Below are 144,179 nucleotides of genomic sequence, written 5' to 3' on the forward strand. Positions count from 1 at the left end.
CTCAGTCTCAAGTCTAAACCACTGAAGCTGAGCGAGAGGTCCGTAGTCCCATGTAGGTATCGAAGGATTCTCTTTACTATCTGTCAATGAACTGATCCAGGGTTACTTTGGTAATGACTAACCATGCCAATAACAAAGCATATATCTGGATGCGTGCATATCATCACATACATCAGACTACCTACTGCAATCGCATAGGGTATTTTGGACATTTGGTTTCTCTCTTCATCAGTCTTAGGGCACTGGTGTAGGCTCAAAGTGCATGCCTTGTCCATTGGAGTGTCTATGGGTTTCGAGTTGTTTATGTGGAATCGCTCTAGGACTTTCTTTAGGTAAGTCTCTTGATACAAACTACGAAGTCTCCTAGTGCGGTCCCTCATAATCTTCATGCCCAATACAAAGTTGGCCTCACCCATGTCCTTCATCTCAAAAGTAGAGGACAATCACTCTTTAGTGGTGACAATTGATTCAATGTCATTCCCAGCCAACAAGATGTCATCAACATATAAGGATAGGATAAGGAATCCTACCTTGGACCATTTAATATACACGTAGTGGTCCTCTTTAATCATATCAAAACCTATAGAGGTAATGGCATGATGAAATCTAATGTACTACTGCTTAGACGATTGCTTAAGGCCATAGATGGAACGTTTGAGATGGCATACTTTGCGAGCTTGTCCCTCCTCAAAACCCATGAGTTAAGCCATAAAAATCTCCTCGTCCAATTTTCCATTGAGAAAAGTCGTTTTAACGTCCATTTGGTAGAGTTCCATACCCAACTTTGCGACAATGGCTAGAGGCGTATAGAGGCCATTCTCATCACAGGGAAGAATGTCTCATCATAGTCTACACCCTCTCTTTGAGTATATCACTCCACCACAAGGTGTGCTTTATACTTGCCAATTGAACCATCTACCTTGCACTTGACCTTTAGCATCCATTTGTTCACGATGGCTTTGCGTCTAGGCAGAAGGTCAACTAACTCCCGAACTTGGTTCTTACTCAAAGAACTCAACTAATCTTCCATAGCAGCTTGCCACATTTTCTTAGCTGGAGAGGAGAGTACCTCGCTTATTGAGGCCGGCTCATCCTCATCCCTTGGAATGCAAACGAGGGCATCCCCTTCAATCTCAAAACGAAGACTAGGAATATGTCCACGTGCACTCCTACACGCAAAGGGGTCTTGACTTTTGAGTTGTGCGCTTTCACTAAGTAGTGTACTTCCACTGGGCTGATGATCACTCTCATCCTCTCTGGCGATCTCATGATGAGTTATTAATTCCTCACCCTCGCCAGGAGTAAGTGAAACATTTTCATCAGTCTCTATCTCAAGGAGATCAAGATCACTGCTAGCGTCACTAATACTAAGAAAATCGGCCTCAAGAAAATCAACATCATGGGATTCAGTCTCCTTCATTCCTCCATCTTGATGTCCATCGTACATTACATAGCCTTTTGAGCTATCGGAATATCTTATAAAGATACTCTTTTTAGCTCTAGGGCCAAGTTTATCAAACTTATGGGAGGTGCTATAAACATATCCCGCGCATCCCCATTGTCGCATCTGCCCCAAAGTTGGTTTTGCTCCTTTCCACAATTCATAAGGAGTGGAAGCAACTGACTGTGAGGGCACACGGTTAAGGATGTAGGCAGCGGTCAATATAGCATCCCCCTAGAAAGATATTGGAAGGTTGGCCTGCGCCATCATCGATCTAACCATATCTAGAAGTGTCATATTCCTTCACTCTGCTACACTATTTTGCTGTGGAGTGTAAGGAATAGTTAATTGTCTGGTGATTCCTTTTTCCTCACATAGTGCTTGAACTGATCTAACAGATATTCATGTCCTCGGTCAGTGCGTAGAGTTATAAAGCTCTTGCCTTGTTGATTCTCAACCTTTGTTATAAAGCGTTTGAAGCAATCTAATGCTTCATAGCGGTGAATGATCAAAAAGACATAACCATATCGTGAATATTCATCTATGAAGGTAAGGAAATAAGAAGCACCATGACATGCCTTCACATTCATTGGTCCAAAGATGTCTACATAGACAAGCTCTAGGGTCTGGGTTGCCTGGATTGTCTTTCCAAAAGGCTTTCGGTGGGCCTTACCAACTAAACAAGGCTCACATGTTAGTAGGTTGATTTTAACGAGTGGGCCAAGAATGTCTTCTCTAGCTAGCCGTCCCATCCTATCTAGACCTATGTGTCTCAGTCTAGCATGCCATGCAATTAATTCTGAATAAAAATCAGTATTAATTACAAAAGATGAAGAATCAACCACAGGAGTTATTATGTCTAATTTAATAAAACCATTCTCAAATTTGCATTCTCCAAAAGAACTGCCATCCAAAAGTATCTCAAAAGTATCACCATAAAAAATAAATGAATAACCTAAAGTCAAAAGTATAGCAATAGAAAGTAGATTATGTTGGATTTCTGGTGCATATAGCACATCATGAAGAAGTAAGATGCGCCCAGTGCGTAAGGTGAGCTGATAGGTACCAACTTCTCGAACTGCCATTTCCCATGTAGATGTTCTGGGTGCCATCCGAATCTTTCTATAATCTACGAACCCCCTTGATCACATGCTATGTGTCTTGTTGCTCCTATATCTACAATCCAATCAGATTGGATTTGGGAAACCAAAACATGTGTACAGACAAAAGTACAGGGAGAAAGGGATAGAAATGGTACGTTCTTCACTTCAATGCAATCACGATCGAAGTGCCCAATCTTCTGGCAGTTATAGCACTTGACCTTGGTAATATCTCTTTTTCCACCTCGCTTGCCACATTTGTGCTTGGCGGATTTGCCTCCACTTGGTGCAGTGTTCTGAGCCTGTCTCTGATTCCCTGTGTTCCTTTGTCTCTTACGCTTAGACCTAGAACTCCTGCGCTGCCCCGCTTGGGCGACAAGGGCATGTGATTGGGTCACCTTTAGGCGCTCCGCCTCTTGCTCCACATGAGCGACAATGTCATTGAAAGTTTTGACACTATCGTTATGTGTGGGAACCACTTTCATTTGGGCCCAGGAATCAGGTAACATCCTAATGATGGCTTGAACTTGTTGCTCATCGATAAGGTGTACCCCAGCATCATCTAACTTTCATATCATGTCTTTCACATCCCTAAGGTATTCAACCATATTGTGCTTAGGGTCCTTACGGTACATCTCAAACTTTAAGGTCATGGCCCACAGCCTTGTAGTTGATGTACCGCCACATTCTAACTTTACCAGATCCCACATAGACTTGGCAGTTTCGTACTTTTCATACTAGCCGATGAGATCATCACATATCGAGCTTAACATGATAAAACGAGCACTACGGTATCTCTTAAACCAAGCCTCATAGGCTTCCTTTTCTTGAAGGTGACGGGCAGTAGTACCCTCATCAAGTTTAGCCATTTCAGAGGTCTGGTGTTCAAGGTAATCTTGTTCATTAAGTAAGAACTTCATCTTAACCACATGTCATAGTTGGTTCCATACAACTTGTTGCCTTGGTTAAGGTCAGCAACAATATTCTCGGTAGCCATCACTACAATGTGCAAGGAAGGACATTTAGTATACATTCACAAAAATATTTCTGTTCAAGAAACCCTAATTAAAATTAATGGTTCCCTCTTCCACACGGTGAGACCAAAAATTCACTAGGCTCATAATCAAATCTCACAATGTGTGAGTTTGGGAACATATAATTTTAAATGATTTCAAACAAAATAGGAGGAAAGGGCATCTCCAAACCATAATTTAATGTGCCATACATCGGGTGCACAAGGGCACACACAAGAGATCCAGAGTGGTACTTAGAGTGATATGCCGAGTCGATACGGGGTTATGATACGTAGTGCAGTAGACTCTCATTACATGGTTTCTCAAAAATAAAATATTAAAAATTACAACTAGCTCTTTACATTCAAGAATCCTACTACATCACTACTGGGGAGCACCGCACTTTGTATCATGTCCAGGTACTAACTCTATCACAAACACATAAAAAATATATCCCTTACACAAGCACCAATATTCTGTAAATACTATTTTTGTGACAAAAAAAACCTTTCACCACGGAGAATTTCCATCGCAAAAACATTGATTTGTTGTAGTGTCCATCCCATGAATACAAAAAAAAAAAAAACAAAAAAAAAAATTAAACTCATATGGATTGCATGGGATGGGGGTTTGACAACATTACCCAAATGGTAGAGTCAAACAAAATCAATACCACCACGAGAGGGTGAAATTGGCAATTTAAATTTGCAAACATATAAAAGCAAAAATAAAAAATTAAGGGCAATTAAAACCAAATAAAATCGGGTCCAAAAACATATAATAATCTCCAATTTAGGGAAAATAAAGAATGTGGGTGGAGAGATTCTCTCTTCACCCATCTTCATCCAAAAATCCTTAAAAAAAATAGCTGCTGGCTGAGCATAGCGGCAGCAGCCGCGGACCAAGGCCTGCTACTGCTGTAACCATGTATGCAGCCTTACCACACATAACCACGACAGCTGCAGGTCGCAACCTGTTGTTTTGCCGCTGCTATGCCCAAGGCCAACATGTGGGGCAGACACAGAGAATGGAGAGAGAAAATCCTCGCAACCCTATGAGGGGAAACAAAAAACACAATGTGCTTTTAACTTTTCAAAAGTACTTTTCTTTCATTGAAAATGTTATACCCGTACCTGAGGCCCTAATATTTTTATTGTTATCCTTGTGACGTGTAGATGGTGCTGCCACGTATGCCGGTGAACTGTTTGCTATGGTGGTCAAGCCTAGCCATAAGGTTATAGACTTCGACACGAGTCTATAACCTTGTGGGGGAGATTCATAGATGATGACTTCGCCGACTTCCCTCATAGTACAAGTCTTGAGAGGGAGGCGTACCGGAAGGCCTACCCCATGCCACCCGACTTAGACACTTCGTTCTGTAATGAGACTGACATTACAGTTGGGAAACTCTTCGGAATCTTGGGAGACATGCCGTGACGAACTAGGGTAAGGTACTAACCTCAAGTTTACATGTCGTTCCTCCCCTCTATGGCCTTGAAGTGTGGACCAAAGCCAAATAATTTTATTTGTGTTTTCAGCCCTTACAGCAGGGACGAAACCACGAACAGACTCGGAAGGCTGAATCCGTCTATGAATCTGTCTGTGTTGTTTCTTGCTATTTGGATGTTTTCTTATGTGGGGCCCACATCCCGTTGTCTTGGCCCTTGGGACCATGCCCTTGGACATGGTGGACCCCACCCTTGACCTCTATGTTTTGGGGCCCACAAGCCTAATGAGAGGCTTTAATTGTGCTTTAATCTAAAAGATTCAAACCAAACAGGCCCTAAGTGGGCCACTTACTATAAAACCAATACTCAGCCATTCATTGGCCATTTACTACTCATAACCACCAACCGTTGGGCATTGAAGGAGAGAAGAAGAGAAAGAAGAGGAAGAGGAAGGTAACTGGGTGGAGGAATCAAGGTGGAGCTCATTCATTGGGGGGCCATCTTACAAGTAAGTGCACCCTATCTCCTCTGTTCTCAAGCCATTCTTGGACCTCCCTTCTTGGATTGATCTTAACCTAGGGTTCCATTTGGAACCCAAGTGTGAGCTTGGTTTCACTATGAGCCTCCTAAATGGAGTGCTACCCCTCCCTTAATGCCATTAGATGTTCTTATAACAACCCAAGTGCTATCTATTGGCACCAAGACCTTGACCTAGAAAATGGGGAAACCCTAAAAATGGTTCCAAATCCTTGGATCCTCTAAGGCTCATGGATGGACATGTACTAATGACCCTAGGAAGGATTAGGACTCCCCTCTCTAACCCTAGGAGCCATGTGACCTCAAGGTTCCTAGATGGGAGAGAAAGACCTTGAAATCTCGAACAGGAGCTTGGACGGATCCACGAACCGATCTACTCTCTGGACTCTGTCCGTAGTTCCGTTTAGTATAATCTGGTACCTAGCTCGAATGGAACCAGGAACTGACTCACCTAGTGGTTCCATCCCCGATTTAGTTCCTCTCGGGAATGTCTCAGGGTATCGGACGGATGCATGAATAGATCCACAGAGAGGTTCTGCCCGTGGATCTGTCCCTCTTATTTTGGCTACTTAGCCTAGACGAAACCAGGATCGGACTCACCTTGCTGCTTTCGTCCCTGAGTTTGTCCGTGCTGTCTCTTGTTAAACTTAACTTTGACTTATAGAACTCATCAAGGGGCCCACCTGCACTCTTCTAACATTCATTTCACACATCCCTAGGCTACTTAACTAGTACAGGGGAGCGTGTACCGAGGAAAACCTCATCAAACACCTCAAATAGCATTCAGACAATTGGTGAGTGGGTTTTGGGTCTTGTTTGGGATTGTTTACTGTCCAGCTTATATATACATGTATCATGCTTTACATCATCAATTACATGTTGCATAATTGCATACTTTTATATTGATGTGAATTATGATTGATGTGTTGAGTAACTTGCTTATATCGTATTGGGTTACGGTGCCGTCATACCGGTGTCGGAATCCCAGGAATGTGTACACTCTTTAATTGCTTGGCATATTGGTCTGTATGCGCTGTGTTGTGTAGCTACCCGAGTGCTAGATGCTATGGGACGTTGATGCACCCGGATTACCTCTTGGGACAATCGGATTTTGCATATAGTTTAACTGTGGTTAGGACCTTCGCACCCTTATGCTACGACCCTTACCAACAAGGGTTTAGGTGTTGGGTAGCCAGAGCACCTGCCTCTTGTGGAGTGTGAGAGAGGCCAGGCCAGGGTTAGTAATGGTTATCGGGGTCTGCCATTGGGTGGTATTGAGGCTTCGACCGACGTAGGCTCCCTTGTGATAATGGAGGTTCATCATGGTGATAAGTTAAGTGACCCACGGTGTTACCCGAGTTATCACAGTAGCATATACTATTGATTTAGTTTGATTGATAAGTGGAAAATCTATTAACATTGCATATATTTCAAGAAAAAAAAACAAACCATTGTGAAAGAATTTTTTTTTGCTGAATAGCTGTCTTTCTTTTAGAGTTGCTTATGGAGTGCAGTGACTGCCTCTCACCCGAAAGGCAGGAACGTAACGTCCTTTAAAGCGCATATGAGTAGTCATTCCTGTTATGAAGAAGCATTCCCCTTTAGTTTGCAATGCATTTCTAAGCTGCTTTCTTGCGATGTATTAGCTCCCTTTCATAAATAGCAGGTTGGCTGGAAAGAAGATCCCGGAATGCGGCCGGCCTCTAACCCCAAAGCTTTAGTACCGTCCACCCAGGGGAACCCTAGGAAGGGGGGACGACCCGCCGACTTCACATCAGAAATCGCTAACATGAACACAAACGAAATCTTGAATTGCGTATAGAAACAAAACGAACCACTTCTATTCTCAAAGCTGAGGTATATTAAGAATGGCTTTTTGGTCCCTTTCGTCCAGTGGTTAGGACATCGTCTTTTTATGTCGAAGACACGGGTTCAATTCCCATAAGGGACAAGTACTCATTCCCGGCCAGCGATCTCATTGCTGAGTGATCGCTCAGTGAATGATCGATTCACCATAGAGGGCATTAACCCCAAAAGGACGAATATTGTGGTGTTCTAACAGCGGCAGATCAAACAAGAACTTGATGAGCGTTACGAAAAAAAAAAAAATACAATTGAGAAATTTCGAAGCCTAGCGTCTCTTGAGAAGAATACTCTTTCACCTTAATCCATTCTTTTGTTAAGGGTCTAGCACTTATTCCGGCCCTCTATTTACATAGTGAAGAAAGGCAAAGGCTCTTGCTCGAATGTGTGACTGCGACGCGCCTATCGCCCCATGGACTATTTGTGACTGTGTCTGTATGTGCATCCCCCATCCCCTCACTGGCTCAGTGGAGCTAACCCCCTTGTGGTGGATACCTTGCTGGCCTTGATGCCCAGCCTTCTGAGTACGATGATATCGGTGCTGAGGAGCCTGAGGCTGTGTTTGAGGAACACGGCGAGGGTTGTCCTTGTGACGACTGTTCTTATTGATCGTACTAATACTTGGGATTGATCCCTCCTTTTGTTTATTTTTGGGCCTTGGGCCATGTATAAACATTCACTATTATACGTATATTTTGAGTAGTTACATCATGGTCAGTCGGTAACTAATATTAAACATTATCTGTATCACTTAGCCAGTTGAACATATTGTAACTACTATTGAAACGCTTTTGTTTTGTAAATCTACTTTGAAATGATATTCCTTTGTCTTCGTACACTTTATTACTGTGTTTAATATTGTTGACTATGGCTTGGGACATTGTGTCTGTGATCCTAGTAGTGTAAGGGGCTAACATGTGTCACCCCAGTCACCCTTTTTTTAGTACTTTATTCCTACTTGGAATAGGGGCGTAACAGAAAAACTTTTGATAAACACAATGATTGCTTTATCTTATGAAAAGAAATCATTGTATTATAATTTTTTTTTAAATCTTGCAGATGCAATGTAAACAGGACACAGACACAGAGGGGCAGCAAGCTAAAAGTCGTGCATGAAGGGCACAACTTTGGCACGGGCTAGGCATAGGGCGCGCAGCGACTGGAAAGTGCGTGTGCGGTAGGCAAGCGGCTATGTGCCACGATAGCATGCACCGCCGCTGATTGCAAATCTCAAATAGAAACAATAATTATGCAACCTTTCGTCACAAACTCTCTCTCTTCTTAACCAAAAATAGAGGGAACCAAAACCCTAATGGCTCTGATACCAATGTAAATAAATCATCACCCATTAGGGTGTTACTTGAACGGAGATGGGAACACAGCGGAAGAAGATCTCGTACAGGTTTGGTTACAAGCTTCACAAATTTGAACGATCTCCTTCACGATCTTTGAATATCTCGAATGGTTTCTCTACAGAGAACTCCACACCATAAATCCCTGGGAAGAGATGGAATTTCAAAGAGAACACAAAACACTAGAGAGAGGGAGAATTTAGTTTCTCAGATGATGTGGTCTTAGGGTTACAAGCTTTCTATTTAAAGCCAAAACCTAAGACCCCTGCCCCTATTTAGACTCTTACTGGGAATCGACCTATGAGGGGAAAGAGACCCAGCCACTTAAGTGGCTGGTTCTCTCCACGCGAAGCGGGTTAGGTTGGGTCCGGCTTGCCCCTTATGGGCAGCTTGGACCAGGTCTGGCCCATGTTCTATTTATAGATGTAATAGTTTTATGTTTATGAACAATATGGCTAAGGATAGTTTAAGTTTTGTATAGTTGCCATTAGTCCACCAACTTGAAGTTTATGTTTATGCATGTTTATGGAACTCCGATGTTATGAATGTTTAATGGATGAAATTTCTAGGTAGTTTAAATCCATTTTGAAATGTTTTGTATGCTAAGATATGTTATGTTATGATATCCCTTGCATGGTCCCACCTCATCTGGTGTCATGGGCCCCACTGGGTCTTTGTGTTTGGGGTTGGGACACTAATCTTATTTCATGGTCATCATGCAAGCAAAAATCTGTTCATACTCTTCTACTGAACTTGGATATAAGGCTTTGGCCGTTGCTTTTGCAGAACTTACCTAACTTCAATCATTATTTAGTAAACTTGGTGTTCGCTTGCATCATCCACCTACTCCTTGGTGTGATAACTTAGGTGCTACATATCTTTTAGCCAATCCTGTTTTCCATGTGCGCATCAAGTATGTCGAAATCAATTTCCACTTTGTTCGTGACAAGGTTGCCAACCGTGAGTTGGTTGTTCAGTTTATCTCTACCAAAGATCAGAATGTGGATATCATGACTAAGGGTCTTTCCTCCATATGTTTTAAGTGTTCATGGGACAAGCCGAAGATTCGATCGTTCTCACCTTCACCTTGAGGGGGTGTATTGACGGTTATCTTATCATATCTTTGAGTTGCAATATGAATAGGATTAGTCTTTGATTTGTTTTCCTAGTTAACTTATGTTATCCTAAGATAGAACTTTCAATTTCCTAGTACATCTATATTTCATGTTACTAAGATTCCCATAGTTTGATATTTGTAAGGTCTCTTGACCATGTATATATTCATGGTTCTTAACCATACACAATCAATGAAAAGTATTCTAGTTTGGAATATTCAAATAAAATGAGAACCCGTGGTGGGGTGAAAATTCTAATACAGAGTGGGACTAGTTGACACTATAAGTTAATGGTAATTTTTTTTTCAAACTTGTATTGCATTTTACCGTCAAACCAGCAAGTAGTTAAATTTATTGTCCTACGTTGATATTTTTTCAAACCTCACAAGGCATCTATTCTGCCACGTTGATAGATGATGTTTCCATTCCAACCGTTGGATAAAGTGGTAATGGTCTAGCTTAGACATGTGTCCAATTTCAGAGTCTATAAGCAGAAACATAAAGTTTAGATAGGAAAAATAATGAAAACGGACAGGTCAAATCTATCTTATACCTTCTTAAAATGTCACCAACAGTTATTACACAAATAACAATATTCTCTCCTTTGATGCTAATAGTAGATTTTCAAACACATGTAAAGATGGTACATTTGGTACAAAACACATTAAACTATCAAAATAACTCACAATAAATGTTTCTAATATCAGATCAGCAACAAATGATGATTATGAAGATGATTCTACAGTTTATGTAATATAATTTGAGCACCATACTGTGGATGTAAAGTTACTACAGTAGTAGGAGCATGAGCATAGGATGGAGAAAGTTCAAAAGAAAATCGTTGTAGAATCATTGCTAAAGCCATCTTTGCTTCTATTATCGCGAAGTTCTGCCCAATGCATATTCGAGGACCCCAACCAAATGGGAAAAATGAGACTTTATTCTTTGTGGCCTTTGAAATTCCTTCTGCAAATCTCTCTGGTTTGAATTCTTCTGCATCTTCACCCCATACTTCATGATCATGGTGAATAAGGACTATAGGTAACATTAGCTGTATTCCAGGTGGCAAAGATATTTCTCCTAGTTTTATGTTCTTGTATGTACACCGACTAAGCTGCAGCACTGGTGGATACAATCTGAGAACCTCATACAGAATCATGTTAACCTGCAGTGGAGGATTAAGAAAAGGCAGAAAGTTTAGAAATAACAATGTTCTAAATGTTCATGGTATATTATCTAAGATTGATGGGAAAGTGAGTCCTCACAATTTTGAGGTGATTTAGTCCATCAAAATTCGGTTTGCTCTTTCCAAAGACTTGAAAGACTTCTTCCCTCGCATGCACTTGCCATTCCGGATGCATACTTAATACAATCATTGTCCAAACAAGGAGAACAGATGTGGTTTCCTGCCCTGCAAAGTAGAAGAGCTTACACTCTTTGATGACCTCGTCGATAGTCATCCCAACATTCTTCTTGTTTTTATTTTCTTGAATTTCATTATAGTTAGATTCAAGTAACAAGCCTAACAAGTCATCGTTGTTAGCTTCTCCAGCCTTCATGGCCTCTTGTCTTTTGCTAATGATGCCCATTAGAAGGGCCCGCACTTCGCTGTAAATCTCTTTAATTCTTTTGTTCCTTTTCGTTGGTAGCAAACTGGGCGTACATAATATTGGGGAGGGTAAAGGATCAAAATTTTTTAATCATGACACTTTTCACATTAGAAAACGAAACCTATAACCATGCAGAAAAAGAATGGAAATCACAAACAACAATTGAACATAGCGAAACCCTATACAGGAATTTTACATAAATACCCATATAATCCTTAAGAAAAACCTCAGGGCCTAGGGCCGGTCCTTTGGAATCAACCCACAAATCCAAGCGTTGGAATACAAGACCTCGTACCCCAAACATTCACCTTTTGTTTTGGTGCAGAGATGAATAAATTCAAACACAAGTGAGCTTCAAACTGTGGGTCAAGTCACTAGCATTTAAAAATTTTTTTAACAAGAAGCTAGGGTATCTAAGAAAAAACTTTTGCTACAAATAAGAAGCTATCGAAAATTGAAACTGGTTTGTTGCTTGTAATTCTCAATAGGACAAGGGCAAATTATTCGAATTGATTCTATAAAATATTGAAATTAATCGTTGTAGATCGATAAGAAAGATGAATTGTACCTAAAACCAGGTAAGAATGCAGTCTGCAAAGACTGCATGAGGAGCTGGCCTTGCTCATCTTGCAATTTGAATATCTGTCTACCTTCTTCGTAGGAGCTACCAAATGCTGCCCTAGAGATGACATCCCCTGTTAAATTTTGGAGTTCTGGCCACACATCCAATTCACAACGCCCTTCTGGTGTAACCAATTTCTCCCATTTGCTAACCATCTCATTACTGCTTGTATAAAATGCTGACAACATTTTCTTTAACAGTCAACAAAGAAGAAGAAGAGAAAATTTATCAGCATCAAAATAGAAGAAATAAGATTAGAAAGGAAATGTCAAAGACAAAGAAGCAACCTTTAGTTTTTCCATATGAAAGGCAGGATTTATAATCCTTCTGTGTTTGGCCCATTTCTCACCCTCATAGGTTACTAATCCGCTCACAAAAAACTTTAAGAGTGGACTTCCTTTGATCTTTGCAAAGTGACCAAACTTGTTGCTCATAATGTCCCTTATGAGGTCAGGATCCATAATACACAATCTGGGATTTGTTCCAAACCAAAAGGCAAAGTTTTTACCTGTATTTTCAAATTTACATTAATCAACAATTGATTCTCGTTTATACATAAAAAATATATTCTTTTTTTCTGAGCTTAAAAGAAAATAAAGCAAACGAAAACGTAAAAGCAACCTTACCTTCCCGCAACGAAATTAAAAAAAAAAACACAGAAACTCGAAATAAACTTGCAGAGAACATCAGAGCCAAGACATACCGTACTTCTGTATGGTTTGAAGATGAAAGGGCAGCACACGGGGAACAATATCATGGGATAGGCTCATGGGCTTAGACCGAGCTTCCATGAGCTGCCTTTGGCTCTCTTTCAGGTCGCCCAACAGTAAATTGTATGGAGTGACTTTGATGCCTTGTTCCTCGAGAAGCCTCTCAAGTTTCTTAGGTCTCCACCATATCCAATCCAAAGCCTTCCATCCCAGGAATACAACCAAAATACACAATATCACCATTGAAATGAACCCAATTTCTACCATCACCATTGAAATGAACCGCAAAACGAGAGAGAGAGAGAGAGAACTTGGAACAGCACTACTAACGAGCTCCTTGAGAGAGGAAAGGAAGTGAGGGCATTTATAATTGACGAGGAGCGGAATGGCTTTGTATTCATTTAATTATTTTTTGTGGGGTAGGGCGGAATGCGTTTCTCGATTATGTTTATGACGTATATGCGTGCGTCAAACGCTATCAAACATGAGACCTCCAGATGTTTGCCGTTTTATCAAAAGCCAACTCAGGCCTGCAACACTCAATTGTGGCAACAGAGGCGTTATTTTTAACCAAAAAACAACAGTGGCCTTATTTTTTCTTTAAAAAACCAAAAGAAGAGTTATTTTCAGGTGCAGTGTCCTTGTTAGTGCAATCTGTTTTCCATTAATTGAATGATTCTCCAATTTGGAGTTATAAATGATTACATAGAAGATCCCTAGTCGGTTGTCAGAGAATTACAAAAGATTGGATTCCATATCTATTCTGTATCACTTGTGTGATTTCATGGGATTGTAATCTGATGAATAAGGAATGGTTATCACATGTGGATCTTGGGAGATTGAGAGTGATGTGTCTTCCAAAAATAGGAAAATCCGATCATGAGTGTCCATAAGGAGAAGGATACTCAAGATCGGTTGATACACCCCCTCAAGTGGAAGGTCGATGATAGCGGATCTTCAACTTGTCCCATAAAAACTGGTAGCGTGTACCAGATAATGCCTTAGTCATGACATCAGCAATCTGATCACTGATATAAATAAATTGAACTGTCAACTGCTTCTTGGCCACACGATCTTGCACAAAATGAAGTCGATCTCGACATGTTTCGTGCGGATGTGAAAAACCGGGTTGGCCGAAAGATAAGTAGCTCCAATATTGTCACACCATAATATCGGTGGGGCCTTTACTGGAAAGCCAATTTCATTGAAGAGAGATTCTAACCAAATCAATTTAGCTGCAGCATCAGTTAAAGCCTTATACTCCGATTCAGTGGAAGAACAGACAACTGTTTTTTGTTTCTTGGAGCCCCAAGAGACCAGATTTGGGCTCAAAAATATTGCAAAACCACCAGTAGACTTATGATCAGCCTCATCACTGACCCAATCAGCATCAGAAAAGGCTTGAAGACGAAAGTCTAGTGTTCTTTACAGAAGAAGACCATAATCCCGAGTGTGCTTAAAATACGTAATATACGCTTTACCATGCCCCAATGGTCTTCGGTAGGGGCATGCATGAATTGGCAGACCCGATTTATAGCAAAAGACACATCTGGTCTGGTAAGTGTCACATATTGCAATGCCCCAACAATAGATCGGTATATAGTGACATAAAAAAATGGAGCACCCCCTGCAGCGGATGGTTTGGATACAGTAGCCATAAGAGTGAGGATGCCTTTGCAATTAGCCATCCCAGATCGAGTGAGAAGATCTCCAATGTAACGAGACTGGTTGAGGAGTAACCCTTGGGGATGAGAAAGAGCCTCAATCCCCAAAAAGAAATGAAGAGGGCCCAAATCTTTTATCGAAAATTCCGTAGCAAGGGATGAAAGAAGATGGGTTATTTGGGTTATTGTATTGCCGGTGATGAGGATATCATCCACATAGATGAGAACATAGGTCAAGACACCAGCATGATTGTAAATGAAGAGTGACGGGTCGGTTTTGGAAGCATTGAACCCATAAGAAACAAGAAATTGCGTAAGACGATGAAACAAAGCCTGGGGTGCTTGTTTAAGGCCATATAACGACTGATGGAAGTGACAAACATGGTCAGGACGGCTAGGATTAGTGAAGCCAGGAGGCTGAATCATGTATACTTCTTCAGTGAGGTGGACATGAAGGAAAGCATTGTGGGTGTCTAGCTGGCGAACAGACCATTGATGAGCAACAACCAGCGATAAAATAGTTCGAATGGTGGTAGGCTTCACCACAAGGCTAAACGTATCGGTATAGTCAATTCCATGCTGTTGGTGGTACCCCTTGGCCACCAAGCGGGCTTTATAACGTTCTTAGGTACCATCAGCCTTGCGCTTGATGCGATACACCCACTTACAGCCCACAAGATTCATTGAGGGATGACGGGGAACCAGGGTCCATGTGCCATTGCGCACCAAGGCGTTAAATTCATCAGTCATGGCCGTTCTCCATTCAGGAATTTTGTTTGCTTGGGTAAAGCATGTTGGTTCGGGGTTGAAGGTGGTGGGTGAAGAAGAAGAGGTAAGGGTTTGTGGGGGTTGTAGCCTAGATCGAAGCTGTATGGGGTGAAGCCAAGAAGGTAGAGGAGGTGGTGCTGGTGGGGGGCATATAATTCAGAAATCGATCTGGTCCATGGAGGGGGGATGATGGGGGAGAAGGTATAAGTTGAGCCATTGAAACTGGAGAGGGTGGTACAGCCACCGGTGGTGAATCCAAGGACAATGGTAATGGAGAGGGACTCGGTGTCACATGTGGTGGTGATGCAATTGGTATAGTGTGGGTAGGAGACGAACCTATAGGAGCTACAACCCAAGGAGAGTCATTAGATGGGAGACAGGACAGTGGACCAAGAATTGAAGGAGAGGCAAAGGGATAATTCGATTCATCAAATCGAACGTGATGGGCTATGTAAAAACGATTATGAAGTCGATCAAGACATTGATAACCATGATGGGTAGAGCTGTAACCAAGAAAAACACAAGGTATAGACCTATAGTCCATCTTATGACAGTTGTATGGGCGAAGGAGGGGGTAACACAAGCACCCAAAAATACGTAGAAAATTGTAGTTAGGAATCTTGTTGTGGATCAATTGAAAGGGAGAAAAATTATGTGACCTTGGAGGGCATGCGGTTAATGAGATAAACCGTTTATTCAAATGCAAAGTGGCAGTACTACCTAGGGATTGAAGCATGGGCAAGGAGGGACAAACCCATTTCAACAGTATGACAATGGCGACGCTCCACCGAGCCTTGTTGCTCATGGGTGTGAGAGCAAGAGACACGGTGGGAGATGCCAAGATTTGCAAACAAGGTTGGTAGAGAGCGGTACTCGCCCCCCCTGCAATCAGTTTGGATTGCTTTTAAGGGATAAAACCAAATAAATTTTGAAAAGTCATCAACAAAAATGATAAAATAACGATGTCCATCACAGGAAAGTTCAAGGGAAGGACCCCATACATCACTAAAAATTAATTCAAGAGGAAATTGACTACGAGAACTAGTTTCATGCAACGTAAGACGGCTAGCCTTGCCCAATTGACATGCAGGGCACACAGAATGAAGACGGGAAGAAGGCAGGGTAGATTATTTTGGCGAACCATGGTATGAAGGATGCGCTCATGAGGGTGATCAAGACGAGAGTGCCATCCATCCAAGCTAGTCCTTTCAGCAATACTAACAATTGGGGGAGATGAGGAGGAAGAGGGAAGGGTGTACAAACCACCCTTACTCGGACCGGAAAGAAGCGTCGCCTTGGTGACTTGATCCTTGATACAAAAATAGGAAGAGTGAAATTTAAAAAAGACTCCATTATCTTTTGCAAAGCATTGAACAGAAAGAAGAGGTTTAGTAATGGAGGGGACATGAAGAATATCAAATAATTGAAAAGAGAGAGTGGGAGAAGTGATTTTACCACTACCACCATGAGATATTGAAAGACCCTTACCATTACCTACATGCAAATTGTTCAGACCATTGTAGCTGTCAAAGGATGTCATGGAGTAAAGGTCAAAGGTGACATGGTGGGTAGCACCAGTGTCTGGGTGCCAAGTGCGGGCTAAGGATGGTGGATGAGAGTGATAAGGGAAAGGTGGCGGTTGGGCATAGTGGGCTTGAGGAACCTAAGGGGATGGAGCATGTGCGTGTTGATTGGGTGGGTAATAGGAATAAGAGGCTGGAGATCGGTAAAAGTAGTTCCGGGCTTGGTGATTGGTATAATGGCAAATAGTGCAAAAGAAACGGCCAAACTGAGGAGGACCACGACCACCGTGACCCCTACCAGACCTACCACACCCCCCACGACCTCTATAAGAACCACGACTCAAAGAGGGAGAGCCAGATTTAGTGGAGGAGGGAGGGGACCGGTGAGTGGTATTGGCAGCTGGAGGGGTATATGTTGGTGCAACATCAGTGAGAGATAGCTTCCGAATCTCCCGCATGCTCTCATGGCTTAAAAGAAGACCATGGAGTTCTGGATATGATGGAGGTTCTAGTCGATTCAGAATGCCCAAGACTACATCTTGTAATTCATTATTTAGGGCACGAAGGACGTGCATATTAAATTCAGTGGTGTTCACGGGATTGCCTGACGTAGCAAGCTCATCCGAGATAGACTTGGCACGTTGGAGGAGGAGGGTAACACTCTCATCCAGTTTTAATTTAAGGCTTTGCAACTCAAGATGCAAGGACATCAATCAAGTGGTGGAGGCAGAGCCATAGGCCTCATGGAGAAGGGGAACAAGAGATTCAGAGAGAGAAGCTACAAGGAGACTGACCAATTGTGAGTCCTGTTTAATCCATGCGGCAGGCTCAGCAGGATCCGTGGGACATGGGTGGGATCCATCAAGATACCTAAAGAGTCCTTGACCTTTTAAGAAAGGCACAATTTTCCTCCATATAAGAAAATTTGTTGGTGTAAGTTTGATTGAGAGGAGATGGTGTGCTGAGGGGAAAGAAATAGAGGAGGATAAAGGCAGCGAAGAGGTCGGAAGAGATTCTGTAGTGGAGGATGAAACGGATGAACCAGTGGCCATAGTGGAAGGCACCGACTAGGGTTGTTGAAGAAAGAGGATCAGCAAGCTCGTTGGAGCAAGGAGAGAAAAAAAAAAAGAAATGCTGGCTCTATGATACCATGTTAGTGCAGTATGTTTTCCATTAATTGAATGATTCTCCAATATGGAGTTATTTATGATTACATAGAAGATCCCTAGTCAGTTGTTAGAGAATTACAAAAGATTGGATTCCATATCTATTCTATATCACATGTGTGATTTTATGGGATTGTAGTCTGATGAATAAGGAATGGTTATCACATGTGGATCTCGAGAGATTGAGACTGATGTGTCTTCCAAAAATAGGAGAATCTGATCTTCAGTATCCATAAGGAGAAGGATACTCAAGATCAGTTGATAGCCCCGACATCAATACATGTTTCATGTTTGTATGTTTTTCATTCTTGTTAAACATCATGGGTAGGCCCCATGGGCACCGACTTGGGGAATTTAGCTCATCTCCAGGGAGGTGTGCGCCCAGGGTGCTGTCAGGGGGCATCCAGCAGTTGAGCTGTGCCGCACACATCTCAACACATGCCTAGGGATTTGTGAGGCACAACCCAACGGTTGGCAGTGCCCTAGCAGTTCCTTGCTCCCTGGAGAATATCTTGATCCCCACTTGGGGCAGTCATGGGACCCACAAATCCATTAAGGTTAGAGGAGGACCTCACATAAATATAATGAGTAAGAGGGAGGCTGGGCATATGAGATTGCCGCAGCCCCTCTCTTTCCCTTGTCTCACGTTCTCTCTCCCTGTTGTGTCAAGAAATCACTTGATGGTCCCTTCAGGTGCCACAACCTACAAAAGGACATCAGGGGGGGCAAAGGAGAACCGGTGTGATTTTGGCCTAGGACTCTCCGATGCCTAAGTCAGATCTCTCTGAGTAACTGATGAATTAATGGAATTCAAGATGGATTAATGGGGTAGAATACCTGGGTATTTATAGCTGGGTATGGAGGTGGAGAGTCTACGTAGTTGGTGATGGTTTCCTTGGTGGTAGAGTTCATCACGTAGTAGATCACCTCCTCCTGAGAGGTAGAGTTCGGATAGGGAAGGTGTTCCCTCGCAGATGGACATGTGCTTCCCTCGCATATTGGATAAGATCCTTGAGGGTCGTGCATAGATAAGGTTCATCTCCCTTGAGATAAGATCCCTTTAACGCTAGGATGATGTAAATCCGGGTGGTGATGCCGTTGCCAACTTGGGTGGTGACCTTAGTCCTTGAGTGACCTACTGGGTCTCTTCCTCTTGAGTCTGGCGGATGAGTCTTGAGGTAGTTGGATCTGAGTCGTCCTCTCTTCATGCCATGCCACGTGGTAGATCGGGGTTGGCCCTGAGTATTTATAGTTTATCACGTGCTCCCCACTCTCTTGGAATGAGATGCTCAAGAGAGTAGCTTCTTAGTATGGTGAGGGGCTTATTACGAATAAGTCTTCTTTGGGGGAGTTTCATGACTAGTCTTTCTGGACCGTTCGATTAGTCTTGATCTTCGTGGTAGGTCCCATGTAGTTCTTCTAGTGAGTGGGGGAGGTGAAGGGTTCAATCTTCCCCACTATAAGTTTTCCCTTTTTTATTTCTTTTTGGCTTTCTCTATTTCTTCACTTTTTCCCTCATTCTTCCCTCATTTTCACTTTTCACTTTTCTCCTCTTGCTTTTTCATCTTCTCTCTCTTGCTTTACTCTCTCTTTTCTTTGAAGCTAACTCCATTTCGTTGCCCCCCAAGTGTTTGCTTTTGGGTCTTAGTAGGTAAAGTGGTCTTTCCATCTTCACTCTCTTTCTTTACCTTAGTCTTCTCCTTTCTTGGTCACATCTAGTCTCTTGGTCACATTGGTGCCTGCGGTTTTGGTCTTATCCACCTCTGATCTTGGGCATGCTTATGTCTACGTGGCCTGCCTCAATCACTCAGCCTCGGCCACTCGCCCTCGCTCGCTCGTAGTCACTCGCCCGTTGCTGCTTGGCCTTGGTCACTCGCTCGTCATTCGCTCGTGATCACTCACCCATGCCTGCTCGCGATCACTTGCCCGCGTCCGCCCATGGTCAGTCACCCGCTCTCGATCACTCACCTGGGTCTGTACCTCAGTCGATCGCTCGCCCGTCGGCCACTCACCCATGGTCGCTCACCCGTCGTCCGCTCACCCGCGCCACTCGGCCTCTAGGTACGACCGTGGCCAAAAGAAATTTTTTTTTGGGTACTGACTCAAATTGGTCTTTTGCCACAAACACATCTTTACGCAAACCTTGACCTTGACCCATCACGAACTTCGACCTCAGACCTTGACTTCGGACCTCGACCTTCTTAGTATGTTTCCTTTGTTTTACCGCTATCATTCATTGTGAGTACCTTTGCCATTTGGTCTCTAAGATACTTCCTTGGTTGTGTGTTTGTGCATGTTGCAGTACACTGCTAAAGTGCTTAGCCTGGGAACCAAGGAGTGTCACCCAAGTAAGTCCCCCTTTCACCATGGCCATATCGAGTGGTTCAGATCCTGGTACTGTACATAAGGGGTGCTCCATTGATGGGCCAACCTCAAGCTCGTCCACATCCTCATCTACATCGGGTGTGGACACTCTCCCTCCCTTACCTTCTCCTAGGCCTATTGCTAGTGATGGGGAGGAGGCCGTTGATAGCCCTAGCCCGGACGAGAGTCCTTCTAAAGATGGTTTTGGGGTGGCACCCCCGATCATAGATCCTGATAGTAGGATGGGACGGTTCTCAAGCATCTTGACCGCATTGGACTTGGCGTCCTTTCGCCGGTTGTACCACATACCTTCTGAGATTGTTCTCCGCACCCCTGGGGGAGACTATCGCGCCTTCTCCCACCGGGCGGATGAGGTCTACCTTTATGATATTTTCTTCTCCTATGGCCTCTACTTCCCTATCCTCTGATTCGTCGAGTTGGTCTTGGATCATTGGCACCTTACCCCCGGGCAGATGTTGCCCAACTCTTAGAGGGTTATCCTGGGCTTTTATGTATTTTTCGTCTGGATGGGGTGTGCCGCTACTGTTCCTCTGCTCTCACATTTTTATACGTTGAGGAAAGGGGATGATGAGTGGTACCACTTCTACCATCGTGCTCTCAAAAGGTCCTTTGCCAACTTCAACTTCTTTGAGGGGCTCACCGATTTGGTGAAACGTTGGAGGGATTGATTCTTCTTTGCCACAATCCCCCAATGTTTGTTACAGACCACTCGGGAGGCCATTGACCTAAACAGTGTGAACCGTTCTCTTGAGTTGAATGACTTTGAGAATGAGTCCCTCACTCGGTGCCTAGGAGGCAGCAAGTTCGATGTTCGCCAGTTGGACTCGGAGGCCTTCTTATTCTTTTGGAAGTTGAGTCTGGGTAAGCTCTTCAGTTTCGTTCCAGTGCCCATACTTGTACTTATATTTTTCTTTTGTTTATCTGATGCTGACTTGGTTTCTTTCTCTGTCTGTTGTTGTTGTCAGTGGACCTACGACTTGACCTTGAGCATTTTTACACCAACGCCCGAAAGAGGGCGGCTCAGCAGACGGCTACCCAAGCCACGCTTTCTTGTCTAGATGCCTCTTCTATTAGGGTAGGAGTTGCCCACACTCCGTCAGTCCCCACTCCTCCTCCCACCATTGTTCTGGCCATGGATGCCAACAGGAAGGCGGGTCCCAGTCCCCCTAGCACCGGGAGGGGCTCTTTGGTGTTTAAGCTTCCTTAGCCTACTCATGCTACTTCTCCTGTACTTGGTGATTCTGTTCCACCCTCCTCCAAGGGTAAGGGGGTGGTCTCCTCTTTGGGTGCTGTCGCAGATCCACCGGCCCATCTCCTTTGGTCCTTCCCTGGGACTCCTTTAGTCCTTCCCTGGGACATCCAGGATGGTGCATCTATCACTGTTGGTCGAGACGTCGTACGAGAGTGGTTGGATAGGGGCCAGCTTTCTTCAGACCATGAGGCCTTGCATGAGATGAGTGACTCGGAGCTGCTAAAGTCTCTTTATGGAGATGTTACTTCTGTAAGTTTTGTACTTTTTGATTTCTCTTTCTTCGTTCTAATATGTTGGAGGCTTGCTGACAGTGATTTGGTTGCAGGTCCAGTACCATACTACTGAGGCGGTACTTCGCTTCGAGAAGTATGTCTTCCAAAGGGTCCAGCATACCTGGTCCCTGCGGAGTTTGGAGAGGGACCTTTTGGAGCAGAAGGGCGCCCGCGAGGAGGGTGCTATCCGGGAGAGGAGGATGTCAGAGGACCTGGAGCATGGTACTGGAGGCCCAGAGCTCAGACTTGGAAGCCAGGGTTCGGGTACTTGTGGAGGAGCTCTAGACCTTGAGGCGGGACCATGATGCTAACCAGGTCCGAGCCCGCGAGCAGGCCGTGGCAAAGTTTCGAAGATCCCAAGCCTTGGAGGACATGTTTTATGAGTACAATGATGAGGTTTACTCCATGGGCATAAATGACGCGGTGGCGTACGTCCTTTGGGAGACTCCTGGCTACGGCTTCTCTAGGTTTTTGAGCTATGTGCCATTGGTCGCTGCAGTCGCAGACGAGGTTACAGTTGCTCAACCAGAGGAGGGTGTGGCTCCCCCTGTAGAGGGTGTGGTTCTCCCTAAGGAGGGCGTGGCTCCTCCCCCTAAGGAGGGTATGGCTCCCCTTGAGGAGGGTGTGGCTCTCCCTTGACTTCTTTTGCTGCATTGTACTTCTTTCCCTTTTTGGATGCTGGATGTTGAACTTGGGACATATTCTTATAATTATCTTTACCTCTTTTACGTTATCTTCTTCTTTTTATCCTCGCCCCTTTGTATATTGCTTTTCGTTGTTTCACGTTCGTAGCCAACAGGCCTCGGTGGCATATCGCCTCGTGGCCAACAGGCCTTAGTGGCCGCCTTGTGGCCAATAGGCCTTGGTGGCATTCTACCTCGTGGCCAACAAGCCTTGGTGGCATTACCCCTCGTGGCCAACAAGCCTTGGTAGCATTACCCCTCGTGGCCAACAGGCCTTAGTGGCATTCCGCCTCGTGGCCAACAGGCCTTGGTGGCATTACGCCTCGTGACCGATAGGCCTTGGTGGCATTCCACCTCGTGGTCAACAAGCCTTGGTGGCATTATGCCTTGTGGCCAACAGGCCTTGGTGGCATTACCCCTAGTGGCCGATAGGCCTTGGTGGCATTCGCCTCATGGCTAACAGGCCTTGGTGGCATTACGCCTCGTGGCCGACAGGCCTTGGTTGCATTCGCCTCGTGGCCAATAGGCCTTGGTGGCATTACACCTCATGGCCAACAGGCCTTGGTGGCATTCACCTCGCGGCCAACAGGCCTTGGTGGCATTACGCCTCATGGCCGACAGGCCTTGGTGCTTGAAAGTGCTTGACCAATGATGGAGAGATACACAGATGTAGCCAAGAACGAACGTTTATTACTTCAAAACTTCAAAATTTTAAAAAGGTCCTTCAAATCCAAAAAGAAACTTTAAACAACTACTGTATCTGCGGCTAACAACCATAACTACTATGTCCTACTGGTAGTACTTCTTCAGGTGCTCTGAGTTCTAGGCTCGATCTGTCTTCTTGCCCCTCGGAGTTTTCAAGTGGTATGTCTCTGGCCGTATAAGCTTGAAAACTATGTAGGGTCCTTCCCAGTTTGCGGACAACTTTCCTTCCTTCCTAGGTTGTGATGCTCGAGCCCTCTTTAGAACTAGGTCCCCCTGGTGGAATAGGCTCCTTGACCCTTGCGTTGTAGTACTTGGACGTTTGTTGCTGGTATGCTACGTTCCTAAGTAGTGCCTTCTCACGAACCTCGTCCAAGAAATCCAAGTTTACCCTGAGTCCATCATCATATGTGTGTTCATTGAAGTGCAAGACTCTATGGGACATGGCTAAGATTTCAACTGGTGCCAAGGCCTCAGTACCGTATGCCAGTCGGAATGGGCTTTCTCCTATGGGGATCCTTACTGTTGTTCAGTATGCCCACAGGACACTAGGAAGTTCCTCGACCCACTTCTCTTTTGCTTCCTCTAATCTCTTCTTGATTCCCTTGAGCAGTGTTCTGTTTATCATCTGCACCTGACCATTGGCCTATGGGTAAGCCACGGAGATAGGCCGTTAGTCAATGTGATATATCTGGTAAAAAGCCTTAAATATAGGATTGTTGAACTGTTTCCCATTGTCCATGATGATGATCTTTGGCACCCCGAACCTATAGATTACCTCATCGCAAACGAACTTTTCCATCTCTTTCTTTATTATTCTTGCCAACGGTTTAGCTTCAACCCACTTGGTGAAGTAGTCGATGGCGACCACCAAGTACTTTCTATTCCAGGATGCTGGGGTGAAGTCGCCAAGGATGTCCATCCCCCACATGGTGAATGGTATGGGGTTAAGGATGGAGGTCAACTTTGTGGCCGGCTGGTGTGGCACTAGGGCGAACAACTAACATTGCTCACAAACTTTAAAATATTTTATGGCCTCCTCATGCATCCGCGGCCAATAGAACCCCTGGCGGAGGACTTTATAGGCTAGCGCTTGCCCTCCCATTTGGCTTCTGCATATTCCATGATGAACCTCCGCCAAGGCGTACATAGCTCCCTTGGGTCCTCGGCACCTGAACAATGGTGTAGTGACCGCTCTTTTATATAGTACCCCGTCAATGACAGTGTACTTTGCTGCCCGCATCCTTAGTTTTCTGGCCTCGACCTTGTCTTCTGGTAGTATGTAATTCTATAAATAACTGACGATGGGGTCCATCCAGCTTGGCCCCTCCTCGATCTCGTTGACTTGTTTCTTTTGGTACGTTGGCTCATGAAGTATCTCAACGTACACGGCACTAGTCAAATTCCGAAGCTCATCATTTGCTAGCCTAGACAAGGCGTCTACTGTGGCGTTCTCGATCCTTAGGACTCAAACCATCTCAAACTTCACGAACTCTGCAATCAATTCATGAGCACGCGTCAAGTATGCTGCCATGCGTTCATCTTTCTCTTCGTACTCCCCATTCACCTGATTCACTATGAGTTGGGAATCACTTCGGATGGCTAGGTGAGTGACCTGAATGTCTTTGGCTACTCGCAGTCCGAAAAGCAGTGCCTCGTACTCCACCTCATTGTTGGAGGCCTGGAATGTGAATTAGAGTCCGTACTGGATCCAAAAACCTTCAACTCTGGTGAGTATGAACCCAGTCCCGCTCCTTACCGCGTTACTCAAACCATCCATAAATGTCTCCCACAATCCTTGATCATGCTCCTTAGGTTGCGTTTCTTTTGGCTTGACCTCCGACAAATTGCACTTGGCGACGAAGTCCGCTAGGGCCTTACCTTTGATGGCCGTCCGAGGTTAGAACTTAATGTCATGCTCCCTCAACTCTACCGCCCAGGTAATTAATCGTCCTGATACATCTGGTTTGTGTAGCACCTTCTTTAGCGGTAGGTCTGTGAGTACCACGATCGTTTGGGCCTGGAAGAAGAGCCTTAGCTTTCTTGCCGTGATCACGAGTGTATAGGCTATCTTCTTGATCTTGATGTACCTAGTCTCTGCATCAATCAACATGTGGTTGACATAGTAGATAGGTCTTTATTGTTTGCCTTCCTCCTTTAATAATACCATGCTTACCGCAAATGGGGTGGCAGCCAGGTAGAGTTATAACTCCTCGTTAGGTTCCGATCGTCCAAGTAGTGGTGGACTCTCCAGATACCTCTTCAATTCGTCAAAGGCTCTCTGGCACTCCTCCGTCCATATGAAGTCTTTAGGATTTTGAAGGTTCTTCAACGTCTTAAAGAATGGTAGACAGTTATCCCCGGCCCGCGAGACGAACCTTGATAGGGCCACGATCCTTCCATTCAGCCTCTATACCTCCCTGACCGTTCGAGGTGGCGACATCTCCTGGATGGCCCTGATCTTTGACGGATTGGCCTCTATTCCATGTATTGAGACCATGAAACCTAGGAACTTTCCTGGCATCTCGCCAAAGGCACACTTTACTAGGTTCTGCCTCATCTGGTTCTTCCTCAGTACCTCGAACACTTCCTCCAAGTCAGTTAGGTGCTGTTCGGCCTTGACACTTTTTACAAGCATGTCATCCACGTACACCTCCATGTTGCACACGATCTGCTCCTCAAACATCTTGTTGACCATTCTCTGATAGGTCGCTCCCACGTTCTTTAGCCTAAACGACAGACACGGTAATAGTAGTTCTCCTTATTCATCTAGAATGCGGTGTAGGACTCATCTTCCTCATTCATGAGGATCTGGTTGTAGCAGGAGTACACGTCCATGAAGGTCAGCATCTCATGGCCTATGGTTGCGTCAATCAATAAGTCGAACCTTGGGAGGGGGTATTCATCCTTTGGGCATGCTTTGTTCAGATCGGTGTAGTCAACGCAGATCCTCCACTTCCCATTTGGTTTTGGTACCATCACCACATTCATGAGCCATGCCATGAACTTCTCCTCTCTGATGTACCCCGAATGGCTCAACTTCTCGACCTCTTCTTTGATTGCAGTCTGTCGGTCAAGGGTAAAGTTTTGCCGCTTTTATTGTACTGACTTCCTGGTTGGATCCATGTGCAATCTATATTCAGCTATGTGCTGGGGTATGCCTGGCATGTCCGAGGCTAGCCATGCAAAGACATCCGAGTTCTCTTTGAGGAGTCACCCAAGCTTGTCCTTCTATTCCTCGTTCAACAGCAACCCAACTTACACTCCCTTGGAGGGATCGTCCTCACTAAGAGGGTACAGGACTAGATCGTCCATTGGCTTTCCTCTTCGCTCTGTTAGTTCATCTCTTGGGTCACTAATGAGGTTCTCTACACATAGTGCCATCCCCCAAGCATTGCCATTATTCTTCTTGACAAATGTCGCATAGCACTCCCTAGCTTTTTTCTAGTCTCCTCTGATCCTGCCCACCCCATTCTCTGTCAGGAACTTCACCTTTATGTGGATTGGTGAGACGATTCCCTTGAAAGCAGTTAGGGATGGCTGTCCCAGAATGCCATTGAAGGATACTACGACCATGAAGTTAACCATGATCGTGGTCTGTTGAGGATACTCTCCGATGGTGACGAGCAATTCCATAGTTCCTCTGATGGAGGTGGTGGCGCCCAAGAACCCATGGAGATGGGTTAGTTTTAGCTTGAGCTAATCGTCGCTAAACCCGAACTGCCTGTAAGCTTCCAGTGAGAGCACGTCCACAGATGCTTCAGTATCCACTAGCATCCTGTGCATCGCTCGATTGGTTATATCCACCTGGATTGCTAGGGCATCCTCAAGTGGCAGGCTCACTCCTTCTAGCTCGGCGTCTGAGAAGGAGATTATCGTCTAGGCCTTGGCTACCTTGCTTGGCTTCTCCGCTACTCCTACGAACCTAGCATGGGCTTTGGCCTTTCTCATGGACTCCTGCCCTGGTCCTCCCAGTATGGTAAGGATTGGGGCTCCTCTGGAGTTGCTTGGTCTTGCTCCATCCTTCCTTTCCTCCGGGTGGTCTCTTTCTCTATCACGATCAGTTCTTTCATTCTTCACGTCGTGGCTCCTCTCTTTCACGGTCACGATCTTGGTCTCTACCTCCTTGGCCCGAATGGTCCTCTCGTCCTCCTTTCACATACCTGTTCAGACTCCCCGCCTTTACAATTTGTTCTATCTCCCTCTTCTGTTGGATGTAGTCCTCTGCATCATGTCCAATGTCCTTGTGGAAGAGACAGTACATGTTCGGATTACACTTCTCAGGCCTCGTGAGCATGGGCCGTGGCCAATGGAGTAGGCCACAGTCTTGGATCTGCATGAGGATCTGGGACGTGGTGGTATTCAGGGGTGTGTATTCAGGGCTGCTTGCTTGGTCATTCCTCTCTAGGCGACGTTTGGTCTTCTTTGACAGGCAGTCACCTTTTTCCTGTTCGTGCTCGGTCCTCGATCTTTTTCTCACTTTACGATCATCCGGTGATGATCTCTTGTTGACTTGAGGTTTGGCCTCAATCACCTTCTTCCGATCTTGCAGTACCTTGGCCATGTTGGTGAACTCGTTGCATCGCTCTAGAAGTTCCTTCATCGTCTTGGTCTCATGTCGTGCCAATTCCTTGACTAAGTCCAGGTCTCTGATGCCCCCACTCAGAGCTGTGTGCTGGGTCTGGTAGTCTAGGTCTTGGACCTCCAAGGATTCCTTCGTGAACTGGTGACGTACTCTTTGAGGGACTCCTCAGGGTTCTGCACCACATTCAGCAAGTTGATCATGGTCTTCTTCTGCTTGACGCTGCTTTGGAAATAGGTGATAAATTGTTCATAGAGTTCTGTGAATGAATTTATCGATCGAGGCCTGAGCGTTGAAAAGCACGAAGTAGCAGCACCCTTGAGGGATGCAGGGAATGCTCAGCAGGAGACCACTTTCGATCCTCCATATAGGGTCATCATCCCATTGAAGTAATTGATATGATCATTAGGATCCGTGGTACCACTATAGAGTTTGAAGGTGGGTAGCCTAAATCGGTATGGGAGTGATGCAGCCCTGATCTCTGTCGAGAATGGGTGTTGGCCTGGCATGGAGTATGTTTCACCCTTCGTCTGATTCTTCAGTCCTTCTAGCTTCTCATCCAACTCTCAGAGCTTTTTATCTAGTTCCTCATCACATTTGGTCATCTGATTGCCGCAAACCTGTTCTCAACCCCTTCGTGTTGCCCCTTCATGTGCTGAGTTCTGGCGGGAGGGTAAGATGTAACAACACGACGACCCCAGGTGTGACCATAAGGGACTCAGATACATTTAACTCTGCTCTGGGGTAGGCTCTCTTCCCAATCGCCCCTCGAACATTGATCTTCTAAGTGAGCCATGTGATTGGGTTCCTTCGTCCTATGAGTTTAGGAGGCAGCACGTTCCGATCGGACCGGTAGATCCACAGTCCTCACAGGGCAGGGTACCTGATTACCCTGCGCATGGGCTGAGTCCGCGTACCTCGCGGCTCTCTCCTATCCTTCAGCTTCCGGGGTGGCCCCCTTGGGTCTTGCTCTTGTTGAGGTAGTGGCTCTGTCCTTGGTGGTGGTGGCAACACCCTCTTGCAACGGAACGGCACCCGCTGCCTCAGGTAGTCTTGAAAGAGTCTTTGGTCCTGGAGGATCTATCGTTGCAAGTCATTGATCTGACCTATAGTTGCTGGTGCATTAGGGTCAGCCATCACCTCTCTAGGTACCACCTCATTGAGGTTGGTCTCTCCCGCATCAATGCATCCATTCTCTGGATTCCCCGTCTCTTGGACTTCAAGTTGATCGGGTTCGAGAGCTCTCCAGAGGTGGTGTCTCATTCCTATCCCACCCCAGCATTGGTAGAGGGAGCGGCCTTCCTTCGTGGTGCCATTGAATGCTTTGAGAAAACGAGAATGAGCTAGTAGGTAAGATGGCTAGCATCGTTCCCACAAATGGCGCCAATCTGTTGCATCAAGAAATCGCCTGGTGGTCCCTTCGGGTGCCGCAACCTACAAAAGGACATCAGGGGGCAAAGGAGAACCGGTGTGGTTCCGGCCTAGGACTCTCCAATGCCTAAGTCAGATTTCTCTGAGCAACCGATGAATTATTGGAATTCAAGAAGGGTTAATGGGGTAAAATACCTGGGTATTTATAGCTAGGTATGGCAGTGGAGAGTCTAGGTAGTTGGTGATAGTCTCCTTGGTGGTAGAGTCCATCACGTAGTAGATCACCTCCTCCTGGGAGGTAGAGCCCAGATAGGGAAGGTGTTCCCTAGCAGATGGACATGTGCTTCCCTCGCGTATTGGATAAGATCCTTGAGGGTCATCCGTAGATAAGATTCATATCCTTTGGGATAAGATCCCTTTGCTGGTAGGATGATGTAAATACAGGTAGTGATGCCATTGCCGACTTGGGTGGTGACCTTGGTCCTTGAGTGACCTACTGGGTCTCTTCCTCTTGAGTCTGGCAGATGAGTCTTAAGGTAGCCGAATCTAAGTTGTCCTCTCTTCATACCATGCCATGTGCCAGATCGGGGTTGGCCCCGAGTACTTATTGTTTATCACTCCCTCACTCTCTTGCTCTAGTCAGGCTCTCTCTTTGTGTTTGATCACACCTTTGTGTGTGTGTGTATTGCTTAGGGATTCCATCTTGTTCCCTTGAATTTGGAGTGTGGAATCTCCATTGGAGAAATTTAACGAGTTCGTGGATCGTTACGAAGCTTGTGAAATCAGAGTTCGTGCGGATCGATGCGTAGGGTACTAATCTAAACTATCATCTTCAACTTTTACATCATAATATCTTCTTTCTGCAATCCCAGCCGAATCGAGATCCTCTGTTGCCGCCTGCCCATGCGTGCAGCCTCACACAGACAGGAGTGAAATGATCACCCTATCCACTGCCCCGAGCACCCTACCTGGATAGGATCCACGTGGGGTCAATGCCTTGCCTATACGAGGCTACAGGCCGGTCACATGGGTAGGGGGCAGCAAAGGATCCAAATTGCCTTCTTGTACTATTTTCTGTATTTTTTTTCCACGTTTTTTAACTTCGAACATGCCTCTTTTTCACCAAAAAAAAAAACATGCCTCTTTTTTTTGTTTTATGAAAAGAAATTATTTATAAAACTTGAACAAAAGAGTACATCTAGGGAGGTATAGTTACTTCCATGTCTGTACAGCAGTGAAGTTCTATGTTTCTAAAGTTTCTCAGTTGCATCTGCTAAAGCAAAAAAACTACTTATAAGGTTCAAAAAACATGCCTCTGGAGAAAGAATTATGAAATAAAATTAACTAAATAGCCTATAGAGAGAAGTTTTGCAGCTTCACTCATTATTATGCGGTCTACAAGTCCACAACATTTGTGCTTATTCAAGCTACCAAATAGTAGATATTTGGGTTGTGATGGAAGCCTTTCCTAGGTGGACTATAAAGAAAACATTGTTCATTTTTAGTGATAGATATTTTTTTTTATCTTTATTTTTGTTAGTAAATTTAGGCCTCAAGCTACCAGATAGCAAATAATTTGGGCTCTGATGGAAGCCTTTCCTATGTGGACTATAAAAGAAAACATTATTCATTTTTAGTCATAAAATTTTTTGTGATCTTTATTTTTGTTAGTAGATTTTGTTTTATCAAGACACTACCATGGTTTAAAAAGAGAGACCCGACTAGAAAACATTCCATCGGGCAAAGTTATGAAAGGGGGAGAGAGGAGGGGGGGATAAGCCATCATATATGTGACAAAAACAAACTAGAAGCTCTAAGAAAGGATGGTGAGCTTGAGGATTAAAACTACGAGAAACAGAACAAACAAAACAGAACTAAAGTGTTTTTCTTTTTATGGGAAAATGAAAATATTATATTAAGCCAGGGCAAATTTACATTTAAAACATATAGAAAAGGGGAATTAGAGATTTGGGCCTTAAGAGCCCAAAAACGCAAAAGAGAGTTGATGTTCTCATCCTATGTACAACAAAAAGAAACTTCTTTAATTGGCTATATCCACAATTTGCAAAAAGAGGGTTAGAAGTGTCAGAAGCCAAGGAGCTCGGGATGGAGATGGAAGAAGACCGGGCAGTATCTTACTAGAGCACCAAACTTCTTTCATCTTCAAACCTAGTTTCTTGGCTTGCTCTAATCCTGTGAGAAGTCCAAAAAGTTCAGGTTCGAAAACATGTCTAGATGGAATTGTTCCTGCTGCGATCAAAACAAATTTGCCCTTAACAAAATGCATGAAGCCCACCCTGCTGGTTCTATGTCCCTAGGTTCAAACCCTGCACATATCAACACAGGAAAATCCAAAGTAGGAAAAGCAGGAAATGAAGAAAAGTAATTAATGTCGTCATTAATTACAACCCAGGATGATAATGACGGTGGAGAGATATTAAGATCTATCAACCAACGATCAATCTTCCTCAACACAAGCAAAGGATCAGGCTTAACAGAATTGAAAACAATACAATTCCTGGTATCCCAAATATAATAACAAGTTAAAATAAAAACCAAAAAAAACCAGCTCAAAGATGATTTGTCAAGCTTGTGATTGATCAATGTAGAAATGCAATAATGTTCCAAAGAGGGGTGGGAAATAAACTCGGTTCTCAGACCCAAAGGACCAGATGCCTAGATTTGTTTGGCCCAGTCACAAGAGAGGAAGATATGCTAGTGGGTCTCGACACAAGTGCCACAGAGAGCACAAGTGGGATCGATTTGAGTCCATTTCAAAATTGTATCCTTAACCGGAAGCCTTGCATGTAATACACGCCAGAAAAAGATTTTAAATTTAGGATGAAGCTTAAGTTTCAAAAAAAACTTCCACAAAGAGGAAAGAAGTAAATCAAGAACCAAGGGTAATGATTGACAATGTTTAGCTGCCAACTTAGTGTTAAAAATTCCATCCTTGGTTAGGGTACACCACCAAGAGTCCTTTAAATTGGACAAAGGGATATTCAAAATTACAAGGAGGAGGTTAGGAGTCACGTTCCCAATTAACTCCTCATTCCAAGAGGAAGAGAGAATAAAGGAGCAGACTTTCTCCGGAGAGATGTCAGGGGTAATGGTTAAACCAGGGATGGAGGGAATCCAAGGATCAATCTAGAAATGGGTATCACGCCATCTCCTACTTTTCTTAGGCTGATGGTTTTGAGTAGAGGGATGATGGATGTAATGCTATTCCAAGACCAAGTCTCCAGCCCAACTTAAGGAATAAAGAATCATGTTGGATTTTGGCCATTCAGAAGTACTAAAGTGTTGGGAAAGCAAAAGGATATAATCCACTAGGACGTGAGTTACCCAATCAGCAGTACTAGTGCCATGGTTCAGTAGAATAACAAGGGCCTTGCAGTCTAAAACAAACACCACGTAGTGAAAATTCATTCTCAATGCGAAGCAGATCACATCTCTGAGATCCTTTGCTTCTATGGCTGAAGAGGAAAAGCCCATACTAAAGCTTCTCTATGCTCCTATAAACTAGCATCAGCTATCACAAAGAACAATTTGAGGGGCACCACAAGGTCGTATTGGCGACGACCGAGCACCATTTGAGAAAACAAGAATGAAGCCAAGCGAGATGATGCAAAGGAAGACAAATTAGGAAGGGCATATGTTAATCTTACATCGATCAAAACGTAGACTGGACTACCAGTAAAGGTCCAATGACTTTATAGCATACTAGATGTCCGAGTTAGTTTAATGAACGACAAAATGATTCTGAGCCTTCCAAATAACCCAAATTAATGAAGACCATAATATCAGCACATGCCTACTTTCCAAAGCACTGTAGACATCTCATTTTGTTACCCTAGAGTAAACCAAGCAATGATGAAACTGATTGATAAACCCAAAATCACCCTGACCAATCAGGGACTGCCATGTGTTCAAACCCAAGAAGGAGGGCCAGCTCAGGACCAGAACCAAGCAGACAAACCCCGGACAGAGAGCAGACCCAAACCGGACCCGGGCACGGACCGCATGACCCCTGGCACGGATCAGAGCTGGGCGCGGACTGCCATGGGCGTGGACCGTCCCCAGGCATGGGCTGTCTAGGCATGGACTGCCTGGGCGCAGACTAGGCATAGATGAAGACCCCAGACGCGGATCTCCTCGGGCATGGTCATCCGTGGGCGCGGACTCCCTCGAACACGATGGCGACCACCACCATCAACAAGACGGACCACATCACCAAGGACTCTAGGCCATCGCCTATCAGTCACGTAGTCTGAACGTACTCATGTACTATAAACCTCATCTATCACGTAGATAGGTTTATCCATCAAGGATACCAATTCTATCATGACACTACGTCTCTCAGGAAGACGACTATCAAGTCTATCGTGACACCACATCTCACAGAAGACAACCAATCAAGGATGAGCCCTGCTACCCAGGGACTTTATCACCTACGAAGGCCACTCTACATTAATCAGGACTCTCCACACCGCCACACTCTACTATAAAAGGGAAGGTACTCTACCCCATCAACCCATCTTGAATACTATTATTCATCTGTTTGCTCAGGAGATCTAACTTTGGCATCGGAGAGTCCTAGGCCAAAACCACTAGTTCTCCTTTGTCATCCCTTGGTTCTTTTGCAGGTTACGGCACTTGAAAGGACCCTTGAACAATTTTCTGATGCAACAGATTGGTGTCGTTGGTGGGAACGACGCTAGCCATAGTATCTACTAGCTTGTTTCCATAACTGTTCAATCATGGCACCACGGGGTAAGAAGACTGCTCCCTCCACCAATAATGCCCCAAGGAACGGATCACTTCCTCCAGAGAGCTCTCGTCACAGAGCCAATGACCATGACCATGTCTCTCTAGAGAGGGAGATCCCAGACGACGATCAAGTTACGGTGGTCGAACCCAGCAACGAAGTGGTGGTGGAGGTAGTACCTGACCCCAATGCACCAGCAACTATGAGTCAGATCAATGACCTACAGCGACAAATCCTTAATGACCATTAACTCTTCCACGACTACCTGAGGCAGCGTGCAACATCACACCATCGTAGGATGGGCCCTCTATAGGAACAAAGCCCTAGGAGGTCGCCTCCCAGGGGTGATAGGTCAGGGAGGCCCACCAGGCAGCGGGAGGAGCCTTCCTAGGTTCCCAGGCAAACAACAGACCCTCAGCGTGATCGAATCAGGGGAGAACACCATCACACTAATCCATGGTACCTAACCCAGAAAGGTCAATTCGAAGGTCAGTGTTCGATGGTCGACAAGGAGGAAGTTATGCACCAGAGCCAAGCCAGACCTACAGCGAAGAAAGCCCCTCGTGTTCATGACAAGATTCATCGCGACATGACCCTTCACCCTCTCACCAACAGTCAAGACGGGAGGGGACTTCCAGGAGAGGACGCAACTGAGGTCACAGTGAACGACCAGTCAAACATGAGGGACCAACACGGGATGAAGAGTTAGACAAGAGACTCCGAGAGTTGGACGAGAAACTGGAAGGGTTGAAGAAGCAGACCAAGGGTGAGACACACTCAATCCCTGAACAGCACCCAATCTCAGAAGAGATCATGTTCACCTCACTTCCATCCAGGTTCAGGTTACCCACCTTTGAACTCTACAGTGGTACCACCGACCCTAATGACCACATCAACTATCTCAATGGCATGATGACACTATACGGTGGTTTGGACGTGGTATCCTATCGAGCATTCCCTGCATCCCTCAAGGGTGCAACTACTTCCTGGTTCTCCAGACTACGACCGAGGTCAATAGGTTCGTTCGTAAAACTGTGCGAGCAATTCGTTACCCGCTTCTAGAGCAGCGTCAAGCAAAAGAAGACCACGGTCAATTTACTGAATGTGATACAGAACCCTGGGGAGTCCCTCAGGGAGTATGTCAGCAGGTTCACCAAGGAGTCCTTGGAGGTCCGAGACTTAGATGACCAAACCCAACATGCAGCCTTGGCTGGGGGCATCAGAGACCTGGAGCTAATCAAGGACCTGGCATGTCATGAGACCAGGACCATGAAAGAGCTCCTAGAATGATGTAATAAGTTTGCCAACATGGTTGAAGTACTGCAAGCTTGAAAGAAGGCAATTGAAGTTAAACCACATGACAACAAGAGGTCAGTGCCAGATGACCGCAAGGAAAGTAAGAGATCGAGGACAGGGCATTGACAAAAGAAGGGCAATCGCCCATTAGGAAGAAGTGACCGTCGCCCAGAGAGGAGTGAGAGAGCAAGCAGTCCAGAGCTCACACCGCTGAACACCACCAGGTCTTAAATCCTTATGCAGATCTAGGACCGTGACCTAATCCGATGGCCACGACCCATGCTGGTAGGACCTGAAAAATGCAATCCCAACAAGTACTATCTCTTCCACAAAGAGAACGGGCATAATACAGAGGAATGCTATCAACTGAAGAGAGAGATAGAAAGCCTTGTAAGGGCGAGAAGCTTGAATAAGTACATGAAGGGGAGACATGATGGCCGTTCGAGCCAAGGAGGCCGATGTCGTGATCGAGAAAGAGCAGAACCAAGAAGAGAAGAAAGGAGGGTGGACCGAGATAGAGAGAGAGATCGTACTGATGAAAGAAGAGATGTGTCGAAACCCAGCGGCACCAAGGGAGCCCCCATCCTCACCATACTTGGAGGACCGGGGCAAGAGTCAACCAGGAAAGCCAAAGCCCATGCCAAGTTCGTGGGAGTACCAGAGAAGCCAAGCAAGATGGCAAAGACCGAGACGGTGATCTCCTTCTCCAATGAGGACTTGGAAGGTGTGAGCTTTCCACATGAGGATGCCCTGGTTATACAAGTGGAGATAGCCAACCAACCAGTACATAGGGTGTTGCTAGATACAGGGGCATCCGTGGATGTGCTCTCACTGGAACCCTACCGCAAGTTCAGATTCAGAGACGATCAACTCAAGCCAGAGCCCACCTACCTCCATGGATTCTCGGGTGCCACAGCCTCCATCAGAGGCACCATAGAGCTACCCGTCACCTTGAGAGAGCACCCTCGATAGGTGACCATCATGGTAAACTTCATGGTCGTCAGGTCCGTGGTGTCATTCAATGGCCTCTTAGGGCGACCTTCCCTAATAGCCCTTAGAGGTGTCGTGTCTCCACTCCACCTGAAGATGAAGTTCCCCATTGACAATGGAGTGGGGGAAGTTCGAGGTGACCAGAAGAAGGCCAGAGACTGCTATGCCACCTTTGTGAAGAAGAACAATGGCAACACACGAGGGATGGTGCTATGCATGGAAAACCTGGTCAGCGACCAGAGGGATGAACTGATAGAAAGAAGAGGAAGGCCAGTGGAGGACCTCATCCCATGGCCACTCAGCAAAGATGACCCCTCCAAGGTCGTACAGGTTGGCTCACTATTGAGCAACGAGTAGAAGAATGAGCTTGGTCTTCTACTCCAAGCAAACATAGATGTCTTTGCATGGTCAATCTCTGACATGCCAGGCATACCACGGTCCATAGCGGAGCACCGGCTACATGTCGATCCAACCAGGAAGCCCATCCAGCAGAAGCGGCACAACTTTACCCTCGATCGACAAGCAGCCATCAAAGAAGAGGTTGAGAAGTTGAGCCGATCGGGGTTCATCAGAGAAGAGAAGTTCCCTACCTGGCTAGCCAATGTAGTCATGGTACCCAAGCCCAATGGAAAGTGGAGAATATGCATCGACTACACCGAATTGAACAAGGGATGCCCAAAAGATGAGTACCCACTGCCCAGGATTGATCTACTGATCGACGCCACTGTCAGACATAAGATGCTGAATGTCATGTATGAGGATGACGAGTCTTACACCGCCTTCCGAACAGACAAGGAGAATTACTGCTATCGTGTTATGTCGTTCGGATTGAAGAATGCAGGCGCCACCTACCAATGGATGGTCAACAAGTGTTCGAGGAACAGATTGGGCACAACATGGAGGTATATATGGATGATATGCTCGTGAAGAGCGTCCAAGCCCAACAACACCTAACCGACTTGGAAGAAGTGTTTGCCATGCGAAGAAGGAACCAGATGAAGCTAAACCCTGTAAAGTGCGCCTTCGGGGTGACATCAGGGAAATTCCTGGGGTTCATGGTCTCAGTACGGGGAATAGAAGCCAACCCATCCAAGATCAAGGCCATCCAAAGATGGCACCACCTCGGACAGTCAGAGAAATATAGAGATTGAATGGAAGGATCGCTGCCCTTTCAAGGTTCGTGTCACGGTCGACAGACAAGTGCCTACCATTCTTCAAGACGTTGAAGAAGCTCCGAAGTCCTAAAGACTTTGCATGGACAGAGGAATGCCAAAAAGCATTTGAAGAGCTGAAGGTGTACCTTGAGAATCCACCATTGCTTGGGCACCTAGGACCCAACGAAAAATTATAGATTTACTTGGCTGCGACACCCGTCGCAGTGAGCGCAGTGCTACTAAAAGAAGAGGGTAAGTTACAGAGACCCATCTATTATGTTAGACATGTCTTAATCGAAGCAGAGACTAGGTACACAAGGATTGAGAAGGTAGCATACGCACTGGTAATCGCGGCTAGGAAGCTCAGACCTTATTTCCAAGCCCATACCATCACAGTCCTCACCAACCTACCATTGAAGAAGGTACTGCATAAGCCAGACGTCTCCGAACGATTGATTGCCTGGGCGGTCGAATTGAGTGAACACGACATCAGGTTCCAACCCAGGACGGCCATTAAAGGCCAAGCCCTGGTGGACTTCATCGTCGAATGCACCCTACCATAGACCGAGTTAGAAGCAGAGGAACCAGAGGGGCATGATCGAGGATCGTGGGAGATGTTCGTGGATGGTTCGAGTAACACCATAGGAAGCGGAGCTGGTTTCATACTCACCAGCCCCGAAGGATTTCGAATCTAGTATGCTCTCCGGTTCACCTTCCCAGCATCAAATAACGAAGCAGAGTACGAGACATTACTCGCTGGACTCCGGGTGGCCAAGGCCATTCAAGTCACACACCTATCCATCCGGAGTGACTCCTAGCTTGTAGTAAACCAGGTGAATGGAGAGTATGAAGCGAAGGCTGATCAAATGGCATCATACCTAGCACGTGCTCGAGAGTTAATCGAAGAGCCTACGAAGTTTGAGATGGTTCGGATTCCCAGGATCGAGAATGCCACTGCCGATGCACTGTCTAGGCTAGCCAATGATGAACTTAGAAACCTGGCCAGTGCAGTGTACGTGGAAATATTGCATGAACCAACATACCAGGAGAAGCAAGTCAATGAGATTGAGGAAGGGCCTAGCTGGATGGACCCTATACTCAACTACCTACAGAACGACGTCTTACCAGAAGATAAGGTCACAGCAAGGAAGATAAAGATGAGAGTTGCAAACTACACCATCTTGGATGGAGTACTGTACAAGAGGGGGGCCACAACACCACTGCTTCGGTGCCTAGGACCCAAGGGAGCCCAATATACCCTGCCAGAGGTACATGAGGGGATCTATGGAAGCCACATGGGAGGATGAAATCTAGCCTACAAAATCCACCGACAGGGACTCTACTGGCCAAGAATGTAAGAAGAAGCAATACAGTACGTCAAGGCTTATGAGCAATGTCAATTGTTTGCCCCAATGCCCCATTTACCCGCCACCAAACTGACATTGATCCTCAACCCCATTCCCTTTGCCATGTGAGGGGTGGACATCTTAGGTGACTTCACAGCAGCATCAGGTAACCGCAAGTACTTGGTGGTCACCATAGACTACTTCACCAAGTGGGTAGAAGCCAAACCATTGGCCAAGATCACAGAGACTGAAATGGAGAAGTTCGTCCAGGACAACATCATTTACAGGTTCGGTGTGCTAGAGATCATAGTCTCCGACAATGGGAAGTAGGTCAACAACCCCAATTTCAGAGCATTCAGTCAGAGTTACAATATTAACTATCAGCCTGTAACAGTAGCCTATCCACTGGCCAATGGTCAGGTGGAGGTGACGAACAGAACGTTACTAGATGGAATAAAGAAAAGGCCAGAAGGAGCCAAAGGGAAATGGGTCGAGGAACTACTGAGCGTTCTGTGGGCATACCGCACCACAGTAAGGACACCCACGGGAGAAAGCCTGTTCCGCCTAGCATATGGCATAGAAGCACTGGCACCAGTAGAGGTCCTCGCCATGTCCTACAGAGTACTGTACTTCAATGAAAGAACCTACACAGATGGACTATGAGCAAACCTGGACTTCCTAGATGAGGTACGAGAGAAGGCACTACTGAGAAACGTGGCATACCAACAACGCACAACCAAGTACTACAACGCCAGGGTGCGAGAATGATTATTTCACTAGGGGGACCTAGTCCTAAGGAGGGCAAGTGCATCACAGCCTAGGAAGGAAGGAAATCTATCAGCAAACTGGGAAGGACCTTACATAGTTTCCAAGCAAATACATCCAGGGACATACCACTTGAAAACTCCGAGGGGCAAGAAGGTAGACCGTACCTGGAACTCAGAACACCTGAAGAGATACTATCAGTAGAAGTAATAACAGCAGCATCGCCAGCAATAGCAGTAGTGGTAGTGGTAACAGTAGTAGTAGCAGTAGCAGTAGATGGCATTACAGTTTCAAGGATAATTTGAAAAATTTATTTAAAGTAAATAGTTGGTTTCAGAAACACTCGTCTTCTTCTACAACTCAATCGAATCACTGCCACCACACCAAGGCCCATTAACCACCAAGGCCCGTTAACCACCAAGGTCCGTTGACCAGCAAGGCACAATGCCGCCAAGGTTCGTTGGCCACCAAGGCCCGTTGACCACCAAGGCGTAATGCCACCAAGGCCCGTTGGCTACCAAGGTCCGTTGACCACCAAGGCGCAATGCCACCAAAGCCCGTTGGCCACCAAGGAGCAATGCCACCAAGGCCCATTGGCCACCAAGGTCCGTTGACCACCAAGGCGCAATGCCACCAAGGCCCGTTGGCCACCAAGGTTCGTTGACCACCAAGGCACAATGCCACCGAGGCCCATTGGCCACCAAGGTCCGTTGACCACCAAGACACAATGCCACCAAGGCCCATTGGCCACCAAGGTCCGTAGACCACCAAGGCCCATTGGCCACTAAGGTCCGTCGACCACCAAGGGTTGTACACCACCTAGAGTCGCAAGGTTAGAGAACCGTTGAAGCAATAAAGATCAAATGAATGCCATATCCACGTCAAGGAACGTGAAGAGTTAAGTACACACAATCCAGAAAGAGATCACAAATATCACAACTCAAAGTTCGAGATCCAATAGTTCAACGCCCAGAACACCTATAAGCTCAAGGAGCATCTGATGGAGGGGCCACATCTGACCCTCTAGGGGGCATCATATCGGCCTCAGCGGGGCGAACAACGCCCTCCTCTATCACCACAGCACCATCCTCATGAGAGGCACGTGTAACTGCAGTGGTCATAGGGAACAACGTAGTGACCTCCGGGAACCCCAAGAAATCATAATCGGGGGTCTTCTCCATAACACGAACTGCTAAGTCCCGGATGCCTACATCGTATATCTCCTGGTTGTACTTATAGAAGTACGCAGTGATCTCAGGAGACTGTTGATATGCAATCACCGGTCGCTCACCAACCTCAGACACCTCAACCTCATGGCTTTGCCTCAAGGCACGAAGCTCCTCCTCCGGGGCACGAACTCTAGCCGAGCTCTGGACCTCCGCTGTAGTCGCAACCCTGAGCCCCTCAGCCATACTCCTCTCACGAGCCATGGCCTCCTCCAGTACGGCCTTGGCCTCCTCCAGTACGGCCTTGTGCCCTTGAAGCTCCTTCCCTAGGCCCTGCAGGTTACGGTTCAGCTGGATCTCTCAAAAAGCATGACTCTCTAGGCGGAGCACCATCTCCGTGACATAGTGCTGGACCTGCAACGGACACAGTCGCTAAAAAACATCCCAAGTATAAGAAAAGCAACAACACAAAAAGCAAAGGATCGAGAGACACGACTCACAGAAGCCATGTCCTGGTAGAGGGTTTGTGTCAAGAATGCGTCACTAAACCCCTATATGATTAAACGCTCTCTGGGAAGCCTTCCCATGTCCAGCCACTCCCGGTACACACCACGGCTGGTCAACATCGCTCCCTCCTGAAGATCCCAAGGTAGCACCAAAGGAGAGGAGGTTGGCAGATCAGCAGTCACATCGTCAGAAGAGGAGACCACCCCTTTGCCTCTGGAGGGGGGTGGAGCAGAAGATCCAGGAGCAGAAGCAGTAGTAGATGACCGCGAAAGGATAACACATGGCCCAGTCCTCACTGAACTAGGGGGATCAGGACCCCCCTTCTGCTTGGTCCCAGCGACCACCGGAGGAGAAGAAGTAGAAATTGGAGGAGCCACCCCAGAAGAACCATCCCTAGGGGGAGCCGTCTGAGCACATCTCTTTCGCAGGTTAGAGCAGAAGACACTGAGATCTGGTCGTATGTCTACTGCACAACGACATTCAATCAAGAGCACAAGACAAGTCAGATAATGGGTACATGAAAGAAAAATACAGATGCAAACATCAAAGAAACCAAAGATTTTACCAAGACTCAACTTCCAAAGACATAGGAAGCCCTCGAAATCCAACTAACGGATATCGAACGGATCGCACCCCTGACATCGCTGGAGGGAGTTGCGCTCAAAGTCGCTCAAATTAAGAGAGCGATTCACCCCCTTGATATCAATGGCCTCCTAAGTAGACCGCAGTGCACATCGAGGGACCGTGGCAAAAATGAAGCTGTCCCTCTAGTTTCTTCAAAACATAGAAGTACGAGAACAGGGGAATGGTAGCAGCACGCCCCATCCGGGTGAAGAACACATAGAAACCTAGGATGACATGCCAAGAGTTGGGCAACACCTGCCCAGGGGTAAGACGCCAGTGCTCCAACACCAGTTCCACGAAACGGGAGATAGGGAAGCGAAGACCATGGGTGAAGAAAATACGATAGATTCAGACCTCATCCGCTTGATGTGAAAAAGCGCGATCGTCGGGTCCAGGGACGCGAAGCACGACCTCAGAAGGTATATGGAACACCCCAGCGAAGAGACGCCAAGTCCGAGGAAGTCATGATGCTAAGGATGTGAGCCAACTTACTCCTAGGATCACCAACAGAGGTAGAAGCCTTGGAGACCCTACGACCCCTACTAGGGGCATGATCTCCAAAAACCTCCTCCCCATCACTAGCAATAGGGGAAGCCAACGAGGAAGAGGTGTTTGCAGGGGAAGACGACCCCAAAAAAGACTCCTTAGAAGACCCAACCATGACCGTAATCGGATCAGAGTTGCTAGACGATGACATGGAAAGACAATGAAGCAGGCTAGCTACTTACTAAGAACGATGGTCTCCCAAAGCCAAGCAACCAACACGAAGAAAGGGATGCCAACCTGCAATCACCAATGTAGAACCAATAAAAAAACAAAAAAAGAAGAAAGCGAAAAGAAAAGAACATACCAGGCATGGATCGAAGATGGGCGCTGACCATAATGGGCGCAGACCAGAGTAATGTGCAGATCAAATATGGGAGCGGATCAAGACGAGAGTCGACCAAAGTCGGGCATCAATCGAAAGGGGCGTTGACCGAACGTCAGGCGTAGATCGGGGATCGTAAGCAATGAGCGAGCGTCAACCGAGGTAAACTAAACACAGATCAATAGGAGAGTGTAAGCACAAGGCAAACGTCAAACACCAAGCCATGCACCCGCAAAGCAAGTCAAGTCCAAAGGCAAGGCTAATAGCCAAGAGAAATCAAATAAGCAAGTGGAGCACACTACTCTTCATTGTGACCCAAGAACAAACACATGGGGGGCATAATGAATAGTAACCAAGCTCAAAGCCAAGCAAAAGTGGAAGATGTAAAAAGCAAAGAGTGGAAAAGCAAGAGAGAGAGGAAGAGAAATGGAAAAGGAAAAAGTGAAAAGGGAGAATGAGACAAGAGCATATATCTATAAAATGAAGGAAAGAAGAAAAAGAGACAAAAAAGATGGGAGAGGAGAGGTTTGAACCCACAACCTCTCCCTCACCAAATAAATTATAGGCACACCCTTCAAGAAGAGATTATTTGTAGTGAACCACCTAATTGGTACAAAAATGCAGAGGATACTCTCTTGAGCACTCCATTCCAAGAGAGTGGGGGGCAAATGATAAACCCCAAATCACCTTGACCAATTAGGGACTACCACGTGTCCTAACCCAAGAAGGAGGGCCAGCTCAGGACTAGAACCAAGCAGACAAACCCAAGAGAGAGAGCCGACCCAAACCGAACCCGAGCAAGGACCGCATTACCCCAGGCGTGGATCAGCGCTAGGCGTAAACTGCCCTGGGCGCAGACCGTCCCCAGGTGTGGACTGCCTGGGAGTGGACTACCTAGGGGCGGACTGCCTGGGCATGGATTGCCTGGGCGCGGACTGCCTGGGAGTGGACTGCCCTGGGTGCGGACTAGGCATGGATGAAGACCCCAGACGTGGATCTCCTCGGGCATGGTCATCCGTGGGCACGGTCTCCCTCAAACACGGTGGCAACCACCACCATCAACAAAATGGACCACATCACCAAGGACTCTAGGCCACCGCCTATCAATCACGTAGTCTGAACGGACTCATGTACCAGGAACCTCATCTATCACGTAGATAGGTTTATCTATCAAGGATACCAATTCTATCATGATACTACGTCTCTCAGGAAGGCGACTATCAAGTCTATCGTGACACCACATCTCACGCGAAGACAACCAATCAAGGATGAGCCCTGTTACCCAGGGACTCTATCACCTACGAAGGCCACTCTACATCAATCGAGACTCTCCACACCGCCACACTCTACTATAAAAGGGAAGGTACTCTACCCCCATCAACCCATCTTAAATACTATTATTCATCTATTTGCTCAAGAGATCTGACTTTGGCATCGGAGAGTCCTAGGCCGGAACCACACTGGTTCTCCTTTGTCATCCCCTGATTCTTTTGTAGGTTACGGCACTCGAAAGGACCCTTGATTGATTTTCTGACGCGACACTAATATTGACCTAAAGAAACATGAGACCCATTATTTATAACCTGATATGATTCCTAGCCCCATCATCAGTCCAAATCCATCATGGATTAAGATTAATCAATAAAATGAATTGTCAAAATGAGTTTTCAAAAACATGGAAATGGCTTTGTCATACATAGAATATTCCAAGCCCAAAACCCCGTGAATCAAGCCCAAGCCTAGCTTGAAGCCTCAACTAGTCATTGAACTAATTAGGGCCGGTGCCTAATAGACTTGGAGCCAGTGTTGGGGACACCTTTTCCCGATGTCAGCAGAACCAAATTTTGAGCCGATCAGTGCCCATTTGGTGCCAGATTTTTACTGTTTGCAGGTTTGTGATGAGCTTATCTCTTTATTGCCGACCTTCCAACTCATTTACGCTTTTCTAGAGACACTAGAGGTCATGTAGAATATGAAAAGTGCCTGATGGAGTTCTTCTTCATTCAAAACTCAAAATCAACTAATCCCTATAGAGCCAAGGAGTTCTCTAAGAGTTGGGATAAGGAATGTTTGCCTTAGACATGGCCAACTCCCTAGACTATAAATAAGAAGTCCCTTCCACGTTGTGGGAGAGCTGAGTTGAATTTTTTAAAGTTCTCCTAAGTTCTAAAAACCCTAAGAGAGAGTTCAAATTTTCTTCCAGTCTGCTATAGTTGTGCTGTATTGAGCCTCTCCAAACCTTAAGACAGGTAAGTCTTCTTTCTTTGGTCTCTGATTTCAATTCATATCATTACGTATTCGTTTAGATATCTTCTGATTTATGAAGGCGCGTCGTTACCATCCAACACGACAGTGACGAGGTGCCATGTATTCAAGCATGATTCATTAGGGGTCTTTAGGTTTTACTTAAATCCCTTTACACAACTATTTAGATATAGGCCTTATACTTCTACCATGATTTTACTATTGCATTTTGACATTTTTCTTTAATTTTTTCTATCGAACCAACATATTTCAATACATGTTCTCTATCCTTTAAAGCTTTGATTTTTATCATTGTCCTTAATTTTAAACCTCTCATGTTGATTTCATGATTGTTTAGTTCATATTTTGATGTTCTTTGTTGGTTTTCATCATTTTTTGTTTTCCAATATAGGGTCTTTCCCTCTTTGTTTTCTTTTCTAGGTCATGCTTATGCCTCGGGGTGTTTTGGTATTTTTGTATGTGCACAGATTTTTCATAGGTTTTTTTTTTCATATGTGATTTTTATCCTATGTTAATCATTTTATCCATGTTTAGCCTTTTTTTAGCCAAAAGATCAAGAAAAAAGAGAAAAGGAAATTACAACAACAAGCTGGACAAAGCCAGACACTCCAACAATTAAAACAAGCTACACTCTCCCACCTTTGGAAAAGCCATCAATAGGAGAGACTAGCCCACAAAAACCAAAAACAAAATCAAAACATTAAGAAGTAATGCGGAATGCAGGCCTCTATTGAGCATCATGTAACAACTTAGCTTACATAGAGGGAGGCAAGACCACCATAGAAGAGGTAACCTCTAATCTAGTTGCTCATTTGCCAAGGAAGTCCACTAATGGATTAGCTTCTCTGTAATAGTGAGACACATCCCACTCAATAGAGGAAAGATAATATTGAAGCAAAGACCATGCTTGCCACATAAACCATGGAACCGCTTTCAAAGACACCAAAAAAGCATTAACAGTGTGATCACATTCCACCCGCACATTTGAAGGCCAAGATCTTTTGCCTTCTTTTTCTTTTTGCTAGAGGATCACTTGTATTAAGAAGGGGGGAAAAAACAAGCTGGAATAGAAACCCAGCTACCTCAACACAACAAAAAAACTGATAGGGAACCAATCCCACCTTCGGCAATGCCATCAACAGGAAAGATTACCCACCACAAACTAATTTGAAAGCTAAAAAAACTATCTCCACCTATGACATTGGCATCAACAAAGAGAAGTTACAGCCAACCAAAGAAAACAAACTAGTAGAAAAAAATCAAAAGACCAATCTGAATCTTGGCCAACTTTGGGCATCCCAAACCAGTACATTCAAAATCGACACTGGCAAAGTCATCATCACCGAAGACACTTGTTGAGATGCCACTGATTTTGCCAAAAAATCAACAATAGGATTCGCTTCCCTGAAATGGTGTGTTATCTTCCAAGTAATCGATTTTAAGAAGGAATACAGGCCATACCACCTTTGGCATAAGAACCACGACACAGAGAGTTTAGAAACACACACAAAAACTGCCACCGAGTCACACTCTATCCAGAGTTTAGAAATGCCAAGAGAACTAGCATGTTCTGATCCCAAGATAAAAGCTAGAAACTCCGCTTTAAAGTTTGTCGCCTAACCCAGAAATTCCCTGAAGGAGAAAACCACTTGGGCGTCAGAATTCCAAAAAATACCCCTGCCCCTGACCGACCTGGATTTCCAAGAGAGCAACCGTCAATATTAAGTTTGGTCCATCCCTAAGGTGGCCTAGACCAAACAACATCCAAGAAACGAGATGGACCTCTACTTCATAAAGCAACATTAAGGCTTCTCCCGATCAAAATATCTTGAACAAAAATTGAATGGGAGGTGACCATTGCAGGCATAGAAGAGAATTCCCTACAAATTAATTTCCACACCTGGGCCTGGTTGTTCAATCACCCTTCGAAAATTCTTAAGTTCCTTTCCAGCAAAATAAAATAAACGATTAGAGCAAGTCCAAAAAGCCAAACTTCCTTTAAAGAGACCGTCGCAGCCTTTCTCTTCCACCAAGAGCTCAAGCCAAAGAAAGAGTCGTGCTACTGCCAAGCAAAGTAGAATAAATGGGAGAATTTAGACTAGAAACTGGGAAAAGCTGCACTCACAAAATAAGTGAGAAAATGATTCCTCCGCTTAGTATCATAAACAACACCGAGAAGGGAGGGGAACACCACAACGCTTGACAAGGTCATCCATGGGAAGTTTACCATAGGGAACCCTCCAACCAAAGATAGAGTGGCGAGGAAGCAGCGATTGATTCCAAACTGTGGAGAACCAAGGCGGCTTGAGGTTCTTCAAACGAATCACCTCCCAAGCAGACTTCACAGAGAAAACTCTAGCACGGTTATGAACCCAAAAGTAGTTTTCTTTCTGTTGCATCAAAAAATCGTTCAAGGGTCCTTTCGAGTGCCATAACCTACAAAAGAACTAGGGGATGACAAAGGAGAACCGGTGTGGTTCCGGCCTAGGACTCTCTGATGCCAAAGTTAGATCTCCTGAGCAAACAGATGAATAATAGTATTCAAGATGGGATGATGGGGTAGAGTACCTTCCCTTTTATAGTAGAGTGTGGCAGTGTGGAGAGTCCTGATTGATGTAGAGTGGCCTTCATAGGTGATAGAGTCCCTGGGTAGCAGGGCTCATCCTTGATTGGTTATCTTCTCATGAGATGTGGTGTCACGATAGACTTGATAGTCGTCTTCCTGAGAGACATAGTGTCATGATAGAATTGGTATCCTTGATGGATAAACCTATCTACGTGATAGATGAGGTTCCTGGTATATGAGTCCGTTCAAACTACGTGATTGATAGGTGGTAGCCTAGAGTCCTTGGTGATGTGGTCCATCTAGTTGATGGTGGTGGTCGCCACCGTGTTCGAGGGAGACCGTGCCCATGGATGATCATGCCCAAGGAGATCTGCGTCTGGGGTCTTCATCCATGCCTAGTCCGCACCTAGGGCAGTCCATGCCCAGACAGTCTGTGCTCAGGTAATCTGCGCCCAGGCAGTCCGTGCCCAGACAGTCCACGCCCAGATAGTCAGTGCCCAGGGACAGTCAGTGCCCAGGCAGTCTGCGCCCGAGGTCATGCGGTCCTCGCTCGGGTCCGGTTTGGGTTGGCTCTCTCTCCTGGGTTTGCCTGCTTGGTTCTGGTCCTGAGTTAGCCCTCCTTCTTGGGTTAGGACATGTGGCAGTCCATAATTGGTCAAGGTGATTTTGGGTTTATCATTTACCCCCCACTCTCTTGGAACGGAGTGCTCAAGAGAGTATCCTCTGCATTTTTGTACCAATTAGGGGGTTCATTGTAAATAATCTCTTCTTAGAGGGAGTGCCTACAATTTATTTGGTGAGGGAGAGGTTGTGGGTTCAAACCTCTCCTCTCCCATCTATTTTGTCTCTTTTTCTTCTTTCCTTCTTTTTGTAGATATATGCTCTTGTCTCATTCTCCCTTTTCACTTTTTCCTTTTCCATTTCTCTCCTCTCTGTCTTGCTTTTCCACTCTTTGCTTTTTGCATCTTCCACTTTTGCTTGGTTTTGAGCTTGGTTACTATTCATTATGCCCCCCATGTGTTTGTTCTTGGGTCACAATGAAGAGTAGTATGCTCCATTTGCCTGTTTGATTTCTCTTGGCTATTAGCCTTGCCTTTGGACTTGGCTTGCTTTATGGGTGCATGGCTTGGTGCTTGGCCTTTGCCTAGTACTTATACTCTCCTGTTGATTTGTGTTTAGCTTGCCTCGATTGACGCTCGCTCATTGCTAGCGATCCATGATCTACGCCTATCATTCGATCGACGCCCCTTTTAATCGGTGCCAGACTTTGGTTGACCCTCGTCTCGATCCGTGCCCGTCTTTGGTTTGCGCCCGGCTTGATCCGTGCCTATCATGATCGGTGCCCATCACAGTCCGCACTCATCACGATCGGCGCCCATCTTTGGTCGGCGCCTGGCTCGGTCCGTACCTGGTCTGTGCTCAGCTTGATTTGCTCCCGTCTTGATCCGTGCTCACCACGGTTGGTGCCCAGCTCTGGTCCACACCCGTCACGATCGGTGCCCATCTTCGATCCGCACCTGATCTCAACCGCGCCTGGTACGTTCTTTTTTTGATTGGTTCGGCATTGGTGATTGCATGTTGGCATCCCTCTCTTCGCATTGGTTGCTTGGCTTTGGGAGACCATCGTTCTGAGTAAGTAGCTAGCCTGCTTCAATTGTCTTTCCATGTCATCGTCTAGCGACTATGATCCGACTACGATCGTGGTTGGGTCTTCTGAGGAGTCTTCTTCGGGGTCATCTTCCCCTACGGACACCTCTTCCTCATTGCCTTCCCCTGTTGCTAGTGATGGGGAGGAGGTTTCTAGAGATCCCGCCCCTAGTAGGGGTCGTAGGGTCTCCAGGGCTTCTACCTTTGTTGGTGATCCTAGGAGTATGTTGGTTTACATCCTTAGCATCATGACTTCCTCCGACTTGGCATCTCTTCGTCAGGAGTTCCATATACCCTCTGAGGTCGTGCTTCGCATCCCCAGACTCGATGATCTCACTTTTTCACATTGAGTGGATGAGGTCTGCCTCAATCGTATTTTCTTCACACATGGTCTTCGCTTCCCTATCTCCCGTTTTGTGGAGGTGGTGTTGGAGCACTGGCATCTTACCCCTGGCCAGGTGTTGCCCAACTCTTGGCTTGTCATCTTGGGTTTCTATGTGTTCTTTACCCAAATGGGACATGCTGCTACCGTTCCCCTGTTCTCATACTTCTATGTTTTGAAGAAGGGGGAAGGTGGGTGCTACCACTTCGCCCGTCGTCTCCCTAGGGGGTCTCTTGCCACGTTCGATCCCCTTGTGGGGATCACTAGCTCGGTGAAGTACTGGAGGGACCGCTTCTTTTTTGCCACGGTCCCTCGATGTGCACTACAGACTACTTGGAAGGCCATTGATATCAAGGGGGTGAATTGCTCTCTTGAGTTGAGCAACTTTGAGCGCGACTTCCTCCAGCGATGTCAAGGGTGCGATCCATTCGACGTCCGTCAGTTGGATTCTGAGGCCTTCCAATGTCTTTGGAAGTTGAGTCCTGGTATGATCTTTGGTTTCTTTGATGTTTGCATCTGTATTTTTCTTTTATGTACTCATTGTCTGACTTGTCTTGTGCTCTTGATTGAATGTCGTTGTGCAGTTGACATACGACTGAATCTCAGTGTCTCCAGCTCTAACCTACGAAAGAGATGTGCTCAGACGGCTCCCCCTGGGGATGGTTCTTCTGGGGTGGCTCCTCCAATTTCTACTTCTTCTCCTCCAATGGCCGCTGGGACCAAGCAGAAGGGGGGTCCTGATCCCCCTAGTTCAGTGAGAACTGGACCACGTGCTATCCTTTCGTGGTCGTCTCCTACTACCTCTGCTCCTGGATCTTCTGTTCCAGCCCCCTCCAGAGGCAAAGGGGTGGTCTCCTCTTCTGACGGCGTGACTGTTGATCCGCCAACCTCCTCCCCTTTGGTGCTACCTTGGGATCTTCAGGAGGGAGCGACGTTGACCAGCCGTGGTGTGTGTCGGGAGTGGCTGGACATGGGAAGGCTTCCCGACAAGCGTTCAGTCATACAGGGGTTTAGTGACGCATTTTTTACACAAACCCTCTACCAAGACATGGCTTCTATGAGTCGTGCCTCTCGATCCTTTGCTTTTTGTGTTATTGCTTTTCTTATACTTGGGATGTTTTTTAGGGGCTGTGTTGGTTGCAGGTCCAGTACCGTGTCACGAAGACGGTGCTCCGCCTGGAGGGTCATGCTTTTCGGGAGATCTAGCTGAACTATAAGCTGCACGGCCTAGAGAAGGAGCTTCAAGGGCATAAGGCCACATGGGAGGAGGCCGTGGCTCGTGAGAGGAGTATGGATGAGGAGCTTAGGCTTACGACTGCAGCGGAGATCCAGAGCTCGGATAGAGTTCATGCCTTGGAGGAGGAGCTTCGTCCCTTGAGGCAGAGCCATGAGGTTGAGGTGTCTAAGGCTGGTAAGCGAGCGGTGGCAGCATATCAGTAGTCTCCTGAGATCACTGCGTACTTCTATAAGTACAACCAGGAGATATATGATGCAAGCATCCGGGACTTAGCAGTTCGCATTCTGGAGAAGACCCCCGATTATGATTTCTCAGGGTTCTTAGAGGTCACTATGCTGTTACCTACAACCGCTGCAGTTTCACGTGCCTCTCCTGAGGATGGTGTTGTGGTGATAGAGGAGGGCATTGCTCACCCCGCTGAGGCCGATATGATGTCCCCTGTAGGGTCGGATGTGGCCCCTCCATCAGATGCTCCTTGAGCTTATTGGTGTTCTGCACATTGAACTTTTGGATCTCGAACTTTGAGTTGTGATATTTGTGATCTCTTTTTGGATTGTGTGTACTTAACTCTTCACCTTCCTTGATGTGGATATGGCATTCATTTGATCTTTATTGCTTCAACGGTTCTCTGACCTTGCGACTCTAGGTGGTGTACAACCCTTGGTGGTCGACGGACCTTAGTGGCCAACAGGCCTTGGTGGCATTACGCCTTAATGGTCTACGAAACTTGGTGGCCAACGGGCCTTGATGGCATTACACCTTGATGGTCAACGAACCATGGTGGCCAACAGGCCTTGGTGGCATTGCGCCTTAGTGGTCAATGGACCATGGTGGCCAACGAGCCTTGGTGGCATTGCGCCTTGGTGTCCAATGAACAATGGTGGCCAACGGGCCTTGGTGGTCAATGGACCTTGGTGGCCAACGGGCCTTGGTGTGGTGGCAGTGATTCGATTGAGTAGTAGAAGAAGACGAGTGTTTTCGAAACCAACTATTTACTTCAAATAAAATTTTTCAAATTATCCTTGAAACTGTAATGCCATCTACTGCTACTGCTACTACTACTGTTATCACTACCACTACTGCTATTGCTGGTGATGCTGCTACTGTTACTTCTACTGATAATATCTCTTCAGGTGTTCTGAGTTCCAGGTAAGGTCTACCTTCTTGCCCCCCAGAGTTTTCAAGCGGTATGTCCCTGAATGTATCAGCTTGGAAACTATATAAGGTCCTTCCCAGTTTGCTGATATCTTTCCTTCCTTCCTGGGTTGTGATGCACTTGTCCTCCTTAGGACTAGGTCCCCCTGGTGGAATAATCGTTCTCGCATCTTGGTGTTTTAGTACTTGGCTGTGCGCTACTGGTATGCCACGTTTCTCAGTAGTTCCTTCTCTCGTACCTCATCCAGGAAGTCCAGGTTTGCTCGTAGTCCATCTGTGTAGGTTCTTTCATTGAAGTGCAGTACTCTATGGGACATGGCGAGGACCTCTACTGGTGCCAGTGCTTCTGTGCCATATGCTAGGCGGAACGGGCTTTCTCCCATGGGTGTCCTTACTGTGGTGCGATATGCCCACAGAACGCTCAGTAGTTCCTCGACCCATTTCCCTTTGGCTCCTTCTAGCCTTTTTTTTATTTCATCTAGTAACGTTCTATTCGTCACCTCCACCTGACCATTGGCCTGTGGATAGGCTACTGTTACAGGCCGATAGTCAATATTGTAACTCTGACAGAATGCTCTGAACTTGGGGTAGTTGAACTGCTTCCCATTGTCGGAGACTATGATCTTTGGCACACCGAACCTATAGATGATGTCATCCCGGACGAACTTCTCCATTTTAGTCTCTGTGATCTTGGCCAATGGTTTGGCTTTTACCCACTTGGTGAAGTAGTCTATGGTGACCACCAAGTACTTGCGGTTACCTGATGCTACTGTGAAGTCGCCTAAGATGTCCACCCCCTACATGGCAAAGGGAATGGGGTTGAGGATCGATGTCAGTTTGGTGGCGGGTAGATGGGGTACTGGGGTGAACAATTGACATTGCTCGCAAGCCTTGATGTACTGTATTGCTTCTTCTTGCATTCTTGGCCAGTAGAGTCCCTGTCGGAGGATTTTGTAGGCTAGATTTCATCCTCGCATGTGGCTTCCACAGATCCCCTCATGTTCTTCTGCCAAGGCATATTGGGCTTCCTTTGGTCCTAGGCACTGAAGTAGTGGTGCTATGGCCCCCCTCTTGTACAGTACTCTGTCCAGGATGGTGTACTTTACAGCTCTCATCCTTATCTTCCTTGCTTCGACCTTGTCTTCTGGTAAGACGTCGTTCTGTAGGTAGTTGAGTATAAGGTCCATCCAACTAGGCCCTTCCTCAATCTCATTGACTTGCCTCTCCTGGTATATTGGTTCATGCAATATTTCCACAGACACTACACTGGCCAAGTTTCTGAGTTCATCATTGGCTAGCCTAGACAGTGCGTCGGCAGTGGCATTCTCGATCTTGGGAACCCGAACCATCTCAAACTTTATAAACTCTCCGATCAACTCTCAAGCATGTGCTAGGTATGACGCCATTCAATCAGCCTTCGCTTCATACTCTCCATTCACCTGGTTCACTACAAGCTGGGAGTCACTCCGGATGGATAGGTGTGTGACTTGAATGGCCTTGGCCACCCAGAGTCCAATGAGTAATGCCTCGTACTCTGCTTCATTAATGGATGCTGGGAAGGTGAACCGGAGAGCATACTGAGTTCATCATTGGCTAGCCTAGATGGAGCTGGTGAGTATGAAACCAGCTCTGCTTCCTGTGGCGTTACTTGAACAATCCACGAACATCTCCCACGATCCTCGATCATGCTCCTCTGGTTCCTCTGCTTCTAACTCGGTCTCAGGTAGGGTGCATTCGACGATGAAGTCCGCCAGGGCTTGGCCTTTAATGGCCGTCCTGGGTTGGAACCTGATGTCATGTTCACTCAATTCGACCGCCCAGGCAATCAATCGTCCGGAGACATCTGGCTTGTGCAGTACCTTCTTCAATGGTTGGTTGGTGAGGACTGTGATGGTATGGGCTTGGAAGTAAAGTCTGAGCTTCCTAGCCGTGATTACCAGTGCGTATGCTACCTTCTCAATCCTTGTGTACCTGGTCTCTACATCAATTAAGATATGGCTAACATAATAGATGGGTCTCTGTATCTTACCCTCTTCTTTTAGTAGCACTGCAGTCACTGTGACGGGTGTCGCAGCCAAGTAAATTTGTAATTCTTCATTGGGTTCTGGGCGCCCAAGTAATGGTGGATTCTTAAGGTACACCTTCAGCTCTTCAAATGCTTTTTGGCACTCCTCTGTCCATGCAAAGTCTTTAGGACTTCGGAGGTTCTTCAACGTCTTAAAGAATGGCAGGCACTTGTCTCTCGACCATGACACGAACCTTGAAAGGGCAGCGATCCTTCCATTCAATCTTTGTATTTTTCTAACTGTCTGAGGTGGTGCCATCTCTTGGATGGCCTTGATCTTGGATGGGTTGGCTTCTATTCCCCGTACTGAGACCATGAACCCCGGGAATTTCCCTAACGTCACCCCAAAGGTATACTTCACAGGGTTTAGCTTCATCTGGTTCCTTCTCAGCACGGCGAACACTTCTTTCAGGTCGGTCAGGTGTTGCTGAGCTTGGACGCTCTTCACGAGCATATCATCCATGTACACCTCCATGTTGCGCCCAATCTGTTCCTCGAACATCTTGTTGACCATCCTCTGGTAGGTGGCCCCTACATTCTTCAATCCTAATGGCATGACACGATAGCAGTAATTCTCCTTGTCCGTTCGAAAGGCGGTGTAAGACTCATCATCCTCATGTATGAGGATCTGGTTGTGACCATAGTAGGCATCCATGAAACTCAGCATCTTATGTCCGGCAGTGGCGTCGATCAGTAGATCAATCCTGGGTTGTGGGTACTCATCTTTTGGGTATGCCTTGTTCAAGTCGGTGTAGTCGACGCACATTCTCCACTTTCCATTGGGCTTGGGTACCATGACTACATTGGCGAGCCATGTAGGGAACTTCTCTTCTCTAATGAACCCCGATCGGCTCAACTTCTCGACCTCTTCTTTGATGGCTGCTTATCGGTCGAGGGTAAAGTTGCACCACTTCTGTTGGATGGGCTTCCTATTTGGATCGACATTTAGTTGGTGCTCCATTATGGACCGTGGTATGCCTGGCATGTCAGAGGTCGACCATGCAAAGACATCCATGTTTGCTTAGAGTAGACGTCCAAGCTCATTCTTCTGCTCGTTGCTCAATAGTGAGCCAACTTGTACGACCTCGGAGGGGTCATCTTTGCTGAGTGGCCATGGGACGAGGTCCTCCACTTCCTCTTCTTTCTTTTAGTTCATCTCTCGGGTCGCTGACCAGGTTTTCCATGCACAGCGCCATCCCTCGTGTGTTGCCATTGTTCTTCTTCACAAAGGTGGCATAGCAGTCTCTGGCTTTCTTCTGATCACCTCGAACTTCTCCCACTCCATTATCAGTGGGGAACTTCATCTTCAAGTAGAGGGGAGACACGACACCTCTAAGGGCTATCAAGGAAGGTTACCTTAAGAGGCCATTGAATGACACCACAGACCTGACGACCATGAAGTTTACCATGATGGTCACCTATTGAGGGTGCTCTCCAAAGGTGACGAGTAGCTCTATGGTCCCTCTGATGGAGGTTATGGCACCAGAGAATCCATGGAGGTAGGTGGGCTTTGGCTTGAGTTAATCGTCACCGAATCCGAACTTACGGTAGGCTTTCAGTGAGAGTACATCCACGGATGCCCTTGTATCTATCAGCACCCTATGTACTGGTCAGTTGGCTATCTCCACTTGTACAACCAGGGCATCCTCATGTGGAAAGCTCACACCTTCCAAGTCCTCATCCGAGAAGGAGATCACCGTCTCGGTCTTTGCCATCTTGTTTGGCTTCTCTGCTACTCCCATAAACCTGGCATGGGCTTTGGCCTTCCTGGTTGACTCTTGCCCCTGTCCTCCAAGTATGGTGAGGATGGGGGCTCCCTTGGTGCTGCTGGGTTCTGGCACATCTCTTCTTTCTTCAGTGCGATCTCTCTCTCTGTCTCGGTCTGCCCTCCTTTCTTCTCTTCTTGGTTCTTCTCTCTCTCGATCACGACCTCTGTCTCCTTGGCCCGAACGGCCATCACGTCTCCTCTTCACGTACTTGTTCAAGCTTCCCGCCCTTACAAAGCTTTCTATCTCTCTCTTCAGCTGATAGCATTCCTCTGTATCATGCCCGTTCTCTTTATGGAAGAGACAGTACTTGTTGGAATTACGTTTTTCAGGTCCTGCCAGCATGGGTCTTGGCCATCGGATTAGGTCATGATCCTGGATCTGCATAAGGATTTGGGACCTAGTGGTGTTTAGCGGTGTGAACTCTGGACTGCTTGCTCTCTCACTCCTCTCTAGGCGATGGTCACTTCTTCCTAATGGGCGATCTCCCTTCTACTGTCGATGCTCGGTCCTCGATCTCTTGCTTTCCTTACGGTCATCTGGCGCTGACCTCATGTTGTCCTGTGGTTTGACTTCAATTGCCTTCTTTTAAGCTTGCAGTACTTCAATCCTGTTGGCAAACTCATTACATTATTCTAAGAGCTCTTTCATGGTCCTGGTCTCATGACATGCCAGGTCTCTGATGCCCCCAGCCAAGGCTGCATGCTGGGTTTGGTCGTCTAAGTCTCGGACCTCAAAGGACTCCTAGGTGAACCTGCTAACATACTCCCTGAGGGACTCCCCAGGGTTCTATATCACGTTCAGTAGATTGACCATGGTCTTCTTTTGCTTGCTGTTGCTCTAGAAGCGGGTAACAAATTGCTCGCACAGTTCTGCGAATGAACCTATTGACCTCGGTCGTAGTCTGGAGAACCAGGAAGTAGCTGCACCCTTGAGGGATGCAGGGAATGCCCAACAGGATACTACATTCGATCCACCGTATAGTGTCATCATGTCATTAAAATAGTTGATGTGGTCATTAGGGTCAGTGGTACCACTGTAGAGTTCAAAGGTGGGTAACCTGAACCTAGATGGAAGTGAGGCGGACATGATCTCTTCTGAGAATGGGTGTTATCCAGGGATCGAGTGTGTCTTACCCTTGGTCTGCTTCTTCAACCCTTCCAGTTTCTCGTCCAACTCTCGGAGTCTCTTGTCTAACTCTTCATCCCGTGTTGGTCCCTCATGTCTGACTGGTTGTTTGCCGCGACCTCGATCGCGTCCTCTCCTGGAAGTCCCCTCCCATCTCAACTATTGGTGAGAGGGTGAAGGGTCACGTCACGATGAATCTTATCATGAACGCAAGGGTCTTTCTTTGCGGTAGGTCTGGCTCGGCTCTGGTGCATAACTTCCTCCTAGTCGAACATCGAACATCGACCTCTGAATGGACCCTTCTGGGTTAGGTACCACGGATTGGTGTGATGGTGTTCTCCCCCGGTCCGATCGCACTGAAGGGTCTGCTGTTTGCCTGGGAAGCTGGGAAGGCTCCCCCCGCTACCTGGTGGGCCTCCCTGACCTATGACCCCTGGGAGGTGACCTCCTAGGGCTCTGTTCCTATCGAGGGCCCGTCCTGCGATGGTGTGATGTTACACGCTGCCTCAGGTAGTCGCGAAAGAGTTGTTGGTCGTCGAGGATCTATCGCTATAGGTCATTGATCTGACCCATAGTTGCTAGTGCATTGGGGTCAGGTACTACCTCCACCACCACTTCATTGTTGGGTTCGACCACCGCAACTTGATCGTCGTCTGGGATCTCCCTCTCTAGAGAGACATGGTCATGGTCATTGGCTCTGCGATGAGAGCTCTCTGGAGGAGGTGATCCGTTCCTTGGGGAATTGTTGGTGGAGGGAGCAGTCTTCTTACCCTGTGGTGCCATGATTGAACAGTTATGGAAACAAGCTAGTAGATACTATGGCTAGCATCGTTCCCACAGACGGTGCCAATCTGTTGCATCAGAAAATCATTCAAGGGTCCTTTCGAGTGTCGTAACCTGCAAAAGAACCAGGGGATGACAAAGGAGAACCGGTGTGGTTCTGGCCTAGGACTCTCCGATGCCAAAGTTAGATCTCCTGAGCAAACAAATGAATAATAGTATTCAAGATGGGTTGATGGATAGAGTACCTTCCCTTTTATAGTAGAGTGTGACGGTGTGGAGAGTCCTGATTGATGTAGAGTGGCCTTCGTAGGTGATAGAGTCCCTAGGTAGCAGGGCTCATCCTTGATTGGTTGTCTTCCCTTGAAACATGGTGTCACGATAGACTTGATAGTCGTCTTCCTGAGAGACGTAGTGTCATGATAGAATTGGTATCCTTAATGGATAAACCTATCTATGTGATAGATGAGGTTCCTAGTACATGAGTCCGTTTAGACTACGTGACTGATAGGCGGTGGCCTAGAGTCCTTGGTGATGTGGTCCGTCTTGTTGATGGTGGTGGTCGCCAACGTGTTCAAGGGAGACCGCGCCCATGGATGACCTTGCCCGAGGAGATCCGCGTATGGGGTCTTCACCCATGCCTAGACCGCGCCCAGGGCAGTCAGCACCCAAGCAGTCCTCGCCTAGCGTTGATCCGCACCTGGGGTCATGCGGTCCGCGCCTGGGTCCGGTTTGGGTCGGCTCTCTCTCTCTTGGGTTTGCCTGCTTGGTTCTGGTCCTGAGCTGGCCCTCCTTCTTGGGTTTGGACAAGTGGTAGTCCCTGATTGGTCAGGGTGATTTTGGGCTTATCACTTTCAAAGGGGAGGGGAAATTTTAACCTAAGACACAGAATCAAAAATCCCTTTAAAAAATCTGACTCCACGTGAGGAAGATTCCAACTCTCCCCAATAACGAAATCTGCCACTTTACTAGTAAAATCGTTGAAAAAGGATGGGTCAAGCGAAGATAGCTCCATGATTGAAGAAGGACCCAACCACCTATCAAACCAGAAGGAGATCTGATCACCATTACCCAAAGCCCACCTCTCGTTGCAAGAAACCAACTCCATAGACTTTTAAGACTAGGCCAAATAGAGGAAGATTTATGGCAATTTTTTAAAGACCCATCCTTATTTAAGAACCTGGCTCTCATGAAGGAACCCAAGCTGGAACGACCGTGCTTGATATACCAGATGAGCTTACAAAGAAGAGCCTTATTCACATCCCTCAAGCGATGAATACCAAGCCCTCCCTCAGATTTTGGTTTACAAACATCATCCCATCTCACTATAATCCTTTTAGCGGAGTCTACATCCCTGGTCCAAATGAAGTTCCTACACCACTTTTCAAGAGTCTTCATAGATGATTCAGGCCACCAGTAAATGGAAAAATTGTGCACAGAATAACCGACTTAATCAGCTCCACACGCCCAACCAAAGAGAGAAGCTTACCTTTCCAACCAGAAAAATGCTCCTTGATTTTGTCCATTACTGGTAAAATGTGATCACGCTTGACTCGACCTTTAAAGATCTCCACACCCAAATACCAAGTCGGCAGAGAACAGATAGGAATTCCAAGAGCATTGGAGATCCTATTACATCTTCGGATTGGGACCTTGCCAAAAAAGAGCTTACTTTTCTCCAAATTCAACCTTTGGCCAGAGAATTCTTGATACTTGGTGAGGAAAGATTTTAGATTAAGCACATACCCATTGGAAGCATTTATGAAGATGAAAATGTCGTTAGCAAATAATAAGTGGCAGGGAGTGATAACCCCCCTAGGACCTAGGAGGGCTTTAATTTTTTTTTAAGCAAACCAAAAGCTCAGCCTCAAAATTTGCATTGATTCAAAGAAACTTCCTGAAAAAGAGGACAACTCTGGCTTCTCATCTCGAATATTAGCACCAGCTCCAACCCTACCTGGATTCCCCAAATAGCATCCATCCACATTTAATTTCACCCACACAGCCTAAGGAGGAAACCAAAATACTTCCATTATCTTCCAATAAGGATGAAAGAAGCTAATAATTCCCAAATTCCTAGCCAAAAGAAGATCCTCTATTGAAGGCAACTAGCCCTTGTACATCATAGTGAGAGCTATGATTTCTCTCTACACTACATGTTTAGCCTTGATGATCATATATTTATTCCATTATTATATTCTTATTTTGCCATGCTTGCATGTTCAATGGAATTTTTGTAATTTTTAGCATGTCTAACCTTTGCCTGGGTTTAATGCTTTATTAGCTTTAAGGTTTTGATAAACCACATTTGGTTTACAGTGGTATACTAACCATGCAACACAATTGGATTGAGGCCCTCTGTTTTCAATTATTTCCATGTTTCTTTGGCTTAAGACTTATTTAACATACCTATTGTTTGAAGTTCAGTTTAATCAGGTAGACCGAGGTGCCTAACACCTTCCTCAAACCACAACCTAAGACAAACCTGACTCTTGGTGGGATCAATTCAGAGTGGAGTCATTAGTTTAGCCTCTTGAGTAATAAATATGAGTCCTAGACCCTAATCTAGATGGTAAATCTTTGCCTTGTCTCCCTTAAGACTTAGACCCTATAAACTGTGTAGAAAAACTACAATCCATGGGATCATCTTGGGTTCATAAGCATTAGAAAATTGTCTGCGTCAACCCATGGTCTCCCATGGTGACCCTATGGCAATACCATGGTTTCCTATGAGAACCCTAAATTAAATTCGGGTTTCCCATGGTTGTCCATGGGAACCATAGTGAATACCTATTAGGATTTGGTATAAAAATTTCTTACCAAATCATCTATTTTCTTGTCCCATAAAATTATGGGATCCATAGGAATAGAGCAGATCATCTCCTTTCCATCCTATAGAAAGAGGGATCCATCCCATACCCGAATGCGCAATGGAAAATAGATTGATTTGGGTTTCTTTCATATCCCATGATTATCAAATAATTAAAACACTTAATGCATAAATAAAACATTAAGATCTGCTAACCTGTTGAGCCTCAAGTATTGCTCCTCCTCCAGATAATAGTTCTTCCCCTAACAAGCCGATCAACCAAGCCCTAATTTGGATCTCCTTGATGCAGTAGAACATCCCCAAGCCAAATCATAATTTCTTCTCAAAGACTTGGATCCAATCCAAAAAATTAGGTTTCCAAAACCCTAACCTGACCTCAAAGCTCTATAGAGCAAATGAGAAGGAGAGAGGAGAGAGAGTGTCTGGAGCTAATTTTCCAAAAGGGGGGAGGTAGAAAATTCGTCCAAGGCTGGATTAGAAAATCCGTCCCCCTTTGGTGCTTTTAAATAGGAGAAGCTCTAATGAGCTTCCCCATTCCCTATGAGAACCTGACTCTCTCTTTCTCTCTCTCTCTCTCTCCTGCTTGACTTGAAATCCTGATGGGCTTAAGTGATGGACTTCTAATTAGTGAAGAAGCAGAATCCAAAAGAGAATAATTTTAATTAATTAATTTAAACATTAATGGGTCTATTAATTAATTAGCATCAAGCCCAAATTAGTTTAAATATATTAATTAATAATTAGCGAATCCCAGAAATCTCTCTGCATATTAAATATGCATCAACCCTCCACTAAACAACATCATCGTCATGGATTCAAGGGCATATACACTAGTACTGCCAAACCCCATTCCATGGTACATGTCCACATCGAAGCGTCTGTGTACGTGATCAAAATCCATAAAACACGATTAAACTCTTTAATCAATTATATAATTATAAGTTACCATTTTATGTGAAAATATGTTTTAAAAACCATTTAACAAAATGGTACAGGATCTGGATTCAAATCCGACCATCTACAGACTAACACCCCTTGATGTTCCTCAATCGAGCAATGGAGACCATGTCGAGTGACTCTTTCACCACATAATATGTACGCATTCCAAGAACACCGGATTTAGTCTCTTGAACCGTAGTCATTGGTGAACCAAAGAATACGCTCATATCATGCAGTGACTAGGCCTTCTCAGGTACTGTGTCTCGGTGACACATGTCTATCCCAAACCTACATTTGGCAGTAATACATGAGAGAATCGATAAAATAAAATTCTTTGCCAACACATCAACATGTGCGTACTCGCATTCATACCCCAACATCAAACATGTCTAGGCGTACCCAATGTGACAACCACTTTAAAGTAATACTTATGGACAACAATGCTCAAAAAGTTTATATCACATGTCATCATATTAAAAAAAAATGTATGAAATGTTTAATACATAATAAATCGGGTCAAATCGGATTGAACCGGGTTTGATGGACACACATATCCAACAAACTATTCCTTCAGTTTGGTCTAGAAATACTCTTGACCTGAGGATGAGAGGAGAGGATAGTCCCTCTTTGGAATCTCCTTTGTCTCTCATAGTGGCGACTATGAAGGCATCGCAAATGCGATCGCAATAGAAGCGTAAATAGGATCACAATATCAATGGTGAAGTCATTTAAAATAAAGAAGGAAGCAGGGATCGATTATTACCTAAGCCTCACAAGTGAAAGACCTCCAATCGATGATAGCCCTTTCTCGATCGTTCCACACACCACGCAAGCTTTGCATTCCCACACGGTCAAGCTTTATATCTCCTCCACACCACCAAGGAACACACACCTTGATTTCTTCTAGGATCAAACACCAAGAGAAGAAGGGAAGGAGAAAACTAATTTTGGGAGGAGGGGAGAGAGCTCCACGTTTGGGTTCTTGTGTGTGTGTCTTTTGATTTTGCAATTCCCCAAATATTATATATTTGTCTCACAAAATCCCCAAAAATATTAGCTCACATGGGTGTGATATATTGAGTTACTAATTGTGACTCAATTATCTACCCATCCAATCTTTCTCTAATAGGAAAGATATGCATTGCTAGAGGAATCAAATATTGGGTTGAATATTCAATATTCACCCACCAAGTTTCCTTTTCTAACAATCTCCTCCATCCTACTATAAGATCCAATCTTATAAGAGAATCATGAAAAGGAAATCACGATCAACCGTTACAGCGTAGATGAATGGATATGAAAGGACAGGGGTAGGATCGCAATGGGATACCACTTAGCTTCTAAGAAATATAACATCGAAGATGCTAAGCAGATGTAATAACCTATGCCCAAGGTAAGTAGTTAAAACACGCATCAGTCCCCCATAAAACAATGTTGCATGGTTCAATATAAAGCATGTGTTCGAGACTGTCTATCCTCAATGAACCAATACATCGATCGAGAGATTCAATTACCTTGATTGGACCGAGAGAAAACATTTCAAACAAAATGTTCAAAAAAATAGATAATGTTTCATATATATATAATTAAAAACAATTCAAAAACATTTTGAAGATGCTACTGGATCCAGATTTGGGTCCAATCCCGTACAGAATAGTCTCCTCAACATATTCCCAACGTATGGGTTGTGGGTTCCATGTTGGGCATCTCTCTCGAATACAGTCAAACATTGAGAATCTAGTGCACTGATATATAGTCAGAGAGAGACATCAACCATTGATAGACCAAAGCTCTCAACATATGAATGCATCGATAAGGACCCCTCAGGTCAAGGGACCAATCATGAACTACTTAAGAGAATCTCATTTTTTTTTATAAACTGACAGTACACCACATGTGAAATTCTCAATGATCCAGTCCAATGTACACACCAAATGTACACTCACATTTGTGTCTTGAGAAAAGATCCTCCCTAAGCACACACAATGTAACCACCATACCGGATGGGGTGTCCAGTCCCATCCCCAGTGGTGAACAGTTTTAGGTATGAATACCTAAGGACTAAAACTAAGCTCAATAATTGATCATGCTAATCAAAACAAGAATTTATTAATTCAAATAGAAGGATTTTTTGTACATCAGTGCCAGTCACCCATGGACCTCACCCCCATATTCCCAACATGTTTCTCAAAAACACTAGGAGGCAACGCCTTAGTCATGGGTCAGATAGGTTATCTGCAATGCCAACCTTATCTATGGCTATATCACCATGCTGAATAATCTCACGGATCAAGTGATATTTCTGCTCCACATGCTTGTTCCTCTGATGAGCTCTTGGTTCCTTCGCTTGTGCTATAGCTCCCCTGTTGTCACATAACAGTTGTATAGGTCGCTCCACTAGCTCAGGGACCACCCCTAGGTCTGTCAAGAATTTCTTGAGCCAGACAACTTCCTTGGCTGCTTCACTAGCTGCCAAGTACTCAGCTTCTGTTGTGGAATCAGCTGTTGACTTCTATCTGGCACTCCTCCAAATCACTGCACCCTCACCAATCACAAAAACCATCTCAGAGGTAGACTTTCTGTCATCCTTGTCAGTTTGGAAATCCAAATCCGTATATCCAACTACTGACAATTGATCACAACCATATATAAGGAAGTAATCTTTTATTCTCCTCAGGTACTTGAGGATCCCCTTGACAGCTGTCCAGTGCTCCTATCCTAGATTGGATTGATATCGACTCACAATCCCTACAACATGATAAATATTTTGCCTAGTACATAACATGGCATACATCAGACTTCCTACTGCCGAAGCATAAGGAACTCTCTTCATAGCCTCAATTTTCTCAAGAGTTTGAAGACATTGTGACTTGGATAAATCGATTCCATGTCTGAGAGGCATATTTCCTCTCTTCGAATCCAGCATGTTGAACCTCTCAAGCACTTTATCAATGTAGGCGGATTGTGACAATCCCAACATCCTCTTTTTGCGATCTCTCACAAGCTTAATTCCTAGGATGTAGCTGGCTTCACCCAGATCTTTCATTGAGAATGTTTTGGATAGCTACATCTTTACAGATGAAAGTAACTCCACATCATTCCCAATGAGCAGTTTATCATCCACATAAAGGATAAGGAAACAGACGGCACCCCCATAGACTTTCTTATACACACATGGCTCATCAATGTTTTGTTCAAACTCAAAATCCTTGATAGTTTGATCAAAATGGATGTTCTATGATCTGGAAGCTTGTTTTAGTCCATAAATGGACCTCAACAATCTGCATACCTTGTTTTCCTTCCCTGGGGAGACAAAACCCTCTGGCTAATTCATGTATATGACCTCATCAAGATCCGTTAAGGAAAGCGGTCTGTACATCCATCTACCAGATCTCATAATCATGGTATACAGCAATCGACAATAGAATCTGAATGGATTTAATCATCGCTATAGGTGAGAAGGTTTCATCATAGTTAAAACCCTCTTTCTGAGTGTATCGCTTCGCCACCAATCTTGCCTTGAAACGTTCCACCTTTCCATCCACACCTTTCTTCCTCTTGCAGATCCATTAACAGCCTATGAGTTTTACCCCTTCTGGTAGATCTTCAAGAGTCTAGACATGGTTAAAATCCATGGAATCTATTCCACTACGCATAGCTTCCTGCCATTTCACATTTCATCGAGTCAACATCCTGAAGAGCCTCGGCATAAGTATAAGGATCTGTGTCTAAACAATTAGACACCATGTGGAATTCTTCTACCTTTTGATCCTCCTCAGTGAGAAGGTTCAGACGAGTTGGTGGTCTGATAGACCTCCCACTCCTCCAAGGCTCTTGAGTCTGTTGCTCAACTGTGGGTACGTCAACTGGAACCTCTGTCAGCACAGAGGGTACTTGATCATTAGTTATTTCTTTAATGACCACTGGATCTGATCTTGGTGAGATCATGTCATCCTCAAGAAATGTCGCATGCTTACTAACTATGACTTTCTGATTAACAGGGTCATAGAAGTAGTAGCCTATCGTAGTCTTAGGGTATCCCAAGAAATAGCATCTATCTGTTCGGGATTCCAACTTATCTGTCTGTTATTTCCTTACATGCGCTATGCAACCCCACACCTTGAGATGTCGAAGGCTTGGCTTAAGCCGATACCACAACTCAAAAGGTGTTTTGGTCATAGACTTTGTTGGTACCCTATTCAGAATATAGATGGCAGTTTCCAGTGCGAAACCCCAAAAACTCAATGGCAATTCTGAATAACTCAACCTGGACCAAACCATGTCCAACAAGGTTCGGTTCCTCCTTTCTGAAACTCCGTTCTGTTGAGGTGTTCCTGGGGCAGTCAACTGGGTTATGATCCTAGCTTCTTTCAGATAGTCCCTGAACTCATCCGATAAGTATTCTCCTCCTCGATCAGATCGAAGGCACTTGATGCAATTACTCAACTATTTTTCAACCTTCACTCAAATTTCCTTGAATTTATCAAAGGTTTTCGACTTGCGGTGCATCAAGTAAATATAACCATAACGAGAGTAGTCATCAGTGAAGGTCACGAAGTATTCGTAACCATACCTCGCATGAACGTTAATGGGTCCACATACATCTGAGTGTATCAATTCTAATACAGCTTCGGCTCTTCTTCCCTTGTTAGAGAAGGGTTTCTTGGTCATTTTTCCTTGTAGACACGATTCACAGGTTGGGTAAGGTTCTACCTTCAATGATTCCAAAGGCCCATCCTTCACCAACCTGTTTATCCTTTCTACTCCAATATGACCTAACCTCAAGTGCCAAAGATATGTTGAATTATCTTGGGCTGATTTTTTTTTTAAAGAATTATTGGAGATCTCATTTACCTCTAGTACCAATTTTAAGAGATATAACCCGTTATCCAGTAGGCCAGAAACAATAAAAGAATTATTCAATCGAATAGTTAATTTATTACCAAAGAGGAAAGTATTACCATCCTTAACAAGCCTACTGACAGAAACAATGTTCCTCTTAAACTGAGGAACATAAAAACAATCTCTCAAAATTAAAGTACTACTAGTGAAAAATAATGTAAAATCTCCAACGGCCTCAGCAACGGCCTCAACACCCGTACCCGTTCACAACTGAACTTCATCCTTACTCAGTCTTCTTGTCAGCTTGAACCCCTGCAACAAGTTGCAAATATGGGCGGTAGACCCCGAGTCCACCAACCATGTGTTAGTAGGTTTCTCTGATAAATTAGACTCATAAAGGACCAAGGTTTCAGAAATACCTTCTTTCTGTTTCTGAGCAGCCAGGAAAGCACAACATTCCTTCTTCCAATGTCCATCCTTCTTACAATAGAAACAAGTCCCCCTGCTCTTGTTCTTCTGAATTTCCTTATTGCCAACCTTAGGGTTTTTGCCCTTGTCAGCCTTCTTCTTCTTCTTCTTGCCCTTGGGCTTTGAGGAAGAAGACTTGTCCTCTGTAGTCAAGACTTCCACTTTCTGCTTCTTGGATGCAGCTTTCACTTCTTACAACATGTTGCCCAGCTCAGGGAGTTCTACGAAAAGTTTATTCATGTTGTAATTGACAATAAACGATCTGTAGATCTCCTGAGGCAAAGAGTAGAAGATGACATCCGTCTTATAATTCAGCTTGAAAGATGTCCCAAGGTTCTCCAGATCTAGGAACAACTTCCTCATTTTCATGACATGGTCAATAACCGGAGTATCTTGAGCCATCTTCATGCCATAGAGGAGTGTCACCAGTTGATGGTGGGCATGTCGTTCTTCTCTCCCATACATCTCCTTCAACTCCTCCATCATGTCCTTGGTCAAGTACAGATCCTTAACCAAATCAGCGATGGTCTTCTCCAGAGAACTCAACACAAGGAGTTTTGTCTTAGAGTTTTTCTATCGAAACAACTCATAGGCAAACTTAGAACCAGGGTTCTCCTCATTAGGGAATTCAGGCTCACCTTTGTCCAAGACAGACATTAGACCTTTTGCAGACAGGAGTAACTTGATGTTCCTCCTCCAGTCAACATAATTAGGGCCGGTCAAAATATGGTCTTTGATAAGGGTGGCATAGTTCATTTGGGTTGACATTTTGAAATCTACATGATGTACAAAAATTACTAATTAGCATGATCTACAACCATTGAAATAACTGGGGTAATAACAATCAATGATCAATCACACCCCAAGCTTCCCTCTAGCTTGTAGGGTATGAATTGGAAACGACCAACCTTCATGCTTCTGACTTAGCCTATCGGAGTTCATCATTCGCATCTTGGTTGGGTGGACTATTCTGTCCGTCACTTAGACTTCCAATGTATTTGGCCACCTGAGTGTCATGCCCATTCTTATCGGCTGACACACACTCAAGTCAAGTGTTTACCCTTAATTTCGGAGGGAACATGGTGTTTGTGGGTTAATGCCTATTATTATAGTGCACATACCACTAACCACATTCTCTACCTATCAGATGTGAGATGAATGCAGACAATTTCACCAATTCACCCAAATATTATCCTATCGGCATCTACAAGGGTGGATCAATGAAATTTCTACATTCACCAACTAAGGGAGGCTATGAGAATCCCACCAACCAGGGTTTTCCACATCACACTTGTATTAAAATGAGGGAAAAATAGAAATGCATATAAACCACAAATATACATCCAATGTATAAACAACATAGCACATCCCTCCAAGGAAAACTATAAACATATATACACCAATGGTTATGGGATAGCCTCTTTAATCAATGTGAGTTCATAAGCATGACAAACTCACTTTGATTGAAAGATAGATGGGAGCAATCATAGCCTCATATGTTACTCCCACACATGGCAATTAAAGTGTGATAATGCATAAGCAATTGACTATTATAGGGAAATTCCAAAACTGTAATAAATTTGAACACTCTAAGTGAGCAAGTCCATCCTTCAATCTTCTCTCCATCGAACCGGCAAGATCCACGATCCAAGATCCATGATCCATGATGGTCTCCAAGTGGTTACAATGAATAATTTTTAAACTAATTCAAAAATTATTATAACCCATTTCAAATAAATAAAATTACATAACAGGAAACCAATCCACCAAAATTGGACTGCCTGGAGGATAAAAAAGGAAATTACATATAAAATCACATCCATGCCATGCCTAACACACACATACATCTAATGCATGTAATTTTTAAATCCCATAACCATGGTCATCATTACATATATGTTGCTCAAAAATAATATTCCAATATTTATGTGAAAATTACCCAAAAACACATAAAACATCATTCCATGACAATCCAAGTCATTATGATCATGTGCATCCAATGCATCCATCATGCAACCATTATCATGATAACTTATGTCATAATGGTTATGTGCATTACATGACCATTACCATGACAATCCAATGTCACTATGATCATGTACATCACTTAGCCATTACCGTGACAACTTATGCCAGAATGGTCATGACACATGCCCCCACAAAGCCGTCACATACATGCTTAAAATAAAATTAACAAGCATAAAATTATAATAAGCCATTATGCAAACTGGGGAAGGTGAGTGAAGGGAAGAATCTCTCCACCCATCTTCTCCAATGAAATTCCCTTTCATCAAGCAAAACAGAATTTTTTTTTTTTTTTTAATTAAAAACTGCTACACAAAGTATAGCAAAACAAAAGGGAAAATCAGGACAACAAGTGCACAAACATAAGGCAGCACCACATGCTACAAGGCTACCCACGCACGCATGTGGCTGGCAGCCCTGTGTGCATGCCGCAGGCGGCCAGGTGCACACAGGCAAGGGGGCATGGGCATGATAAGGGGTGGGGTGCATGCGGCTAGGGGGCGCACAGGCAGCAAGCCCGCGGCCCCTATGTGCGCATGCATCTCACTCCAATAAAATTTTTTTTTTTTTTTTTGCATAAACAAAGTGAAATAAAATTTTTCTAAGCATTACATAATAATGAACAAATAAAATTGAAAACAACCCCATGGATAAAGAGGCTCTGATGCCACTGAAGGCATCGCAAATGCGATCGCAACGGAAGCGTAAATAGGATCACAATATCGACGGTGAAGTCATTCAAAATAAAGAACGAAGTAGGGATCGATTATTACCACAGCCTCACAAGTGCAAGACCTCCAATCGATGATAGCCCTTTCTCGATCGTTCCACACACCACACAAGCTTTGCGTTCCCATACGGTCAAGCTTTATATCTCCTCCACACCACCAAGGAACACACACCTTGATTTCTTCTAGGATCAAACACCAAGAGAAGAAGGGAAGGAGAAAACAGATTTTGGGAGGAGGGGAGAGAGCTCCATGTTTAGGTTCTTGTGTGTGTGTCTTTTGATTTTGTAATTCCCCAAATATTATATATTTGTCTCACAAAATCCTCAAAAATATTAGCTCACATGGGTGTGATATATTGAGTTACTAATTGTGACTCAATTATCTACCCATCCAATCTTTCTCTAATAGGAAAGATATGCATTGCTAGAGGAATCAAATATTGGATTGAATATTCAATATTCACCCACCAAGTTTCCTTTTCTAATAGACTAATGGGTGGTTAATTTTTCAAACTTCACAAAACCAAACAAGGTATGTGTGGGCCCTTGTTCGCTAAACACTTTGTGATGATAACTATTTGTACTAATTGGCATCACCCATATATATGTATGCGCTATATCACACTTACTGCATGGGAGCGTAGTAATAGCCATGTGGCATAGTTATGGGACAAACGGTAGAGACCTGTGGTGCCCCATGGCAAAACCACAACTTAGTCACGTACTTTCGGGTATATTAAAGTGATGCATTACTAGGGGTGTCAATAAAGCCCGCTCAGCCCGAACCCGCCCTGAGCCCCGCCTGGACCCGACCCTGATTTTTCAGCCCGAAGGGCGGGTCAGGGTTTAAAAATTGCTTGACCCTAGCAGGGTCGGGTCGGGTCAGGATCGGGTTCAGGCCTCGGATTAAGCCCGGCCCGGCCCAACCCGACCCTGTATTGTTTATAAGCATGTTTATATTTTTTTATATATACAATACATACTTATATAGATATTTATATTTATTTATATTATACTTTTTCTTTATCCTAACACTAAAGAAATAAAAAATAAAAAAAAAACACTCAAAACCCTCAAATCCCTATCACATTTCACTCACCCCATCTCTGTTCCTTCACGCCGTTTCTGCAATCTTCTCCAAATCTTCTCCAAACAAAACAGCCTAAATCCATTCTCTTTCCCTTCAGCCTTCCATCTTCCCATTGTGCGATTTCTGCAAATTATCCCCACATCGAAAAATAATAGGGAAGAATCGTTGAACTGAAGGAGTTTTGAAGTCCGAAGGAGTTGAACATCTGCACTTCAAGGTGATGCTTGAAGGGAAGTTGTAAGAACCCTCTCGTGATGTCCGGATATCCGGAATGCTGGATTAGCTTCATCTATCGTCTCTCGTTTGGACTTTGGAGGAGAAGGCTGAGGAGGAGAACTGCAAGGCGAGTTTGGACCAATTAGGTATGTCCGATTATTCTTCTTCTTGTGTATCTCTCTCTTGGTTTTGTCCCTCACTCTCTTCTCTTTGATCTTTCTCCTTTTTTTTTTTTTTTTTTTCTTTTCATTGGGTTGAAACCTAGAAGGGTTTAATCGAAGTTTTAGAGGAAAAAAAGGGGTGGTGGGTGTTTTCGTTGGGAGTCGACAGTGGTTTTTTTTTTTTTTAAGTCAAATGGGTGGGGTGATTTTCAGTGAAAATTGAAGAGGTTATCTGGTTTGGGGTCAAGTAATTAGATGGGAATGAGAGTCGAAGGGAGGAGTGTTTTGCTATGGAAGTCCAGGGTTTTTGTTTGCTTGTTTGTTTGTTCGCTGTTACAGGCTTACAGCAGGGGGTAATAAAAGGAGAATAGGTTGTTACTGTTGGAATCGCAAGGGGGTTGGGGAGATGGGGCTGTTGTAGATAAATTTTTTTATAGCTCTCTGTGGTAGAGACCAAAGGCATGGAGGTGTAGAATGTAAAACAGAGATCTCTTGAACTTTTGAATTAATGGATGGAAACGGATACATACCAAATCCAGGTCTTTTCTTAGATAATTTTTTTTCTTAAATTTATTTTGGATTATTGAATATTTTTTGTGTGGCTTTTAGGAACCCGACCTTCGGGTTAGTGTGATGGTATGAACATGTTTGATTTTATTACTGAGGACTTGTAGTACTGCTCTTATTTTTCTTCTTGTAATGCATCTTCTATCTTTTGATTTTCACGGTTTTTCTTTCCCTGTTGCATTTGTACATAATTAAGCTTGGAAAGGAACATAATGGAGAGAAATTTCAGATCTCAAGCTAGTGCACTGTTTATAATCTTTTCATTTTTACTGCTTTAAATTAAGTTAAAATATTTTACTTGCAAGAGGTGGAATATGACAATCGCAGTGCAGACAATTTTAAAAACTTACAATCTGATCAACTTTGGCATAGTAAAAATTACAGGCATAACAACCATTTTCAAAAAAAAAAAAAAAAAAATTAAAGTCAAGTCAGTTCAGGGACAGGGTCAATCAGGGCCAACCCGACCCTGCCCGATCCTATCAGGGTCGGGTCGAGCCGGGCCGGGTTAGGGAAAACCCTGGAAGGGTCAGGTCAGGGTTGAGGATTTCTTGGCCCTGCCAGGGTTGGGTAAGGGTCAGGGTTTAGGTTAAGGCCTCTAGGGTCAGGGTCAGGGTCAGGGTTTAGGCAGGCCTACCCCAACCCGACCCATTGACACCCCTATGCATTACCATACATTTTGATCACATCACTGTACAGATAAAGTGGGAGGTATATTCATTACTCATTGCTAAGGGGACCTTTTTATAACCTGTGCCAAGCCAACTCATGCATCATGTAAGGACTATAACTCTACGCATAGGATCTTCCATAGCTAATTGTGACTATTGAAAAGACCATTTGAGGAATGTTGGCCGAATTTCACTTTGTAGACACAGCAGTTTGACACCTTGGGAGATCATCTCGACGGTGATGATTTAGGCCCAGATTGAATAAAAGAAATTACCAATTTATCCCTACCCTACTTTTTGTATCCAGATTGTCTCAGATAGAGCCAAAACCGCTAGGATAGCCTTATTTAACCAATTTAAGCCCTTGTGTGAAATTTTACTCAAATCCGACACTTTTTGCAAAAATGACCATTCCCCTACTATTTTCATCGATATCCAAACCAACTCAGTTTGAGCCTAAACCTTTTATTTTAGAGTCATAGGGATATTTTAGACACACATGTACAATTTTGCTCAAATCCGATGTATTTGGTACTTTGTTAATTCTAACATGCTCCTAGCACTTTTTCTGAGTATTCGAATCTTCCAATGTGACCTGAAATCCTTTGAATTACATTATTTGGTCATATTAATCCTACACATAAATTTTGTGTAATTCCAATATCATTTGGACCTTGATCGATGTACACTAATTCTTCAATTTTTGTGCCATATTATTAGTAGAACTCGGTTATGGCCACCATACAGATGGAAAATATTTGTTGAGAGCTTCATGGAGATATGTGGCACGCCAAAATCAACCACACATATTGAGAGAAAATTAACAAAAAATGTATTCTGGGTCATCCCAGGCTAACCCGACCCGAACATAGCCCATGGCATGGGCTTGCGCAACCCGATACTCCCATGCCCTGGTAGGCATGCGTGCCTAATAGGGATTGAATGCTTGCCCATCCACGCAGGCCTACGTGCCGTGCCTGAAAACCTCACCATCTATCGGGTCACATCACCTGCGCACGCTCACTAATGCACCTATGCCCTACAGCTAGTGTATGACCTAGCCTCATGCTTGTAAGGCTTATAAGACATTTCATCGAACACTCGCGGGGGCCTAAAAAAATAAAAAATTCCTGAAAAAGACCCCATTAATGCACTCACTTCCTTCTTTCCCGTGCAACTTATACCACTCTCATACCCCTTTCTTATATTTTTATAAAATTTTCTAATGAACCTGATGCAGCATAAAACACCCCACCTATCAGAGGCTGCCACATGGCCGACCTGACCTCAGTCCGAGAAGCGAATTCAGCTGAGCAAGAAACCGGGCCGACCCGATCTCTGATAGGTCACCTGACAAAGCCGAGCTCACACAAGTCAGCCATAAACTCTTGACCGAGCATACACAGGACAGCCTAAGCCGAGCTGACCGTCGAGACCGACCTAACAGGCCGACCTCTCAGGCCGACCTCCCAGGCCGAGGTAACTGCCAAGACCGACCTACCAGGCCGACCTCCTAGGCTGACCTCCGAGGCCGAGCCCTCCTCCACAGAAGCTACCATAGCACCCCACCAAGGATCGCGGGGCCGCATCAGCACATCCCAAGAATCACGGGATAAGGATCGAGCCACGATCCCAGCGCAATACGAAATCACACTTTATATGGACTCTTACCTTAATAAGAGCCCGACCCTGAAAATAGCTCTCCAGTCCGCTCTACGCGAGAGAACCTTCCAAAAGAAGGACTTCTACCATACTAGGACTCTCCCAACCGCCTCATCTCATCCTCACTCTATAAATACCCAGGTATGGAGCACCATTCCTCATCTGGCTTTCACTACGCAATTACGCTGTTGCATTGGAGACCTGACTTGAGCATCGGAGAGTCCTTAGCCGGAGCCACACCGGCTCTCTTGTGCTCATCGCTTGGTTTTTGCAGGCTCATCCGTGGGCGAACTGGGCATCAGAGGTTTTCACCCGCAACAGATTTGGTGTCGTCTGTGGGAACGACATCAGCAGGCTGTCGTCGTTTCTACCAACTTCAAGAGCAACAATAATGGTGCACACGAGATCGGGGTAGCATGGCTCGACTTCTCGTACGGATGAGCCACAGCCCGTTGGGCAGACGAGGTGATCATCGCCCCCCGAAGCCTCGCGACAGGGGATAAACAGAAGACCCCCTCGGGCAGGGGGTGCGTAGCCCATCACGGGCACCACGATCAGCCCCATTCCCCCACCAGAGGGTGGGAATCGGGGAGGTGTGCTAGCCACAGTCGCGATTGACCGGGTACGGGCCAAGCCAAACTTGGGCGGGCTGGGCCTACCAGTGTCGCCGCCCTTATTGGAGAGTTTGGACCCCGAAGCCTCGATAAATAATCAACAAGTTATGGACTTGCAGTTGTAGATGCTCCACAGCAACGAGATGCTGTGTGCCTTCATGAACCAAATGGCCCGAGGTGGGCTGATGGGCCAACCACTGGTCGCACCCCCTCTAGCCCCGGTCCGCGCAGAGAGAAACTTACAACAAAATAGTGGCTGGCGTAGGGCCCAGCCTAGCCGAGCCGCGTCCTCACACCCGTCTCGTCAGAAGACTCCTCCTCCGCGCCTTAGCAGAGGCGCTCGACGGGATGGGCAAGAGCATCACCAAAGCCCGGGAACAGGGTAGGAAATCGAACCAGTAGGTTCGATAGCGAGGAGGTCGGTATTTTTTGGACGCCTCGAAGAGGACGGACAGTCGAGGAGAGTCCGAGAACAAGGGAACGAGCCGAATGAAAGATGCGCTGCGAGACAAGAAGGATCTCATCATACCCCCCGACGTCAAAGCTCGCCTCCCCGAGAAGAACAACAGGGGAGCCCCCGTGGGTCCAACTTCCAGGAAGAAAGAAGAACAAGGAAGGATGGTGCAAACCGAGCTGACCAGAACGGCCGACCACAACGGGACGACCGAGCCTACCGACCTCGGGCTGAGAAGCCAAATGGTCGACCTAGGCCAAGCAAGCAAAACAATTTGTACTGGGTGGATGAGCCGGTGGGCCGAGCACCTGAAACCGAGCTGGAGAGGCGGCTACGAGACTTGGCGGAGCAAGTGGAGGGGTTGAAGACAACAGTCAACCTCCTCAGCGTGAAGCAGAGGCCCGACGAGTCGATCCAAGCTTTCGTCTCCCGTTTTAACAAGGAATCCTTAGACATCAAGGATTTGGACGAGGCCATGGCCCATACGGCTATGAGCAACGGGCTCGCCGACATGGACCTCATCAAGGACTTGGCCTGGAAGCGGACCAAAAAATTGGCCGAGCTCTTGGAGAGGTGTAATGAATTTGCTAATATGGCTGAGGTCCACCAGGCCTGGAAGGGAAACGAAAGCCGAGCCGATAAGAAAAGGCCGACAACCAATGACCACAAGGAAGACAAACGGCCCAGGAAGGATCGTCGAGCTGAGAGATCGGATCGAGCTCGAAGCCCCGATTACACCCCGCTAAATACCTCGCGCAAGGAGATTTTGATGCAAATACAAGACGGTGGATACATCCATCGGCCCCGACCTATGCAAGCGGGGTCATCTCAGAATCCTAACAAATATTGTCAATTCCACAAGGACACCGGCCACGACACTGAGGATTGTTATCAGTTGAAAAGAGAAATTGAAGAGCTGATAAAAGCGGGCCACTTGAAGCGATATGTCAAGGGAGGTCGTGAAGAGCGTGGGGGTTGGCGACCTGAAGAGCGCGATCAAAGAACAACCGAGCCAAGGCCCGAAAGTAGGCGACTCGAGCGAGATGAAGATAAAGCCCGAGCTGAGAAGAAAGAGGACAGGTCCGGGCCAAGCAGTGACAAGGGAGCTCCCATATACACCATCCTCAGAGGGCCCGGAGAAGAGACTACTCGAAAAGCCAAGGCAAACGCACGGTTTGTCGGAGTCGCCAAGATGCCCACCAAGAAGCTCAAGCCAGCGGTGACAATTTTCTTTACTGAAGCCGACCTCGAAGGTATAAGTTTGCCTCATGACGATGCTTTAGTGGTCGATACCGGCGCATCCGTGGACCTTATATCGCTAGATGCGTATCGGCAATTTGGCTTCGACGACGAAGCGCTCAAGCCGGAGGGCACCTCACTTCATGGGTTCTCGGGAGCTGCCGCGACCATTAAGGGTTCAATCGACCTGCTGGTCACGATCGGGCAAGCTCCATGCCAGGTGACAATCCAGGTCAAATTCATGGTAGTACGGTCGGTAGTGGCTTTCAACGCCATACTAGGCCTCCCTTCATTGACCGTTCTCCAAGCCATCATCTCCCTGATGCACATGAAGATGAAGTTCCCCACCGAGAACGGAATCGGCGAAGTCTGAGGTGACCAGAAGAAGGCACGGGAGTGCTATGCTACTTTTGTCAAGCAAAACAAAGGCAATGTCTGAGGAATGACAATGTGCATCGAACACCTCCTCGAGGATCAGTGGGATGAGCTCATCGAGAGGAGAGGATGACCCGCGGAAGACCTGACCCCGTTCCCCCTCAGCGATGAGGACCCAGCAAAGGTGGTCCAGCTCGGATCATTACTGAATGAAGATCAAAGGAATCATCTCTGAATTTTCTTAAGGGCGAACGCCAATGTCTTTGCCTGGTCGACTGCCGACATGTCGGGCATACCCAAGCATATAGCTGAACACCGGCTCCACGTAGATCCAAGTCGAAAACCAATTCGGTAGAAGAGAAGGAACTACGCACTTGATCGATAAACCGCGATCAAAGAAGAGTTGGAGAAGCTCCACTGATCGGGGTTCATCCGAGAAGAAAAATTCCCGACCTGGTTGGCTAACGTTGTCATGGTCCCCAAGCCGAATGGGAAGTGGAGAATGTGTGTCGACTACACCGACCTCAACAAGGCTTGTCCAAAAGATGAGTACCCGCTACCTCGGATCGACCTCTTGATCGACGCCACGGCAGGTCATGAGATGCTGAGTTTCATGGACGCATATTCTGGCTACAACCAAATCATGATGCATGAGGAGGATGAGCCATACACGGCATTCCGAACTGACCAAGAAAACTTTTGCTACAAGGTCATGCCGTTCGGATTGAAAAATGTCAGAGCGACATACCAGCGGCTCGTGAACTATATGTTCCGTGAGCAGATTTGAAGAAACATGGAAGTCTACGTGGACGACATGTTAGTGAAGAGCTTAAAAACCGAACACCACTTGGCCGACCTGGAAGAAGCCTTTGGCGTATTGAGGAAGAATCAAATGAAGCTAAACCCCGCCAAGTGTGCATTCGGCGTGACCTCGGGAAAGTTCCTCGGCTTCATGGTCTCTATCAGAGGCATCGAAGCCAATCCGGTAAAAATCAGGGCCATCCAAGAGATGAGCCCTCTAAGGACGATCCGAGAAGTACAGAGGCTAAACGGATGAGTGGCGGTGTTGGCACGATTCATGTCGAGGTCGGGCGACAAGTGGCCACCGTTCTTTAAGGCCCTCAAGAATATCCGAAACCCGAAGGACTTCATCTGGTCGGACGAGTGCCAGGAAGCTTTTGAAGAGCTGAAGAAATATTTGGAGAACCCGTCTCTTCTCAGCCGACCCGAGCCAAAAGAGGAGCTTCAAGTTTACTTAGTCGCTACCCCTATAGCGGTCAGCGCGGTGTTGATTAGGGAAGAAAGTCGAACTCAAAGACCCATATACTACATCAGCCACGTTCTTGTTGACGCCGAGAAAAGATACTCCGGGTTCGAGAAAGTAGCATTCGCTCTTATCACGGCCGTAAGGAAACTAAGGCCGTACTTCCAAGCTCATCCGATCGCGGTACTAACCGACCAGCCACTCAAGAAGATATTGCACAAACCCGATGTTTCGGGACGGCTGATCACCTGGGCAGTTGAGCTAAGTGAATACGATATAAGCTATCGTCCGAGGATAGCGATAAAAGGACAAGCCCTTCCCGACTTCATCGCCGAATGCGCAGGGCCCGACCTCAAAGTCGGGGAAGAAAAGACAATAGAAAAGGTCGGGGCTACGACCGACCCGACTTGGACCATGAATGTTGATGGCTCAAGCAACTCCAGAGGGAGCAGGGCCGGCCTAATCCTGGTGAGCCCCGAAGGGTTTCTGATCCAATATGCCCTGAGGTTCAAGTTTCCCGCCTTGAACAATGAGGCCGAGTATGAAGCCCTCCTAGCCGAACTTTGAGTCAGCAAAGCAATGGGCGTAAAGCGGTTGAAGGTGCGAGGAGACTCCCAACTCGTGGTCAACCAGGTCAATGGAGACTATGAGGCAAAAGATGAAAGGATGATAGCTCACCGGAGCCGAGCACGAGCTCTGATTTCTGAACTCAAGCACTTTGAGATGACTCGAATACCGAGAAAAGAGAATGCCGTGGCTGACTCCTTGTCAAAGTTGGCCGAGGCCGACCTCCAATATCTGAGTCGATCAGTGTACATAGAAATCTTAGAGAAGCCCTCCTTACAAGAAGAAAGGGTAAAGCACATTGAAGAGGACGGGCCGACCTGGTTGGACCCCATTGTCAACTACTTGGAGAATGACCTGCTCCCGGAGAACCGAGACGAAGCAAGAAAGGTCAAGATCCGAGTTGCCAAGTACACTGTGATCGACGGAGTGCTCTATAAAAGAGCAATCTCAGCCCCTCTTCTCTGATGCCTTGGACCGAAGGGAGCTGAGTATGCCTTGGCCGAGGTGCATGAGGGAATATGCGGGAGTCACATGGGTGGCCGAGCTCTTGCATACAAGATACTTCGGCAAGGATTCTATTGGCCAAGAATGCAAGAAGAGGCCATGAGGTATGTGAAGACATGCGAGAAATGCCAGCTGTTTGCACCAATCCTAAGCCGACCAGCAACAAAGCTGACCTCAATGCTGAGCCCAATCCCTTTCGCTATGTGGGGAATGGATATTCTCGAAGATTTCACCCCGGTAACGGGAAACAGGAAGTACGTGGTAGTGGTGATCGATTACTTCACCAAATGGGTCGAGGCCGAGCCCCTTGCAACCATCACCAAGAAGAACATGGAGAAATTCTTCCGAGATAAGGTCATCTACCAGTTCGGGCTACCGAAAGTGCTCATCACAGATAATGGCACGTAATTCAATAACCCGGCCTTCTGAGAGTTCTGCGAACACTTCTACATCGACTTCTGACCCGTCTCAGTAGCTCATCCACAAGCAAATGGACAAGTAGAAGTGTCCAACCAAACATTACTTGCCGGCATTAAGAGAAGGTTAGATGAGGCCAAAGGAAGATGGGTGGAAGAGCTCCCAAGTGTACTATGGGCTTATAGGACGACAGTAAGAACACCAACCGGGGAGAGCCCTTTTCGCCTCGCTTATGGGACCGAAGCCCTAGCCCCGGTCAAAATTATGGCATCGTCGTACCGAGTGCTCAACTTCGATGAGAAGACCTACGAAGATGGATTGAGAGCCAACCTGGACTTCCTCGATGAAGTTCAAGAAAATGCACTACTCCGGAACACGGCATACCAACAGAGGACGGCAAAGTACTATGACTCAAGAGTATAAGAGCGACACTTCCGTCAAGGGGACCTTGTCCTCAAAAAATTTATCGCATCCCAGCCAAGGTAGCAAGGAAAGTTAGCACCAAACTGGGAAGGCCCATACATAGTCTCCAAGCAAATTCGCCCCGAGATGTATCGCTTGCAGACTCCGGGGGCAAGAAGGTACCAAGACCTTGAAACTCAGAAAATTTGAAGAAATTTTTTCAATAACTGAGCATGCTTGTATTCGGTTTCAGCCCCGTCGTTTGATTCAATTAAATAAAGTCTTTCTCCGCCACTTAACGTATTTGTAAGCTCCTAAATCAAAGTCGTAAGACCGGCCCTCATAGACCTAGCCGACCTCGAAGTTCGACCCTCGTAGGTCGACAACCAAGTCATAAGACCGGTCCTCATAGACCTGGCCGACCTCAAAGACCGGCCCTCATAGGTCGGCAACCAAGTCGTAAGACCGGTCCTCATAGACTTGGCCGACCTCTCAAGAGCAAACTCCCCCCTTGGCCGAGCCTAACAAAGTTTGAAACTAAGCTAAGGCATTACGCTTGGCCAGGAAGGCTGCTCGGCCACGCATCCGCTTATATGATAGCCGGTCCAATCAGACCGATGGGAATGGCGAATTAACTAACCAAAGCGAAAATCACCTTGACCTCGGGCATGGCATGGCCGAACCATCGACCACGTGAAGCATGGGTAAAAAATAGTCCCTAAGCTCGGCTAGCGGAATGAGTCGTCAGTTCAGCCACAACCTCAAATGGAACAACATACATAAGGAAAAGAAGGCTAAGAATGTCGAGCTAAAACACTTGGACAAATTCTGGCAAAAATAGATTTTTTATTCAGTACAGGCCGACTGCTCGGCATGGTTACAATGAGGGCAGTTCGGTCACCAAAAAAAAAAAATAAATAAATAAATTTTTACATCTCAATCTCCTCGGTGGTGGACTTGGAGGCGACCTCGACAACATCCACAGCGACAGGCTAGGCAAGGGGGTCTTGGGGTTCAGCATCAAGGGCGAAGAGGTCGGCCTGCGTAGGTTCCTCAAGGGGCAGAGCCTGGGTGACCTCGGCTCCCTCCTCATCTCCCAACTCCCTGGCAAAGGTAGTCGCGTCGTCATCAAAACGTGAGAGATTGAGATCGGGATAGACCGCCTTGATCTCGGCCAAGAGATCAGCCCGGCCTGCCTCAAAACCTTCGACGTAGGGAGGCTTCCTGATCTCATGGCACACATCAGCGTACTCCTTCGATTGGAGATAGTCGCTGATCGCCTCGTCCCGAGCCATGGCCAGGTCCTCCTTGGCCTTCTCCCTCGCCTCAGCGAGCTGAGCCTGGACCTTTTCTTTCTGCCTGATCACCTCGGTCTGAGAGCTCTCTACTTCGGCCTTGGCTGCAGTAAGCTTCTCTTGGGTCTCCTGACGCCTCTGAATGGCATCCTGGGCATCCTGGTAGGCTTTCTTGCACTGGACGCCTAAGGAGTGGTTCTCAGTCAAGAGCCGCTCAAAACGAAGCATGGTCTCAACTGCATTGGCAAAGCCCTACAAAAAAGCATGAGAACAAAAGTCAGGACAGATTACACAGGTTGGACCTAATCACAAGTGCCGACCAGGAAACTTACCGTGTTGAAATCCTAAAACAGGGTGGAGAGGAGCTCAGGGTCAGACAGCGCCTCGAGCTTCTCCCTGTCAGTCGGAAGCCGACCTGCGTCTAGCCATTCCTTGGCATGGGCAGCCGGCGTCAATGCCTAGTCCCCGGGGAAGAGGCCCCAGGTCGGCCTCACAGGAATGTTGTTGGCCGAGGCCCTCCCCAAAACATATCGGGAGATGTTGGGGGATGAAGCCACGGGTGGAAGGCCACCACTCGTCAGATTGACCGAGAGATTCTGACGCTTGGTATCTTTAGGCGGGCTCCTCTCGCCTTTTCGGCCCTTCCCTTTCCTCGGAGACCTCGTTGGGCCCGTACTCTTCTCGGCCTCAAGGCCGACCACAGCGTCTGACGGACCCGGCATCACGGCCTTGCCCTTGGGGGCCTTGGAGGACTCGCCCCGGGACTTCTTCTCAGCATTTTTCTTCTTTCGGTCCGCAAGGGTCTCGACCCTTTGCCGAGCGGTGTCCATAGGGGGAATATGGCCAACCACTGCAAGAGAAACCAAACATCAAAAATAAATCGAAAAAGAAAAGAAGACTAAGTCAAGGGGCCAGCTCGGGCAACAGAGATGGGCTCGCCTCGGGCTCCTACCAGGGGTCATATGCCACCTCTGAAGAAACCCCTCGTCCTGAAGCTGGAGGACATCGAGGGGCGGACGCTGGGGGAATCAAGTCAAGCGAGGTCAGCTCATTCTCGGTCAGGGATAGTACCCTGTTGACATAATTCAAATGGATCTCCTTCCACTCGGCTCGGAGAGGGCTGTTTGGGATCGAAGCAAAGAAAAAGCAGGGCTTCCAATGCTTGTTGAAGCTCGGCGTGCCGACCAAGAACTTGTGGCCGCCCAGGGACGCACTCTTCCCAGATTGGCGGCTGAAATAATACCACCCCTTTTCTGGAGACTTCTTCAAGAAGAAGAGCCGAGAGAAAAGCGCCACGCTTGCGCCTCGGCCCATCTCGTAAAACAAGGCATATAAGCCGTACACGGCCAGCCAAGAGTTCGGCACCAGTTGACCCAGGGACAGATGGAAATGGTCCAAGATCTGGTCCACCAGGCCGAGAATGGGGAGCCTGAACGCATACTTGAAGGGCAGCTCGTACAAAGCCACCTCGCCGGGCCTGATGTAGCAGGCCATCTTCCCTGGGTTAGGAGCTCAAAGCTGAATGTCCTCGGGGATGGCATAGGTGGTCCTCAGATAGTCGAGGTCGGCATCCGTGATTGTGCTCAGAACGGTGCCGACACTCCCTTCTTCGAGCTCAGGGGTGTCAACGGACGAGCTGACCGAACCAACCCCCACTTCGAAAGAATCTCCCTCACTTGACTCCTCATCAGATGAGGACGACCCAGAGTTCTCGGCTCGGTCCGTGGCAATTAGCTGGGCCACGTGGTAGAACTCCAGGAGCAACGGAGGCTCGGCCACCTCGGCCTGACGAGGCTCTACTACATCGGGCTCATCCGAAGTCGAGCCCAACAAGTCTATGGTGGGAGAACGAGCGGGGAGCTCTCGGCTAGGACTCGCGCCCTCTGCCGCCCCGACGAACAGCTCACCCATGAGACTACTACCAACTGACATACTGGACGGAGAAGACATACTGGTTGAAGAAGAGCTGAGGGTGAGCTGAGTACGGACGAAGCAAAGGCCGAGCTGATCACGAACTAGTAAGCACCGAGCGCTACAGAGCTGAAGAATCCGAGCTTGCGAGAAGTCAATAACTTAGAGCAATGAAGAATGAATAGTTAGGAGTCGTCTATTTATAACTCCTGGGTTGAACTGATCCAACGGCCGAGCAGATCTCAGCATAATTCAACGGCCCAGATCAAAGGACGTTTCGAATTCCTGAGCCTGCCATAATGACTCTGCTGATGTGGCACTGACGCCTAACCGTCAGACCGTGCAACGTCAAATCCACGGCAAAAAATAAGCTCAGCTCGACCGCAAAAATCTTCCAGACAAGCAGACCTGGAAACTTCACTCATCAGTGCCGAGCCGACCCCTGATGAGTGGGGGGGCCTGTGATGCAGCATAAAACACCCCACCTATCAGAGGCTGCCATATGGCCGACCTGACCTCAGTCCGAGGAGCGAATTGAGCTAAGCAAGAAACCGGGCCGACCCGATCTCCAATAGGTCACCTAACAGAGCCGAGCTCACACAAGTCAGCCATAAACTCTTGACCGAGCATACACAGGACAGCCTAAGCCGAGCTGACTGTCGAGATCGACCTAACAGGACCACCTCTCAGGCCGACTACCAAGACCGACCTACTAGGCAGACCTCCTAGGCCGAGCCCTCCTCCACAGAAGCTACCATAGCGCCCCACCGAGGATCGCGGGGCCGCGTCAGCACATCCCAAGAATCACGGGATAAGGATCGAGCCACGATCCCAGCGCAATACGCAATCACACTTTACATGGACTCTTACCTTAATAAGAGCCCGACCCCAAAAATAGCTCTCCAGTCCGCTCTATGCAAGAGAACCTTCCAAAAGAATGACTCCTACCATACTAGGACTCTCCCAACCGCCTCATCTCATCCTCACTCTATAAATACCCAGGTATGGAGCACCATTCCTCATTTGGCTTTCACTACGCAATTACGCTGTTGCATTGGAGACCTGACTTGAGCGTCGGAGAGTCCTTGGCCGGAGCCACACCGGCTCTCTTGTGCTCATCGCTTGGTTTTTGCAAGCTCATCCGTGGGCGAACCGGGCATCAGAGGTTTTCACCCGCAATAGAACCTTAGTTTGCTCATTTTACCATTTGGAGCAACCCAACTTAGAGTGGCGTTTGGTGGATTCCAGCAACAAATTCTAGCCGTTCTAGTGTCCTTGCACTTGGCTAAGACACTCCCATGCTTCAAGAATAATTTCCTTAATTTTTGGAGATTTTAATTTTTCTCAATGAAAATAGGTTGTTTTGAATATAATGATTCTTAAAAATAGCTGTTGTGTTCAAATTTTATGCAACATGTATCCGCACTGTACTTAATGTCCGCTGATATTTTTCGGGGTTCAAATTTTTTTCCCTTTTTGCCCTATTTTGGCACTTCATAAATTATAATATATGCCAAAAATGCAGATAATTCCTCAAAAAAAATATGGGATGTTCCTTTAGCATGTTTGATTTTGTAAGCTCAATAGCCACTGCTTTCCATGTATGTGTCATGTTATGTATGCTTCCCATCCCTCCTAGGACAAATATGTCATTTTTTTGTTTTAATGCAAAAAAATAAGGAAATATAAAAATCAATGTGAACTTGCTGTTTTTATGGTTTGTCGTCATATACCTAGCATATCCCATAGATTAGCATTGTTGGAAAACCAGGTTTTCTGACTCGACTCGTCTTCTAGTAAAATCTGGTGACTCGGCCTTGTCAAACCCAGTCAAGACGAGTCACGTTTTTTTATTTTATAATGTAATAAATATGTATAAATTAGTAAAAAATCTAAAAATACAGAAAAATTCTAGAAAAAAAAAATTCAAGTAATCAAATATCAATGCATTTTGAGTTTATACCATTGAACAAGAGAATGAGTTGAGGAATTGAGGCTTTCTTATTGTTTTAGATCATGGATTTATTATTTACTTAACTCCGTTTCTAAGTGAACTAGTTTTATAATTTTTTTAAAAATGACTAAACTCATCTATTTTATCATGACTCGGGTAAATAAATACCGAGTCTTATTTGACTCGGACAATTTATGGCCTAGTCTCTTCATTTTTTACCCTGGCCTAGTCTACACGACTCTTGATCAGAATTTCAAAATTTTGACTAGACTCGGGCGACTCACCCCAGTCAAAACCCGATTTTCCAACTATGCCGATTAGTATGTCATTGCATATGCAAACTATGTATTATTATTTTAAATGAATTTATTTAATATATCTCATATTTTCTATAAAATAGGGTAAATATACATCATAAAATCACTATGACATGTCCATGATGAATTTCGGCCATCACATTGTTTGTATATGACAAAACAACATGTAGGCTCATCAAGAATATTTTTGTGCGTTTTAAAAAATATTCATGTCATTTTCTAAAAATGCATTCCCACTTTTTCCTCTCATGCACATGTTCACTGCTAGAAAAATAGAAAAAAATGTTTTCTCAATCCAATAAAATTAGTGGATATTCCGTAGCGTTTTCACATCATTAGGACAATTCCCTTTAATTTGTTTTATGTCAACATGCATGATATTTTTGCATTTCTTCACATTAAAGGCATATTGGTAATATCATAAGTAAAAAATCCAAAAAAGATGACATTAAAAAAACCATGAAAAATGTTTTTCATTAATTCCATGCTCGCTCAAGTGATTTTGTAAACTTACCATGCGCATGCATGTTCATTCCCTGTCATATCCATACATAAAAGGCATTCCAATGGGCTGCTCTCGCTTGGCAAGGTTTTCCATGTTTCTCTTTGAATTGAATGGTTGTTGCCTTGTTGACCAAAAAATATTTATATGACACCTGTGGTCTATCAGCATGTGAAATTAGCATTTTCAACAGAAAAAAGGAAAATAAATCATTTGCATTATCATGTGCTGGTGGGCGTCCACTGATAGGTTGCTTCTTATGGTATTTCAATAAAATGTTAAACAAAAAGTACTTTATTAGAATAACAATTCCAATTACAAGAGGGCCCCAGTTCACACTATATACCCCTAACCGGTGTTGTGACTGAACATGTACCTGTGCCCACACACTGGGCTGTGTGTGGAACAGCACCGTTTAACATTAACAAACTACTAACTAATTAAACTATATTGTTCCTTTTTTTTTTTTTTTTTAACCCGAATATTATCTATGACCTGAGGCAGCCCCTAAGATTTTATTAAAATAGAACGACAATAAAGAAGATGAATACAAAGGGGGGCATTCCCGCCTAACCAAAGCCCAATGGAGTACAAAAGATAACCAGACAAGAAAACACTCGATCACTCAAAGAAAGAGCTCCAAGCCAGACCCAATCAAATATAAAGTTACAATCTTAGCACCGGAAGACCACTAGCATCCTTTCGAGAAATCTGCTGAAGATTGTGAGGTAAATTAATCTCTCCAAAAAACACCGAATCAGACACCTATATTCTTCCTTATGTTGCTAACAATAGAGTTTCAATAAAAACACATTTAACTGTATTTACAATAAAAGTGTCTAACAATCGATCACCAAGAAATGATGATAGTGATGAAGATTATTCTACAGATTATGTAATATGATTTGAGCACCATATTGTGGATGAAGAGTTATTACAGTGGTAGGAGCATGAGCATAGTATGGAGAAAGTTCAAATGCAAATCTTTGTAGAATCATTGCTAAAGCCATCTTTGCTTCTATCATCGCGAAGTTCTGTCCAATACATATTCGAGGCCCCCAACCAAATGGGAAAAATGAGACTTGATTCTTTGTAGCATTTGAGATTCCTTCAGCAAATCTCTCTGGTTTGAATTCTTCTGCATCTTCACCCCATACCTCATGATCACGGTGAACAAGGACTATAGGTAACATTAGTTGTGTTCCAGGGGGCAGAGATAATTCTCCTAGTTTTATGTTCTTGTATGTACACCGATTAAGCTGTAGCACGGGTGGATATAACCTAAGAACCTCATACAGAATCATGTTAACCTGAAATGGAGGATTAAGAAAGGGGAAGAAAGTTTAGAAAAGATATTATTCTAAATTATCTAAGACTGATGGGAAAGCAAATCCTTACAATTTTGAGTTGGCTTAGTCCATCAAAATTCGGTGTATTCTTCCCAAATATTTGGAAGACTTCTTCCCTCGCTCGCACTTGCCAGTCTGAATGCATACTTAATACAACCATCGTCCAAACAAGCAGAACAGATGTGGTTTCCTGACCTGCAAAGTAGAACAGTTTACACTCTTGGATGACATCCTCGATGGTCATTCCGGCGTTATTCTTGCTTTTATTTTCCTGAATTTCTTTGCTGTTGGATTCAAGTAACAAGCCTAACAAGTCTAACAAGTCATCGTTGTTAGCATTCACAACCTTCATAGCCTTCTGTCTTTTGTTGATGATGTCCATTAAAAGGGCTCGTACTTCTCTGTCAATTTCTTTCATTCTTTTGTTCCTTTTCGTAGGTAGCAAACTGAACATAGATAGCATTGGTGAGGGAAAGAATTGAAATTTTATAATAATTATTGCTTTTAGATTTTCTCGTGATTTATGATTTATTGTTGTCATACTTCACAAATTCATAGAGGGTGGGCTTTGGTGCAACGGTAAGGTTGCTCCATTGTGACCAAGTGGTCACTGGTTTGGGTCTGGAAACAGCCTCTCTGCAAAAACAGGGGTAAGGCTGTATATGGTATGATCCTCCCCAGACCTCACAGTGACGGGAGCATCTTGCACTGAGTACGCCCTTTTATACTTACTGAATACATTTACTATTTTGTTCATAACAATGTGATAAACTTGAAGTCATCAATTCATCTAGAAAATGTAGAAACTAACTGAATTAGATTAGATAAGAATGCTGAATTGTACCTAAAACCAGGGATGAAAGCAGTCTGAAAAGATTGCACGAATAGCTCTGCTTGTTCATCTTGCAACTTGAATATCCGTTTACCTTCTTCGTAGGAGCTACCAAATGCCGCCCTAGATATGACATCCCCTGTTAAATTTTGGAGTTCTGGCCAGACATCCAATTCAAAAGACCCTTCTGATGTAATCAGTTTCTCCCATTTGCTGATCATCTCATTAGTGCTTGTATAAAATGCCGATAACATGCTCTTTAACAATTAACAAGGAAGAAGAAGATTCAATCTATCAGTATCACAATAGCATGGAAAAGCTATCACAGTAATGTACCAATAAGTAAAGTGGGATTTTAAATCCTGGAAAGAAAATTGTAGTTCTTTTTTTTCGCTAAAGGATCATATGTATTAGAAAGAGAAAAAAAAAAAAGAATGTACAAAAACAAAAACACAGCCCCTGACAAGAAACCAGGGTAGAAATTAAGAAGCCAAAATCGAACTAGTCCCTCCCACCTCCGACAATGCCATCAACAGGATGGGACTAGAATGCTACATCAACAAAGAGATAAAGGAAAAGAACTTAGGAAACCCGAAACCTCGGTCTACCTTGCGCATCCATTTGAAGGTCATGAAGAACCAAGGAGGGGAAAGTGATCATAGTCGAAGAAACCTCAAGTTTTGTAGTAGATTTGGCCAGATAGTCTACAACAGGGTTTGCTTCCCTATAACAGTAAGTAATTTTCCATTCAATAGACGAGAGGAACAACTGCAAAGATAACCACTCTTACCGCATAGACCATGGAACTTAGCCTTTGGATAACAGAATGAAAACTGAGTTGGAATCACATTGCACCCAAAGATATTGAATCCTTAGATCCCTGACAAACACCATTCCCTGAATTATCACCAAGAATTCAGCCTCGCTGTTTGATTTTATTCCCAGAAATTTTCTATATGAAAAGATCACTCTGGCTTGATCATCTCGAAAAACGTCACATGCACCTAACTTCCCAGGGTTTCCCAACGAGTAGCCATCAACATTGAGCTTTACCCAGTCTGGCGGAGGAAAACACCAGCGGATTTCTAAAAGATCCCTAGGCTTATCAGCGGTGGAGTTCTGCCTCTCTTCTTTCTTTTCTCTCCCCCCCCCCCCCTCCCCCCAAAACAACCACCACTCTTTTTCCAATGAAATGATGTAAACCTATTCTTTCTTTCTTTTTTTGGTAAAAATGATGTAAACCTATTCCATTGTATGCATTTAAAAGAATTAGAAAGGAAATGTCAAAGATATAGAAGTAACCTTTAATTTTTCCATATGAAATGCAGGGTTTATAATCCTTCTGTGCTTGACCCATTTCTCACCCTCATAATCAAGAAGTCCCCTCACAAAAAAACGTGAGAGAGAATTTCCTTTGATCTTCGCAAAGTCACCAAACTTGTTGCTCAGAATATCCCTTATGAGTTCAGGATCCATAATATACAATCTTGGATTTGTTCCAAACCAAAAGGCAGATTTTTTACCTGCATTTTCAATTATCAACAATTAATTCTCTTTTACCCATAGAAAATAAAATATTTTTTCAGGGATTAAAAGAACACAAAAGAGAATGAAATGTAGAGTAATGTAGAGTATATCTGCTTTTAAGGCTTCAACCCTTGGGCTATCCCAAAAGAACCAGGTCCTTCACTAATCCTACCAACTATTTCTTTTCTTAATTTTAAATTAAGAAATCAGCAAATCACTTGTTCTCCCCTCCCCCAAAACCCAAAGAAAAGAAGAAAAAACTTCCATATAACCAACCCAGCGTGTCTAGTGGAAAAAGATAGCAGAGATTGAAATCTATTTTCAGAGATAATCGGAGCCAAGAAGACATACCGTAGTTCTGTATGGTTTGAAGATGAAAGGGCATGACACGTGGAACAATATGATGGGATAGGTTCATGGGTTTGGACCGAGCTTCCTTGAACAGCCTTTGGCTCTCTTTCAGGTCACCCAACAGTAAATTGTATGGAGTGACTTCGATGCCTTGTTCCTTGAGAAGCCTCTCCAGCTTCTTAGGTCTCCACCATATCCATTCCAACACCTTCCATCCCAATAATACAACCAAAATACACAATATCACCATTGAAATGAACCCAATTTCTACCATCATTTTTCACTCTCTCACACACACACATGCTACCAGAGCTCCTTCAGAAAAAGGGAGGGAGAACTGAGGTGGGAGGTGGGGAAGAAAAGGTGTGGCGGGGAATGCGTCTCTCTAAGAATGATGACTTGTATGAATGCGTCTGAGGCAACTAAGAAACACCCCATTGGGCCCAGATGAGGACAGATAATCTAACTTAAAACTTTTCTCAGCCACGAGTCATGCTGAACACTTATGATTTCGGTCGATACTTATCTCCATCAGTTTTAATCAATCGATTTTATCCCTGATTTTCATTAACATTGGATTTTATTATCTTTTTACCTTGGTCCGTACTGCCAATGATCTGGGATTAATCAAGAATTGGTATTTGTTTGTTTACCAAGCAAAAAAAGCACAAAAAAAGGAATTGGAATTTGCACCATAAAAAATCAAGAATTGGTATCAGTCTACCAATACCTATATGAATCGGCCAGGCCAATCCACACCAACTCTTAAAACCATGCGCGTGAAACGTCCAAATGACCATTTTCAAACCATCCAATCGGGGCAGCAACAAATTTTTTTTGGATTAAGGGTAAATATGTCATTTCATTTTTTGATTTGATTTAAGATTTTAAATTATCACTGTTATTGTAGAGGGGGATGGGTGAGCATTTTCAAAAAGCTAGGGGTGAATTGAGTATCCTACGATTTTCAGGAGGTGTCTTGTAATTTACCCATATATTTATTCACCAAAAAAATATTGTAAGAGAAAAATCACATAATGAACACCAAGAATCTTTTAAGTGGAAAACCCTTCAATGTAGATGGAAAAAACCACCGGGCAAATCTTGCACCAATCCACTATGAGAAAAATAGGAATACAATGTTTTACTCAAGTTTTTGCCCAAACTTGAAATTTACAAGCAATTGGAGACAATACAAAAGGAATTTCCTCAAAAGAAGCCAAACCAAGTTCTCACCATAAACACCACGAATCTCACAAAATCTCCTTGTTTTGAAGAGATCTCAAAATTGTAGTTGAAATAGCAAGGCTTCTAAACCAATTCCAACCTCTTTGCTCTTCTTTCTCCTTCTTCTTCTCTCTTTCTTTTTCTTGTTTTCTTTTCTTTTGTGAGTTCTTTAGAACGACACACACCGTACTAAAGAAAAACCAAAGAAAACGATGCCTAAAAGGCTATCCAAATTCCACCGCCCAAACCCCTAGACGATTCACATTCTAATGCCTTTTGGCTTGGGGCTTGGCCTAGACAATAAGAGTGGGTTTGATATCAATCCCGGGAGCTGTTTTTCAAGCCCGGGAGTGTCTTGGTCACAAAAAAAAATAATGAAAGTTGTTAGATAAAAAAAATCTATATACCCGCGATTATATGACCAATTGTATATGATATTTAGAATTTGGTCCCAAAAAATTCTATTAGGACCCATTTTCACACTGCTTCAGCTGCTTCAGCTCATAAACTCTAGCAATGTTGTTGTGTTCTATCAGATCATATCTCTCACATATGATCATAACCGTTTTCTTTCCCTGTTTTCCATTGATTGCAATCCTATCCAATCCCTCATGATCCTCTCTCAATCTTCCATACATAGCACTGCAATCCATTGTAATCCTGTAATCCCATATGATCCTCTCTCAATCTTCTATGCATGGCATTGTAATCTCTTATTTATGGTTTGTGTATTATGGGTGATAGACTTTCCAATTTGTGGATTGCATCACCTATATATACACTCTCTATTTGTAAACTAAGTCAAGAAAAATATTCACATAAAATATTCTTATCATGGTATCATAAGCCAGCAGCTCCAACGAGCAAAGAATCTTTTTTTTTTTTTCTACTCTTCCCACGTTCTCTCTTCTTTGGAAACCATGGGCTCTCCTCCCCTCCACCCCAAGCTCTTCTACTCTCTCCTCCACTATTACACCTACACCTAGTCTTTCACAAATCCTCTCCATTAAACTATCATCCAAGAATTATGTGTATTTGAAGACCCAAATAGTACCATATCTCAAAGGTCAGCGATTTTATGGCTATGTCACTAGCTCCAATCCCTGCCCCAAGGATGCTTCGCAGGTTGAACAATGGGAGGAAAAAGACTCCTTGATCATGAGTATCCTAATTTCTTCTCTATCAGATGAGGTCATGTCCCTTGCAGTTGGCCAAGAAACCAGTAAGGAAATATGGGACGCTCTCCATGCGGCCTATAGTAATGCTTCTACCCCAAGGATCTTATCCATTAATGCTGCACTTCAACAACTTGTTCAAAAGCCAGATGAGACTGTCACACAATTTTTGAGTAGGGCCAAGGCTCTCTCTGATGACTTAAGTGTTGCCGGCAAACCCCTCCCACCGGAGGACCTCAATCTCCATATTTTTTACGCTTTACGCGCTGAGTTTCAGCCACTCGTGCCAACTATGATGGATCGACAAGAGCCGATCAGTTACACGGATATGCATGGCCTCCTGGTCAGCCATGAATATCTACTTCAGTCTCGCCAGGCCATGGTGGACCCGGCTGCCAATGCTACAGCAAATGTGACTCAGTACAATCGCGGCCCTCCTTCCCAGTCCTTTGGCCATGGCACTTCTAATGGTCATGGATGGGGCAGGGGTGGTGGTGGCCGCCCAACTGGACCCAGTGGTTTTGGCAGATCTATTGCCTATGCTCATAACCCTTGCACAATCTGTGGGCACACAAACCATCAAGCCCCCACCTGCTACTACAAGAATAAGACTATTGGCCAATCATCTACTCAGACTCCCTCTCCATCCGCCTATGTTACACACACCAACCCTCCATTACTACCCACACCACAGCCCTATACTCACAACAACCAAACCCATCCAAATCCCAACCCAACCCAACCGTATTACCCACCACAACATGGCCATAATCCTCCACCCAATGGAAACCCGAGCCTAGCATCTTGGATTCCGGACACTGGGGCCACTCATCATGCAACACCTGACTTGCAGTCGCTCTCCTCATATGCGCCCTACAATGGTAAGCACAGTTTGTCAATTGGCGATGGTAACTCTATTCCAATCTCTCACATTGGTACTTCATTTCTTCCTTCTTCATCTCGTTCTTTTTCTCTTTCTGATATTTTACATGTACCCTCTCTGTTAAATTCCTTACTTTCTGTAAATAAATTCGCTACTGACAACAATGTTTTCTTTGAATTTCATGCCACTCATTTCCATGTGAAGGATCCGATCTCCAATCGCATTCTTCTTATGGGGCCTGGCAGAGACGGACTCTATCATCTACCATCTCCATCGCCACTTCCTCCCTCCACCAATCTTGCGCAGGTTTCCACTTATGATCACTGGCACCAACGTTTGGGTCACCCACATGACCGCTCCCTTCGCCTCATGGTTAAGGACATTAAGTTACCTTTGTCTCCGCATTTATGTTCAGCCTGTCAAATGGGCAAATTAAGCTGTTTGACACTTCGTGAATCTAATAATCGTAGCAGTTCTCCATTGTTTTTAATTTTTAGTGATATTTGGGGCACTTCTCTCACTATTTCATCTGAAGGAAACCGTTATTTTTTACTTTTTGTGGATGATTATACTTGCTATATTTGGTTTTACCCTCTTAAGGCCAAATCAGATGCCTTCTCTGTGTTTAAACAATTTCAAGCCTTAGTTGAACGCCAATTCTCTACCACAATAAAAAATGTGCAAACTGATTGGGGTGGAGAGTTCCGTTCACTGCGTAATTACTTTGCCACTCTTGGCATCCACCATCGGACTTCTTGCCCACACACACATGAACAGCAGGGCAACGTTGAAAGGCGTAATCACCATATTGTTGAGACCGGGCTGACCCTTATGCATCAGGCCTCGGTCCCTCAACTTTATTGGGATTATGCCTTTGAAACAGCTGTTTATCTCATTAACAGGATGCCCACTCCCACTCTTGGCAATCTCTCTCCCTATCAATTTCTCACATCTAACCCACCCGACTACAGCTTTCTCAAAGTTTTTGGGTGCCTTTGTTTTCCTTTTCTATGCCCTTACAACAATCACAAAATCGATCCTCGGTCTGCTCCCTGCATCTTTCTTGGGTACAGTCCCCATCACCATGGCTGCTGTTGCATGCATATTGGATCACATCTCATTTACATTGCATGACATGTGCTTTTTGATGAGCTCCGCTTTCCCTTTCGTGAAACCAATATGACCCCCCTCCCCACTTCTATAACCCCATCTTGGACCACCCTACCTCTCACCATCCTACCCGATCCACCATCACCAAATCCTCACAATGATCAATTAACCAGGCCTACCACACCCATCACACCCACCGAAACCACATCTCCCTCCCCTAGTTTGTCCCCATCAGCAACCCCAACCCCACCATCTTCTCCTCCACGCTCCTTAGTAAGCTATATGCTGATCCCTCCACCACCCCCCATGCCCATTTTACCCCCATAGCCCCAGAACCACCGAATCCACTCACCACCGAACCCACTGAATCCACCTGTTACACTCAGGCTGTGAAGGACCCCCTATGACGTCAGGCTATGTTTTATGAGTTTGCAGCTCTCCTAAAAAATGGCACATGGTCATTAGTCCCCCCTACTAATGCAAATTTGGTTGGTTGTAAGTGGGTATACAGGATCAAACGCAAGGCGAATGGGTCTATTTAACAGTACAAGGCACGCCTTGTAGCCAAGGGATTTCACCAGCAGCAGGGCTTGGATTATGATGAAACATTTAGCCCAATTTTCAAACCCACCACAATTCGCACAATACTCACCCTAGTTGTATGTAAAGGATGGGGTGTTCGCCAACTAGATGTGTAAAACGCCTTCCTCCATGGCATTCTTAATGAAGAAGTTTATATGTCACAACCTCAGGGTTTCATAGATGCCAGTCGCCCCAATCATGTATGTCGATTGCTGAAGTCTTTATATGGCCTCAAACAGGCCCCACGTGCCTGGTTCAGTCATTTGTCACAGTTCTTGATTCAGTCTGGATTCCAATCATCATAAACGAATCTGTCACTATTCATTTATACACAAGGTCCGACGACCACCTATGTTCTAGTGTATGTTGACGACATCTTGGTTACTGGCAGTCAGCCCAAGCATGTTGAGACTCTACTAAATGGGTTTGTATCTGAATTTTCCATCAAGGATCTGGGCCGCCTGAATTTCTTCTTAGGGGTAGAGGCGACATATCATCGTGATGGACTGACATTGTCTCAATCCCGGTATATCACTAATCTTCTTCAGAGGGCAGGCTTGCAAGACTGTAAGCCAGTCCTCACACCAATGGCCACCAATTTTACAACATCTAAAGAAGGGGGTGCACCATTTTTTGATCCAACAAAATACAGGTCGATAGTTGGGGCACTGCAATACATAACTCTCACACGGTCGGATGTAGCTTTCTCTGTAAATAGAGTGTGCCAGTACATGCATAACCCTACTGAGGACCATTGGACCATGGTAAAGCGTATACTATGCTACCTTAAACACATTGGTGCTTATGGGCTACGTATTAGCCAGTGTAATTCTCATGATCTCCAGGCCTTTTCTGATGTTGATTGGGCTGGGGATGCAGATGATCTCAAATCTACTGGTGGATATGCCATATACATGGGAAACAACTTAATCTCTTGGGCCTCCAAGAAGCAGAAGACAGTTGCACGGTCCTCCACCAAGTCAGAATTCAAGGCCCTTGCAGATGCCTGTGCTGAGCTTACATGGCTCCAGGCTCTCTTTGGTGAGCTTGGTATTTCCACTTCTACGGCATTCGTGTTATGGTGTGACAACATCGGCACCACATACCTATTGGCAAATCCCATTTTTCAAGCACGCACCAAGCACGTGGAAATCGATTTTCATTTTGTTCGTGACAAAGTAGCCAAACGTGACCTTCAGGTTCGGTTTATCTCTACAAAAGATCAAATTGCCGATATTATGACCAAGGGCCTCGGCGCAGCATGATTTTCTTTTCTAAGGGACAAGCTGAAGATTTGCACGCTCCCATCTTCATCATATGATCCTCATGATCCTCTCTCAATCTTCCATACATAGCACTGCAATCCATTGTAATCTTGTAATCCCATATGATCCTCTCTCAATCTTCTATGCATGGCATTATAATCTCTTATTTATGGTTTGTGTATTATGGGTGATTGACTTTCCAACTTGTGGATTGCATCACCTATATATACACTCTCTATTTGTAAACTAAGTTAAGGAAAATATTCACATAAAATATTCTATCATGTTCTGAGTCAGTCTCTACCACGGAGTCCCATATCTCCTTAGCGGTATTTGTAAACAGTAGAGCATCGCTAATGGTAGGTTCCATAGAGTTGAGAAGCGAAGACATCACAAGATGGTTTTCAGCTTCCCACTCTGCATAACTCGGAGTTGTACCTGAAAGAACAAAAATGGATTCATGAAGGTTTAATTACTGAATCACTTCACAATGGTATGTTCCGGGTTCGTTTAGATAATGAAGGTCTGATTCTAGGTTATGTTTTAGGAAAGATCCGACGTAGTTTTATACAGATACTACCAGGACCTAGGATCAAAATCGAAGTAAGTCGATATGATTCAACTAGAGGACGTATAATTTATAGACTAACATTTGGTAAAATCGTTCTGCTTTCTTGTGCCCAAGAACGAACTGGCCCAAAAAGTGGTCCCAAAAACGTAAATGAATCTCCATCACAAGACCATTTTAAGGTGAAATCGTTCCCTAAAATCCCGATGAAGTTTCTTGCGATGAGTTGAATCTCACATGACCATCTCTAGTGACTGAAACACAATTTCCATGCGTCTTACGCTGTCAATCTTGTCTCATGTCCAGCTAGTGAACCAGAGCTCAGATCTTGCATCTCCAACCTCCTCTTGTGACTGAACTAGAGGAGAAATCTCATCTCTAGCTTCCTCTTGCGATTGAAACTAGAGGACAAACCAGAGGTGTCGTGGATCCTCACCGAACTTCTCAAGCTTAGAAAGTAATCTCGGTCTCTCTCTCTCTCTCTCTCTCTCTCTCTCTCTCTCTCTCTCTCTCTCTCTCTCTCTCTCACATACGGTCATACCATCTGATGAAACCCTATTCCAAAAATTTGTTAGAATTGCGGGTACGATTCGGCAAAAGCGAATTGGAATCGTTGCAACCGATGGGAGAAACATTCAAAACTCAAAATGAAAATTTAGGGTTTTGATCGTTACCTGAAACTTCAAAAACGCAAGCCTCCATACGATCTTAGCCCTTTCACAATGAGTCCCACGCACACATACTGCTTTGCGTTTCCTTGAATGCAAGCTCCTCCACAATCAATTTGGGTTTTGGTCACAGACTGGTAGAGAAGAAAACTGGAGAAGATGGAAAACCTCAATAATATTATGAGAGTCTATGCTAGGGTTTTCACACCATATCGATATATAATGCAAAATCCTATTACTAAGTAATGGGGTAATTACAAAATTACCCCTGGGTTTTCCTTGTGGGAATCGGAATCTGATTCATAATCGAGTTCCTTTTCCAACAAAATTCCCCTTTCTTTTATCTTTGTTGTCTCTCCCAAATCCTCTTTTGTTGCTCCAATCTTTCACTAGTCTCTCTCCTATCACTCTCCCTCTTGAACTCAAGTTTGTGCAAAGAGAGATAGAGGAGGATGAAAAAACAGGTGGTTTTTCACCAAGCTCAGGATTTTAGTCAAATTTGATAGAATCAATGGAATCACTCTACTAGAGCTTAGAGTTTTAACAAACATTGATGTCTTTATTTTGTCAATTTGAGGAATCTAAAGTTCGGAAATCAGGGTTTTGGATTCATTCACAGTAGCATTTTTGTCTTAAACAGGATATGTGAACAAATTTTGATTAATTATTGGAAGATTTGAATGACCTGCTTTTTCTCATTTACATTTTTTTTTATGATTGAGTTTCTGCTTTTCTTTGTTTGGTTAGATTATTAGGTTTATTTTGCCATTCTGGTGGAATTGGGGCGGGTGCTCTGTTGCTTCATTAAGATTATTGAATGTGGCTCTGGGTCTTTTCTTCCTTTTGGTTTAGGGGTGTATCTTTATGTATTTTCATGAATTTTTTCTGCTTTATATACATTTATTGAAGACTGAATTTTGGTTTTTCCTAATTGGTTGGATAATTATGTTTATTTTTTCACGGACATGTATTTTGTTGCTTCTACTGAGATTTGTTCTGTTGATAATTACATTCTAATCAATCTATGGTTTGAGAGTTGTAACTAATTAAATAATTACCAAATCTAGAAAATTAAAAATGGCAGAAAAGGGAGATTTCCTGTAATGCCAGATCAGGTGATTAGAGCACCTTCAAACTCTGGGTAGATTCCAAACTACAACAGATCTCAATTTGACCAAAAGAGGGGCCAAAAGGAATGTTATAACATTATAAGTGCTACTAATAGAAGATAGATTCTGTCTTATAATGAAATTGATGTTGGACAGGTGCTCTTCCCCAAGTTTTAACTCAGCCAGATTCATAGGGTTGTTGATGTTGAATAGTTGTTCTTGCCCAAATTTACATTCATACAGATTCAATGCGTAGTTGATGTTAAAGAGTTGCTCAGCCTGGTTCATTGGGTTGTTGATGTTGAACAATTACTCAGCCTGGTCCATTGGGTTATTGATGTTGAACAGTTGCTCAACCTAGTACATTGGGGGGTTTATCATTTGGTTAGATTAGTCCAGTACTAGTAAGGGAGAGAAATAGAAAACAAAAAGAAGAACTTGATAATCATATTTAGATCAGTATTTTAATTGGTGTTATCATTTAGTGAGATTATTTACCAAAAAAAAAAATCATGTAGTGAGATTAATACACTATTACTAATGGAAGGGAGGGAAAGAGAAAGCAAAAAGATCTGGTATTAATCTTTAGGTCAGTATTTTAAAACTAAAAGTGTATATCATCATACACCCAATAATAATTTTTTCATGTGGGTGGATCAATGGAGAGAATGTAATTGTGGGAGAGGTCAATGTAAGATCAGAACATTGAAAAAATCTTGGAGCAAAGGTCGACAATTTTAGTGTTGCCCATATTTTATTGGAGTATGTCAAACAAACTTGTGTTTCCTTATTTCAAATAATTAACTCTGGCATCTAACAGAATCATACTGTTTTACACTAGTCATTCCAGAATTACAGCTTTCTAGAATAAATGACTCTAGCATCTGACAGAAACTTACTGTTTTACACTGGTCATTCCAGAATTACAGCTTTCCAAAATAAATGACTTTGGCAACTAACAAAATCTTACTCCTTTACACTGGTCATTCCAGAATTACATCTTTCTAAAATAAATGACTCTGGCATTTGACAAAATCTTACTGCTTACACTGGTCATTCCAAAATTAAAGTTTTCTATAATAAATGACTCTAGCATCTAACAGAATCTTACTAGTTTACTCTGGTCCTTCCAGAATTTCAGTTTTTGGCCCTTACGTCGTCATGTTTTCTTAAAAAACCTATCGATCCCTGTACCGTCACGACACCGACTTTTCTAAAAATACTTTCGATCCCCCTGTCAGACTCGGAACGTCATTATGTGCATATAAATGGATCTTAATCAAGTTTTTAATCAATGGTGATGCCCAAAAATGATTTCATCCGTACTCATTGCATTTATGCCCTTTGGGGGCATTTTGGTAATATACTAATTAAAGGCCCAAAATCCCATTCCAATAATACTATTCAGTATGTCTGGACATCTTAAGTTGATCAACATCACTTTCGATCCTTACAATCCTCCAGAGTGTCAGTTTTGACACCCATTAACTATTTTGCCCTTGGGGGTATTTTAGTCATTTTGCAACCAAAACTTTTTTAGGACCCATGAAGGACTCCTAATAATTGCAACACATGTTTTGACACATAAAACACCATTTCCATGAATTTTTTACAATTTTTCCCTTTAGTGGCATTTTGGTAATTACTGCCATTCTGAGCTGGATTGTACTTTAGATCTTTGGAATATCTCATATATATGTCTTGTTAACATTTGCCTCTGGGATATGTATAATATGCACTTAGGTGATGTCTTTAAATATGAATGGTGATGTAAATATTTTTTTGCAATTTTGCCCTCTAGTGGCATTTTGGTAAATTGTTATTTCAAGTTGGATTGCACTTTAGAATTTGGAATATCTCATGCGTCTTGTTAACAGGTTTGGTCATGTTTAATATTAGTGTTGATGCTAAAATTTGATCTTTCTGCAATTTTGACCTCTAGTGGCATTTTGATAATTATTACCATTTTGAGTTGGATTACACTTTAGATATTTGGAATATCTCATATATGTCTTGTTAACATATTTAATCATGTTTAATATCATTGGTGATACTTAAATATGATCTTTCTGCATTTCTACTCTCTAGTGATATTTTGGTAATTATTGTCATTTTGAGTTGGATTGCACTTTAGATATTTGGAATATCTCATATATGTTTTGCTAACATACTTAGTCATGTTTAATATCATTGTAGATGTTTAACTATGATTCTCTGCAAGTATGTTCTCTAGGGGTATTTTGATAATATTTACCATTTTCAGTTGGAATACGCTTTTAATATTTGGAATACCTCATACATTTATTGTTAATGCATTTAGTCATATTCAGATCAATGGTGATGATCAGATATGGCATTATTTGCATTTCATGCCTTTATGCCCACTAAGGGTATTTTGGTAATTTCAATTATTTTATGTTGGTTTGCACATTTAATGTCTTATGATGCATGATCATGATATTTTGATAGTAGATCAACCTTGCATGTTGTTATATGAGACCTTATTTAGAGATAATTTGTGAACCCAAGCATCTAACACGAAGGATCGACTCCCCCGGGCAGAGGTGGGTGCGTAAAACCTTTCATCTCCGTAACATGACCTCTTATCCATTCTCTGGCCAGATCATATGGAATCAATCGTAGCCCTATCCTCTAACCAAGAATTGGGCTACCTATTTTGGGGTTCTAGGCCCTTCACAACCTGGGTGGCGACTCCCTTCTGTTATTTTAAATTGTGCTTTCCCCGCACCCACACCATTGGTTCATAAGAGTGAACCACAACATAACATCTTTTAACATTTCAATTCGAGTGGCTAAGGAAAATGGAAAAAATCAAATGTCGTGAGGCGTCATCATCACAACTCCCAATCGACCCCAAGAGACTCCACCACGGAGAGCGGGGGGAGGATCCAGTCCGCATCCGTTTGCGGTGTGTGTTTTCTGTTTAGTACTCTACAGTGGCGACTCCGCTGGGGAAAGTTTATGGTCAAGCTTTCACTAGATGCTGCTTTTGTTTTAAATACAAATATTCTCTCACATATTGGATTGTTTGACAATATGCTTGTTTGATAATCTTGTTTGTATCATTGTACTAACTACATCATGCATCGTACTCGGAGTGAAATCAAACGACGAAGGTACTCCCTGTTGTGTTTCTACCCCCGGGGAGGTGAGACACATCATAATAAGTACTTTGAGATCGAATAATGGCCGCTTCCTGGACAAGAGAGTTCAAAGTGAAATTAGGCGACAAGGATGTTCCCAGTGGACACTCTGAGATGAAATGATACCTGCTTCTGCACTACACTCATTGCACACACACACAATGCATGAAAAACACTCAACCACGTGGTTTAGTCATTGGACCCTATGTGTAGTCATGGGTAATTCGCGGCTAAGTCACACCCCTTGATATTTACTTTACGGTCTTAGAATCATAAGGGAGGATGGTCACTAGTGTGATGTGGGGTATATTGGATACTCAAAAATGGCACTAGTTTGATCATTTTGAGTCTAACTGATCTATTCCCCTAGTATATCAAAGGAACCACGTACTCATGGTTCGTTGTCATGAACGATAGGTATATCGGTTATATCAAGGGTGACCTTTTATGTCCTATCAGCCTACTTAATGCATCATGTAGAAAATTAGACCATACATGAATAGGATTCACTACAAACTAACTTGGTAGATTGTTCTATGATAACACTGGCAAGTCGGCTCCTCTCATTATGCCTCCTATTATTCCTTTCCTTCCATAATTCCCAAATAATTAAAGAAGGAATGATGCCAGTGATCCAGCCAAATAGATTTTCCCAAGAGGCATGACCCTTCCACAATAAAATTTTGCTCCTCACATCCTGAAGAGGAACCAACTCCACCCCAAAGAAGGCAGAAAAAAACCTCCACACTTTATCAGCAGTCCTACCCAACACCAAAACATGAGAAACCGATTCACACCTAGGGCTTGCACAATAAGAACATTTGGATGCTAGGGGAAGCCCCAATGCCCTTAGAGCATCATCAGTGGGAATGCCACCAAACACGATTTTCCAAGAAAAAAAAAACCAATTTTTGAAGGAAGAGATCAGTTCCAAAACCATTTGGCATAATCCTTGATCATTGAGATCGGGCGAATTTCATTCCAAAGAGCCTTAGTGGAACACCTTCCATCCGCCACCGAAAGCCACACCAGCCTGTCTTCCCTGGCCAACAAAGAAAAGTTGCTTCCCAGGATCCTATCACAGACATCCGATGAATCTATTTGATCCACCACCTCTCTATTCCAAGAACCATCCAAATTAATAGTGTCTCTAACACCGGTATCCAAATTTAAATGGATGGCCCCGTCAAAATGATCAATAAGCGGACCACTCCCTGACCAATTATCTAGCCAGAAATTAACATCGTCTGAACCAAGAAGCTACCACGACTTTGCAAAGAGCAAGTCTTTTTGCAATAGCGTCCTTCTCCATGAGACCGTACCCACCCGCCTCACCGCTGCCAATAGAAGGTGCTCATTCTTTAAGAATTTGTCCTTAAAGAAAGAAACCCACAAAGACTTCTTTGTCAAAATATGCCATAACCCCTTCAATCGCAAAGCGCTACTGATATCCTCAATGCAACGAACTCCCAAGCCCCCCCTCATATATCGGACGAGTCATCTTCATCGAACCCACCCAGAGATGGCATTTACCCCACTCTGAACTCCCTAACAGAAAATCGGCGCAAATGCTATTAAATTTCCTAATAACCACCTTAGGAATGTCAAAAGTAGAAACAATATGGATGGGGGGATAGAGGAAAGCACATGTTTAAGACGAATAACTCTCCCCCCTTGAGGGAAAAAGTTTCCCTTTCCAACTTGCAACCTTCTTTCGCATTCTTGCCAAAAAATCATCAAAGAAATGAACTCTGAGATGACCAGCATATAGCGGCGTGTAGATGCTGAATTTCGTCACCACCCCCAGCAATGATGACAATCGGACACGAATGACTAACAACGTCCCCCAAAGGACTTCTCCCCCCGCACACGAGCCATATCACCCCTCCATATCCCTAAAAATAATTTATAAAATTACTTAGTGCTAAAGGAGGTACTGCTCACCTTCCCGGACAACAGCAGTGCCGCAGCCCTGTGGGGCGGCACCGCAGACCCCAAAAAAAGTTGATTTTCTTTTTTTTCACCCCGACGGCGCCGTAGATTTCACCGCGGCGCTGCCAGACGTGATTTTTGCCTATAAATAGCCCCCTCCACCTCTCATATCCACATCCCAAGTTCCCAAAGAGAGGGGGAGCTCCTAGGCTCCAAACCTCTGCCCGTTTCTCTTCCCGAAGCCCTGTTTCCCTTGTCCCGGGGTCCCCCCAACTCCTAGCTTCCAAGCTAAGCCTAGTCCCTCTGTCCGAAGTCTGCCAATCCAAGCCCGAGTTTTCAACCCCCTTCGTACCCAATCCTAGAAAAGTCCTTATGGCCTAGTTATTATGCCCGAGAGCCGAGTGCCCCACTCCCATAACTACTCGACGTCGTTACTCTACTGAAGTATTTCCCATTTCACTACCTAACACCGTTACTCTGCCAAAGTAGTTTCCCATTTCAATATCCAATGTCGTTACTCTATCCAACAGAGTCCCCCTCAATACCCGACGCCGTTACTCTGTCCGACAAAGATCAACTTAATCATCGTAAGCCGTTACTCTATCCAAAAAAGGATAATGTCAGTCATTTGTCTCCACCTGAGCCGAGGCACGTCTTTCACATTGTATTTTCGTAATTGCATTGGGTAAGGCGTACAGGTACTCGTTTTTATCGTTAATTTTTTATTTCAGCACAATGTAGTCCTTTAAGTATTCCTTTGTAGTGTACATAGTAGCCTTGGATGTTGGTATAGGAAATTCATAAAGGAAGAATATTCAAAAATAAGTATCTAGTAGAAAGATCGGTTTACCTAGGCGACGCGGGTACCTAACACCTTCCCACTCTCGTAACCTGACCACTTATCCCGAATCTTTGACCAGACCAAACGAAGTCCCATAGCCCTTCAACAGGTTACACCAATGGGTCCTAGGCCCTAATCCTTAGTGGCGACTCCATTTCATTTAATTGTATGAACCCCATCCCCTAATAAATTAATATACCCTTGAGAAGACGCATTCCTTCTCTCTCTCCAATCGAGGAGCATAACACAAATCCCCCATCCGAAAATGTTCCGAAAGCACGCGGTTCTCCAGGAGGACAGATCCTCACATGGTGTACCCAAATAAGTAATCGACAGATCCTTTCTAGTAAAGCCTGTAACAGACTCTATTATACGACACTTGCTCTCCTCAGCTTTAGCACCCACCACAAAATAGCTCTTTTGCATATTAACAAGCTACCCTGAAAATTCCTCATATCTACTAATAAATCCACAAATTTGTTTCAAAGATCTCTGACCCTTTCGTGAAAATAATGGTGTAATCAGTGAACAGGCTGTGTGAAATTCCAGGGCACCCCCTTGGCAAATTATAAAATTCCACCCTGCCTTCAGTAAATAAAGTTCTTAAACCCCTGCTAAGAACCTCCTCTGCAATAATAAAGAGGGAAGGGGAAAGAAGATCACCCTAGCGAACCCCCCTAGTGGACTTGAAAAACCCATTGGGCCCCCCATTTAAAACCACTGAGAACCAACAATTCTCCACCGTTTTCTTGATCAACCCAATCTAATTCGCTGAAAAGCCAAATTTTTCCAACACCTTATACAGAAATTCCCATTCAAAATGATCATAAGCCTTAGCCATATCCAATTTTGAATTGACATTACCTCCACGAGTTTTCCTATTAATGTCATGAGCCACTTCCTTAGCCAACGCTATATTATCATAGATATAGCGCCCCTGCACAAATGCACCTTGCTCTTCCGAAATAATAGCAGGCAAAATGATAGATAATCTCAAAGAAATAATTTTTGCAACAATTTTATAAGAGAAATTGCATAAGCTAAGAGGACGAAAGTCAGCCATTACCTCAGGGTTTTCTTTCTTTGGAATAAGAACCAGGTTAGCCGAAGTGTAACTCCTTGGGAGGAAGCCACCCACAAAAAATCCTTGACTGCAACCCAAACATCACCACTTACTACCACCCAGCATGAAGTGAAAAAGTAACCCGAGAAGCCATCAAGGCCAGGAGCACTATCCATAGACAGATAAAAGGCTGCATGCTTAACCTCTTCCAGAGTTGGAGACGCCAATAAATACTCATTCTCCTCATCAGTTACCAACCTAAGAATCAGATGAAGCAGATCCTCATCCTGTTGGCTTCCTTGAGAAGTAAACACGTCTGAGAAAAACCGAACCGCCTCCACTGCCACCCAATTTCCATTGCCATCTTTTATTTTAGGAAAAATTACACTGTCACCCTCTGAGGTTTGTACTAAATATAAAGCGACCCCCTGTGTCTTAAAAATATACACCCGGCACTCCTGAGTTTAGTGTACTTGTTACACTCAGCCCCCATCTGTTAGAGCATTTCCGTTAGTTGCTAATGTGTTGGCCATTGATGCCTTAAAATGATAAATATACCCCTAATGGGGTGTGAGCTTACCATTTTGCCCTTAGGGAAGCGCAAACTTCATACCCCCTTCCCCTTCCCCTTCCCCTTCCCTTCCCTTACCTTACCATCCCCCTGCTACTTGAACTTACCTGCGATAGAGAGGCTGCAACAAGAAGGCACAACGACTAAGGGGGTCACATTTGGGCGCAACAATGATAGGAGGCAGTGACCAGAGCTGGATCATAGTACGACCATTGTGATTTAGGGCTTTCCAGAGCTAGAACTCATGGGTTAGACCGAATACTAAAAAATTGCAGGGAGTGGAAGGGCAGTTATGGAGGGCTTTGGTGATGGATTTGAGTTCCAAAGCAGTCATTTTTCCAGTGGTGTTCGAATTGGAAGCGTAGTGGAGGAGGGCGTCTGCGATGGTTGTGGGTAGCCTGGGTTGGACATTAGTATCGGCGACGTGGGAGGAGGTGGAGATGATGGAATCCCTAGTGTTAATTAGGGTTAGAAGGAATACGAATGTAAAGAAGGTAACGAAAGCGAGAATGCATACACGGTGAGAACCTGCTTGCTTGTGGAGCGAAGGGTCGAGGATGAGCAGCTTTGTGTTGTTGGTGGTGTTCTTCATCCCTCTAACACTCTCAATGGGACTTCAAGCACAACCAAAGATGAAAGTAGTAGCAAATCTCCCTTTCAACTACTAGATAAAACATAGGGGAAAAGTGAAAGGGTCTCTCACAAAGAGTTGGAAAAGTCATAAATCCCCTCCCATTAATTAATGTCTTGAAACTCCCACCCTCTTACATATGGTTTACACAACCGTGTATGAAAACTTTTCCCTAAAACATATTTAAAGAGGAGAAAAAAAGAGCCCTTTTTTTTTTTTTTGGTAGGAGGTAAAAGAGCGGATAGGGGAAGAGAAATAGAGAGCCAACGGCTCTTTGGTATTTCAAGAAAAACAAAAATAATGGGACGTTGAAAGGGGTTGAGGGGAGATAGTGGATGGATGTTGGTGGTTGGCATTTAATGCCTTCCACCAATGTCTTCATCACATGTACACATGGAAAATTTGGTACACAACACATTAAACTATGAAAATAACTCACAATAATAAGTTTCTAATGATAGATCACCAAGAAATGATGATTATAAAGAAGATTCTACAGTTTATGTAATATGATTTGAGCACCATATTGTGGATGAAGAGTTATTACAGAGGTAGGAGCATGAGTATAAGATGGAGAAAGTTCAAAATCAAATCGTTGTAGAATCATTGCTAAAGCCATCTTTGCTTCTGTTATCGCGAAGTTCTGCCCAATGCAAATTCGAGGGCCCCAACCAAATGGAAAAAATGCGACTTTATTCTTTGTGGCCTTTGAGATTCCTTCTGCAAATCTCTCTGGTTTGAATTCTTCTGCATCTTCACCCCATACTTCATGATCATGTTGAAGGAGGAGTATAGGTAACATTAGCTGTATTCCAGGGGGCAAAGATACTTCTCCTAGTTTTATGTTCTTGTATGTACACCGATTAAGAAATAACACTGGTGGATATAATCTAAGAACCTCATACAGAATCATGGTTACCTGCAATAAGAACAGAAAGGTTAGAAAAACTATGTTCTGAATTCAGTAGACTCTATGTGTCTAAGACTGATGAGAAAGTGAGTTCTCACAGTTTTGAGGTGATTTAGTCCATCAAAATTCGGTTTGTTCTTCCCAAAGACTTGTAAGACTTCGTCCCTCGCACGCCCTTGCCATTCCGGATGCATACTTAATACAATCATTGTCCAAACAAGGAGAACAGATGTTGTTTCCTGCCCTGCAAAGTAGAAGAGCTTACACTCTTTGATGACCTCGTCGATGGTCATCCCAACATTCTTCTTGTTTTTATTTTCTTGAATTTCATTATAGTTGGATTCAAGTAACAAGCCTAACAAGTCATCATTGTTGGCTTCTCCAACCTTCATAGCCTCTTGTCTTTTGTTGATGATGCCCATTAAAAGATCTCGCACCTCATTGTTAATTTCTTTCATTCTTTTGTTCCTTTTTGTTGGCAGCAAACTGTCACATAATCTTTGTTAGGGCAAGAATCAAAATTTTTAATCTTGATAACTTTCACCTTCTGTTTTGGTGCAGAAATGAACAAATTCATGATTTGAAGTATATATTGATGATTTATGATCTATCAATGTCATACTTCATGCACACATTAACCATATTTTTCTGGGGCAATTACTAATACTATCCTACACTTAGCCTATATTTACTAAAACTCCCCTAGTTTAAACTTTTTTTCTGATACTCCCTTGCTTTTAAACTTTTACATCTCCTCCTCCCCTCATGTTTTTAAATACCCAGATTGCCCTCCCTTTTCACCTAGTAACTGTGTCTGGGAGCAGGTACCGAGATTGCCCTTCCTTTCCATCGGGTCGAGCGGGTGCATCGGTATTTCGTTCATTACTGTGTCTGGGTGCAGGTGCACGCCGCGCTACGCGACCAAGTGGCAATCCTTTTCCCTATCTTTTAATCCCTAAAAGGTCTTGTTGCTACCTTATTGAATGTACCACCGATCCCATCCCAATACGGTTGAGACCGATTCTGATCCCATCCCAATACCGATCCTACCATCAATTACTAAATTCATGATGATGGATGAGACAAAAGAAAAAAAAAAAATGGATAAATTGTCATATGTCCTTAAGTAAGTGCTAATGCATTTAAATTTAATTCAACCAAAAAAATAATAATTTAATCGCATTAAAATACATAAGGGGAAGAACTACTTTGTTAGTGGGAGAAGTGTTGAAATGCCAATGCTTTTCTTTCTTTGTTCGGTAAAAGAATGATTCTAAGTATCAGTATCGTATCATCCGTATCAGGTGATACGTACCGGTTTTGCTAGTCATCGATATCGATACTATGTCGATAGCACGGTACGGACGAGGGGTAAAATTTTCAGAAAACTCATTTTTTTAAGAAGATTCAAGAGTAATTTTGTCTGTTACAACCGATCCAAGTCGATACCATAACAGTATCATATCGGTTTTGCAAGGTACCAATATCCGTTTCGATACCTTACACTAAAACCATGGGTAAAAACAAACTTGTTAAAAATTTGTTAACCGGTTGGTTCTTTCTTGGTTCAGTAAAAACAACTTGTGAGCCACTCACTAAGATGGATAAATAGATTAGCAAGTTACTAAGTGAAAAGGAAGGGGGTATTTAAAAAAATGAGGAGAGAAGGAGATGAAAAAGTTTAAAAGCAAGGGAGCATCAGAAAAGAAATTTAAGGTATGGGTGTTTTCGTAAATATAGGCTAAGTGTAGGAGAGTGATAGTAATTGCCCCATTTTTCCACAAGAAGGTAGGGTATCTAAGAAAAACTTCTTCTACACACATGGAGCTATTGAATATTGGTTTGTTGCTAGTAATGCTCAATGGGGCAAGGGCAAAGATTGTACCTAAAACCAGGGATGAATGCAGTCTGTAAAGCCTGAACGACGAGCTCGCCTTGCTCATCTTGCAATTTGAATATCTGTCTACCTTCTTCGTAGGAGCTACCAAATGCTGCCCTAGAGATGACATCCCCTGTTAAATTTTGGAGTTCTGGCCACACATCCAATTCACAACGCCCTTCCAGTGTAACCAATTTCTCCCATTTGCTGATCATCTCATTACTGCTTGTATAAAATGCCGACAACATTTTCTTTACCAGATCACAAAGAAGAAGAAGAAGAAGAAGAAGAGAAACTCTATGAGCATCACGATAAAAGTAATAAGATTAGAAAGAATTGTCAAAGATATAGAACCAACCTTTAGTTTTTCCATATGAAAGGCAGGATTTATAATCCTTCTGTGTTTGGCCCATTTCTCACCCTCATAGGTTGCAAGTCCACTCAAAAAATACCGTAAGAGTCTATTTCCTTTGATCTTTGCAAAGTGACCAAACTTGTTGCTCATAATGTCCCTTATGAGGTCAGGATCCATGATATACAATCTTGGATTTGTTCCAAACCAAAAGGCAGAGTTTTTACCTGTATTTTCAAATTTACATTTATCAACAATTAATTCTCTTTTTTCACAATTAAAAATATAAAAAAAGTTCTCATACCCCACCAACTGTGTATAATGGGGCTATCTCAAGATAGCAAATAGTGAAATATATTTGCAGAGAGAAGAATTAGAGGCAACACATACCGAACTTCTGTATTGTTTGAAGATGAAAGGGTAACACACGTGAAACAATATCATGGGATAAGTTCATGGGCTTTGACTTAGCTTCCTCAAACATCCTCTGGTTCTCTTTCATGTCACCAAACAATAAATTATATGGAGGGACTTTGATGCCTTGTTCCTTGAGAAGCTTCTCCAGCTTCTTAGGCTTCCACCATATCCATTCCAACACCTTCCATCCCCACCACACAGCCAAAATGGATAATATCACAGTTAAAATAAACCAGCTTTCTCTCATCACTCCCATCATTTGGAACACCACCACTAGCAGTTGAGATAGACGAGAGTGAGTGAGATGGGGCATTATTTATACATGATAAGGAGCGGAATGACTTGGGGAGGAAGAAAAGATAGACGGGTGGAATGCGTATTTCTAGTTTTTATGACGTATGTGACTGCGTCAAAAGATACCAAACCATGGTATCATGCCTTCAATTTATTTTTGGGGTGGGGGTGGGGGTGGGGGGGAAGAGTCAAACATCATGTGACCGCCACATGTTGGCGAGCCGAACCAGGCGTGCAACACTTTATTGTGGCAATAGATAAGCTTTATTAACAAGGATAGTGATAGGGACACGTTAAAACTAGGAACGCTTGGGATTTTGTCCTCACATCTAGACATGTTTGATGTCCGGACAAGATCAACTTCTTTCATCTTCATCTTTTAAATCACAATAACTTTCGTCTTTCTTTCTAGAACGCCGCCCACCTTTTTCTACCATTTTATCTTCTTTTCTCTATATTTTTTAATTTTAAAAAAATAAGTGATATAATACATATTATTATAGTGTTACTTTAAAAATTGATAATTTTCTCCTCGGCCTGTTCCAGACCATGCATTTCCTTCCTTCTTCCCATGATCAGGGCCAATCAGGGTCAGCCCGGCCCAACCCTAAGGGTGGGTCAGAGTTGGATTTTTTTGACCCTAAGTCAGGGTCGGGCCTGGGCCAAGCTAAGGGGACTTAGGGTTGGGCTAGAGTTCTATAAAGCCCGGCCCAACCCGACCCTATTGCAGCCCTAATTCCAGTGTTATGTTCGTTCTTGTGAGTAGACCGCAACTTGAATCACTAAATTTGAACTTAAAATGGCCAAGTTATGGCTAAACAAGTTTAAATAAATTCTCGTGACATGGGGCTTGTCACGTCTGGAAGTTGGACCTACGATTGTCTGATCTGGCCTCTAGATTGTAGGTCGATTAATGATGTTTAGATCTCAGCACTGTTCTTGACGCAAGCTCCGAAGAGCAGGGTCCTTCTGAGCCAGTAATACAATATCTCCTATTGGTGCACTGTACGAACGCTTCACTCAATCATCGTGACATTCCAGTGCAACGTAGCATACCAAAAATTTTGTATGCAACAAATGAAGCGTGAGCATCTTCTACATCAATGATGGTGTGCCCAGCGAGCTTAAATCCCAGGCTTTCAGTTTGAGTTTGAGATTCGTGGCTTTCTAGTAGCCATTCGATCTAATGAGGTCTTTGAACTCTATTTAGGTGAGTGAACGCACACTAGATTTTGATACATCCAGCCAATGGAATCACATGCTATTATACCCGTGCCCAAAAATCCGGGTTAATTTGAATTTTTGGATATAGGTACGGAACCCGAACCCATACCTGCTGGTGCCTTGTGGTACATCAGCCCAGTGATCAAGATGAATGATGTAAGCCCGGTAGTAAGATCCTACATACCGTTAAGAAGGCAAACACCAACTCCTTGCAACTGTACAGTTCACCACCAAATATACAGCCTAAAGTAGGTATCACCCCTTGATTGCTAAGGCCCTACCCAAATACATGATACATTATGTCTAAGAAGCGTGTAGGTGAGTGATCATGCGAAGGCCTTGGCCTATGGTTGATCTGACACAAAACAACAAAGTGCTTTTAGCCTGTTTTGATTTGAGATCTAACTAGGGTTATGATTAAGTTCTAGCCTAGGTTGGGATTGGATCATCCAAACCCTCACATGTCATGATGAAAACTCAATTCCATACATGCATGTTAAATCCCAACTCGAAAGTCAAATTCTGCTACTCTGGAAAATTGACCCCTGTTTAATTAAAATGGTATAACTTCATCATTCGAACATTATTTTCTTTGATTACAATTTTTTTAGAAACTAGATTCATAGAGCTTAATTTTATTAGAAGGAACCATTGTCCAATTCTGTCTCCAGGTGATCTGGAATTCCACATCAAGTTGTTGTCATGGATTGAATTCTTCTATTCTAACAGATTGAGCCATGTTTAGTTAAAACGACATAACTCCACCATTTAAACCTCGATTTCCTTGATTTTTTATTTTTTAGAAACTAGTCTTATAGGAATTAATTTTGTTAGAAGAAATCATTTTCCAATTCTACCTCCAAGCGAGCTGAAATTCCACTTCAAGCCCAAATTTTCCTGCTGTTGCTGCCTCTGGTCGATCCACACTGGTTGATCTGGATCAATCAGTTCGATCGACTAGTGCTGTTGTATTGGATAATTTGCATCCCAGGAGTGTGGGGTCTGGTATCCGGCATCAGGGAAATTCTCCCCATGTCCCAAATGTACGTTAGAAGTATTACCCCCCGACGATGGGTTGAACGGGACCCGTGAATCGGCCCGTGTACACAAGAATTGGGCAAATAATCAATTTTATCCAATGGAACCATAGTCAAATAGACCCTAAGTTCCCTCTATATAAACCCAACCCTTATTTCTGAAACTCATTTCTTCAGCCAAAAGAAATCCTTGAGAGGGAGAGGAGAAGGAAGGAAAAGAAGAAGAAGAGAAAGAGGAGGAAGGCTGGGAACCTTCTTAGCTTTGGAAATTCTAAGATAAAACCCTAACACCACGATTTTCCCTTCTCATGAACCCTTGTTGATTCTGATTTGTATCATTTCAGAAGTTTAAGCCATAGATTTACCAATCTCTTGGCCTCCATGTTAAATCCTTCATATGTATGAGCTTGGGAACCCAATCCTTAAGCATACAGCCCAACCTTCTTACTGTTTGTATTTCTTTAAAATTTCAAAACATGAAACCTCTCTTGAAGTTCTTATTCTTGCCCTTTTATAGTTCAGATTGTCAACCTCTTAAACCCCATGCTCAATCTTTCATGCATTCAATCATAAGAACCCAAACCCATGAACATGCAACCCAATCTCTTGCTGTAAATTCTTTTCTTTAAAGTTTTAGAACATGAAAACCTTATGTGGGTTCTGATCTTCATAGATTCATGGTCAATTGTTAATTTCCCTTAGACCCCATGGTGATTCTCCACATGTATAAGCTTAGGAACCCAATCAAGCATGCAACCCAAGTTTCTCTTTGATTTCTTTCTTTAAGGTTCCAGAACATGAAACACATCAAAATTCAAATGTTATTGATGTTTAACTTATTTAAAATGTCAGCTTATGCTCCCTAAATCTGAATCTCATAGATTGGACCCAAACCCCCATGCATGCAAGCCCAAACCCCTCTTTGATTGCTTCCTTTAAATTTCCAGAACTTGAACTTGTCATGTATGCTAAGTTGCAGCCATGTAAATGTCTAATTAAACATGTAATTAATGAGTTCAACCATTGGTTTATAAGATAGAACTCATTCCTATGCATGCATGTTCAATCTAAGCCAAATTAATCTAATCCTAGTATTGTAATGGCATAATTACATCTATTCCATACTGTTTTAAGTAAAGTTGGTGCATGTTAGGAATCAAGCACAGCCATGCATGATGGTTTTGATGAAACATGAATCAAGTCCATCATGCATGTTGGATCTATTCACAAGACCATGAAATTGGGTCAAAATGGATAGTGAATGTGTTTGCTGATCATGAATCCCAACTCACTTTGAGTAAAAATAAGCCAAATCCTCAAAGGACATCTAATTCCTCGGGCTATACAGTGTCAGGTCGATTGCCTCCCACTGCTAGAACCTTGAGAACAGATCTGAACCCAAACCACCGTATGGTCTAAGACATCATTTAGAAGGCCATTTGTGTAAATTAACTAGAAACCCATGACTTTCCAGCCTTGTTACCACTTTTGGTAACATTTTGATTCACTCGGGTTGATTGGATCAACAAGTCCAATCAACCAGTGCAAATCTTTTGGGTGAAACCTTGACCAAATCATGTGGGAACCCTTCAAACTATCACTTGAAGCTTAATGGTGTGAAAAATGTATGTAAATCCAACAAAACCCCTCAATTTTTCTGCTGCCAGCATAACTGGTCGATCCCTCTGGTCAATTGGATCGACCACTGTTGTTGTCATCTCAGATTTGAGTTTGGCCTTGGTTTAAACCTTAGACCAAGGGTAGCCATGGACTCCATGGGCATTTAAATCACTGCTAATATTTGGTTTGTTTCAATTAACCTTAGGCTATAACAATTCGTTCGACGAAGAGTTTTGGAGTGCGATTGAGAATTGACAATCAATCGAACAAGCAAGAGTTTGTCAAGGTGAGTGGGAATATGTCATTCATGTAGGTGTAATTCTACTGTGTGTTATCTTATTATAAATGAATGTGTTATTTCATTTCCTTTAAATCTTGTCTTAAAATTTTGGAACTGTGAATGAAAATGTTGAGATGCTATGTTATGATGAAAGGCATATTATTGAAATCGTTAGACTAGATATCGTATTTGGTTTGGAAATGAAAGGTATGGTGTACCGTAGTATGGGATGCGGGAGCACTATACACTTCATAATTAGAATTGCTAGATTAGATGATTAGATGTCACAGCCGGCTTGGAAATGAGAAGTATGGTGGCCCGTAGAATAGGATGCAGACGAAACCACTCAACTCATACAATGTCATATAGAAACATGCGGCAAGGGTTTATCACTACCCGTACTACGAACCCTTACCAACAGGGGTTAAGGTGTTGGATACCACAAATGTGTGAGGCCAATGTCCTGAGGGGCATTGCTCGATTAGTTGGCTCATTAGGTCACTAGGACAGGTGATGTCTGTTGGCCCTTCAGTTAATAGGACTGGTGGTAGCACAGTGGTAACATAGGGTGCTGGTTGGGCTGACCTTGGGAAGGGATGCCGAAGCCGACTAGTCTTCTCCGATAACTCAATGGGTGTATCGCGGGAAGGGGTTAGAAACCCGCACTAAGTATACATGTATTGGGGATTGTAGTAGTACTTACTTATTTAGTGACTTAGATTGTAATGTTAGGTGGACTAGATAATAAAATCTGATCTCATGCATATAGGATCATTGTGTTGCATTTGCATGCATGATTTATTACTCACTCATTGGGCTTAGTGGAGCTCATTCATCATGGAATCTTTCTTTTTCGACGATTTTACTGGTACTAATTTACAAATGGCCGATGAAGTTGTTGATGGAAATGTTGACCTTCCATACTTTGCGGTTCTGTGAAGACCTTGTGATTATATAAGCTTCCTTCTATTGGATATGTAATTATCGGGATATTGTACTTTTAAGCATAAATGGATATGTATATGGTATAACATAGGTACTTGGGATTTTATTGTAATACAATATAATCCATCTTTTGGGTAGTTTTTATCTTTTGTTGCACTCTGTTATACTTTATTTGTCTATATACCTCGTTTGGTGTGGTTTGTGATATGTAAGTACTGCTTCTGGATCCTAGTGGATTGGCGGATATCGTGGGATATCTGGATCACCTGCTCGTTCCTCTTAGGGGGTGGTTTGGGGGCGTGACAGAGTAGTATCATAGCAAGAAGCTCTATTTACATTCACAAATAGTGGAAGTAGGATGGTGGGTAGTCTAAAGACAAAGAAATAAAAATTTTAAATAAACACACAAATAAAGAAATAGAAGAACACAGTAAGAGACTAGCCAGGTGCAAAAGCCGATAATTTTATAACTGAAAGAGCATAAACCATTACAATAAAAAAGAACTGGAAGTACTACTTCCAAACATAACAAAAAGAAAGTACAACTGATAAAATAGAAACAAACAGAACATAAAAGTAGAAAATTTTAAATTCTAGAAATTTTAAAACTAGGTCTACTCTTGAGCTGAACCGTAAGTACGGAATGATAATCAACGAATAGTAGGTATCTACAGACACAGTTGTACCATAGTCGAACCCTGACAAACAGAGACTTTTATGTAATTAAAAGGGAAATAGAGAACCTCTAGACTCAAACAACCCGTATCAAAATCTTACTCCATCGATGGTCGGACCGAATCCAGTGCCTAAATTGGGGCATGTAGGTGCATATTTTACTAACTCTACGTCATGATCACAACACCATGCATTTCAAACTTCTTGTTCCAAATCTTTGTTTTGCACCCAAGTGATCTTAAATCCTAAATTCTTTCCTAGAAAACAATCATGGTTTGAACTAGATCCCTTGAAGATATTTTTTGAGGAGCACGTCCTCGTCCTCCACTTCAACCTTCCAATGAGCCCCTTTCTCAGAACATAGAAGTTGCTGCCTCTTCCATAAGTGTACCTGAAGTTCTACTTGCACATGTACCTAAGGTCCCTTCGGTAATTACACCAGCACCTCCCCCGGTTATGACTGCTAGAGAAATGACTGCCATCATGGCCAACATGATATAGGTCATCTAACAACAATAACAATAGACCCAGTTGTAAATCTAGCAACAACAGGAAGAGTTGCTGGCCAACATGAACACTCAGTTTGTGACTGCAATGCAACAGTAGCAAGAGTTGTTAGCCAACATGAACACCCAGTTAGTGATGGCCATGCAAGGAAGAGTAGTACCCTGTCCCAATTGTCCCCCAAATTTTCCTCCTATACCTCAAGTTCCACCAGATAACTCCACTGCTAGAGTGATGGAGAGATTCAAGAAGCTCCATCCTCTCACCTTCTCCAAGATTGCTTCAGATCCACTACAGCCTGAGTGATGGATTAATGCTTTAGAAAAGGCTTTCAAAGTATTGGAGTGTATGGACACACATAAATTGATTTGTGCTGGGTATCAGTTGCAGAACGAAGCCGAAGCTTGGTGGAAATCAACCAAGCCTAATCTAGAGGTAGCCCATCCCAACCCCACCTGGGAGAAATTTAAGGAGATTTTCTTTGGGAATTACTTCCCAAAAACCTTCAGGGATTGAAAAGAAGCAGAGTTTGCGGCCCTTTCATAAGGGTCAAAGTCAATGTTAGACTACCAACAGCAATTCGAGGACTTGTTCCACTATGCTCCAGAACACTTGAGGAGCGACGCTTGCAAATCTAAGAAGTTTGAGTAGGGACTCAAGCCCGAGATTAGTGCAATATTGGCCACTCTAGACATCCAATCATATGCCCGGATGGTTCAGAAGGCCAAGGTCGTGGAAGATCGACTAAAAGAGAAGACTCCGGTATTGCAGGGATCGGACAAGAGGCCAAATACTTTCCAAAATTATAACTGGTCAAACAAGTCCTTCAGGGGACCTAGTTCCAGTCCTAACTCGATACAGTACTGTAGGATAGAAATGGGTCAAGCTTATCAACCCATCTACTCTATTTCAAGTCAGCCTACACAGTACTTCCGCCCTGCAGCAAGCAAAGTTTCATCATTTATTCAGCCTCCTCGCCCAGCACCAAGCCAAACAAGTCAAGCCTCTTTTCAGCCTATCCGTCTTGCACCTACGCATCAGCCTGCTAGACCTAGCCACTACTATACATGTAAACTACCCGAACACATGTCTAGAGATTGTCCTTGTCGCAGGTTTGGTGCACCACGATGAGTTCCACCTATTGCTTGGCCTTTCCAACCCCAAAATAATACAGTTCAAGAGCAAGAATATGCCTTAACCACAGAAGGAGCTGAGGTAAATCCAGAGGAAATGACAGGTACTTTATCCATATCTTCCTAACCTATTCAAGTATTAACTGATTCTGCTACATCACACTCTTTCAATTCTACTGCTTCTATGATAAGAGGAATATGCCTTCGAAGAACTTAGAACACAAATTAGTGGTTAGCACTCTTACTGGAAATGTTATGAATTTAAAAGAAATGTGTGGACCTTATCCATTGAAAAAAAAATCCCAGATTCATATCAAAATTTTAGAAGGTCGGTAAAAGGCCGTAGGCACGTAGTTGAGTCGGTAAGAATATACATCCACAAACTAAATGGGTAGAGCTTTTAAGGCTGAATTCAAGTATGTGTGAAGTATACCAAGTAGTTAGAGGTAATAACAGGTCTAGAGACTTAAGTTGACAAAAGGGACAGTAATGGGTGTTAGTATAGCCAAGTATAACCGATAACAAAAAGAAACTAGAACGGAAGGATTTGACAAACTTTGCTCAACAATAGGTATAAATGGAGTAATGGGTCCCCGAATGTCCCCTCCGTTATTGGGAGCGAACAATAGGGATTCCATAAATATTCCAATTCATTCTAGAGTTGAGTCAGGTATTGGATAACCCAATGTGAAAGTTTTCATAGGAAAGATCCATGTAAGCTCAGATAGTTCAAACTTATGCCTTACGACCCAATACTATAGAAGTATAGATTACTGAATGAAATCCGCAGAGATAGTTGGATCTTTTCAATTCGTGAGGTATATGTATATGGTACAAAACCCAAAAGTGATTAATATTATTTGTTGAGAGGTGGATATTTGAGAACCGAACCTCGGGGGCTCAATCAAAACAAAAGAGTTAAGCCATTACGAGACTGAAGGACCTGAAGTTCGTCGTGGGCGATCAGGAATTTCTTCGGGTATCACCAACCAAAGGGGGTGATGCAGTTCGGTAAGGAACGAAAGTTGAGTCCACGAATCATGACCAGTGATGTACTAATTGGCAGAAGTCCATGATGTATTCCATGTATCGACGTTGAGGAAATACCTCTCAGACTTTACAATCTTGACTCATGAACCACCTGAGCTTACTGTCGCCATGACCGGTGAAAAGAAAACTCAAAGGGATTTTGGGATGCAAAGAGCACGATCTCAACAACCATACTATCTTATTGTATGGGAACCTGTTGGTGAAAAATCCAACACCTACACATAGGGGCACAACGCATGTGGTGGAGGTAACGCGGGCGTGCTAGAGCCTTTGACGTAGGCCCAAACAGAACTGAAAATGGCTTGTCCAGGCTCCCAACCAGGACGAAATGGCCTGTTCTAACTTTTGACCAGGACAAAACGGCCTATTCTAAGATGACTAAACAGCCTGCTCCATCTCCCAGCCAAGACAAAATGGCCTGTTCTAACTTCCAGCTAGGCCAAAACGGCCTGTTCTAACTGGCAAAATGGCCTATTCTAAGAGGCCAGAAATGGCCTGTTCTGACTTCTAACCAGGACGAAAAGGGGTTCTTTTCTTGCCTAAGTAGCTCTAAGGTCTTCTGGGTGAAAGAAAATTACGATGGACGAAGCAAAGGAAGAAGATTGAAAATCAAAGTTGCTTACTTGTAGTCTGTATCTGATTGGAGTCAGTACAACTTGTGAAATCTGACATTAATGAGGCTTACAACTTGGTATTTACACTACAACTATTCTATGACCAAATCACATAATCTCCCAAAAATGGATTTGATGAAGGTTCCACAACTCTTTCAGCCATAGATTGATGAAGGTTGGAACTTGATGTTAATGGTCGCCTTCTGAAACACGGGCCAAAAGACAAGATTGCTGGATTTGTTCTCCAAGCATCTCCCAAAAATGGATTTGATGAAGCTTCCACAATTCTGCCAGCCACGGACTGATGAAGTTTGCAACTTGATGATGATGGTTGCCTTTTGAAACATGGGCCAAAAGACAAGATTACTGGAGTTATTCTCCAAGCAAGACCTACTTGAATGCCCCTTGAAACACGAGCGAATGAGACATCAGTGGCTGGAAGCCAACTCCAGAGAAAATTACAAGACAAGATGAGAGATCTACATCTTGAAAGATAAAAAAGAAAAGATAAAAACTCTATTGTAGAGTGTTGTGTTGTTGATTGGGTGTCCATTCTTCTTCGTACTCTCTTCTTTTATAATTGCTCCCTTGGCGGTTGTGGTAGTTTCAGCCATTTCCATGATGTGTCCAGGTGGTTGAGTAACTACCCACCATCTCTTGTACCACCTTCCCACTTTGTCATTCAAAAAAGGGAACCTCTTTGATGGCCTTAAGGCATCCATAACTGAAACAACTTTTGTAAGCAGAAATGGGGTGTAACAATGCCCCTCACAGTCCCGTTTGAACGAGGCCACACGAGTTCGAATGGGATTGTGGATATACTTTTGTAGTCTTAAGTTCGGTCTTATAGCTCGTCTTGATTTGCTCTTCATCTTCTGCCATCACAAGCATATGAAGGAATCGGTTTGGACAATGGTTCAAATCAAAATGAAACCCATAAATTTTTGCCGACCCATTTTTGCATTTTTAAAAACCCAAATGGTGAATCCATTCCCAATCTAGCCTTGAGGTGGTCCCACTTGAACTTAATACTCATCGGTCTCAACGGAGATGAAGGTGAATCAGCCTTGAGGTGGTCCCACTTAAATAATCCTCATTTGCCCCCCACAGCAAAGCCCACCTTTGAAAGCAGCACCTGATAAAAGGAAAGACAATCCATTTACATACAAAGAAGAAAAATAAATAAATAATAGTGAAGTGAATAGGATTAAGAACGAATATTGATATTTGAGGAATTTAGAAATTAGAGGGGATAACAGGCGAAGGATATGAATATCCATTGTTGAGTTGAGTGATGTTTTCTCGCTCCGATCGTGCGTGGCACTCCTTGCTCTCGGAGCAGCATAACAAAAAAAAGAAGAAGCCCCTCCCGGAATTGAACCGATGATTGACGCCATATAAAAGCTACGTGACTCTTGTCTTTGAAGCGCTGAGTTACTTATGACTCTCATCTAAGAGAAAGAGTGTCCCAAAGGGCTACCTTTTCTCTTAGATAAGAGCAAGCCCGACCGATGAGGAGGCGGAGCCGAGTGGAAACCTACTACGAAAAAATAAGAAAGAGTCTCGGCTTGACTCTAATAGGTGGCAGTAGGGGAACCTACTGCTGGAACAAATCCTGGTTTTTCTCATTTGGGACTAAAACGAGGTGACTACTCTTTTACTTTACTCTGGTTTCTGAGTCACAGTTGCTAACGGGCAAATGCGTGTGTACTAGTGCTTGTGCTTGCTCATTAGAGAATGCCCCAGTAGTCAGTAGGGGGCTAATAACTTGAGTTAGAAGTAGGAGACGATCAAAGTTATCTTATATAGGCTATTTGGGCTTAACGAGTTAGAAGATGTTGCGTAGGCCAGTGAATCCAGAAAATACGTCCAATTACTTAACAGCAGGCTTAGATAAGTAGATTTGCTAAGTAGATGTGGAAGCGAGGGCAGGCTGAAGAAAGTTCCTTAACGGCATTGGGCATATTAGTTTCAATGGAGATGAGGGTGGACTAACCTTGAAGTGATCCCACTTAAATAATCCTCATCACCTACCTCCTTCCTGGTGGTGTTTTTATGTCATTCTTCTCTTATGGACCTGTAATTATGAAGGATGCCATCCCTACATGTATGGCAGCAAGTATCGCACCTTCTATTTCTTCCTTCTAACAATAACTGCATCTCCTACCTTAAACTCCACAGGCCTCTCTAGCGCAAGTGCACAACAAGTTTGAACAACTCCTCACTAGTAGTTGCAATAGCAGCCAATATACCCTTCCTTAAATGCAATCTTCCCTTTTTTGAATGAATCAGAACACGAAAAGAAAAAATGAAAGCTTGCTCTACTGGTGGTTTAAACGACTATCAAGGCCAAATATTCTGAAACGGGAAGGGAAGAATAGTTGGTGGCAAAAATGTCCAACACTCTCATAGAATGGCGCGGGGTAGAATAGGTGCGAGGTGTACCAGAACCTTTGACGCAGGCTCAAATGGATTGGGTTTTTTCCTATCTGACTTTCAACTAGGGAATCTAAGGTTCCCTCGTGCCTGAGTAGCTCTAAGGACCTTTGAGTTAGACTTCAAAGATATCAGTCTCGATGGGATTCTTGACAAAGAACAAAAATGGCTAACAGGGATTTATATGATGCACAAAGACAAACACAGAATACTAAATAACTGATTGAATAATGGAAAGTAAACAAGCCAATCTCAGATCATACCAAACTGTTGAGGTGGATGAACCCTTGATTCCTCCTCCCAATGGCTAATCCATTGACTGTAATGTACACTTCCCAGAAGAGAAGAAAAACTAAAGCAAAATAGAAAGCTGACAAGTAAATGCTGAAAGAAAGATAAATGCTAAAAGTAGTGTATTGAGTTGTTGTGTGTGTCCTTATGCGCGATAGCTCCTCGACTTTTATAGATGGTCCCAGCATTGCTTGGCGGTTGCAGCCGCCATTCTCCCATAGTGGCCTTCGTGCCCTATCCTTTTGCTTGCCACATGGCCCTTTGCTAAAGCACTCCCTGATCATGCCCCTTTGCCCATGATGTTGTGGAGGTGGTGGGCCTCATCCCTTTTGCTTGGAAATAGGGAGCGTTACTCCTATTTGGAGATATTCTCTATATCGCCTCCTTTGACTTGGTCAGCTTACGTTACCCTCACCTAATGATGTGTCCAACCCAATACTAAATGTGAAACAGGTCCCAATAGTACCATGGAGTAATCGCCTCGATCAAGGAAATCCAGGTAACCAGAGGATGAAAGGCGATCAAAATACCTGTAGACACCTCATTTTTTCTTTTCCCCTAGAGTTTTCCCGTAACGATGATGAGCACCCTCTCTAGACGCTGAATTTTGTCATCCCCCCAGTGATGACGACAACCGGACGCGAAAGAGTAGCAATGCCCTCTAAACCCTTCTTTTTCTTCAGAGTAACCCAGATAGCCCCCGTTCCACCTTGTTTCCACCCACGATCCCCTGTATCCTCGATACGACCCCGCACAACACCCCCACCCAAAGCCACGGCTTAGCAGTGCTGCGTGCAGTCGTGACACTGCTCGACAGTGCCATGCCCGGTCACAACACCTCATCCAGCCCAAAATCTGCCCCGCGGCGCCACGGGAGACCAAAAATGTATTTTTTTTACCCAGTGGTGCCGCAGATTTCACCGTGGCACCGCCAGATGAGTTTTTTCCTATAAATACCCCTACCCCTCATTTCAAAATTTCAAGTTCTCAAGAGAGGGGGAGCTCCAAGACTCCAAACCTCTACCCGTTTCCCTTCCTGAAGCCCTGCTTTCCTTGTCCTGGGGTTCCCCCCCCCCCAACTCCTACCTTTCGAGCTAAGCCTAGTCCCTCTGTCCGAAGTCTGTCAACCCAAGCCCGAGTTTCCAACCCACCGTCGCACCCAATCCCAAAAAAGTCCTTATGGCCTAGTTATTCTCCCCAACGGCTGAGTGTCCCACTCCCATAACTACCCGACGCCGTTACTCTGCCAAAGTAATTTTCCATTTCACTACCCGACGTCGTTACTCTACTGAAGTAGTTTCCCATTTTAATACCCGACATTGCTTCTCTATCCAAGAGAGTCCACCTCAATACCCGACGTCGTTACTCTGTCCGACAGAGTTCAACTCAATCATCGTAAGCCGTTACTCTATCTGATAAAGGATAAAGTTAGTCATTTGTCTCCACCAGAGCTGGGGGACTACACTTTTCATAATTGCATTGGTTTAAAGCGTACATGTATTCATTTCTATCGTTAATACTTTATTTCAGTATAATGCAGTCCTTTAAGCATTCTTGCATAGTGTACAGTAGTTAGTATAAATTAGTTTAATTTTAATTAAGCAGTTTGTGTATCATTTTAGCCTTACATGTTTGTATAGGACATTCATAAAGGGAGAATATTCAAAAATCAGCATCTAGTAGAAAGGTTGGTTTACCTTGGCAAGGTGGGTGCCTAACACCTTCCCACTCTCGTAACCTAACCACTTACCCCAAATCTCTGACCAATCAAATGAAGTCCTTCACAGAGTTACACCAATGGGTCCTAGGCCCTAATCCTAGGTGGCGACTCCATTTCATTTAATTATATGACCCCCATCCCCTGATAATGGGTCATTGCAACCATGGAATAAATGACACCGCAACAATTCCGGTCCATTATAATTTATCAGGAGAGTATGGAGGACTTTGATTGGCCATAAAACTCTTTGAAAACTCTTTTCCAAAATACATTTAATTTAATATTAATAAAATAAAATACTCTTTGCAAACACTTTACAAAATACCAAGGCCTTGGATTTGGCACAATCAAATCCGTTCACTCTCTTTTTGGGGTTCTCCCTTTACGGGCAGTGGAAACTTTATTGACCATCACATCCATAACTATTTACATTGTGCACACCGAGCGGCCGATATATAGTCAGTCCTTTCGGTAGACATCAACCATTGACACACTACAAATATACAGAACATAAATAAAATGGTAAGTGTCTCTCAAGTACAGAGAAAATAACTACCGGAGATTCCCGCTGCAACTACAACTTGACAATGAATAATTTTGGAATCCCCGTGGATCATGTTCACCACGAAATGTGCCTATATTTACGTTTTGGTTCAATCACTATTGTACAAATGTCAAATATAGCAACCATAGAATAGATTGCCCAAATTTGTCCATAGTTGTGAACAATGAATAATTTTGGAATCCCCGTGGATCATGTTCACCACGAAATGTGCCTATATTTATATTTTGGTTCAATCACTATTGTACAAATGTCAAATATAGCAACCATAGAATAGATTGCCCAATTTTGTCCATAGTTGTGAACAAAACGGTTTGAATTAGGCCGATGCAATATACAATTATAACAAGTATATAATTGAATAAAACTAACTTAATCAATTTAATCAAATTAAATTGGGTTTGATGGACACATAAACGTTACATCCAACAATCTCCCACTTGTACATTAAACCCAATGTCCAACAGGTTTTATCCCCATGTTCTTAACATGTCTATTAAATACTACTGGAGTAAGTCCCTTGGTTAATGGGTTGGATAAATTATCTGCAGAATCAACTTTGGTAATCAATACGTCCCCTCTTTGTATTATCTCTCGAATGAGATGATACTTGCGCTCCACGTGCTTGTTCTTCTGATTTGCTCTTGGTTCCTTAGCTTGAGCAATGGCTTATTTGTTATCACATAACAAAGCATGGGGTCTTTAACGAAGTTAGGTACTACCTCCATGTCGGCGAGAAATTTTCTCATCCATACCCCTTCTTTAGCTGCTTCACAAGCTACTAAGTAATCAGCCTCAGTTGTGGAATCCGTCGTTGACTTCTGCTTTGCACTCTTCCATATGACAACCCCTCCTCCTAGCATAAATATCATGCCAGATGTTGATTTTCCATCATCTTTATCTGACTAGAAATCTGAGTCTGTGTACCCTACTACTGATAAGTTATCTGCACCATAAACAAGGAAATAATCCTTTGTTCTTCTTAAGTACTTCATAATGCACTTCACAGCTGTCCAATGTTCCTGTCCAGGGTTTGATTGGAATCGACTAACCATCCAACTGCATGACAAATATCTGGTCTGGTACACAGCATTGCATACATGAGGCTTCCAATGGCCGAAGCATATGGAACCCCTTTCATAGTTTCTATGTCCTCAAGGATCTGTGGACATTGTGACTTAGAAAGTGCTATGCCATGTCTAAAGGGAACGTTTCCTCTTTTATAATCTTTCATTCTAAACCTCTCTAGAACTTTGTCTATGTAATTTTCTTAGGACAAACCTAAAATTTTGCGTTTCCCATCTCTGACTATCTTAATGCCTAGTATATACGTGACATCACCCAGGTCTTTCATTTAAAAGTTGGTGGAAAACCATTTCTTAACAGAAGTGAGCATTCCAACATCATTCCCAATGAGAATTATGTTATCTACATACAGGACAAGGAAACAGACCAAACTCCCACTGAATTTCTTGTCGACACATGGGTCATCAACGTTCTGATCAAAACCAAACTCTTTGATCATTTGATCAAACCTGATGTTCCAGCTTCTAGATGCTTGTTTAAGTCCATAGATTGACTTCAACAATTTGCACACTTTGTTCTCTTCCCCATGGGAAATGAACCCCTCTGGCTGAGACATGTAAATATCCTCATCAAGATGTCCATTCAGGAAGGCTGTCTGGACATCCATCTGCCAGATCTCATAATCGAAGTGTGCCGCTATGGCAAATAAAATCCGAATGGATTTTAACATTGCAACTGGCGAGAAGGTCTCCTCATAGTCTATGCCTTCTCTTTACGTATAGCCCTTGGCTACTAGCCTTGTCTTATATCTCTCCACGCCTCCATCGGTGCCTTTCTTCTTCTTGTAGATCCATTTGCATCCTATAGGCTTAATGCCTTCAGGTGGATCCACTAGAGTCCAAACGCCATTGGAGTACATGGAGTCCATTTCGACTTTCATAGCATCTAACCATCTAGTTGCATCCACATCTCCTATAGCCTCTTGGTAGGTGCAGGGATCCGTATCCGAAGTATCGGCAACCATGTAGAACTCTTCTACTTTGTTTAATTCCTCACTAAAGAAAACCAAACGGTCAGGAGCCCTGATTGTTCTTCCAATGCACCTAGGCTTTATAGGATTCATCACCGGTGGTGAAGTTTCAACGGGTGGTGGTGTAGGGACCATCTGAGTATCCATGTTATCCAACTCTTCAATTACAACCGGCTCAGTTCTAGGTGCAATTTGGTCATCCTCGAGAAACATGGCTTGTTTACTTATAAACACCTATTTCTCAATTGGGTTATAGAAATAGTAACTCACAGTGCCTTTGAGGTAGCCTAAGAAATGGCATCTATCAGTCCTGGGTTCAAGCTTGTCTGCATGCTGTCGTTTCACATGTGAAACACAACCCCATACCTTAAAGTGTGGTAGACTAGGCTTACGCCCTGTCCATAACTCATATGGTGTCTTGGGCACAGACTTGCTTGGAACCCTGTTTAGAATATATATAGTTGTTTTCAATGCATATCCCTAAAATGACAAGTGCAGCTAAGAATAGGTGAGCATGGATCGAACCATGTCTAACAGAGTTCTATTTCTATGCTCTGACACACCATTTTGTTGTGGTGTGCCTGGTGCGTCAGCTGTGATAAGATCCCCTTATCTCGTAAGTGGTCTAAGAATTCGTTGGATAAGTATTCACCTCCTTGATCGGATTTAAGGCATTTAATACGCCTATCTAATTGGTTCTCAACCTTGGCTTGGAACTCTTTGAACTTTTCAAAGGTTTTCGATTTACGATGCATTAGATACACATAGCCATAACGTGAATGGTCATCGGTGAAAGTGACGAAGTACTGATATCCCTGCCTAGCAATGATATTTAGTGGTCCACAAACGTCTGAATGGATTAAATCTAACGTTCCATTGGCTCTTCCTCCTTTCTTAGGAAAGGGTAACTTGGCCATTTTACCTTGTAGACATGATTCATAGGTTGGAAATGGCAAAACCTCTAGACTTTCAAGAGGTCCATCCTTAACTAACCTATTTATCATGTCTATCTCTATGTGGCCTAGTCTAAGATGCCATAAATACATTTGATTATCTGGAGAGTACTTTCTTTTCAATACATTAACATTCATGCTGGAATCATCGGATTCACTCAAGACAGAATTGAGAAAGTAAAGGCCATTCAATTTAAAACCAGAGGCAATAAACTTGTCCTAAAGAGAAATGATCATATCATTATCAAATGAAACCTTATAACCATCATCAATAAGTCTTGAAATTGAAATCAAATTCCTACTAAATCCAGGTACGTAATAACAATTATTAAGTTTCAAATAACCAGCACTGCTAAAATAAATGAAAAAAGTTCCTACAGCTACTACTTCAGCTTCATCTCCAATTCCAACTTTGAGGGTGATCTCATTCCTTCTTGTCCTTTTGCTCTCTTGAAACCCCTACAACTTATTGCAAATGTGTGCGGTGGACCCAGAGTCCACACACCACATGTTAGTTGGTCCAACCAACATAAGAGATTCAGAAACAATAAAAGATTTAAAAATACCTGTCTCTAGCTTGTCCTTCTTCAAGAACGCTAGGTACTCTTGGCAGTTTCTCTTCTAGTGTCCAGTCTTGCCACAATGGAAACACTTTCCTTAGTCAGCTTTGGCCTTTTTCTTCTGCACTCCTCCTTTTTTCACACCGGTTGACTTGCCTTTCTTATTTTTCGTACTCTTCTTCTTTTTCTTGTTCTTTGAACCCTAAAAACTCTTCTCAGTAACAAGAGAAACAACTTTATTTTTCTTAATCGTACTTTCTGCTTCCATAAGCATGTTAGTAAACTCAGAGATGTTGTTAACCACTACTTTATTCATGTAGAAGTTCATGATAAAGGAGCTATAGGCATCAAGAAGTGAGGCAAAGATAATCTCTATCTTGAAGTCCAACTCAAATAGAGTGCCCTTATTCTCCAATCTAGAGAAGAGCTTGGTAAGCTTCATCATATGATCCTGGATTGTGGTACTGTCATGCATCTTTGCAGAGAACAGCGCTGAGGAGATTTGTTGGAGTGCAAGACGATCTTGCTTGCCAAAAGTTAGCTCTAAATGTTCCATCACATCCTTGGCGGATTCCAGGTCATCACATGAGCTCTGGAGGTTCTTATCAGTGGAGCTAAGAATATAGGCGGTAGCCAGAGCGTCCTTCTCTTTGAAGGTCTCTCAAGCCACATAGTCATCACCTTCATTGGTGTGGGGTAAGGGAGGTCCATCAGTAGAAATGACATGGTGGATCTTCACTGCCTTCAGAACGAGTATAAGATTTCGCTTCCACTCGGGGTAATTAGTTCCGACCAGTCTATTATCATTAAGTAGGGAATGAGGGCAGCATTGTTTGTCATATTGATGGCAGTTAGGGTCTACAAATAATGTACAAGCAATTAATTAGCAACCATACCATCGAAATAATTAAGGAAACATGCATCACATTCCAATGGTAACTCACAAAATCAACATCCCTCTCAGTCGATAATGTGAATTGGAGTCTTCTAAGCCTTTAATATGCATAGCTTAGCCTTTCGGAGTTCACTATGTATATACTTTACTGTCAATACCCTAATATAAGGGTTGACCTCCAATATACTTTGGCCACCTGAGTGACAGCTTAGCCTTTCGAAGTTCACTGCACACTCAAGTCAAGTAGGTACCTATCTCCTCAAAACAATTCATGGCTCTTAGGTAATGCTGACACTCAGGCTATACCTATTTACTATGATTGTTTCTATCATGCCGGAGATGGGAGGATGCTACTTAACCACTGATCATTAAGGTTAGCCTTTTAGAGTTCCCAAAGTGGTCTATGGATAGTCCATTCTCTCATCGAGATAGGAGGCCACGGGATTCTAGCCGTTAAAGATTCCCGCACTATTACTTGCTTTACTTTGTCGAGGGCAATAAGGTAATTTTAATATTACTACGCATTAACCATATTACTCCTAACCATCATACATCACATGCATCTAGTAACGCGCACAAGCAAATATTACCCTATGTACTAACATGTAGCAAACCATATAAAGCAAATAAAGTAAACAATAATATGGTATGATCATGGGATTCTCGAAGGTCTTCAACTCCTTGAAACTTGAGAAGCTCCCACTAGAAACTTTGTCTTCCTTGAAGTCACGTTCCTCTTCTTTCATCTCAAAGATCATCTCATGTCTTCAAGTGGTTATATCCAATGGACTTTAAAATTAAATTACATCTCATGAATTTAAAAATAAAGATTAAAATTTTACAACCATTTAGAAAACCTTGGGAAACCAACCCTCCAATTATAGGGATGCCCAAGGGGGATACAACCATTTAGAATGGGGTAAGAAGAGAGGGAGGGGGAGATTAAGAAGTGACATAAATATAAAACAATCATCACATACTTAATCCCATGACCATTCCATACTACAAAATAAATGGTTAGATCAATTGCTCAAAATCAAAGTGCTAGTACCACATGAATCTCATAATCCTACTTTTAACTCTTTAAAATTGATTTAAGTATCAACTTTAATACCCAACACTTGGATATGCAATCTATACATGATAGGTGGGCAAGTACTCAAGAAAGCTTTGCATTCTCTATATTATCTCATAATAAAATGCAATGAGGTCAAAATTACAATTTCACACATACTTGTTTAATTACACAATTTCAAGAACTATTCTGAAATTTCTTTAATTAAACGATGTTAGAATGAAAATGCATTTCGGTTCTCATAAAACTTGATGTCCAATCAATTCTCAATTAATCATACCAAGTGGAACTTTAAATTAAAAAATAAAATTTGCATATATTTCATTCAAAAAAAAAAAATTTGTATTTACAATTCGGGCCGACCCAAGTGGTCTGATCCACGTGGACCAGCCCATGGGTCAAACCCATGTGAGTCGGCCCTTGTGGGTCCCATGGGTCAATTTACAATTAAATAGAATCCTATTTTAATTTGGACTTTCCTAATCAAGTTAGGATTCCTATTTAAAATCAATTTCCATTCATGAGAGAAAATAGTTAAAGTTTGATTCTAAATAGGAAATTAGAATCCCACTCCTTTTAAATTCTCATTATACTATGAGCAACTTAATTAGATTTAGATTCCTATCCAAAATAGGAAATTAATTCAAATACAAGTTTTTTAATTTAATTAGGCAATTTTGCTCATAAATCCAACTTTCGTAATCTAATTAGGAAACTTTGCTAAAAGTCCTATTGTGTTCAAAACACAATTAGAGCATCTTCAAGCAATCTCCATTACAATAGCTTCAACTAGAACTCCATTAATGGAGCTTACAAGATGGAATTTGACATGAAGAAGATGAACTTTTTAGATCTACATCACATGCACACATAAAAATTTTCAAAAATCATCATCTTTCCTATGGACCCCTTATTTTATTATTATTTTTTTTTGAGTTGCAAGGGCCGCTGCCCACTCGGCGCGCTGGCCGCGGCCTGCAGCCACGCGGCATGCAGGGCTGCGCCTGCGTATGACCACCCACCCCACACCTGATGATAAGTTGGCCAGCCAGCCCGCCTGCTTGCCGCGGCAGCCGGTCGGTGGTTCCAGCTGGTGTGGCCTGTTCTCCTTCGTTTCAAATATTGTCAACTTCGAATTTTGTGTACAATAGTCAAAATTCAAAAAACTCAAAACACAATAATGGAGGAAGAAGAAGAAGAAGAAGATTGTAAGTTGATTTTGACATGTGTTTAATGAAGAACCTACGCTCTGATACCAATTGTTAGTGACGGCGGAAGCGATGGGATTCTCATGTAATCACAAAATTTTATGAGCATGAAAGGATCTCAATAAACACATTAATGTACTAACCTCAAGGGGAGAGCAAGGTCACCTAGAACACTCAAATGATGTGTTCCTCCAAAGGAATGCAACACTTGAAGAAGATCTCCCAAGCTTGCTTCATCTCTAATGGCCAATAGTGCTTGAGGAAGAAAACTCTATTTTTCTCTCTCTAAGCTCTCTCACAATTTTGTACAAATTGTTCTAATGATTTTTTCTCTATTATCATCATCAATCAATCATCTTTGGCCTTAGGTCTCTTTATATATATAGAGACCTAATTGAGGAGGTGGCAAACCTATGGTCCAGATCTAACCAAGTGGTGTGATCCTAAAGAGTAGCCCATAAGATTATCTTAAATTGCACATAAGGATAAAATTTATCCAAAATCATAGTAAAGGATGATCCTACCATGGCGTAACCTGAAAAACCCCTTATGATAGGTAACTTTTTTACATTTTATCCCCACACTACTAACACCTATAATGGGCCATTGCAACCATGGAATAAATATCACCGCCACAATTTCGGTCCATTATAATTTATCACGAGAGTATGGAGGACTTTGATTGGACATAAAACTCTTTGATCTTTTTTAAAATATATTTAATTTAATATTAATAAAATAAAATACTCTTTGCAAACACTTTACAAAATACCAAGGCCTTGGATTTGACACAATCAAATCCATTCACTCTCTTTTTTGTGTTCTCCCTTTACAGGCAATGGAAACTTTATTGAACATCACATCCATAACTATTTACATTGTGCACACCAAGCGGTCGATATATAGTCAGTCCTTTCGGTAGACATCAATCATTGACACGCCACAAATATACAAAACATAAATAAAATGGCAAGTGCCTCTCAAGTACAGAGAAAATAACTACCAGAGATTCCCGTTGCAACTACAACTTGACGGTGAATAATTCAAGAATCCTGGTGGATCGCAAAATGTGCCTATATTTATATTTTGGTCAAATCACTATTGTACGAATGTAAAATATAGCAACCATAGAACAGATTGCCCAAATCTATCCGTAGTAGTGAACAAAACGGTTTGAATTGGGCAGAAGCAATATATAATTATGAAAAGCACATAATTGAATAAAATCAAATTAATTAATTTAATCAAATTAAATTAGGTTTAATGGACACATAAACGTTACATCCTACACTTTTTGGGTATATAGGATCTACTAATTTTCCTTCTTTGTATAACTTTATTGGGCTTATGATGGATAGCCCCTTTTGTTATTTTGTAATGCTTCAGGTTAGAATTGTAGAGACTGCATTAATAGTGATGGTTTGAGAATAGAGTAATGGTTTATAAATATTTTTAAATGTTTAATGTTAAGCTTTAGCTTCCGCAACACTCAGTATTTCTTTTACTATCCATTACTATGGGAGTGTGTGTTTGTGAATGATATTAACTGCTTCTGGATCTTGGGGATTTGGCGGAGTGTTATTATACATTCCGGGTCACTTGCCCAATCCTCCAAGGGGGTGGTTTAGGGTGTGACAGGCATTGAGGCTATCAATTAAAAAGTGGAAAGATGAATGAATGAAATGTTTATACCAACATGCAAACCTATGAGGTATACCAGGCCTTGAGCCAATGGACTGAAGCCACTTCGGTGGTATTAACTGAAAGTATACCGACCAAATGAATGTTGAGGATATAACTGAAATGAAATGATAAATTAAATGAAATGCGATTGATTAACGAAATTCGACTGATTGACTGTTTTATGATTTAAAGGAAATGAAATGAAATCATTCTTATGAATAGATATTAAATTCTTATATTACTTTAATATTGTGAGCATGATTAGCAATGTTATTTCTTACTGGGCATTAGTTCATTCCTCGATTGATAACCCTTTTTCAGATGAGACAGGCATGGACAAAGGCAAGGGCATTGCCATTGTCGAAAGGACTGATAAATAATGCATCCGATGATGATCTTTTTGGAGTCTTCTACTTTCTTGTATATAGAACTCATGGGGTGTAAATTTCTATTTTGGAGGAGGGTCTCAATCCCAAATGATTGTAAATATTTTAAAGTTTTGTTCCTCTCTTTGGAGAGTGATGTTATGTAGATGGTAGAAACATCAATACCATGTTTTAAGTTTTAGATGTCTTTCGCTTTATGTTTTAATGTTTTTAATTTCTTTACTCTTTAATTGAATAGCATATTCTAATTGAATGTTTTTCTTGTGCGGTCCTGGCTGGATTCTGGTGTCATGGGCCCCACCTAGTCCTTAGATAGGGGTCATTACAACACCGGCCATTTGGCAGTGCCACCGACCTCCTAAGCTAGGTTGACTCCGTTTGTATCTGTTTGGCTTCGTTTGGGTAACTGGTCTATTATCTCATTTTTGGTTGTTTTTATGGGTTTACGAGTGACTTGAGAAAGACGCCATCTGTCCATGTCCCGTTGTCATCATCGTCAGGTGGGTAACAAAATTCAGTGTCTATAGTTTGCCCCTCTTTGGTCGAGGCTTGTGCCAACAACCGAAAGGCGAAGACAAATGATCAATTGATTTTGTCACCAAGAGCATGTACTACTGTCACTTTGCTCATAGGTGACAAAGTTGAACGATATAACCACTCTTGAGTAAATCGATCAGTTAATCATGCAGGTTGCCTACTCAAAGGCTCTTCGACAAAATTAAATATGTAAATTCTATGAAAGGGCTGAGGTGATTCGGCACTCTTCGGCCGGATACAAAATGATACAGGAGTGATTCGGCACCCTTTGGCCGGATAATAAATGATCCAGGTTGATTCTGCACCCTTCGGCCGACTCACAAGTATGCTTATTTTATGATTCTTGACCAAACTCTATGAAGTCAAACACGAAAGGACCAAAACAGACTGAAGAAAGGTCTAAACAAGGCCAAAAGAAAATGTACTAACATTCCAAAATGCAGTCTGGACAAAAATCGAGAGTAGAAAGCTTGGTTTCAAGACTGGACAAGGTCTTCTGAGGGACAGACGACGCCATCTGACTTAAGCATCGAAGAGTCCTCCTCATAATCCGCTCTGGGTCTCTTCAGTGCTTTTCACCTTTTGTAGGTTGTCCACATCATTCAAGCCGAGCAAACAGAGCCAAGAATGCCCATGCCTGTGGCTGACCAAATGGAATCGTGGTACTGTCCGACCAAAACAGACTAAGCAAACGGAGGTTCTGGCCGACCTAAACAAACCGAGCAAATTGCGGCCTTGGTCGACAAAAAACTTGGCCAACTAAAATTGACTGAGGTGATTGAGATCCATGACCGACCAAAAACTTGGCCTACTAAAACGGACCGAGGTGAATAAAGTCAGTTGCCGATCAAAACAGACCAAGGTGAATGAAGTCCCTAGTTGACCCAAACCCCATTGCAACCGAAGATCGACCTAAGCCCCAGTGCAACCAGGGACGAACCTAAACCCCAGTATAACCGGGGACCAACCTAAATTTACTCCCTTGTACCCACTCTGTGTCCAAGGGAGTAGGGGGCATCTGATATGCATAAAAATAATTGACACGTGGACGCAGAAAAGAACCATTGGGAATCAAACACATAGATGTCGTGGCCTTAGCAGAACTTGGGCTCCATGCAACAATTAACCCCCACTACAAGACATGTTCCCCAAGTCAAGGAAAGGACGATCTCCACTCTGTCACAAGCACAGGGATATCCAGGTAACATGAAGACTCCGCAACCACCCCTCCTTTGTTTAGTACAGGAGGGACCTAGGTACAATTCACTTCACTTTTGCTCAGACTTACTACTCTCTTCGTACTCCCTCTACAAATTTACTGTTGTGCAGGTCTGACTTAGGCATGGAAGTCTTCAATGCTTTTCACTTTTGCAGATCATCCACATCATCAAGCCATTCCAACCATGGTTCTAAGTATCGGTATCGTATTGCCTGATATGTATCGATTTTGTTAGTCATCGATACCCATATCTTACCGATACTATATTGGTAGCACGCGGACAAGGGGTAAAATGGTCAAAACATTCATTTTTCAAGAAGATTCAGTGGTAATGTTATCTGATACAGTCGATCCAGGCCGATACAATATCATATCAGTTTTAAAGGTTACCGATACCGGTTTCGATACCGTGCACTACAACCATGATTCCGACGGCTAGCATTTATCATTTCTTTTTTAGATATTTTGTTTCTATCTTATTCAAAAACAGTATTCAAAAAAAAATAATAAAATAAAGTAGATACGTCCTTGTCAATGATAGAACACATGGCAACACGATGGAAAATCCACCAAAATACGGATGTTTCATAAGTCAAGAATAGTGTGCTTTCGAACTTCGATGTTAACTCTGTGCTTTATCAAAAATAAATGTTCACTCTGTTTCCATAAATGGACAGAGAGTCTGTCAATATTATATTAGCCTGTGACGCATTCAAATGCGTCACAAAAGCTCCATTTTTCCACGCACTTGGCTTTGGTCTCTAAACATAATTTTTCCACGCAAGTGACTGAACGTAATTGAGATACGCATTCTGCCTGGCACCTGTTGGGCTTTCACCCTCCACCACATCCGCTACTTTACATATATAGTTTCCCCAACCTCCTTCCTTTCTCTCTGAAGGATCTCTGGTAGCACTGGTGATCCAAATCCTCTCCCTCTCTTTCTATGTTATGTGTGCGTGTGTATAAGAAGTGATGGGAGAAGGTGGGTTCATTTCAATAGTGATATTTTGCATTTTGGTTGTGCTGTGGGGTTGGAAGGTGTTAGAATGGATATGGTGGAGGCCCAAGAAGCTGGAGAGGCTTCTCAAGGAACAGGGCATCAAAGTTACACCATACAAGTTATTGCTGGGTGACCTAAAAGAGACGCAGAGGCTTTTCGAGGAAGCTCGGTCCAAGCCTATTAACCTATCCCATGATATTGTTCCACGTGTGCTTCCCTTTCATCTTCAAACCATACAGAAGTACGGTATGTCTTGGTTCTGATTTTCTCTGCAAGTTTATTTTGATATATGATAACTTTATCTTGTAGTGTAGACACATTGGACCAGTATGTGGAAGTTTGTTTTTTTTTTTCCTCTTAGGGTGGGGGGAAGGTGGGGTTCGAGTCAAGTGAACAGTTGATTGGCTGATTGCAAATACAGAATCTGATAGATATTACATATTCCCAATATACATTCCTATTCTCAAAATGCAGAATGCAATCTTAACCGAGAATTACAAGATTGTTTTGAAAAATTTTTAGCCTTTTTTATTTTTTATTTTTTATCATTTTAGAATGCTCAGGCATTTCATCAAACACCTTATGGGAAAAATATGAAATTATTGGGAGAGTGCATACTCCAGCTCCCACCCACCTCAAGTCTCTGGATGCTAACTTCGTTGATCCCTGTGATTGCTTAAAGATGAGCGATCATAACCAAGAAAACCTGTCCCTGAAAGATCACTTATTTCAATTGACTCAAATTGGACTCGAGAGAGAACGATGGATCAATTCGTTCACTAATCTAGTTTGTATGGCTTTGTGCATGATATGGTTGTGGAACTCTTCTGAAAGAGTGAAAACAGGGTGGAAGGTGGATGACTTTGATTGGGAAATAACTTGTGAGAATCTTGGGAATGTCGTAACAGAAATTCTTGGCTGGACTCCTGAAATCAAGGGAAACTTCTTTAGGAGCTCATCCTATAAATCTACTTTAAGGAGTAGCCCTTTTTTGTTGAGGCTATCCACGTTGAAGAAATCCTTGAAGTCGTGGTTATCAGTAGATACTAGCAATTAGAACCAAGGCTAAGGCCTGACTTAGAACGAGAACGCGGAATGGGTTAAAACTACATTATAAAATGGGCCTTGTTCTCCTATGCATTCCAGGGATTGACGACGAGAATGTATACCAAACGCTGTTCTATACATTCCAGGACCTGTTCTCAATCCAGATGCATTCCAAGAATGGCCACCAAATGCAGCCTTAAGAGCCGATATAGTTTACATTTTTCACTCTCTTATGTGTTCTTTTGAGCCCTAAAAACAGATTCTATATTTTTTTTTCTGGGTAAATAAAATTAATTGTTGATTATTGGAATTTGAAAGTGCAGGTAAAAAATCTGCCTTTTGGTTTGGAAGAGATCCAAGAGTGTATATTATGGATCCTGACCTCATAAGGGACATTCTGAGCAACAAGTTTGGTCACTTTGCGAAGGTCAAAGTAAATCCACTCTCACGGTTTTTGGCAAGGGGACTTGTAAGCTATGAGGGTGAAAAATGGGCCAAACACAGAAGGATCATAAACCCTGCCTTTCATATGGAAAAATTAAAGGTTGCTTCTATGTCTCTGACATTTCCTTCTAATCCTTCTAATCCTTCTAAATTCTGCCCTGTTCTTTCCTGGCTTTAAAAATACACATTATATACTGTTGCATATTTTGTTGTAGCTTTTCCATGCTATTGTGATGATGACTAACTGTACCTTCTTCTTTGCTAATTGTTAAAGCGCATGTTATCGGCATTTTATACAAGCTGTAATGAGATAGTCAACAAATGGGAGAAATTGGTTACATCAGAAGGTTCTTGCGAACTGGATGTGTGGCCAGAACTTCGAAATTTAACGGGGGATGTCATCTCTAGGGCAGCATTTGGTAGCTCCTACGAAGAAGGTATACGAATATTCAAATTGCAAGATGAACAAGCCGAGCTCTTAGTGCAATCTTTTAAGACTGCATTCATCCCTGGTTTTAGGTACAATTCAACATTCTTGCCTAAAGTCAGTTAATTTCTTCATTTTCTAGAATCTATTCAAATAACTTGCCGTTTTCCTATTGAGCACTATTAGCATCAAGAGGATATCCATTTTCAATCACTTCATATGTAGCAGAAGTTTTTTCTTAAGATTACCCCAGCCTCTTTTAAATCTTCAAACTTCTAGATGAATGGATGGCTTTAAGTTTATCACATACTTATGAAGAAAATGGTAAATATGTTCATGAAGCAAGACAATGATAAATCACAAATCAACAGTTTAAGCTGATTACTCATGCATGAAATTATTCATTTCTGATTCAAAACAAAATGTGAAAGCTGTCAAGATTATAAAATTTGATCCTTGTCCTCACCAATGTTAACTGTGTACAGTTCGCTGCCTATGAAAAGGAATAGAAGAATGAAAGAAATTGACAGAGATGTACGAGCCCTTTTAATGGGTATCATCAGCAAGAGACAGAAGGCTATGGAGATAGGAGAAGCCAACACAGATGACTTGTTAGGCTTGTTACTTGAATCCAACAAGAAGGAGATTCAAGAACATAAAAACAAGAACAACGTTGGGTTGACCATCGAAGATGTCATCCAAGAGTGTAAACTCTTCTACTTTGCAGGGCAAGAAACCACAGCTGTTCTGCTTGTTTGGACGATGATCGTATTAAGTATGCATTCGGAATGGCAAGTGCGTGCAAGGGAAGAGGTCTTCCAAGTCTTTGGAAAGAACAAGCCAAATTTTGATGGACTAAGCCACCTCAAGATTGTAAGCTTGCTTTCCCATCAGACTTAGGTATTACATAGAGTCTGTTATATTTAGAATATAGTTCTTCTAAACTTTCTTCCACTCTCTTAATCCTCTATTCCAGGTTACCATGATTTTGTATGAGGTCCTTAGATTATATCCACCAGTGCTGCAGCTTAATCGATGTACATACAAGAACATAAAACTAGGAGAAATGTCTTTGCCCCCTGGAATACAGCTAATGTTACCTATAGCCCTTGTTCACCATGATCATGAAGTATGGGGTGAAGATGCGGAAGAATTCAAACCAGAGAGATTTGCAGAAGGAATCTCAAAGGCCACAAAGAATAAAGTCGCATTTTTCCCATTTGGTTGGGGGCCTCGAATATGCATTGGGCAGCACTTCGCGACAACAGAAGCAAAGATGGCTTTAGCAATGATTCTACAACAATTTGCTTTTTAACTTTCACCATCCTATGCTCATGCTCCTACCACTGTAATAACTCTTCAGCCACAGTATGGTGCTCAAATCATATTGCATAAACTGTAGAATCATTGCCTCTGTCATCATCTGTCGGTGATCTATCATGGAAACTTTCATTGCAAGTAATATAATAGTTTTATGTGTTTTATTCCCAATGTAACATGCTTACATGTGTTTGAAATATAGTTTAACTAGTTAATAGTTTGGTAGTAAAATGCAAGAAAAGTACTAGTTTGGTTCATATTTTATTGGTTTACGATAAAGTAGCTTACTAGTTTGTGTTGGATTTATGTGTCCATCAAATTTGGTTCGTTCCAATTTACTTTGTATTGAACTTAGGGATGTCAACAAAGCCTGGCTGGCCCGAACCATCCTGAGCCCGGCCCAGACCCGACCCTGATTTTTCAGCCCTGAGGGCAGATTTGGGTATAGTTATAGTCTGGCCCTGGCAGGGTCAGATCGGGTTTGGGTTTAGACCTCAACCTTAGCCCGACCCGACCCTGTATTAATTATAAGTGTATAATACTGTAATTTATATATATACACATATTCTAATGAAAAAAACTAAAAAGCAAAAGACAAAAAAGCTCTAAGGGCACATACGACTAAACCCTTAATACCTTTAACCCTTCTCAATTTTCAACTTTTCATCCTAATCGCTATAAGGGGGTAAGGGCATCGTTTGCTGCCTTCCTCCTTCCCTTAGTCTCCTTTCCTGAAGAGTGGAAATTTTCAAAAGGTACGGAATCTGAACCAATCACTCTTTTCTTCTCCGCTTCAGATTTTCCACAATCGATTGTTACCCTTCCAAGGTTTCTAGGGTTTCATCTTCAGATTGAATTTCTTGTGCAGAAGTCGGAACTCGAAATCAGATCGCTGAAGCGCCATTGATTTATTTTGTTTTCTATATTTCCTTTGTCTATTGTTATGCACCGAATCCTGTTTCGGGATCAAATCGGACTATCATTCCTTTTTTAATTCTTTATTGTACTGAAGTTTGCTGGTGAGACACCATTACAGGAATCAGGTGACGGTGTATTTATGAGTTTTCATCAAAATGTAATCTTATCAGTGGCTTTTCTTAAGTTCATTCTAGGGCTTCTGTTTGATTCATTTTCTCTTGGTGCGCAAATTGATTGATGAATTTACTTGTATGACCGCTTTTATGCTTTGATTCTTAATTTCTTATCCAGTTTTTTATTTTGTTCAGAATATTAAGTTTCTCTTTGTATTTGTTCTTTTCTCTTTCTTCTTTTCCCATTTTGAAATTCTGGCAAGCTTTTTAATTCTAACTCACATATCAATTTTCTTAGCAGAGCTCTCAATGGAGTAATAGTATATTATGTGGGTAATTGCATAATGGTTTAAATCTTACGCTCTCATTGACTAGGCTTCTCCTCGTATCTTTGGTTCTATGTTTCATCGATTTTTGGTCATGGACGATGGAGAGCTCGATTACTTAAACCAAGAATTAATTTCATGGGAAGAAAGTGTAGATCAGAAATACCCATTCTCTTCCACTTTCAAGACAAGGTCAGTCAGGGCCTACCCGACCTTGCCCAACCCAATCAGGGTCAATCAGGACTGGGCTGGGATAAGGAAAACCCTAGCAGGGTCGGACTGGGTTGAGGGTTTCTTAGGCCCTGTTAGGGTTGGGTTGGGCTTTGGTTTAGGTTAAGGCCCCTAGGGTTGGGTTAGGGTTTAGGGCAGGCCTGGCCCAACCCGACCCATTGACACCCCTAATTGAACCTTTTATACATTTTTGGTTTAATATTATCACATGCGATATAAACTTTTTAAGCATTATGTGTCCGTAAGTTTTACTTAAAATGGTAGTCACGACTAGGGTTTGGGCGGGAATCCTTATCATATGGTTGTTGCATTGGGTATGCCTAGACATGTTGATGTCGAGGTACGAATGCGAATGCGCATAATGCTGTGCAGTGGTGAAGAATCTACTTTGTCGATTCCCTCATGCATTACTGCAAGATGTAGGATGGGATAGACATTTGTCACCGAAACCCTGTACCTAAGAGGACCCTGTCACTACAAAATGTGACCGCATTCTTTGGTTCATCAATGGTTGAGACTCAAGTGAGTCAAAGCCGGTGTTCTGGGAATGTGCAAACATTTTTGTGAGTGAAAGAGTTACTCAACATGGTTACCACTCTCGATTGGGGAACTCCAAGATTGAGGTTGTCTGTGAATGGTCGGATCAGAATCTGGATCGAGTGCCGTTTTGGAAATGGTTTTTGCAAAACCAATTTTACATAAAAGGGGAAAATAAAGGGACACCCCCTCAACTATGGCCTGTTTTCAAGTACACCTCCTCATTTTTAAAACCTTTCAAATACACCCCCTCATCTATGGCACCGTTATCTAACTAACAAAAACGTAAAGTTACTAAAATACCCTCTATACTTTAATAGATTAAAAATCAAAAAGACCAAATTACCCTAAATGCTCCCACCCTTCTAGTTACCCTATTTTCCAATCTCATGAAACCTTCTCACCGCTACTCTCTCCTCGACCTCCCACCTTCATGTCTGATCGCCTAGGGTCCTTGCATCTCCGGTCGCCGCTGCCACTCTTTGGGTAAGCTCTCTCTCTCTCTCTCTCTCTCTCTCTCTGCTACTACTCGCCGCCACTAGGCCTTGAGAATCCCAAATAAAAGGTTCTCAAGAACAATTGGCAATTGTGGGGTGGTCTTCACATCCATCGTTTTTTTTTTTTTTTTTTTTTTTTTTTTTTTTTTTTTTGTGTTAGAGATAAATCAATTCAATGGTCAGATGAGCAACACCTGTATTGGTTGTAGGTTCTTGTGGTGAACACTACAAAGTTTGCAATTGAGTTGGTTTTGTATTGAGATAAGCAGCATTTATCAAGGTATTCTTTGTCTACTCATTTATTTTCTATTCCATCTGCTCTCTAAAATTAGTACCATTGTTTTCTAATCAAAGGCTAAATACTCCAATAACAGAGAGTTGGGGAGAAAACACCATTGTTCCTTGTCCATTCTGTACTTTGAATCAAGACAATCCTTGGGTTGTTTTGGTTTTAATTTTTCCTCCATCTATCTATATAGGGTTCCTTAATAGTGAATGAGAGAACTAGTAACGATTGTGTAACATTACTGTGGTAAGAGTTTAAAGTAGGTTACACAATCATAATTTCCAAAATTTTCCTTTTACTTTTTTAAACCAATTCCACTTCCCTTCCATTCCTTTTACTTGCAACCAGATGGAGCTTAAACGCAAGATGTGTCATCTACCTTATCACTCTTCCCATATTATTGATTGTTCTTTAATTTTCACAATTCTCTTTTGTATTGCAGTGTGGGGTTAGACCTTTCCAGGGGAACCATATGAAACACTTTGAAGTTGGGGTTATTGAACCTGCAATGAACAAAGTGAAGATTTTACATCTTAATATTAGATTTCATTTTCCTTTGTTAATGTTAGAAAAGGAAAGATGTTGGGTCAATATTGGATTCCTCTAGCAAGAGGGATCTTTCCTTGGTGGGAAAGATTAGATGGGTTGGTGATTGAGTCCCAATAGAAAACTCAATATTCCTTGCCCATGTGTGCTACCAATTTGGCAGTGAGAGGGCAAATCACATATATTCGTGAGATTGCCAAAATTCATGAGGCACTCTCTCATCCTTGGAAAATCGGTGGAGTACTCCCCTTCCTAGGGTGGGAGTCCATCTAGTCCAGGGATCTAGTTATGGTGTCCGGGACACGGGGATGTGGGTCTGATAGAAAAATACATCAAAAGGGCATGAAACAGCACGGGCGGATCCACGGATGGAATCAGTCGAGTGAGTCCGTTCGTGACTCCGTTGCTACTATCAAGAACCAAACCTCAAGGAAAGTTGCGGGGCTTTGACCTATACTTCCTGGACTTCGAGGGAACACTTATAATAGTAATTTAAAGTTCAAGGTCACTGGTGTTGACCATTGCCACCGTGGCATTATCCGTTGGTAAAATTCTAATTTGACCCGGGGTATTAGGATATATTTCGGATGCGGGTGTAACACCTTACCTTATGGGCCCCAATGGCCATAATCTAAGTGGGAGCATGGGACCAAAACATGAGCCGGCCAAGGGAGGAACACCTACAACCCCTTCCAAGGCTGTTGTGAAGTAAAAAAATGGAATTCCAGGAGGAAACCCCTCTCTGTTGTTGTGTTTCTGCCTCTGGGAGATCCATTGGAAGATGCACCAAAGGTCCAGTGCAAGTCCCAGTGAAGCTGCCAGCATTATTCTATGTTTGGATCTGAATCAAACCTAGCCCAAGGTAACCCCAGGACTCTAAAACCTTCTAAAATAGTATTTAACATATTGTAATGGCCCCATTAACATAGGTTATAGCCTTGGGTGCGAAGAGCAATTTCAAAGTCCAACCGGGACCCGACAAACCGAAGTGCGATTAGGAATTAGACAAGGTGAGTGGGATTACACCATACATGTAGGTGTAACATAACTAATGAGTTTTGATAACAATAATAATTTACTTTACTGTCTTTATAAACTTTTGTTCTTATTTGCTTTATGTTGATAACAATTGATAGAATTGCTTACATATAATTTACTAGTTTAAATGTTGTATCTGGCTTGGAAATGGGGTTGGTGGTGGCCTATAGAATGGGATGCGGGGTACCACCAGACTCATACTAGATCATATAGAATGCTTATGGTTTGGGTATCATCACCTATGCTACAAACTCTTGCCAACAGGGGTTAAAGTGTTGGATGTCTGTGAGAGAGCTAATCCCCAGGGGGTATTATCTTGTTGGGTACCCGTGTTCAAGAAAGATAGTATAGACCAATCATAGAGGGCTGGTTGGGCTGTCCATGGAGAGGATGCCAGAGCCGACTAGTTTTCT

General features: G+C 43.5%; 2 protein-coding genes and 1 non-coding gene across 10 annotated transcripts; 2 read left to right on the forward strand and 1 right to left on the reverse strand.

Annotated features, from left to right (window-relative positions):
- The first annotated feature begins 7,418 nt into the window (after nt 1-7,418).
- TRNAK-UUU lies at nt 7,419-7,490 on the forward strand. The gene has a single exon. It is a non-coding gene; the product is annotated as a tRNA-Lys (tRNA).
- A 2,957-nt stretch (nt 7,491-10,447) lies between these two features.
- On the reverse strand, nt 10,448-110,332 carry LOC122639699 (cytochrome P450 CYP72A219-like). 8 transcript variants are annotated; one of them, XM_043832609.1, is made up of 5 exons: nt 110,050-110,290; nt 12,389-12,609; nt 12,048-12,292; nt 11,135-11,522; nt 10,448-11,034 (listed from the first exon to the last, which is right to left on the reverse strand). In XM_043832609.1, the coding sequence occupies exons 1-5, from the start codon at nt 110,159-110,161 to the stop codon at nt 10,609-10,611; spliced, it is 1,392 nt and encodes a 463-aa protein (XP_043688544.1). In that variant the 5' UTR covers nt 110,162-110,290; the 3' UTR covers nt 10,448-10,608. The 8 variants fall into 8 exon arrangements, with proteins under 8 accessions (XP_043688544.1, XP_043688545.1, XP_043688540.1 ...); XM_043832610.1 differs by lacking the exon at nt 12,389-12,609 and adding an exon at nt 109,666-109,886; XM_043832605.1 differs by lacking the exons at nt 12,389-12,609; nt 110,050-110,290 and adding exons at nt 89,154-89,374; nt 89,730-90,041.
- A 25,642-nt stretch (nt 110,333-135,974) lies between these two features.
- On the forward strand, nt 135,975-139,442 carry LOC122640389 (cytochrome P450 CYP72A219-like). The gene is made up of 5 exons (XM_043833561.1): nt 135,975-136,282; nt 137,407-137,627; nt 137,802-138,046; nt 138,440-138,827; nt 138,931-139,442. Exons 1-5 carry the CDS (start codon nt 136,009-136,011, stop codon nt 139,267-139,269), a joined length of 1,467 nt encoding a protein of 488 aa, XP_043689496.1. The 5' UTR covers nt 135,975-136,008; the 3' UTR covers nt 139,270-139,442.
- Nucleotides 139,443-144,179: the final 4,737 nt, after the last annotated feature.

Source organism: Telopea speciosissima, chromosome 9, assembly GCF_018873765.1.
Source record: "Telopea speciosissima isolate NSW1024214 ecotype Mountain lineage chromosome 9, Tspe_v1, whole genome shotgun sequence".
Lineage (NCBI taxonomy): Eukaryota > Viridiplantae > Streptophyta > Magnoliopsida > Proteales > Proteaceae > Telopea > Telopea speciosissima.

What these genes read in the sequence shown, in the direction of transcription:
- LOC122639699 (XM_043832603.1), bottom strand. Translation starts at nt 90,006, where the DNA reads ATGATGGTAGAAATTGGGTTCATTTCAATGGTGATATTGTGTATTTTG. An exon ending in TTCATATGGAAAAATTAAAG is followed by an intron (nt 88,109 to 89,153) that starts GTTACTTCTATA and finishes TAATTGTTAAAG; the next exon opens with AGCATGTTATCGGCATTTTA. An exon ending in GACTAAGCCAACTCAAAATT is followed by an intron (nt 86,981 to 87,068) that starts GTAAGGATTTGC and finishes CCTCCATTTCAG; the next exon opens with GTTAACATGATTCTGTATGA.
- LOC122640389 (XM_043833561.1), top strand. Translation starts at nt 136,009, where the DNA reads ATGGGAGAAGGTGGGTTCATTTCAATAGTGATATTTTGCATTTTGGTT. An exon ending in TCAAACCATACAGAAGTACG is followed by an intron (nt 136,283 to 137,406) that starts GTATGTCTTGGT and finishes TTGAAAGTGCAG; the next exon opens with GTAAAAAATCTGCCTTTTGG. An exon ending in GCATTCATCCCTGGTTTTAG is followed by an intron (nt 138,047 to 138,439) that starts GTACAATTCAAC and finishes AACTGTGTACAG; the next exon opens with TTCGCTGCCTATGAAAAGGA.